Source organism: Acomys minous, assembly GCF_964271855.1.
Source record: "Acomys minous genome assembly, chromosome: 11".
Taxonomy (NCBI): Eukaryota; Metazoa; Chordata; class Mammalia; order Rodentia; family Muridae; genus Acomys; species Acomys minous.
In genome coordinates, this window is record NC_140492.1 from 187,209 (window position 1) to 324,368 (window position 137,160).

The 137,160-nt window shown below is 37.4% G+C and overlaps 3 protein-coding genes and 3 pseudogenes across 6 annotated transcripts; 5 read left to right on the top strand and 1 right to left on the bottom strand.

Annotated features, from left to right (window-relative positions):
* The first annotated feature begins 6,778 nt into the window (after positions 1–6,778).
* Positions 6,779–7,734, top strand: LOC311608849 (olfactory receptor 4C3D-like; annotated as a pseudogene). The gene is made up of 2 exons: positions 6,779–7,502; positions 7,562–7,734. The product of its transcript is annotated as an olfactory receptor 4C3D-like (transcript).
* A 10,478-nt stretch (positions 7,735–18,212) lies between these two features.
* LOC311608645 (olfactory receptor 4C6-like) lies at positions 18,213–19,142 on the top strand (the record flags this gene model as incomplete). The annotated part of the gene is made up of 1 exon (XM_084801218.1): positions 18,213–19,142. The coding sequence occupies one exon, from the start codon at positions 18,213–18,215 to the stop codon at positions 19,140–19,142; it is 930 nt and encodes a 309-aa protein (XP_084657344.1).
* Positions 19,143–37,230: 18,088 nt separating this feature from the next.
* LOC311608358 (olfactory receptor 4C6-like) lies at positions 37,231–38,165 on the top strand (the record flags this gene model as incomplete). The annotated part of the gene is given in 2 exon segments (XM_084800811.1): positions 37,231–37,417; positions 37,420–38,165. Coding segments are annotated over 2 exon segments (933 nt in total).
* An 8,509-nt stretch (positions 38,166–46,674) lies between these two features.
* On the bottom strand, positions 46,675–96,954 carry LOC311608798 (uncharacterized protein; the record flags this gene model as incomplete). Its single annotated transcript, XM_084801435.1, has 3 exons — positions 46,675–47,609; positions 75,446–75,612; positions 96,023–96,954. The coding sequence occupies 3 exons, from the start codon at positions 96,952–96,954 to the stop codon at positions 46,675–46,677; spliced, it is 2,034 nt and encodes a 677-aa protein (XP_084657561.1).
* Positions 57,247–58,168, top strand: LOC311608648 (olfactory receptor 4C46-like; annotated as a pseudogene). The gene has a single exon. The product of its transcript is annotated as an olfactory receptor 4C46-like (transcript).
* A 32,555-nt stretch (positions 96,955–129,509) lies between the features above and the next one.
* LOC311608654 (olfactory receptor 4C15-like) lies at positions 129,510–130,361 on the top strand (annotated as a pseudogene). The gene has a single exon. The product of its transcript is annotated as an olfactory receptor 4C15-like (transcript).
* Positions 130,362–137,160: the final 6,799 nt, after the last annotated feature.

Consider the following 137,160-nt stretch of genomic DNA (forward strand, 5'->3'; position numbering starts at 1 on the left):
GATACATACATAGATACACATACACATACATTTCTCTTGGATTTTATATTGTCTTCCTTCCTTCTAACTGTAATTCTCATCAAAGCAAAATTATATTTATCCCTTTCTGTTATCACCATTCTGATTATTCAGAGAATACCTAGTCACACAATATGTACTCAACAAATATCTTTAATAGATATAAGTAAAAATCAAAATTATAACATTCAATGTTTATAAATAAACATAAAGATCAAGGTAGAGAAGATAGGTACATATAATTCTTTAGAAATCAAAATCCTAATTTGAATGATTCTGCATGTTCTTTTGGGAAAAATCACAGTTTAATAGAGTACTGTTCTGATACAGAGGTCATCACAATATCACTGTTCTTATCTACTTCTGTCATTCTGCTAAGAATCAAGTATACGCTATCAGACTCAGGCTTGTTATCCCTATTTGCTACTATATAAATAACAGTTCTGACTATTCCTACTGAAATTATGAATGAACTGTTAGTTTTTGGAAAATATTTTCTCTTGTGTGTTCCTAAGGTCTAGTGAATTAATAAAAATGCCAAGATAAATTAATGGATTCGCCAACCATACCACTTACCACCAGAAACATGTTCCTTATTCCCAGTACTCTCAACTTATGCAACAAATTTTTATATAAATATTGCAAAATAAACAAGAATAAAATTTATCACAATACTAATCTATACATCTCCTTGGCATATTTCTAAAGGACTTAACATCTTACTCCATCGACACTTGTTTCTCACAATAGCTGGAGACAGAAACAATTTAAGTATTCTTCAAGAGGTGAAAAAAATAATAAAAATGTGGTATATATACTTGTTGTGATACTATTCAGTTTCTTTTTAATTTAAAAAATGAAATTTTCTTCTGGGAGGAGGTGTGTCTTTGGAGTAGGTTCTGAAGTTTCAAAAGCTTGCTGTGCCATGTACTTTATTTTCTTTTTTTAATTTTTATTAATTTATTCTTGTTACATCTCAATGGTTATCCCATCCCTTGTATCCTCCCATTCTTCCCTCCATCCCATTTTCCCCTTATACTCCTCCCCTATGACTGTTCCTGAGGGGGACCTCCTCCCCTTGTATATGCTCATAGGGTATCAAGTCTCTTCTTGGTAACCTGCTGTCCTTCCTCTGAGTGCCACTAGGTCTCCCTATGAAAGCCTTCACTTACCAGGAAACTGGGACAGAGGGGAGGACATCCTAGTGGGACTCTAGATGAGAGAAGCATGGGAGAATAGCAAAGTAGAAGGATCCAGAGGGTTCTAGAAACCTACAAGTAGAACATTATGATAGGCAGATTTGGGCACAGGGGTCCCGCTCAAACTAAGGCACCAGCCAAGGACAATACAGGCGGTAAACCTTAAACCCCCACCCAGATCTAGCCAATGGACAGAACACTCTTCACAGTAGAGTGGAGAGTGGGGTACTTTATTTTCATATCACTCAATGTAAAGTAATATGAGGTACATGTAATGATTGAGCATGTAGACCCAGCTACATGGAAGGATGATGCAGTATCACGAGTTTGAGGCTAGCCTTGTCATTGTGAGATTGTTACAACAAACAAGCAATAAAAATATAAGAGAGGGAGAGAGAGAAAGAGAGAGAGGGGGGGAGAGAGAGAGAAAGGAAGAAGGAGGAGGAGGAGAAGGGAGGAGAAGCAGAAGGAGGAAAATAAAATTAGACATGGTCCATCAATTTCTGAAGACTGCGATTTAAATAAATCATAATTTAGGCAGACATCAGGAGTAAAAATAAGACTAACATTTTAAGTTTTCTTAGTTATAATATACTTGGTAAGTAAAATAAACTAGTCTGTAAATGTATCCTTTTGTTTACCAGATGCAATATTTTCTCAGACACTTAATGCTGAGTAAACTCACTCTTTTCTAGCTCTTTCTGAACTCTGGATGGCTGGTTCAACTCAGCTGTTGTTACTCAAATTCCTCTGAGCACTGACTAGTTCAGTCTGGCTTCTGTCAGTTTCTGACTGAATTACTCTGCTTGGCCTCAAACTAACTGGCAATTTGTTTTAATCTCGTGGGTCCTTCTTATTCTTTGATTTCAGCTGCCCCACAGCAGGCATTGAACTGCATGAACTCAAGAAGAAATGCAGTTCCTTAGCAAGGCACTCACTGCACTGACGAACAACTGACTGGCTCATCTCCATTACACTGGACTCTGCTGACTGAATAGAACTGAACGACTCTCTCTCTCTCTCTCTCTCTCTCTCTCTCTCTCTCTCTCTCTCTCACACTGAATTGCTTTTAAATAGATTTCCCCCCAGAGAGTTAGACATATCCTATCTCTGACTCATTCTGTCAAGTCTTTCTCTAGTTCATCACTTTGCCCCTCAATTAGAAGTCATTGTTTGGGATTAAATGTGTGTACTAAAAGATTCCAGCCAGAACGATAAAAGGTGTGTATAAGAGTATGTTTGAATCCACCTGGATCACACTGACTAGAAGGTTTTTGGATGTGATCAGAACAGCCATGTTGCTGCACTAAAATTCCTCTACACAAATCTACGCCTAATGTTTCTATGTTTAAGGTGTAAAATATAATTATATCACAAAGTTATTGTATAGCAAATATAGGTGTGGCTTAAAAATAAAGTATGAACAATGTATATTTTCTTTCAATACTGAATTTAGACAAGATAGGGAATGATCCTTAGGGAGGGATAGTCATATATTATTTATTAAATTTGCAAAATAAGTAAGTTAGTAATTATAAATTCTCCTGAGAGTGGAGGTGACAAATTCTCATAGGATTATCAAGAGTTCATGTACTTCAAACTCTCAAGCATTTTTCCAATCACCTTTTCCTATTACTCTTCTAAAAATTAGGATGCGAGGAAGTCATCTTAAGCCTACCTGAAAGCTGCTTTTGGTAAAGAAGAACCTGTCTAGGTGAGTAGTTACATGAGAAGTTCTGTGGGCCCAAGTCAAGATCAAGGCTTAATGGAGAGATACCTGAGTCTGTGTTGCTAAGATGTGTTCTTTCTGTTATACCAGGTTTAAGCTCTCTATGTCTCATTTTTCTGTCAACAAAATAGGAACAGTAAATCATGGGTACTAATATAGGCATATGCATATGTAGATTAAATAAATACATGCATATATATGAACTGTTGTTATGTATACGAACATATATATAAATGTGTGTGTGTGTGCATGTGTGTTCTGCTGTTTGAGAAGGGGTTAATGAAAACACCATAATAGGGGAAGATGTATGTTCCTGAAAAAAGCCAAACTAAGAAGGCCTTTCTCCCCAAGGGACATGATAAACTTGATGCAATAGAGAAAATAGGTGCAGCCACATTGTTCCAAAATTCAAGTTTTCTTTTTACAGCAGTATTTTGTGTTTTGATGTATGAGGAAGCCCAGATGAATTCTCTCAAATGGGCAGTTAACACACAATTTCCTAATTTTAGTGTTCATTTTATCTTCAGTATAAAAATCATCTTGAAGTATTAGAAGAGAATGGGGCCTGTGACTAACTGCAATTTTACAGAAGAAGTTATTGATGAGTAAAGAAGAAAAAATAGGTTTAAAGGGAAAAAATATCAGATAGGAACAACCATTGGAAGTACATGCATTTCTTTGTTCCAGAAAATCCCACATGGAATTCATGCAGGTTACCAAGAAGAGACTTGATACCCTATGAACATATACAGGGGGAGGTAATCCCCCTCAGGAACAGTCATAGGGGAGGGGAATAAGGGGAAAATGGGATGGAGGGAAGAATGGGAGGATACAAGGGATGGGATAACCATTGAGATGTAACAAGAATAAATTAATAAAGGAGAAAAAGAAGTCTAAGTATTTGTGACAAAAACTATCCCTTACCTGATGAAAAATTGACTAGTAAGTCTGCTGTATATTTATGCATATGTTAAATATTTTATCAATAATCATGTAGTTAAATAAAAAATATAAGAACACATGTTTAATGAATAAAATAGAAGAAGATGAATGATATTCAGGTGCAATATTCTCTTATGTAGCTTGGGGTTTCTTAGTAGCATATATAGATATGGCCTCAGGCAATACAGTCATGAGTCCATGTCTTCAGTTTTCACAGTAAGTAGTGATAGTACAACTTCTTAAAAAAATCAGCACTAGTTAAACAGCTTATATTACAACTGCCTAATTTCTATCTATTTTGTGCTAATAAGTGAACTTGTTTCCCTGGCATTCTCAAAGTAACTGATCTGGTCAATTATCTTCACCTTACAGAAAATACTTTATTTTATTTCATTTCATGAAATATGTTTGCTCTTCATCTCAAAATAAGGCTACATTTGAAGACTGATAAGTGACATTGAATAGGCTCCTCACACATTCTCTAAGTCTTATTTCACCTACAAGGAAAATAATAACTTAAGAGTCACTCAACATGATGATAAATGAATCTTGCCCTTGATAAATTCTAATACAAATGTTATCTGTGATAGGTGAGGCTTTGACACAGTCAAGATCTGCATTAGTCATATATCATAAAATTATGCCCTAAACAGTGATCTAAAGGCCTGCAAGATCTGCAGCCAACCTGTCCTTGTTTACTCTGCCCAAGTTCATCCCAATCCTGACATGTCCCTTGAACTTAACTCAACCCCTTCCACAGTGATTTCCCATTAGGATATTTCTATCTGAAGCCTTATTTTAGGAATTCCTTTAGCTTCCTCTTCACTCTCAATATTAGCTATGAATTCAATTTTAGTGAAGTTCTCAGACTACTCTATTGAATGTGGTTGTTTACTTAAGACTCTACATTTGGCTAATCTTACCATATTATTTTCAGGGTAAGTACTATAAACAGATATGTTATATATAATGCTATTTCTTAATTTCCTATCTCCTGTCTCCATGAAGAAAGGAAATAGCCTAATTTGCATTTTTGATTACTCTATATTCACGTTCTAGAGATAATTAATAAATATGTATAAATGACCTCATAAGTTAACTGCTAAACAAATATTAACATCGTATTACATCTACATAACTCCTTGTATGTGCATGTGTATGCAGAAACTCTCTCTCTCTCTCTCTCTCTCTCTTTCTCTCTCTCTCTTTCTCTCTCTCTTACTCACTCACTCACACATACACACACACAGACTCACACACACACTCACACACACACACACTCACTCACACACACACACTCACTCACATACACACACTCACTCACATACACACACACACTCACACACACACACTCACACACACACACACTCACACACACACACACTCACTCACTCACACACACACACACACACACACACACACACACAAACATTCACACGATCTACAAAGTGATATAATTTTTTAAAAGAAATTTATTTCATACTGATTGATAAGTATGCATAGAATAGCTAAGACTGAATAGGAATTAAGTTGAGATATTAAAAACAGTTCTTTAATGGTATATTTTGTTTGCACTTGGCTTCAAATAAAAATCCCTATAAGACACTGAGTTCAATTCTAATTTCTTTTTATAAAATATATGGCATAGTGTGTTTCTCACTTTTCCCCACTGTGTAACAAAATAATTCATATGACTAAATGTTTTCTTCTTATCTGAAAACTAAAAAAATTTCTTTTTTAAAAAATACTTTTATTCTTTTTACACATGTATAAAACAAACTACTTACATCAGGGAGAACCATGTGACAATCATGAGAATAATAAGTTCTATATATGTTACATTCATAGTGACTTGGCCATCTGCATTCATCTCATTTGAAGTAAGTGTCTTTCCTGCTTGTTGGGTCTAAATTTCCGAATGAGATTCAATATCTATCCTATCTCAACTCTAATAACTTAACTTCTTTATCTTTATCTAAAACAATCTTGTCCACTAACCAACTAAACTTGGTTGTAAAACTATACTATCTTGTCTTCAATGCCCCTCAGAGACTTGAGAAGGAATAAAGCTTAAATTCCTGAGTGAACCAGCAGTGTGGATTAGCAGCTTCCAAATTGTACAAATTGACTTAAGACAGTTTACTTCCTGACCAGTCACCCAAAACACTTTATAACGTTGGAGCCTCATCTTCAGCTTTCTGGCCTAATATCTCTGCCAAACTTGTTCACACAGCAGGAACTATTGAGGACTTGCTTTCCCTGACTGGGCAATTCAGCCGTCAACTCTATCTGCATCTAAGTTGCCCATTTTTAGGCAGATTCTGTTTGTGGCAGGAATGAGAACATTTTGCCCAGTGGCTATTTTGCCACCTTTGAAGCCATGTCTTTGGAGACTCTTTGACGCTCATCATCTTCTTTGATGTTGGCAGGGTGATGTCAGGAGTTAACCTGTCTTGTTGTCAAAGAAATTTAGGATTGTAAGAACAACTTTTAAATGCCGTATTCTGTGTGTCTCTGAGACTTTTGAAGACCTTATTCAACCATTTTACCTCATATATTGATAGAGTCATATGTATCTGTTAGACTTAGGATATATATTCTTGTGTTAAAATCTGCCAAGTATTGGACATGCCCATGATTTGTATCAATATACTAAATTCTATAGCAAGGGCTTAGACATAACCTTCGTTATAAGTAACAATTAAGGCCTTGAGTTAAGGAGTAAGTTCTAGCTTTTGTTCTATCCTCCCTCTATGTTCCTACATTCCCTTTCTGTCTTTTCAGCTCCCATCTCCTTGCCTACGTATATCAAGTTTGCTATTAAGATTTTATTTTCCTGCCCAACCCAGCAGTTCTGAGCTCTCCCATAGTATTTATGAAAGAAAACAGAATGGGTGTGACTAAATTCATCCTCGTGGGACTGACACAGAATCCCCAGCACCAGAGAATTCTACTTCTGGTGTTACTTATCACCTACATCATCATTGTCCGAGGAAACCTGCTCATTGTTGGGACCATAGTCTGTAGCCAGACTTTGAACTCCCCAATGTACTTCTTCCTGGCTTTTTTTTTTCAATCTCTGACAGATGCATGCTATTCCTCTTGCACAATCCCTAAGATGCTGGCAGATTTGCTATCAGAGACAAAAACTATCTCATTCAATGGCTGCATGATGCAACTTTTTGTTGAACATTTCTTAGGAGCTTCAGAGATTGTCCTTCTTGTCACCATGGCTTATGACCGCTATGTAGCCATCTGTACACCTCTGCACTACATCACCAGGATGAACCAATGTACATGTTGTCTCCTAGTAGGAATGTGTTGGATAGTGGGTTTTCTTCATTCCTTTGGACAGATACCTGTTACTCTCTGGATCCCTTTCTGTGGTCCCAATGTCTTGGATCACTTCTTTTGTGACATCTACTCTTTGCTAAAACTTGCCTGCACTGACACTTTCCTCCTTGGTCTCCTGGTTGCTGCCAATGGTGGTGTCCTCCTGTATCAACTTCACAATGCTACTGATGTCCTATGTGGTCGTTCTGTTCTCCTTGAGGACACACAACTCTGCAGGGAGAAAAAAGGCTCTCTCTTCATGTGGCTCCCACATCACAGTTGTAGTGTGTGTGTGTGTGTGTGTGTGTGTGTGTGTGTGTGTGTGTGTGTGTGTGTGTGTGTCCCATGTATTGTCATGTATATGCAACCAGGGACAACCGTTCCCATGGATAAAAAAATAGCAGTGTTTTATATTATGTTACACTCATGTTAAATCCTTTTATATGCACAGTAAGGAATGTAGAGGTTAAAAATGCCATTAGAATGCTATTTAAAAGATACAATTTTGAATAACAAATGACATACTATATTTTCTTCTTCCTATGTCCTTTGCAAATTTGTATTTCATCAGAATAGTCACATTATACATGAGTGATAAATTTCCTGACCTTCAGAGGATGCCAGTGTTATCTATCTATCTATATCTATATCTATATCTATATTTATATATATGCACACATATTTCTATATATGCTTATTTCTATATACATTGATGACTAATTCCACTTTAAATTAATCACACTAAGAAATTAAAAAATAGTAATAAATTAAGCATATGATACTGTAATATAATTTTGTCATTTGGAGACATTATTAAGTAAAATAAGGATTACTTGAAAAAAATTGATCATGTGATACTGATGATGAATCTTGTAACTTAAATGTGTAGTGGAAGTTTTGATGTCTTTAAAAACAGACTAATGTTATAAACATGTTTTTGTTTCAATCCCAGGTTTGAGATATAGTGCTGATTTAGATTGTCCACAGCTGCTGACTACTTGCCTCATGTGGGTTCTGAGAGGGGCTTTTTGTTAGCTGCAAATAAGTGTCAGAGCTCAGAGATAGGTGGCTCAAAAAAGAATGCTGATGCTCCCCACTGCTGCTCCTGGTGGCTGTTGATACAGTTTGATGAGAAGAAGAGTTATCCTGAAATGAAGATTGGACTTGCCCCAAGGAGCCCAACAACCCTAACAAGCAGGACGTAGCTAAGAAGAACTCTGTCCCCTCTCCACACTGTATTGTTTTTCTCTCTTACCTAGTATAAGAAAGGACTGAGATGGAGCAGGGAAGAAGGCACAAAAGAAACCAAAATCAATTAAAAAGGGCATAGCATAAATACCTATTAAATGTAAGGATCAAAGAGAGGATTTAGTGCTGGAATAGTGTATAGCCAAACAGATAGAGGAGAGTTCACGATGCTAGTAAGCACATGTTCCCAGTCTTCTGAGAAGTTAATAGGTATATTATTCCTTCTCTTCAATGAAAAACCCTGAGTGATTAATATTCCATGTTCCCCTAGTGCTCATTTTTTAGCACAAAGACCTAAATGCCTCCTACGTGTTTTCTTACAATATAAATAATAGCGTGAAATTTAAAGTTAATGAATGTTTTATTTATGTAATTTTACATTTATATTCATCATGTTTGACCATGGAATCATGGACAAATGCAGATTACTGTACATTAAATTCTTCCTTAGACCTCCAAACTGACTCTTACAATTCACTTAAGAGGAAGAAACCAATATGACCATTTTTTTTATTGATGAGTCCAAGTAAGTTCAAAAAATTAAATAGCTGGCCAAAGTTAAAACGAATTGGTTACCAATTTCATTTTGCTGTATCTAAATGTAATTGTCTTTCAAACATTTCAAGAACTAAAAACTTGAGGGCTTTGAGTTAAAACATCATTTGTGGTTTGGAAAATTACTATATTCTAATGTCAAAGTCATATGATTTCTTTACATGAATAAGCAGTATCTCAACAACTCTCTGGATCTAAAACAGTGAATGCAATTTAAAAGAAAAAGAATACTTAAAATAATTCTTTTTTAGAAGTTTTTTAGTATAATTTATTCAGATTACATCCCAGTTGTTATCACCTCACTTGTACCTTCCCATCCCCCACCCTTCAATCCTATTCCCCTCCCCTAGACCTCTGACAGAAGGGACCTCCCACCACCACCACCACCACATGACCACAGCCTATCAGGTCTCATCTGGATAGCCTGCTTCCCCTTCCTCTGTGTGGTACCGGGCCTTCTTGGAACATATTTGATATTTTGATTTAAATAAAACTATAGTAGGTTCTTTTGCTTTTGTTTTCAGTTTTTTTGAGACAGAGTTTCTCTGTGTAGCCTTGGCTATCCTGGAATTCCTCTGTATACCATGCTAGCCTCGAACTCACAGAGATCTGCCAAGCTCTCCCTCCCTGAGTGCTGTCACTAAAGGTGTGGGCCAGGAATAACCAGATACAGTGGGTTTCTTATTCAATTGAATAAAAGTCATTAGTGATCACAAAACTATGTCTAAATATATTTTAAAATCAAATGTAAACATAAGGTCATAGAACTTTTGAAATCTAGTGTCTTTATTTCACAGTGTCTAAAACAACTAAATTATAGAACAGATACATCATATTTGAACCCAAATATTCTTACCCAATATCTAATGCACATTTATTATATGAAATTATGTGATGATAGTTTCTACTTATAGGTTGTGACATAAAATAACTTTTTTATGTGTGCTATAATCAGTTCTGTTTATTATCTCAAAAATCTGAATTTAATGCAGATGTTTCCAAAAGTTCATATAGCCACAAAACAATTTCATCATAAAAACTCACTTAATACCTAGTTCCTTTGTGAAAACTGCTTCAATATGAATTACAAACTGAACTGGAAGAAAGAATTATTTACTATGGAGTTGGTCAAATGATATGCTTTTCTGCTAAGCAATCTATCTTAATTTAAAACTTACTTCGACAATTTATTTTTTATTTTACTTACTGTAATAATTAAATAACTAGCTTTTTGAGATCACAATGATAGCACCAAGCTGGAATTGGATGGCATTAAAATTACTTGCATATGAAGGATGTTCCTGTTAGACTATGTTGCTATTTAAAGTCATTGCAATAATTAAAACAAACAGATGTCCAATTGTGCTTCAATGTATCAATATTTAGCTGTTTATTTTATTTACATGAACAACAAGGTTTCATGGTGGTAATTTCTGAGCTACCAGAAATTTATAGCTATGTTTTTGTTTTTAATATTTCTTGGCAAGTTTCCAAAAATTACATTAAAAATATAAAAGTGGTAAACACTGAGTTGAGAAACAAAAATATATTTCAACCCAGAATTTGGCCACATAGTGAATATGAACTGATATTCTACAGACAAAAGCTGAAGAGGGAAGAGTTGAAATAGGATGTCAGGGCTATAACAGCCATGGTCTGATGATGGGACTTATTTATAGATACAGAAGTGTCTCTAGTCTTTTGGGACCTCATGGGAAAATATAATCGCTTTTAAAATTAATTTAATTTACAGGATGAACTTACTTTGACTTAGGGATTCAAGTGTAGACAACACACCTGAAATTTGATGAAATGATAATAAATCAGTCATTCTTAGCATCTTTGTAAATAGGTGAGAAACAACATGAAAAATTTAAAACTGACCCTAGAAGACTGAAATATTGTTGATACAAACCTATACAAGCAATTGTATCTATTATTTATGATAACAATAAGGTAATGGGAATGAGTAAAAATATATTTCTTAATAGAGGCATAATGAGAGATAGCAGGTAGATGAAAAGTTTGTAATAATGAAATTAGTGATAGATAATTGATCATTACTCTCCAAAAATTACTTTATTATTGTTTTTATATTCACAAATGTGCTATAATATAGAATGAATAAAGTTGGGAGAATTGGAGACTGCAGTTCATTACTTGTGCTGTGAACTTGTGAAAGGACTTAGGACCTAGAAGACCTGATAGTTTCCTTAGGTCTCCAAGCTTTATTTCATACAAATAAAACAATAGTTTTTATCTCACATGGTATCTTGGTTTTTTATTCCTAATGTTTAGTTTTGGTCTAGTATTGCTATTGTTTAGACATGGACTAATATGTCCTAATCAGTCCTCAATCTCACTGAGTAGATGCAGTTGGCCTTAAGCTTGTAATTCTCCTACCCTAGACTTACCAAAGTTTGGATTGTAGGCTTACATCATCATTCCCAGATTTCTCATCTGGATTTGATGGAATGTAAACAATTTGACACTACATCTTTTAGCATTTGCTAACACACGCTGGCTTTGATTACTTGTGAGAGCTCTTCTCTGCATGTTTGGGTGTCCTGTAGTCAACAACTGCCCTGGGTGGGACAAGGAACTAAGTCAGTCACTCTAACCAAATACTTTCCCACTGCACGAAGCGCTTTCTGATGTGAGTACCTGTAGTGAGATGGAACCCACCGTCCAGTGAGGGAGAAACAGGTAAAGGGAGGTGATTTGAATGCCAGTCAAAGTTGAGTAAAATGTGTATTACTAACAAAGAGAACTGTGATGTGTCCCCAGAGTTTAAGAAAGAAGGCTTTATTAGCTATTATTCCAAAGGGCTCATGTTTTTAATTATTCTAGGTCTGTGATTGTTTACAGGTATTTTTACACAGTAAAAATCCTACTACAGTAAGACTGAGTGAAGATCAGATCAGAGACATGTTCTATTGTAAGCCAAGAGTCCTGAAGAGGAATCGTTTGAGCTCAAACGTTCACAAGTTTATTGCAAGACTTGGAGATCCAGAGAAATAACAATTCAATGCCATATCGTAGAGAGCTAGACAGTCAAATAGTGAAAGTACTCTGATTTCCACACATTCTCTACCTCATGTAAGCTGTTCACTAATGTCTGATGTTGGGGGCTGAAGACAGTTAGGTTTGGGATTAGATTCTTTAGATTAGTAAAATATAGACTATTAAAGCAGTAGCATGCGATAAATTTGAGGCAAATTCCAATGAACACTTATTCTTGTAACAAAAAAGAACTTTACTACTCAATGAAGCAGTGTTTTATCTTAAAATCTGGCTGTGGTAACAATATTTCTCCATTATATTTTTATTTTCAAGAATTTGTTTTAAATTTTTATTTTTTAGATTATAATATGATTACATTTCTCCTTTCCCTTTCCTTCCTTTAAGCCCTTCCACATGTACCTCCCTGTTCTTTTTCAAAGTCAAAGCTGCTTTATTCATTATTATTGTATGCATGTATGTAAATGTATAGGTGCATATATTCCTATGTAAAACTTTCTCAGTCTTTCTAATCTCTAAATTAAGATAATTTATTCAAGCTATCCCACTGTATGAGAAACAGCAGGGTTTGGCTAAATGTCAGTAATATGTATGAACAATATTATCATCCTGCTATAAGTAAGATTCACACACATGCACATCCACCCACCCCCCCACACACAGAGAGAGAGAGGGGGGGGAAGAGAGAGAGAGGGAGGGAGGGAGGGAGAGAGAGAGACAGAGACAGAGACAGAGACAGAGACAGAGAGACAGAGAGACAGAGAAAGTTTATTTTGTATTGGCCACACACTGATGATCATGAAGCATGTCCTGGAGTGTGGTTGATATACCTTATGACACTCCGTTGGAGAAACTCAGTTTTCTTTTCCCTGCAGGTATAAATTACAAGTAAATTCTTGAGTAAGAGTGCGACTTTGTGTCCCTTTCCCCTTCTGAGTGCTGGGATTTTTGTCTTGTATAAACCCATGCAGGATTTGTGCATGCTGCCACAGTATCTAATTTCACATGTGTTTGAGTCCTTGTATCTGGAAAGTACTCCAGATATTTCTAATTGAAGACATTGGTTTGCATGTTCATAGCTGCCTTATTCATAATAGCCAGAACTTGGAAACAACCTACGTGTCCCTCTATAGAAGAATGGATAAAGAAACTGTGGTACATTTACACTATGGAATACTACTCAGCTATTAAAAACAAGGAATTTCCAAAATTTGTGGACAAATGGATTGAACTAGAAATTGTCATAATGAGTGAGTTCACACAGAAGCAAAAAGAGCTAAATGGTATATACTCACTTATATCGAGACACTAGTCCAAGGTGTACGTCCCCATGAAAAACTGTACCTACCAGAATAGTGGGTAAGAGGGGAGGACATCCTATTGAAACTTTAGGTGTGAGAAGCCTGGGAGAAAGAGGAAATGGAAGGACCCAGTGGGTCCTGGAAAACTACAGGCGAGTCTGGGCCCTGGGGCCCTCCGCAAACTGTGGCAACAGCCAAGGAAAAAATAGGCAGTAAAAACCTTGAACCCCTACCCGGACTAGCCGATGGACATTCTCCACTGTTGAGTGGAGAAGGAGATCTAACTTTCACACAAACTCTGGTGCCCCATATTTGAACATGTCCCTTGGACGGAGATGCCTGGTGGCACTCAGAGGAAAGATAAGAGGTCACCAAGGAGAGACTTGATACTGTATGAGCATATTCAGGGGGAGGAGGTCCCCCTCAGACACAGACTTAGGAGAGGGGAGGGGAGTAGGGGGGAAGCGGGAGGAAGGGAGGAATGGGAGGATACATGGGATGGGCTAACAACTGAGATGTAATATGTATAAATTAATAAAAATGTATTAAAAAAAAAAAGAAGACATTGGTTTGAGAAGGAATTTAGTCTTTGATTTTTACCATCTAAGGTATATTTGAAAAAAATATATATAATAATGGCAGCTAACCTGGAGTTAAATGCATACAACTTCAGCACTAGCCCAAAAATATGATGAGAGCAGTGGATATGAAAGGAAACCTCGATCCAGGACATTGGCTAACGGAGAAGCGTGAGTAGCATTTGCTTTCACTCATCTGTTTTTAGGCAGATACATCACTGTTTCCTGAAAAACAGTTTGTGTTTAGTGCTAACAAATAGGCCATCCTGTGGTCTCTTCATTGTTATTGATTGCTTGGTTTTGCTTATACAATATCAGTTTGGTATTCATCCAGTGTGCTTCTACCCTTGGGAAAACCCTGGTCACAGTGGGGATGAAGAGAATTTATGGTGAAGTGATTAGATCCTCAGTCAGTAGAGACACAGCCACAAAGGGATGCCGTTGGGGTGATGCAATCATGCTCATCTTGGAAAGTTCTGGCATCCCTACTCACACTCTGACCACTTTCCCCTGAGCCCACTATCCTACAGAAGGCATGGTAAATGTGGTGCTGTTTCAAAAGTTAAGCTCAGAAAATAGTTACTCATATGCCACGGACTGTTCCTAACTAAAGGAAATTTGACTTGTTTTCACTGCCCACAGGTTTTTTCCTATTTCAGTCCCTGGATCTGCAGTGTATCACTGTGTAATCTTTCTCTGAGCTGTTTGGGAACTTTGTTCTTATCAAGATAACTGCCTCGTGTGCATCACTTGTTGTTTGTTCCTGTTCTGAGTCTCACCCAACTCATCTCTAGAGTGATTCACTCCACATGGGAACACCACTTCCAGGGCTGGATTCTTGGACATCTTGATGTTGGCCTAAGCAACTTACCTGTACAATATTTATAATATTTATATTTGTTTACTGGGTTTATCAGGTAAATGGTTTTTGGATGTCATAGGAATAACATAAAAATAAAACTGGGAAGGTGTTAACATTTACCTAAGTATTATTGATGATACAATTAATCTGAGGTGTTATTTGAAGTTCTTGCAATAATTAATTTACCCAACATACACTCAATTTTATATTAATGTGTAAATAAGTCACCTCTTTTTAGTTTTTTGGTATAACTATCTCAGAGTTAAGAGTTCTGAACTAACAAAAATGTATAGCTTGGTCTTCTTAGTGTACTTTGACAAGTTATATGATGGAGGTGGCTCAAAAGAAAATTTGTAGACCAAGATACGGTTATCTTTATAATTTGGCCATATCATGGGTACTAACTGAAATGGTAGAGAAGAAAATGGTAAGTGGTGTATTTAAAGCAGTATACAAGTAGATTAACAGTTAGGCTCTGATGGTAGCACTTTCAGTTTTGGAGCCAAACCTGACACCAGACTTGCTGAGACCTCATGGTTCATTGCAGTTTTCCTTTAGTGATATCAGTTTCAAATAAAAAAAAATGAGTTAAAGTGATTAGTGTACAAGCATAACAGAATTGAACACAATGGAAAGATAATAAATTAGTCATCTTTAACAACTTCATTAGATGATGAATCCAACATGAAATTGGAAAAAAGACTAAATGATATTATTATTGTATTAGGAAAATAACCACTTCTGCAAATTCAGGTTAACAAATGCCATTGATGACAATAATGAAGAGGGCAGAAAGCAGGTAATTGGCCTCATTGCAAGAGAAAAATAAGTAGGCTTACAGACTTTGCACAGAAAGGTACAAAGTAGGCTTATCTGTTTGTTCCTGGAGTAAGAGATATGCTAGACTTCAGTGGGATGGAGAACAGACAGAGAAGAAAAATTATCTACAGAGTAGAATTGATTATGTCAAGCTAAGGGAGAGGTTTAATAATGAAAAAAGATTTGTGTCAAGTTCAGTAATTTTGTTTTCTTTTTCAAAACAAGATAGCATTATGAGAGAGTCCATAGAGTTTTAAAGCATAAAGCAACTCTTAAGTAGAAACCTGAGTGAAAATTAAAGTTTAGATCACTCTTTTGAACCCCTAGCTCTGTACAATTTTATAACAAATATTTTGCAACCAAGAGAGGAAACAAGATAGCAACATGCTCTACAAGTCAAAGAATTAGAAATAAAATTCAATTATGATTTATATGGATATGTTCCTTCTACTTCATTAAGAATATTAATAAGTAACCAACACCAAGAATTCAATGCTGAAATCATATATATACAAGCAACATTATACAGACTCAGCAGACTGAGTTTACATATTTAGAAATATAAGTATTTATAATTGACATTTTAAATATCATTTAGTATAATATTGATTTTTTACTTACTATCATTTATTCTTGCTTTTTATCTGGGAATATCACTTCGAAAAGAGACAAAGAATTGAATTACGATGGCGAAGTAGTAACAACAATTTTGAGAAAGTTAAGAAGAGAAAAGTAAAGGAGTAAAATAATGTAATTATGTTTTAATTTCAAAATAAACACAACAAAAGAAATTAACAAGAAACTTTTGAAATTCCTTGGAGGAATATATGGGATATTTGGATTAGCTGATACTGTAATATTACAAACATTTTCTTGCATTAGTTAGTAAAGCACAGACTTTTAGAGCAAGGTTCTATCATATATTTGTATCAAATTATGCATACTTTATACTTGTGTCCCTATCAAAGAAAAAGTTTCTACTTACTGAATCAGTGCCTTTATTATACCACCAGTGCCTATAGTAATTTTCTATAGAAAGCAGAGATCATATTTCTCTTCTTAAAAAGTTAACATCAATGATGAGTAGATTACATTTCAAATTTAGACAACCTGATTAATAATTACCATGCATTACTGATAATATTCTTAAGCTTCACTTTCTTCATTTTCAATATGGGATATCTAGTAATAATAATCTCATGTAATATGAAAAATAATCTTGTGATTGATGTATCAACATAGGACTGTGATAGAACATAATTAAATGTAAAGTAATGGGATTTTTAATTGACATTTTCAAAATTATTTAAAGTAATCTTGTTTTTATCCTTGCTATTATATTTTATTTTTATTATTATTTTTATCTGGTAATATCACTTCACATGGAGGCAAAGATACAAGTTGTGATGGAGGAGTACTAATGAAATTACAATATCTTTGATGATTTATCTTATATTATTCAACAGACATAAGCTCATTATAGAATGGTGTTATTCAAATTGTAGAGCATGCTTGGTGTGTTTTCATAATAAAATATTCAGAAAATGACTATACTGCATAATAACAGTTAATAATTATGTTATAGCTTTATATTTTGGAGTTTCTTAGAGGGTTGATACTAAATTTGCCTACACAATTATTACCTGAAACTTGAATTTATAATAATGCATAGTGGTTGAAAGTGAAATTATGTGAAAAAGCACAAAATCTCACTAATATTGGCCACTTGATATTAACATAAGTGAAACAATACACACTTTTATTAGTATTAATTTTTGAAGTATAGAGACTTGGATTTGAAAAATAGCTTTAGTGTTCCCTGATTATGATATTTAGGTCTTACTTGATTCTTTAAACTTATAGTTTAATATTGAAACTGAATAAAAGACATTGTAAGGCATTCCTGTTCATGAAACATTGTAGGTATTCAATTAATATCAACTATAATGGTTCAACTTTACAAGACATATGATTTGAAGAGTTTAGTTTTTGATCAGTCAAGAGTTTTCCCCAATGATTCTTCAATGAGAACATTCTAAGAACAAATAATAACAGAAAATGAATGAATGAAAATATTTGTTTTTCAAGCTTTTGGTTTATTTAATGATAAATAAAATTCAGTATACTAACATCAAGTTTCCAAAATGCAGATACTGAGTAGGTCTTGCATATTAAGCAGTATATATATATATACTGCTTAAATATGCCAGAATTATGACATGAAGAGAGTGAATATAGAGTGACTAAATTAACGCGAGAGTGTACAATTTGGTTATCATTAGTTGGCCAAAGATTGTTCTAGAGTATTAACATCCTAGTTTTCCTAGTAATCTATGTACAATAAAGTGATAAAGTCTGATTCCAAGCAGAAGTCACTGAGACACAAATTATGAGTCAGACCAGTGTAAAGCTAGGCTATTCTGAGGCCAGTAGGGTTGAAGCTGCCATCAGGCTTCTATTGTGAGCAGCTAGTTTCTGTAGCACAAGATGGATAAAATATAGGTAAAAAAGGTGCCTTAAAACTGCCTATCAATCCAATTATTAATAATGAAAATTATTTTCCAGCATCTCCAGTGCACAGTCCATGTTTTCATCACTTCACATCGAATGGAGAAGCCAAACAATGTGACTGAATTCATTCTTTTAGGAATTACAAATAATCCAGACCTAAGGAAAATACTCTCAGCTTTGTTCCTATTCATGTATGTGGCTACAATCTTGGGAAACGTACTGATTGTGGTAACAATAACCAGAAGCCCAGGCCTGAGGTCACCCATGTATTTCTTCCTTAAGTCGCTATCCCTCATGGAGGTAACTTACTCTTCTGTCATTACTCCCAAGGTGATTTTGGACTCTTTCTCTGAGAACGTCTCCATCTCACTGGAAGGCTGTATGGCTCAGCTCTTTGTGGATCACTTCTTTGGTGGTGTGGTGATAATTCTTCTCATTGTGATGGCCTACGACCGCTATGTGGCCATCTGTAAGCCTCTGCATTATATGACCATCATGAGTCCACGGGTGTGCTGCCTGATGGTGGGGTGGAGTTGGGTGGGTGGGTTTGCTCATGCAACCATTCAGATTCTCTTCATGTATCAAATACCTTTCTGTGGCCCCAATATTATAGATCATTTTATGTGTGATTTGTTTCCACTACTGAAACTCGCCTGCATGGACACCTATGTTCTAGGTCTCTTAGTCATTCTCAACAGTGGAGTGATGTGTACGGCCATTTTCCTTATTCTAACTGCTTCCTACGTGATCATCCTCTGCTCCCTAAAGAACTGTAGCTCTGAAGGAAGGCTCAAAGCCCTGTCCACATGTACTTCCCACTTCACAGTGGTTGTGCTGTTCTTCGTGCCCTGTATTTTCTTGTATGTCAGACCTGTGGTCACTTATCCAGTAGACAAGATAATGGCTGTGTCCTTTACTGTTATTGAACCAATGTTAAATCCTTTGATCTACACCTTGAGGAATGCAGAGGTGAAAAATGCCCTAAGGAGGCTTCTGATGAAACAAGGGACACAGGGTGGTCACTAGCTTACTTTGGAAAATAATACTGCCCACAAAGCCAGCAGATATATTTCTTCTGTATTGATTCTACTCCATTACAAATCTAAATTCAATGGGCATCTTTCAAGCTTAATAACCCTGTAAAGATATCAGTGTACCCCATAATCAAGTTAGTGTCTTGTCCTCAGCACACCAAAACATCAAATTTATACTACATCCTACACACTTTCATTCCCAAGTCTCTAGGCACACAAACTAAACCAAACTGAAATCTGTATTTTCAACAGCACTGCAAAGTTTAGCAGTGTTTGGCATTACAATCCTTAATAGCTGACTTGGGGAATGCAATATTCTAAATATATCTTATATTCTAACAGAATAGAACTTTTGCTAGACCTCATTGCCAGAGTTAATAATACACCTTGAAGTGCTTGTGTCTTAAGACTGCCATCACATTGTGTATCCAGTCTGTTTGTTTAACCTGACTTTAAAGAAAAAATGTAACAATCAACTTGTCTTGGATTTTCCATGTGATCATCTTTGGCAACCTAAGCGAATGCATAACTGCAATGTTAACTTACATACACTCCCATGCCTTTGATCCAATGTATGTGTTTCATTTGTTGAAAATATCAAACACAGAAGTTGAAAACGACTTTCTAAATTTTCTCTAAAGGTTGAAAACAACTATTTATAGATTTTTGTTGATAATGCTGTCATCTGGATCAGGTGGAATCAGTTTTAGCCATTCACTTAATCACTTGTAAAATGTTGTTAAGATTTCTTTAAATTATCTCATTTTTTCCCTCATGTGATGCTTTATGTGCTGTCCAAATAAAAACATAGTGAAATGATTTTTTTTCAAGAAGGACACCCAGATACATTCACAGCCATACCCAGGAAGATACGCATAATTCACACACAGTTACAAGACAGACACATAGACCAATCAAATACACACCAGAACTTAAAGGCACAGAATCACAGACAAACACAAAATAATGGGACAGACCCACTCACACAGAAGTACACAACAACTTTCAGGCAGGCACAGATTCAGACTTGTAAAACAGACCAACAGAGGAGAGAAGACACATGAAGCATAAAATAGAAAATTTAAATCTTGACTCGTGCTGTTTAAATGACTCCAGAGGAAGTGCTTGAATCTCTTTCCTTAATTTAACACCAATGCATTATTGGTAGCTCAGAATTAATCACTAAGGCATGTAATGTACACATCTGACAAAATAGACTTCGAACAAAAACTAATCAGAAGACATAGAGAGGACACATCATTCTTACCACAGGAACAGTTAAACAAGAAGAAATTAGTATTCTAAACATACTTGCCCCAATTCCACTGCATCCTATCTCATTAAAAATGTATTGTTGTATTTAAATATGAAGATTAACAATAATCTAGTAATAGGTTATTTCAATGGCCCACTTTCTACAATCATCTGCACAGATCATCTGGACAAACAATAAACAGGAAACACAAGAATTAACAGACATCATACAACAAATGGACTTAATAGATATCTATAGAATATTTAACCCCAAACCAATGAAAGCATCTTCTACTTATTAATACTTATGAGATGGAAATTTTTCTAAAATAGAAGAAATCTTGGGGCACACAAATCTTTGCAAATTCAAAAAGAATAAAATCATTCCCTATATCCTATCTTGCCACAATGAAATAAGACTTAGAATTGATAGCAAAATAATCACTAATAATACAAACTCATGGAAATTAAAGAACTCATTACTGAATGATAAATGAGTTAGAAAAGAAATCAATCAACCAATAAATCAATTCTCAAAATTCAGGGAGTTAGTGAAATTTAAAAGATAACAAAATGGTACCTCTGGGACACATTGAAAGCAGTCCTAAGAGAAAAATATATAACTCTAAGTGAAGGAGTAATTACCTAAAAGAACTTCAGGAAATAGATGTTTAATGGAAGTTTTGGTTTCTTTGTAAACTCATTTATGCTATGTAAATATGTTTTTGTTTTAATCCCAAGTATGGAATTTTAGTTTGGGCTTTGGTATGTCCACAGTTTTAATTCCCTCTTGTGGGGCATGGCCTTTGCCAGTTGGTAATTGCCTGTCTTATGCAGCATTGAAAGGGGCATGGTCTAGGCTCCTGAGGAAGATCAATAGGAGATCCTGGAGAGAGGAAATGTGGCTTATGACATGTAGCAATTTGAAGAGACCCCATATGGACAGTGTGGCAGACTGGAGATAGATAGAGAGAAATGTTTCAACTCAGAGGAGACTGTCTGCTTGTCGATGTCACTCCCGTCCAGCAGGAAAGACACCAACACCGGGAACTCCTCTTGCAGCAGTTTTATTCAGGATCCTGGAGTGACCCCGGGAAAAGCTCCCACAGAACCTTTATAGTGTGCCTGGTCCTATCAGAAACTGCCAACGTCGTCACTCCTGGTTGGTGTATTCGGATCATGCCACCTCACGCTATGCCTTGTTCAGATCACACCACCTCACGCTATGCTTTGTTTGAATCACGCCACCTCACACCATGTCTTCAGGCATATGCATAAGGGGCTTGCTCACTGCGCATTAACATAAGGTTTACTCACTGCGCATGCGCAAAAGGGGGCGCATTGCGCAGGGGAAGCAGCAGGGGGTGCTGCTATCTGTGGCTCTCCACATCTGCTGAGTTTGTTGTTGACTCAGATTGATATTGTCCTAATAAGAACTCACTGATCTTAAACATCTGCACTAACCTTCTTTATCACATACAGTGTTAAGGGGTTGATAGAAGGGAATTAGGGGCTTCAATAAGCCAAATAAAATTAGTTTAAAAATGACCATCTGAGATACAAGGTGGCAGCACCTAACACACACTTTGTTTGATTGGCAGGACAGCAGTGACTATTCAGCAACATAAGGACTGATGTGAAAACCACAAAACACCAGTACTGGTGACCCACAGGTGAGAGGTGTCCAAATTGTGTGGAGCATCGTTGGGTCAGGCCTTCAGCTCCCTAGCAAAACTACAGAAAATTCATGGGCCCACACAGAAATGGATGTGCAGCCTCCCATAGCTAGTGCCACACATCTACCTTGCAGGCAGCTTCTGAAATCACAAGGAACAGAATGAGGATTGACTTGCAAGAACACCAGCATCTGTGGGTTCTATCACCAAGCAGGCACCACAGTTGGAACACAAGTGGATCTGACCTCAGGTCACCCTGCAAATCCACAGAAAGTTCCGAGGCCCATCAGGCACTGGGCACATATTCCAATCAGAAAAATCACAATGGGAAGAGGTCAATATAAGAACACAAGCAACAATCCCCAGACCATTTAATACTACCAGAAATGAGCAGTCCAATCATGACAATAAGCCTTGGAGATACTACCACATCTGACCCACAAGAGAAGGATTTCAAATCTGAGGCTATGAAAATGATAGAGGCCTTAAAGTAGGAAAATAAATCCCTCAAAGAAGAATAGGAATACACAAAGAAAGAAATGAAAGATTGAACAAATTACTTAAAGAAACTACAATCAAACAAAAGAAGGAAATGAATAAAAGGTTTAAAGACCTAAAAATGAAAATAGAAGCTAAGAAGAAAATATAATCTGAAATAATCCTGAAAATGGAAAACCTAGAGAAGAGAACAGGACCCACAGACACAAGCATTACCAACAGATTTCAAGAGATGGAAGAAATAATGTCAGGGATAGTTGATATGAATGAAGAAATTGAGATAGCACTCAAAGAAAATGTTAAATCTATAAAAAACTCCTGACACAGAATATCCAAGATATCTGGGATGCTATGAAAAGACCAAACATAAGAATCATAGGGATAGAAGAAAAAGAAGACTCCCAACTGCAGGGCCCAGAAAATATTTTCAACAAAAACATGGAAGAAAATGTCCCCAACCTAAAGAAAGAATTAGTCCTCTTCTCAGCACCTCACAGAATCTTCTCCAAAATTCACCATAGTCTTGGTCACAAAGCAAAGGTTAACAAATTAAAAAGATTTAAATAATCCCTTGCATCTTATCAGACCACCAGGGACTAAACCTGGAACTCAATAACAACAAAAACAACAGAACACCTAGAAACTCATGGAAACTGAACAACTCCCTACTCAATGATATATGGGTGTGAAAGGAAATAAAAAATAAATTAAAAACTTCTCCAAATCCATTCAATGGAAAAAGGATAGCATCTTCAACAAATGGTGCTGGTCTAACTGGATGTCTATGTGTAAAAAAATACAACTGGACCCATAATTGTCACCTTGCACAAAACTCAAATCCAAGTGGATTAAAGACCTCAACATAAAACCAGAGACACTAAGTGACTTAGAAGAAAAAGTGGGGAAGAGCCTGGAACATATTGGCACAGGAGACAACTTCCTGAGCAGAACACCAACGGCCCAGGTATTAATGTCAACAATTAATAAATGGGACCTCATGAGGCTGAGAAACTTCTGTAAGGCAGGAGACACTGTCAAGAGAACAAAGCGACAGCCTACAGACTGGGAAAAGATCTTCACCAACCCCACATCTGACAAAGGTCTAATATCCAAAATATATAAAGAACTCAAGAAATTAAACACCACCAATCCAAATAACCTAACTGAGAAATGGGGTTTGGAACTAAACAGAGAATTCTCAACACAGGAATATCAAATGGCTGAGAAACACTTAAAGAAATCCTCAACCTCCTTAGTCATCAGGGAAATGCAAATCAAAACAACTCTGAGATTCCATCTTACACCCATCAGAATGGCTAAGATCAAAAATTCAAGTGACACCACACGCTGGCGAGGATGTGGAGAGAAAGGAACACTCCTTCATTGCTGGTGAGAATGCAAACTAGTACAGCCTCTTTGGAAATCTATCTGGTGCTATCTCAGAAAAATGGGAATAGGGCTTCCTCAAGACGCAGCTATTCCACTCCTTGGAATATACCCAGAAGATGCTCCAACACACAACAAGAAAATTTGCTCAACCATGTTCATAGCAGCCTTATTCATAATAGCCAGAACATGGAAGCAGTCTAAGTGTCCATCAATAGAAGAATGGATAAAGAAACTGTGGTACATATACACTATGGAATACTATTCAGCTATTAAAAACAAGGAATTCCCGAAATTTGTGGATAAATGGATTGAGCTAGAAGTGATCATAATGAGTGCGTTAACCCAGAAGCAGAAAGACTCAAATGGTATATACTCACTTATATCTGCATATTAGCCCAAGGGGCACATCCCACGAAAGCCGTCACTTACCAGGAAACAGAGAAAGAGGGGAGGACATCCTATTGGGACTCTAGATGAGAAAAGCATAGGAGAATGGCAAAATAGAAGGATCCAGAGGGTCCTAGAAACCTATAAGTAGAACATTATGGTAGGCAGACTTGGGCCCAGGGATCCCGCTCAAACTAAGGCACCAGCCAAGGACAATACAGGCCATAAACTACAAACCCCTACCCAGATCTAGCCAAGGGTCAGAACATTCTCCACAGTAAAATGGAGAGTGGAATATGACTTTCTCACGTACTCTGGTGCCTCACCTTTGACCATGTCCCCTGGAGGGGGAGACCTGGTGGCACTCAGAGGAAGGACAGCAGGTTACCAAGAAGAGACTTGATATCCTATGAGCATACACAGAGTGAGGAAATCCCCCTCAGGAACAGTCATAGGGGAGAGGAATAAGGGGAAAATAGGAGGGAGGGAAGAATGGGAGGATACAAGGGATGGGATAACAATTGAGATGTAATAAGAATAAATTAATAAAAAATAAATTAATTAATTAAAAACTTCCTAGAATTCAATGAAACTGAAAGGCACAACATACTCAAAAGTATGGCACACATTGAAAACAGTGCTAAGAAGAAAGTTCACACCACTAAATTCCTTTATAAAGAAATTGAAAAAATCCCATACTAGCAACTAAATAACATACCTGAAAGCTCTAGAACAAAAAGATGCAGGCTCAGCAAAGAGAAGATGGCTGAAAATCATCAAATTCAGAGCTGATATGAATAAATTAGGAACAAAGAGAATAGCGCAAAGAATCAATAAAACCAAGAGCTGGTTCTTTGAGAAAATCAAGAAGATAAATAAACCATTAGCCAAACTAACTAAATGGCAAAGGGAGAGTATTAAAATCAACAAAATCAGAAATGAAAACAAAAAACATAACAGACACTGAGGAAATCCAAAGCATCATTAGGTTGTACTTCAAAAGCCTATATGCTGCAAAATTTGAAAAGCTAAATGAAATGGAAAATTTTCTTGGTAGACACCAACAACCAAAGTTGAATCAAGATTAGGTAAAGAAATTAAATAGTCATATATCTCCTAAGAAAATTGATGCAGTCATCAAAAGTGTCCCAACATAGAAAAATCCAGGGCATGATGGAGTCAGCGCAGAATTTTACTAGACTTTGAAAGAAGACCTAATACCAATTAAGTTTTAAAATATTCCAAAAAATAGAAACAGAAGGAACATTGCCAAATTCATTCTATGAAGCCATAGTCACCTTGATACCTAAACCACAGAAGTACTCTACAAAGAATGAGAATTTCAGATGAATTGCTCTTATGAACATTGACACAAAAATACTCAATAAGATAGTCACAAACCAAATCCAAAAACACATAAAAAATATCATTAACCATGACCAAGTAGACTTCATCCCAGTCATTCAGGGGTGGCTTAATATATGGAAATACATCAATGTAATCAATCATATAAGCAAACTGAAAGAAAAAACACATCATCATTTCCTTATATGCCAAAAGAGCATTTGATAAATGGTCTAACTGAAAGGCTACATGTAGAAAAATGCTAATAGAACCATATTTATCACCATGCCGAAATTAACGTGCAAATGGATTAAAGTCTTCAACTTAAAAATGGACACTCTAAATCTGTTAGAAGAAAAAGTGGGGAAAAGCCTTCAACTCATTGGCACAGGAGACAACTTCCTGAACAGAACAAAAGTAGCTCAAGCTCCAAGATCAGAAATTAATAAGTGGGACCTCATGAAATTGAAAGTTTCTGTAAGGCAAAGGAAAGAGAAGACAGAACAAAATGACAGCCTACATATTGGGAGAAAACCTTTACCAACCCTACATCTGACAAAGGGCTAATATCCAAAATATACAAAGAACTCAAGAATTAAACACCACCAAGCCAAATATCCCAATAAAACTGGGATATATAGCTAAACAGAGAATTCTTGACAGAGGAATATTGAATGGCTGAGAAACAATTAAAGAAATGCTCAACATCCATAATCATCTGGGAAATGAAAACCAAAATGCATCTGAGAGTCCATCTTACACCTATATGAATGGCTAATTTCAAAAACTCAGGTGACAACACATGCTGGTGAGGATGTGGAGAAAACGGAACACTCCTCCATTGCTGATGAAAGTGGAAACTTGTACAACCACTTCAGAAATCAATGTGGCACTTTCTCAGAAAATTGGGAATAATTCTACCACAAGACCCAGCCATGCCACTCCTGGGCGTATACCCTGAAGATGCTCCACCATACAACAAGGATGCTTGTTCAACTACATTCATAGAACCCTTATTTGGAATAGCCAGAGTCTTCCTTAACAGAAGAATAGATAAAGAATCTATGGTACATTAACACAATGGAATACTATTCAGCTATCAAAACAAGGAAATCTTGAAATTTTTAGGCAAATGGATGGAGTTAGAGACAATCATCCTGAGTGATGTAACCTACACCCTGAAAGACATGAATGGTATATGCTCACTCATAAGCAAATATTATACACTTAATACAGGATAGCTACATTACAATACAGGGAATTATACACCAAACAAGAAGCAAGTATCATGTGGACCTAGACCCTCTGCTTATCTATAATAGAGAGGTATCACAGGCTCCTTGTGGACCCTCAATATGAGGAGTAGGGACTAATTCTGACATAGACTATCCTCCCAAAGTTGATCACTTCCTCCCTGGCAGGGTGGCTCTGCCATGCTACAAAGGAAGAAGACACAGTTAGTACAGATGAGACTTGATAGGCTGAGGTCAGATGTTAGGGAAGAAGGGCTCCCCTTTCTGAGGACTAGGGGAGGGAGGGAGAGGAGATGAAGGAGGGAGGGTGGGATTGGGAGATGATGAGGGAGAGGGGATGAGTGAAGAATTCTGTTGAAGTTTAATGATAATTGCATATTTATTTCATTTCTTTTAGATTTTCCCATTTAGCAAAGTATAGATTTTTAAAGTATGTCTTTATGTTTCTCTGGATTTTATGGGTATATATTGTGCTATAAACTACCTAGCACTACTTTCATTGTCTGAGTGTTTTATAAGTCTGAGTATGCTGCAGATTCATTTTCATTCAATTCTAGAAAACCTTTAATTTTTTCCCAAATTTCATTCAACCTATTTTTTGAATTTTGGTATAGAGTTATTCAGTTTCCATGAGTTTGATCTGTTGTTTCTATTATTGTTGCTATGTAGCTTAAATACTGGTGGTCCTATAGGATGCACAGTATTACTTTAGTTGTTTTGTATCTGTTGAGACTTGCTTTGAGATCAAGTAAGTGGTTCATTTTGGAAAAGATTCATAAGCTGCAGAGAAGAAGGTAAATTATTTTGTGTTTGGGTAAAATGTTCTGTAATTATTTGTTAGGTCTAGTTGGTTTATGACATCATAATGCTCTAATCTTTCTCTGTCTCATTTTTGTCTAGACGACATGAGTATTGATGGGAGTGGGGAATTTAAATCACCAATATCACTGTGAGGTGGTGAATGTATGATTTAAACAGTAGTAGTATTTTTTTTATGAAGTTGGATATTCTTACACTTGGTACATAATGCTCAGAATTACAATATTCTCCTGGTAGATTTTCTTTGATAACTTTGTAGTGTCTTTCTCTATCTCCCTATCTCTCCACATCAGTTTTTGGCAGATGTCTTTTTTCCATATATTAAAATGGCAACACCAACTTCCTTCTAGTGACCATTTTCCTTTTGTCAAACTTTTACCCCAAGATGATATCTATCCTTGATATTAAGATGTGTTTCACAGATGCAGGAGATTTATGTATCATACTTTTACATCCGTTGTGCTAGGGATTTTTGTTTTATTGTTGTTGTTTTGTTTTATTGGTGTTTTCTTTTGTTTTGAATTGAGATTAGTGATGCTGAGCAATGTTTTTTTTATTCTTCTTACTTTGTTGTTATGATGTGAGGTTTTCACAACCTCCTTGTGATTTTCAAGTCTTTGAATATTTATTCCTTATGTTTTCTTAGATGTAATTAACCTTCTGGTTAAAGTTTTATTTCTAGTGCCTTATGTAGCATGTAGAGCTCAACTTATAGATAGATAATACTTATTTTTTGGTTTATCCAGGATTTCTTTTTCTTTGTATACTTTGATTGAAAGTCCTTTTTTGTATAGTAGTCTGAGCTGACATCTGTGGTCTCTTTGAGTATGCAGAACATATTTAGGATCTTTTGGCTTTTAAAGTCTCCATTGAAAAGAAAATTCCAATATTTCTGATTTTATATGTTCCTTGTTTTTTTCCCTTGCAACTTTTAAAAAACTTTCCCTGTTCTGTACATATAGTATTTTGATCATCATATGGGGGGAGCAAGGGTCTTTTTTCTGGTCCAGTCTATTTCATGTTATGTATGGTTCTTGCACCTTGATAGGCTTCTCCATCTTTCAGTTGGGGAGCTTTTATCCTATAACTTTGTTTAAAAATTTTTTCTTTACCTACTGTCATAGGTTTTGTAGTAGGAGTTACTGTAGTTGGGTTTCCAAGTTATAGTGGAGACATTTTGCCTCGTATTAATTATTGTGGATTTGTGCTGGTACTTAGGCATTGAAGCTTGATCTTATTTTAATTCTTTGTGTTGATATCTGACTTTGTCTTTGCTGGGTGGATGTAGCATTATTTGGTTTCTTTTACCTAAATTTCCTCATGAATCATAAAAGTCTTTATTCTTTATTGGCTACAAATACAGAGAAAAAATACATGGAATACAGTACTTAAAATGTGTGCAACATAATAATTGTTATAAATAATTGTGGTCTTATCTAAATAGCCCTGCAGAAGTTCCTCCTAGCTTTCCATGAACAGTTACCTCAAATCTATTTCTCCTTATCGTAGACAGATCTTCAATATTATGATTTAAGTAAAACAAAAAGTCCTTCTTTAGAAATTGTAATTTCAGTTTAAAGTTATCTACTCTCACATCAAGATTCTTAGAAAAAACCCAATGTTTTGCTTGTACATACCACTTGGTATATTTTACACATAACATTTCTTTTCAGTGTTCACCCTTGTCACCACATCATACAAACAGTAAAACAGTAAAGATTTTTCACGTGCATTGATGGATGGTCTTCATATCACTGGACTCAGCTTTGTATTTGGAAGATACAAAAGCAGTTTGCCTAACTCAGTTATATTGCTGAAGGGAATTTGAACTAGCCAAGCCACTATAGAAATTAGTATGAAAATAGAAAACAGAATACCCATATGATAACACTGCTGGAGGATACACCTGAGGGAATCCAAGTGTATGGAAGAGTTGGGGGTTGGAAGTACATGGGGTATTGAAAGGAGCCCCACAAGGGGACCATCAAGGCTGGTGGATCTGGACCCAGGGGAGCTAGCACAAACTGATGCACAAACCAAGGACATTGAAAGCAGAGAACCTTGAACCCTTGTTCAGATGTAGCTGATGGACAGCTCATTCTCCATGTGAAGAAGTGGGGCTACAGAGAGTGGGGAGTGCTGGTGAAAATTGAACTTTAAAACAAAGTGTCACCTTATTGACTTCTACCAGAAAGGCTGGAGCCCAGATTCCAACCACTTTTTGAGCCACTGTGTGCCTTGGGATGACTCAGTATTACTGTTACTGAAGTGTTCTGTGTGATGAATAGTCAGTATTTCATGATAAGTAGGGGTGTAAGTATGTGTGTGCATGCACATATCTGCACCTGTCTGTGCACATATGTGCCTGTTGCTGCAAAAGAATGTACCCGTTTCTTCTGATACTTCCTTCCATGTCTTCCTAGTACAGACAGCCCTTGGTATCCATGGAGTCTGCATCTTCACACTGAACCCACTTCAGATGAGAAATAAACTGAGGCCTATAAGGGCCCAGGCTGCACTGAACAAGGACAGGTGGATCCCTGTTGTCTTTATCTCCCAAACAATAAACACAACTATTTACATTGCATTTGCATTGTTTGAGCTATTATGGATAAACTGTAGATGAACTATGGTACACAGGGAGATATATTTGAGATGTATACAAATCTTATGTCATTTTCTATATGTAGAATTTTTAAAGTGCCGCAGCGGTCCTCAGAAGCAACTCCTTGAGATATCAAGGGAACACTGTATCTTCTGCAGCTGTTTGTGTCACAACTGTCACTGAGTAAGTGGCTGGAACTGTGTTTACTCCTTATCTTCTGAAGTCGTGTATGTAGTTTAAGGACGAGGATAATACATGCACAGAGTATCATGACAATTTCTATCTTGAATCTGCCCAAGTCCAGCATTCACTCCCAGAAAACATCCTGACTCATCTCTGTTGGCAAATGAATGCCAGCACTTTGTGATCCTCATGGCAGCCCCTGCAGGCTAGGCTACCAGCCTATGTGTCACTAAGCAGCATCTGTCATCCCAGATGGTCTGTTTCTAGGGTAGGATTGCACCAAATCTCTTTCTGGACTTGGAGTGCTCATTTTTCTTTGTTACTCTTTGGTGTGCTTTAAAAGTTGAAGCAATTTGAAGCCCTTGGCCCAGGACATGTTTAATTATGTGCCCCATGGTGGACAATGTCTGAGCAGGGTGAGAGACCAACAAAGTTCATCTCTGTGCCAGGAGCCATTTTGTAAACTCAGTACTATGAGTAATAAATATACTCCAAGAAATAAAGGAATTTATAAGCATCCATTTGGTTTTCACTTTTCTAAGTATAAGACATAGCAAATGACCTAATACAAATATAATAGATAAGATACCTCTCCTAAGTCTGTAAATACCAGCATGATAATAATAGAAAATTCATGATTATTTTATGTTTAAATCATAGATACAAATAATATCTAAACACAAGCAGTAGCAGCATGTGGAATTTCAGAGACAGGATTATTGAAGGGACAACACATCTAAAAATTATTCTCGGTTGTCTGGATGATAGTAATAGAATGAGGAGCACGGATCTCACCCATGTCTAGATAGTTAGGTAAGAACATGTCCTTCTCAGGCCACTTTCTAGTCCAATATTCTAATGAGTCACTGCTGATTGAGCAAGAACACTGAAAATGTAGGACATTAGTATTTCTCAATTATCAAAAAAGAACTTCTATCATAAACATTTCTAAATTTGAAACATTTTAGCCACTTCTCTGAAAATAAAAATATTTAGGGCCTAATTTTTGAGTAAGGAACATTTTTAAACTTTTTAAGTTTTGATGAAGTTTCAGAGAGTGTCTGAACTGATGAGATTATAAGTGTTAGCAAAAGAAAATGCTGATGCAGGGGCCTTGATATGTTGCCAAGATAAGCAGAGCTCTCTTTCCCTCGTATATTTTCAGCTAAGGACATCACTGTGTGGCAGTTTTTACAACTTAATGTTATAGCGAATAATTAAATAGGTAATGATAAGATGTTTATGATTTCTTCGTTTGATTTGTTTTGAAGTATCAGGCAGCTGAGTCCCATTGTAGCTCTGCCCCTGGGAAAACTCTAATCATGGGAATTTACTGGTAAAGTGATTAGATCCTCAGTCAGTGAGATGTAGCTACTAAGGGATGCAACTAAAGTGATGAAAACCTACATGTCTTAGAAATTTGTAGTATATGCAGTAGTCACTGTGACCTCTTTGTCCTCAAATACATTACCCAAAGGACAATATGTTACTTATGTTTATATTTAGGAAGACCTTGGAAAATAAGCTCAAAATATAGCTGAAAGATGTGCACTGTTTGATGAATGATAGTATAAAGAGCTTCTGGCTGCATTTTGGAGAACTTTATGTAGAAGAAATTTATGTTCCTTTTTCCTGTCTTAAAGCTGTTTCCTCTTTAAGTCCATGAACATCTACTTTTAATGTTCTGTAAAATTATTAAAAATTCTATTTCTATCAAGGTAACTTCCTTGTGGGACTGGATTATCTGCTCCTATTGTGATTCTTAGCTCTTCTGTAGGGAAGTACACATGAGAATACTGCTGCTGGAGCTGTGTCTTTGATCACCTTGACCTAGACTTTGAATCACGTATACAATCTTTTATTTTTCTTAGTAGGGTCATCAAGATAACCAGCTTTTGTGGGTCACAGAGATCACAACAAAATAAAATTGAAGGTAGTTTTAAAAATTACTCTATTGCTAAACAGGTTCATGCTAATCTGAGATACATTTAAAGTTTGTGCAATAATTCAATTGCCCAATATACTAACAATTATATATTTGAAGTGTCACTAATTCTTTTGAGTGTTCTATTATGTGCACAATTTTCATCTGATGATGAAAAGCCCAGAGCTATCAGAAATTTGTAATTAGAATTTTTACTTCCTTTTGGAAATTGTCAAAAAGCTCATATACAAAAAGAATACGAAGACTGAATTGAGAGACCAAATTGTGGTTCAGTTCCTATATTTGGTTATCACATGTCTAAGATCTGGAGTAATAGTGATAAAATATAGTAAATGGACTTTTTGAGGCAAGATGCCATGGGATTGACAGCTAAGCCTTGATGGTGATACTTCCATTTTTGGAGGTAAGAATGATACCTCACTTGCTGCAGAGTCATAGGTCAACTTAATAGTATCGACTGAACCAAGGTAACTTTCTATATGTAGCAAAGATTTGAACTTTGATAAAAATAATAAATTGATCATAATTAAACATAACATTAAAAAGATAAAACCAACATTAAAAAATAAAATATAAGTAAATTATTGCTAACATGGGATCTATACAAATGCATTTAAAGTGTTTAGGATGATTGTAATGAATAGAGTGGTGAGAAAGAAGTGAGGTATGAAGGAGGGAAGACGAGGGACTTGTTGACAGAATATAAGCAAAAGCAGTGAGAAGATGAGATGCTTACAGTTATAAAAAATGACTAAATTGTTGGTTGACTACTGTTCTGAAAACATCATGTCTTTTATTTCCTTTATGGACATTAGAATAGTTGCATATAGTGTACAGAAAATTTAGAGTAAATGCAGTACTGGACATATAATCCTGCAGAAACACGTATATTCAGATACTGTTATGTTGCAAGTTTTAATTTAAAAAAATTGAGAGATCTCATGTCTATTGTGAGTGTTTGCAATGGGTTAATTTACTGTGTTTTATATTTGAAAAGATTAAAGACAAAGTTAATAGTTATAATTTTTTTGTTTTTTTAGGATACAGAGTACTGGGTTTCATAAACACAGTTTCATACAAGACATAATACACTTTGCCCATATTCTACCTCCATACTTACTTTTCTCTCTTTCTTCCAATGTTATTTGTTCTATCCATTTCTCTAGACTACTCCCTTATCTCATTTATTCATATATAATCTCACAAATCATCATAAAATCTAAACTCTACAGGTGCTTTCTGCAGCATTAAATGTCCAGTAGTCAGGAAGAAGCCTCATAAGAGAGCTAACAATGCTCACTCTGTGTCAGGACTTCTGTCACTGCAAAATGCACACTGTGGTGTGTATTTCTGTAGTTAGAGAACTGCAGGGCCCTGGGAGGGTCACAAAAGAAGAGAGTGAAGATTGATTTGACTATTACTGAAGATGGTTTGACTGTCAAACTAAGCTGGTTGAGATGCATGTTATAAATGAAGAGATAATTGTTACTGATTTCCAGATCTGAAGAAAAAAAGAATTATTATATATTGTTACATGCACATGTTTCCTATCATTTTAAACTATCTTAGTCTTTGTGATTACTTTTAGGAAATATTACTTGGAAGCTTTAAGACTGGATGCAGGTAAGGTCTGAAAAATTTTGTGTAGTAATGTAGTAGTCCTAAATATGGCTCCTTTTAGGTTTTAGCCTTCTACAAGTTTATTACAATAATTTCAAGATGCAGAAAGTTAGAGGTTCATCATATACCAGGTGTTGCATAATAAAATAATAACAGTTACTTATTCTGGCTCCCAAAGATGTATTCACTCTACTTCATTATGAGTATTCAAGAATTTTGAAACTCTTGAGTTTGTGATACAAGAATTTGGTGTTAGTGTATGCTTTAGAACATTTGGCAGCGGTCTATTTGAAGTAGTAATATAGAGAGTACAAAGGGTATTTAAATAACATAACACAAAACTTATATTTGTGATTTAGCAAAGATAATTTTATTACCTACTAAGGCTTTTTAAAATTTATACAAATTACTGTTGTAGCATTTTTAAAAAATTATCTATTTACTTTACATCGAGATTGCAGGCCCCTCCTTTCTTTCCTCCTGCTCCTTCCTTCACACCCTCTTCCCCCAACTCTCTTCCCTTTGTTCTCAGAAAAGGGGAGGCCACCATCAAGCCACCCCAGCACATTAAATCACATCAGAACTGAGCTCCTCCTTATCCACTGAGGCCAAGCAAGGCATCTCTGTTAGAGCAAAGTGGTCAAAAGCAGACAGCAGAATCCATGTCACAGACAGCACTCACTCATTTTACTGGGGGACCCAGATAAAGATCAAGCTGCCCATCAGTTACATTTGTATAGGCAGCGTAGGTCCTGTCCATGCATGCTTTTTGGTTGATGCTTTCATCTCTGTAAGCCCCCATGGGTCTACATGAGTTGATGCTGTTGATCTTCTTGAAGTGTACTTGTCTCCTCTGGGTCCTCCTATCTTTCCCTCACACTCTTCTACAGGACTCCCAGAGTAGCACCTAATGGTTGGCTGTGAGTTCCACCATTTGATTCAATCAGTTTCTAGGGGTACTGTCAGAGATCCTGTCTGTAAAGATAGCAGAGTATCCTTAATGGTGTCAGGGGCTGCCATTGTCCCATGGGGTGGGTCTCAGATACAGCTATCTGTGGCCATTTTATTTCTTCAGAATTTTAGTTTAATTCATAACTTGTAGTTCAGTATGAGAATATCTGGTATGAGATATTTTCTCTCCTTCTTTGTCTCTCTATCTTACTGCTTCTCTCTGTCCTCTATATGTCTCTATATGTACTCTGGCTGTATCTCTGTCTCCTCTCTCTCTCTCTCTCTCTCTCTCTCTCTCTCTCTCTCTCTCTCTCTCTCTGTCTACATATGTGTATGTAACTCAGAAGTAAATCTCCAGTATCATTCTTCATGCGCTTCCAGCTTTCCTTTTGCAGTGTGGTGTTTAATTGCCCTGGATCTCATGAAATGTGTTAGATGCTAGATTTCATTCCTCATAGGTCCATCTGTCTCAGCCTTGCAAGCACTATGATTAAAAACATGGCCATTTGTACTCTGCTTTTTAAATGTGCTGTGAGGGTCAAATTCAGGTCTTCATGACAAGCAGTTTATATTGAATTGTATTTCTATAAAACTTAATATTTCTAAGTCTCAACTTCTTTATTCTCAGAATAAACTTTTAATAGTAGTCATCTTGTGTGATACAAAAATAATGCATTTACAGACATGCTGCTTGAAGAAAGGTAATAAGCACAAAATAAAGTAAGTTCTATAATTTGCCATTTTCACTCTCATTTGGAATCCTTTGTTTCATATGGTGATTTCACAAGTAAAACAGAAAGAAAAGAAGTGGGTTATTATGGTATATTGATAATGGCCTTACATTACTCTTTTATACTTATAATATTTGTACCATTCCACTGACTTAGAGTATATGAGGTGATGATGACAGGCACATTATAGATATGACATTTTGGTAGTGAAAAATGTTCTTAAGGTTTAATTTATTTTAAAAGAGGTGCTCATAAAATTGTTTAATACTTGATAAATTAAGTGATGACTTCATATATACTAAATTTAGCATGAAAATATATATTCACATATATGTGCATGTATATAATATAAAGTTAAAATATTGACTCTTTATAGGAGATTCACTGAATTTTAATACTGAATTGTTGAATGAAGCAAGCATAGGAAGCATACATTTATTTTGATAAATAATAAAATTATATAATAAATATCATCCATATTCAGAACTAGATATTAACCTAGGAGAAATAATATGAATTGTGATTGCATTTAGATTTAGAAGGAGAAATTCTAAACTCAAATTTGACTTAAGTATTTACTATTTATGATAATTTTTCTTGCCACCTTTTTAAGCCTCCTTTTCTAACCTCTAAAATGAATAAAACAACACTGTAAGACATCAAATTTCATGAGGCATAGTAGAGACTCACCAATTAGTCACAATCTAAAATCATGTTATTAATAGTCCTCTTTTATAAGGTAAGTGTTTGGATGGGAAGAATGTTGTCTTTGACTAGTGAGGAGTCTTTGGTGTTTGGTTTTTCTCAAGGCTCTTTAACTAGAACACTGTAAATGTTTAGTGAATGCCATGAATACATACAGACTTGTATAGTTCCAAAGTGTAGATGGAATATTACATGAAGTTTAGCATTCTACCTTCAGGTGTGCAAAAGGCAGAGGTTTTGATATGTTCTGGGGATTTGCACATGGAGGTTTTTCTTTTATTGTGTGTGAAAACATGATATAGGCACTAAGGTATGAGCCATAGAATGGCAAAAGAGTGTGCTAAGCCATTTATTAAACGCCTGCTAGTTGATATGCTCCAATGGTCAAGGTTTTCTCAGAATTTAATTATATAACATTCATAAGAAATGTGTGCACATTTAGTTATAAAGAAAAATTCTCAATGTGTTCAAGCAGCAAGTACTAGGACAGGAATCAAGGGTTGAATTAATGAAAAATAAAGCTGTTGTGAATTCAATAGGACTGAAACTTTTACTCTTAGCTGTTGGCTTCTGCACAAATGGATGGAGAAAATGTGTGTTAGGAAGATATGAGCCACCAAGAAAAACATGTTCACAACATCATGTGATGACTCACTAAAAGTAATATTCCCTTTTCAGATTCTCCAGTGCAAAGTTTTATATATTCTGCCACTCACAAAAATGGTGAATCAAAACAATGTGACAGAGTTTATTCTGTTGGGAATTACAGGCAACCCAGAGCTGAGGCAAATATTCTCCGCTTTGTTTCTAATTATGTACATGGCCACGGTGTTTGGAAATCTACTCATTGTGGTAACCATAACCAGAAGCCCGAGTCTGAGGTCACCCATGTACTTCTTCCTTTTCTCTCTGGTCTCATGGATGTCACTTACTCTTCTGTCATTGCTCCAAAGTTGATTATGGATTCCCTTTCTGAGAAAACTACTGTCTCGTTTGAAGGTTGTATGACACAGCTGTTTGCAGAACATTTCTTTGGTGGAGTGAGCATCATCCTGCTCATTGTGATGGCCTTTGATCGCTACGTGGCCATCTGTAAGCCCCTGCACTACATGACCATCATGAGTGCTAGGGTGTGCTGCTTCATGGTAGGAGGGGCTTGGGTTGGGGGGTCCCTGCATGCAACCATTCAGCTTCTTTTTATGTATCAAATACCATTCTGTGGTCCTAACATCATTGACCACTTCATGTGTGACTTGTTTCCGTTGCTGAAGTTGGCCTGCATGGATACACATGTCTTGGGTCTTCTAGTCATTCTCAACAGTGGGGTGATGTGCGTCTCCATCTTCCTTATTCTGCTTGCTTCCTACATTGTCATCCTCTGCTCCCTCAAGTCTTACAGCTCTGAAGGGAGACGTAAAGCCATCTCTACATGCAGCTCACACTTCACAGTGGTTGTGTTGTTCTTTGTGCCATGTATTTTCTTATATATGAGGCCTGTGGAGACATTTCCAATAGACAAAGCAATGGCTGTGTCCTTTACTGTTGTTGAACCAATGTTAAATCCCTTGATCTACACCTTGAGAAATGCAGAGGTAAAAAATGCTCTAAAGAACATGTGCATGAAACAAAGGACCAGGAGTGCCACAAATTGTTAACATGAAGAAATATTTCATGCAAATATAGTGAAGAGCTGCTCTTCCCACTAATTTCAATCTTCTGGGAATTATATTTACATTCAATTACATAGATGAAGCTGTTTAATCATCCACAATGAAATTATCACATATCTTTTGTTAATATAATTTTTAAAGTTTCTTCTCTTTTATGTCCTATATTACTGAATTAATGCACATTAGTGGGACTCATTAAACAGAGTAACTGCTGAAAACCTAAATTTCTTCTATAACATTTGACTTTTAGGACAAACCTTGACTTCATGGTAAAATATAGGAGCTCACTACTGTTGATAATTACTGGTTAATTATTAAAATGTAAAAACATCAATGTGATTGTGACTTTTTAAAGTTACAATGTAAGAACACAAATATAATGTTATCAGTTCATTAACATCCAACCATATATGTTCCACTTCCTGCCTGCCCCTCTGAATTAGTTATCTGTGTCTACCTGAAAGCTAATGAAATTTATTTTCATTTGTGGTGTTCCTCTATATCTTATGAAAAAGTCCTTATCCTGTTGACTCTATCTTCACTACATGTATCAAATGATATCACTCTTAATCCTTTTCAGCTGTTACAAATCAGCATTATGTTTCACCTGGCCAATTGTGATTGCCTCGTAGATAATCTCCCTACTTGGATTCCAATATTCTCTGAGTCTAATATTTTCTCCGCAACACATGACAAAGATAGATGTCTTTCAAATACATAAATCTGTCAGACTTCATGTCCTTGAATCTTAGGGTAAGAGCCATATCTGGTTATGTGATACTCTTTCTGAAGTAAGTTATCCATTGGTGACTTCTTCAGAAACTATGGTGCCTTTCTGGTCCTCTTATCTATAAGACATGATTTTGTTATATGAGTTTCACATAAGCTGCTCTGATTATCTGGAATGTTCATCCCTTCCTGTTGTATGACTAGGTCACTGTATGTGATATGACAGACATAACTGATACACTGGATGCTACGTGTTAGACCTGACGTGTAGTTTGCTTTCCTTGACTCAATACCTTGTCATGTTTGGTTTGGGGTTCTCCAAGTTCTTCAGTAAGGGAACAAGGTAGAATATCTCCTGAGGGGTCACAATCAGGGTTCTACACGTATGGATTTCATACCAGTTTTTCACATTAAAGTGAACTCCAACATAATACTAGTAATGGACTCATGTCCACAAGACTTTGACTGATGTTCATATCAAATTATGAGTATTTCTACTCAGTCTCATAAACCAAGGTATTACTTACATATTATTTTCATTATAACACTATACAAATTGTTAACTACAGTCCTACCCTAATGATGTTTCTAGATTGCATATGTGATGTTTAAGTTTCAAGATTATGATTTTTTTCATTTTCTATTTTTGAGAGACCTTGTGATCTCTTACCTATGCTGGTATTGAGTATATTTATTTTTTAATAATTTTTAAGGATGACATCCTGATTGTTATCCCATCACGAGTATCTTCCTGTTCCCCTTCCCTCTCTCTTTCATCCTATTCCTCTCCCCTAGACCTGTGACAGAAGGGGACCCCTTCCCCCACCATATGATCACAGCCTTTCAGGTCTCATCCAAATAGCCTGCTTCCTCTATCTCTGAGTGCCACCAGGCCTCCCCACCAAGAGGAAGTGGTCAACTAGCAGGCACCAGAGTTTATGTCAGAGGCAGTCCTCACTCTCCCCACAACCATGGAGAATGAACTGTCCATTGGCTAGATCTGAGTAGTCTAGCCATTATTTTTACCATTCACTATCTATTCTTTTTCTTACCTCTGACTTGAAATACATTAGAGCAACACTTTTGAATCAGAGCTCAAGTATGGTCAGTTTAAGCTCAAGTGCAAATGTAAAATTTTAAATGAAACCTATTTTTGAAATAATTTTAGACATGCATAAAGCTTGAAGGAATAAACATTCCTATATAACTCACATGCACCTTCCCCCTTGTCAAACTCACTAGTCAGCATTAATAACTGGCATTAAGACAGCGCTTTTAGCTGAACTCTAGAATATACCTGAATTTCACCAAGGTTGTCATTATTATCATTACCTGTCTCTCTATGGTCCAGTATGAACCATAACATCCTACTACATTTTGTTTCCTGTTTTCTCTATAAATCTTCTCTGATATTAAGCATTTCTCAATTTTCTGGGTTTCTGTTGTTGTTTAAGCGAATAAGACTCAGATATACTATTGAATGACCCTAATCTGAGATGTTTACTTTTAGATAATATTATATAGGCGAAAGGTATTCCGTTGCATTACATCACCTCTTATAACCTCGGATTCACAGTCAATCCGCAGGTTAAGAAAGTGTCTACCGTGCTGTACCACAAGAAAGTCATCGCCTTTCCTTTCCCTAATCTGCCTTTTGAAAATGAGCTACCAGTTCTAGTTAACCCATGGCGCAGACCTGTGTGAGTTGAGCCTCATGTTCAGTAGCAGTAGTAATTTTGGAAAATTTTTAATTAAATACATTTTTATTTCATTGGTTTCTTCCAGTTCTTTCATATTCCCACTCTTATCCAGATGCATATCCTTTCTGTCTCCTAGAAAACAATCAGGAAAAAATAAATAATAATAATAAAAGAAAACAATCTGGCATCTAGAGAATAGCAATAAAATTAAAAATACAATAATATCAAGTAACAACAGATTGTAATAGAAAAAATAAAAAGAATAAAAAGAGTCAAAGAAAAATAATAAGAAACCCACATACATTCAGATATACATGTTTGTACTTGCAGGAATCCCATAGGAACACAGAATCACAAACCATAGAATACATGCAAGGGTCCTGATGGATGAAAGAGAGAGGAAGAGGACCCTGACATAACATTATGAGAAGATTAAGAATCTCCAAAGATGTCACTGAGTTTACATTGTGTTGGCCATCTACTTCTGGGCATGGACCTACCCATCAGAGTGTTTTGTTGTCCTACTGAGATTCCCTGATAGAAAAGTATTTTTTCATTTGCAACTGGTTATCAATTGGATATAGCTTCTGGGTGAGGGATGGCAGCATGTGTCCACTTCTTTTAGCCCTAGGCCACCATCTGGTGGAGACCCACACATGTTACTCAGTCTCTATGAGTTTCTATGTATGTGTATCGGATGAGTTTAGAATGCCTTGTTTTCACGGTGTCCTCCATCCTGCCTGTATCTTATACTCTTTCTGCCTCCTCTTCTACAGAGTTCGTTGAGCCCTGAGTGAAGGGAGGGATTTAATAACATCCCTTATAGGACTGAGTGTACCAAATCAATTACTCTCTTTCTTTCTGGCTGTGAATCTCTGTTTGTTCTCATCTGCTGTATGAGGAAGCTTCTCTGATGAGCATAGGAGGATGTTGCTAGGAGTCATCTTATTGCTCCATTTGTTTAGGAAATGGTAGTATTATTTTTCTGCTAGATCCCTTATCTATCTAGTCTCAGGGTCTTGGTCACCCAATTAGCACCAGGTCTGGGTTGAATCTCATGAAGTGAGCTTCAAATCTGATACTGGTTGGTTATTCACACAAGAGTAAGGCCACTCCAACCAGCACAGGCACAGGGACACTGGAAGCAACCCAGGCCACTACAAGGAACAAATGTGTGATGAAGACATAGGAAAGAAGGAAGGGCAGTGTGTCTGATGTGGAGAGAGGCAGATCTGGAGACAGGAAGGCAGTGGCAGGTGGGAGAGAGGTGGGGTCACAGGGGTGGTGTGCAGGAGCCTGTACCTTACAAAGACCCAGACTCATGATGGACCTTGTGTGATATCTCTGCCTCGGTATAACGACTGAGGCCCAAGATGATGAAGGAGTCACTTCCTGCATTGAACCTTCTGGGAAGACCGCAATGATGGTGCTGAGGACTCTGTGTGGGCCTATGCTCCTCAGGAGGCTGGTGACAAGACTGATGTCCTAATAGCATGTCAGGGTCCATGGTGCCACTGCAGCTGGGGTCTATATTGTCCATGGCCCAAGTCACCACCTGGGGCCATGTGGGTGGATGTCTGTGGTCTCTGCTGCAGCCTGAAAACATGTTGGTGTGTGTGTGTGTGTGTGTGTGTGTGTGTGTGTGTGTGTGTGTGTTCTGCTTACAGAAATTGATATCCATATTAACCTAATTTAAGAGTAATTAAAGCATATAGTTTCTTGTTTAATGGTAAAGCATTATTATTATTGTCTGTTTGAGGGAAGATTATAAATTACTTCTCAAATTCCTGTACCTTTAGTCTAATTCTAGTTCTTGAAATTGCACTATGGAAATGAAAGTCTTTATTTTATAATTCAGCATTATAAAAAGAAATGACTTGATGTTATTTTTGTAAAGTTTTTGTTTCATATTCTAACAGTTCAACACTACATCTGGTCACTACTTACTACAAAGTTTGGCACTTTTGTTATACTGGTCTCTTGCTTGTATATTACAGTTTCCAATTTTGTATTTTTATGGTGTGTATGTGTGCATGTGTGTTTATTTCTTGTTTTTATTTTACTTTTAGAAATGTTTTTCTTTGGATTATTTTTTGTTTTAAAGTTTTGTTTCTTTATTAACTCTGTAAAGAGGGAGAATGGGAATGGAATAGTGTGGATAGGAAGGTGACAATAATGTTAGGGGAGGAGAAACCATGAAAAACTTTTTTCAATAAAAAGCAATATTTTATATGTGTGGCAGTATTAATTAAGAATATATCACTAGGCCAGGCATGGTGGCCCAGCACTCAAGAAGCTGATTTTTCTTTTGAAGGCGTGGGTCTGGTTTTTCAAGACAGAGAGTCTCTGTGTAGCCTTGGCCATCCTGGAACTCACTCTGTAGATCAGGTTGGCCTTGCACTCACAGGAATTCCTGACTCGGACTCCCAAGTGCCGGGATTAAAGGTTTGTGTCTCCACAACCCACTACCTGGGCACATATTGTTTCTTAATTAATTACCTGTGTATATGTGCATTTTATATGTGTGAGTGCAGCATGCACATATTTTTGTGAGGGTGGGAGTCAGGACAAATCTATAGAACTAATGAACCTCTGCGGAGTTGCCGTAGGTCCCAACAAGGAGTTGATGTCTATTGTTTTGTAACTAGGTATGATATGTATGACAAATGTCTTCTAAACATTGTACTTATGTCAATTAACTACTGTTGTCATCAACCTTGTTCATGAAAAAATGTCTATATAATGGAGGCAGCTACAACATAGAATCAGAACTGATGCAAAGACTGAAATACATCTATTTCAGTCTTGCCAAGTGTTCAGAAAAGGTTCATGCATAGATCAAACCTTCCTAGGGCTTGAGAGACATCTTGGAAGAGGTTAAGGAAAATGGTAAGAGTCAGAAAAAAAGCAGCAGAGTATTGACTAGTAGGATTTGGATCATGATATAAGTATTATAGGTGTTTAATGATATAAGCAAAATAGATGTTGCTGTGGTGACCCAGAGAATGATTGCCCTGTATTCATGACAATAAAAGAGAAGAAACATTACTTCCATGGATTGTTGATACCATATTATCAAAAAGAAATAAATCAACATTGCAAAATGAATTTTATAAAGAATACAGAAAAGTAGAAAATTAATTCCAGTTCAATATGATTTTCAATCTAATATTATAATATATCATTTCTTCCAAATTTCTTATCTGAAAAAGAAAACAAATAATAGCATGATGTTCTTCTTCTGGTTTGTTTTGTTGAATAACAGTCTGTCTGATGCTGTGGAAGCTTATTGCAACTCATCCTCTAAATCATCAAATATCCCAAGTGGAAAAGCATGTGTAGATTCATCATCCAAGCACAGAATCACACATCTACACACCGTGCTATATCACATAAAATCCCACTGCGGAAGGAAGATGAGCCAAGAAAGAAAGCATATGCATAAATAATGAAGAACTAATTTTATTTTAGAAGGGGCAAAATATTTTTATTGCATATTCTAGACTTTTGAGCAGTTGCATGGTTCAAGGAATAATTTAGGTGAATGACAAACTGTGTTGTCTCTAGGATTCTCTCCATGCCCAATTCCTTCATGAGAGGAATATCTCAGTGAGAGAAATATAGACAGAGTGAACTCAGGGATTATGAGCAAGGAAAGACAAGTGCCTGAGGAGAGGGAGATATCTAAATAAAGGACATTAAAACACTAAACTGAGATAAAGAATGCATAGTGGTAATACTCTATAACATTTGGGAACATCTGTAAGTAAAGCAGCAATTTCCCTCTAATGCAGAAAAGAAATAAATGAGTTTTTGCAAGGAAATGTGCAAAGGCAGGATTCCATTTTCTTAGACAAGTAAATGGAGGTATTTAATCATTGTTTTCAGTTTTAAAAAATTATTTCTCACATATGACTTTAAGAGGCATTAGAGGATAATCTAAAATTAGAAGCAGAGTAAGCATAATGATATAAAAATAAAAGTTGAGTTTACAACTTACTGCATGTTGAGCATACTTAAAAGTCCTAAGTAAAAATTGATGAACATAAACAAATAAAATACAAATGTATTTTAGTATTATTTGGTGTGTTTATTTAGCCCTTAATTTTGTGGTTGTTTTGGGGTTTTAAAAGTACTCTGGTGCCTCACCTTTGACCATGTTTCCTGGAGGGGGAGACCTGGTGGCACTCAAAGGAAGGACAGCAGGTTACCAAGAAGAGACTTGATACCCTATGAGCATAGACAGGGGGAGGTAATCTCCCTCAGGAACAGTCATAGGGGAAGGGAATAAGGGGAAAATGGGAGGGAGGGAAGAATGGGAGGATACAAGGGATGGGATAACCATTGAGATGTAACAAGAATAAATTAATAAAAAAATAAAAATAAAAGTTATATATTTCTTGTTTTCAACATATCCCAACTGCAGATTTCCCTCTTTGCACTTTTCTTCTCCTCCATTCCTCCTCCATTTCTTTTCAGAAAAAAAAAACTGACCTCCCAGGGATAGCCACTGAACATAGCATAACAAAATTCCATAAGATTAGGCACAAATCCTCGTAATTAGGCACAAATCCTCGTAGCAAGGCTGGGTAAGGCAACTGAGTAGGAGAAAAGAGGTCCCAAGAATAGATGAAAGAGTCAGAGACACCCCAGTTCTTACCATGAGGAGACCCACAAAAACACCAAGCTAACAACAATAACATATATGCATATATGAAGGCTTATTTTCATGAGTCACTTTTAAGAAAAAAAGTTAGCAAAATTATACAATTACTTCATGTGATGTATTCATGTTATAGTCGTAACCTGGGCGGATCTAACCATGAAGGCTTTGTTTTTAAGATGCATTGCTCTCAAGTATAGGATTATTTGAAAAATAGTAAACATCTTATGATATAATAGTCTTGGAATTTGAAAGAATTTGATTGTTTTTTTCCTTATTGATGGGTCCCCAGAATCTTCTTGAGAGCGTAAGAGCAGATGTGAGGTTATATATAAGGCATGGACTCTCAACCACAGAAACCAGAGCAAGCTGGGAAAAGCAGATACAGGAAAAATACATGGGATCTGGCAGAGACTTTGGCGTACAGCCACATAAAGGTTATCACAAGAAGAAAGACAGGAGATGAGAGAGAAAAAAGCATATATCATGAAGATTTTTCATAAAACATGCCCTCTTGAGGCTTTTGTACATTAGCTGAGTGATTTTCTACCTGTAAAGTATTACATCATTTCAAATGCACCATAAAAATGTACTCACATGACTATTGCAAACTAGCAACCAGGAAGATTCACAAAGGCATTTGTCCTCTGAGTTTTCAAAATTCCAAAGCCTATCAGCATAGCAACATACCTACTCAGGGTTAGTGGTTCTGAAGTACAGAGTTAGATCTGAATCTGTTCTATGAGGGGTGGCAAGGTGAAGAGAGGGAAATATGGAGGCTTATTGTGCTCAAAATATATTATATAGATGTATAAAATGGCCTTATTTAATCTAGTATAACACATAATGAATACATGATGAAAAGGAAAAATTAAGTGATAAAAGAGTAAAAATAAACAAGAAAGTTTGATTAAATTTCTACCAATAACGCAGTCTCATGTAATTTTTTGAGACAGAGGATTGAAATGGTTAAAGATGTACATCATTTTTAGTGTGGTGTGTGTGTGTGTGTGTGTGTGTGTGTGTGTGTGGTGTATGTGTGGTGTGTGTGTGTGTGTGGTGTGTGGTGTGTGTGTGTGTGTGGTGTGTGTGTATGGTGTGTGTGTGTGTGTGTGTGTGTGTGTGTGTGTGTGTGTATGTGTGTGTGTGTGGTGTGGACTGGTGGCTGGGAAAGTAATCTAGGGTTCTCCCATACTAAGCATTTACTACTCTTCCCAACCAAGGCCCTTCTTGCAGCCCTCACGTCTACCTGATCTAAATGGACTTCAGCTACGTAGAGTAGACATAGCAGTAAGTTGCGTCTTTAACTTATAACTTCTCCCAAAATAGCTGGTGCTCTCTGTGACCTTTCAAATGATACCTGACCTGGGAACATGCGACCAGAAACGGATGATTGTTTCGTTTATTTCGACTCTGAATGTAACATTCGAGACCATACCTTGTGCATGGCGCTTTTCATCTCAGTGTTTCTCAGAGTGTAAATGAGGGGATTCAGCATAGGGGCAATCACGGTGTAAAATACAGAAATTTCCTTATCCTTATTCTCACTTCCTGCAGGTAAAACATAGGTATAAATACAGGGCACAAAAAATAAAACTACCACCATTATGTGAGAACTACAGGTTGAGAGAGCTTTCCGTCGCCCCTCTGATGATCGTGTCCTCAGATTATACAAAATAAGTACGTAAGAAGCAACTAGTACAAGAAAAATAGCAACAACCACCATCCCAGAGTTGGCAATTACTAAGATACTAACAACACGAATATCTTTACAGACCAGCTTCAAAAGGGGCTTGACGTCACACAAGTAGTGATTGACGTGGTTGGGACCACAGAAAGGCAGACTGAGCACCATGAGCAGTAAAGCAATGGAGTGCCAGAACCCCACTGCCCACGCTGTGAAAATCAGCATATCACACCTCTTCCTGTTCATAATAACCATGTAGTGCAGGGGTTTGACGATGGCAACATAGCGGTCCAGGGCCATGGACACCAGGATGAAGATTTCCACACCTGCCAGCAAATGAGCAGTGAAGAGCTGGGTCATGCATTCGTTATAGGAAATTATTTTTCTTGCTGCAGCTAAGTCCCTGATGAGCCTGGGAACCACAGTCGAGGTATAGCAGAGATCCATGATGGAAAGGTGGCATAGAAAGTAATACATTGGTTGTTCGATTAAGTGGCTGCAGGTGATAGTGAGCAGAATGACCGAGTTCCCCATTAAGACAGCCAGGTAACAAAGCAGGAATAAGAGAGAGAACAGCAGCTCTATTTGTCTATTTTCCCAGAGGCCCATAAAAATAAACTCTGTGACATTTTTATGATTTTCCATGAATTCTAGGTGAGTCCATATGCACAAGTGAAACTTAGTTTATCTGAAATTAAATAAAACATGTTTTTAGTTTTATACACATTTTTATTTTTATAGAAATGTATAAATTGAATAACAGTAGTCATATTAAATTTATTTATACCCACTAATTAAATCCTTTAGGAAAATGTATAATTATAATCCAAATGCTTATCTAATATTATTTTTAATGATTCATTTATTTATTTTATGTACATTGATGTTTTTCTTGCACATATGATTGTGTGAGGATGTCAAATCACTTGAAGCTGGATTGCAGACAGTTGTGAGTTGCCCTGTAGATGCAGGGAATTGAACTCAGGTCCTCTGGAAGAGCAACCATGCTTTTAACCCCTGAGCCACCTCTCCATCCCCCTTAACTAAGTATTATTAATAAAAGTTTTCTATACCTATAAATTTTATAAATAATTTATACATATTTAACATTCATAGAAATAAATTGATTCTGTTCTGATACACATTTTACATGTGAAGAAATACAAAAATAGCAGGAAAAATGAATTACAGAAAATCCTTAGAATGAAACAGATCTAAACACTGTATTTTTGCCTGCTTCCATTCTATTAATTTTTGTCATATTTTTCCATCTGAAGAATTCCACTCATTTTCCTTCCTTCATAATAAGCAAGGATTGCATATATTACATTGTTTCTGGAATTTACTAAATACATAAAGTTTGAGAATTCTTGATTTTGTATGTGACACATGATTTACCTACAGTATTTCCATCTCACAGTTAGCATTTGACACATCACATAAAACTAATAACAATTTTCCAAACAGGGAAATGACCTTAATCACAACAGTGAAATAGCCTGAATAAGCTGACAGTACTTTCAATGTTTCTCCTTGAATAATTGAAAAAAATACTCAAGACACAGACAGTCTAGGAACAAAGAATTTGTGAAAACTATGTCTGATATTTGAATAGAAAGGTTAATTTTTATATTTCTCTAAAACTTCAAAGACACATTTTAGAGAAAACAGCTGACATGTTAGAGTCACTCCAGAGACCTAATCATTTCCTAGTGACCTGTCCTGCTTATTTAATCTCATATTTATAATATTGTAGCCATGGTTATGTTGATATCTTGAGACACCAAGGGAGTAAGTATACTGCATCATGTTTTTACAGTATTTCAATATTCTTCTCAGCAAAACCATACTTTATGTCTAATACACCATAAATTTGTATAGGTTTTTCAGAAGAGACAGTAAGGGCAGAATCTTGTCATGAGGGTATAATGCTCAAATACTGTGAATTACTGTTTCTGCAAATGAGATTAGGTGCAATACTCTTACATCAACTGGTAAGAGGAATTAATGCCCTGATCTTGTGTTTTCCCACAAGGAGATTGCTTCACCTCACGTTAAGTAACTATCAAGTACACAAAAGAAAATATTGACTTTATATAAGTTTGGTCCTGGTTCATATTATATGAGATAATCTGTGGATTGGAGAACCAAAGAATTGTGCATAAACTAGAAAATCAAATTGCAGAAGGCATGACAATTGATAGTTCAAAATATTTCTTAGATATTATTGTAAACATGAAACTTTTTTATCATGATCACCCAGGGCTATTTTACTCCCAGTGATGAAATTGTCTAAGCAATTGCAAATCTGCGTATACAGAAATGTCTCAAAGTTATTCCACAGAGTCTGTAGAAATCTAATTAAACATCCCATAATTTTGGATCATCCATAAGTTTACTCTGCCCCAAAGCCCCCTTTGTCCTTTTCTTTTTAATTTGATATTTAAGAAAGGAAAGGAGGGAAAAAAAGAATGAAGATGGGAAGGAATAATGGAGGGAAGAAGAGAGGAATGAACAAAGGAAACGTTAAAAGAAAAAGGACGGTGGAAGGAAGGAAGGGCCAAGCCCTGAGACTCTCTCTCTCTCTCTCTCTCTCTCTCTCTCTCTCTCTCTCTCTCTCTCTCTCTCTCCTCTTTCCTTCCCAACACCTCTGTCCTTTTCTTTCTCTATCTTTGACACACACACACACTTTCATAATCATGTTTAGAATAAATAAATTTTACCTTATTTAATAACATACCTTTTCTTTAAATCATATTTTCTAAAGGTCTGAAATTTACTTTTCGATGGAAAATCTTCTAATACATATTGTTTTCAAAGCTATGTCAACTGCATCTTGCCTGGAAGAAAACACAAAGAAAGGAAAGTGTTGAAGTGCAACTCTTGAGACTTAAATAAAAGGCTGAGATCATGAGAATACGTGGCTAGTCTTAAATGTCAGGAAGAATTTTCTGTGATTTTTCTGTTACTTATAATAAGCTAACCCCTTTAGGGAAAATTGTAAAGGAGAAAAACCTAATCTCAGTGCCTTGTGCAACTCAATTAGAGGAAAGGAAAGGTTTGCATGCTTTATGTTTACAGTAGTCATGCTCTGAACATGCTGTTAAATAACTTTCATCACTTTTCCTAGTTTATCTTCATCAAGACCTGGTGAGCCCTATGTCACGTTTCTGCCTGTTTTCAAAAACAGATGTAAAACATTACAGGGCTGCACATGGACAAACAGGGGATCTGAATCTCAACAGTGTTTGTATATTTCTGAAGATCTTACTTAAATAAAAAGGACTTAAGGCTTTGGCTGTTAAGCTGATTTTTCCTATAGTTTCCATATAATTTTTAAATGTCTTATTTAAAGTAACTATTAGCAAATATATGTCAGGAATTGAATTTATAAGTGAATTTATAACTAATACCAAATTTTATGCAGAATAAAATCAATACCCTGAAGACTTTATTACACTCATAGTTTTATAATAGTAGCTTTATGGTGTGTGTGTGTGTGTGTGTGTGTGTGTGTGTGTGTGTGTGTGTGTGCGTGCACTATTAATAATACTTATTTCTGTCCGGATCCATTTTTTGGGGGGATGCCATATGTTCTTTAAAGTAGTTCCTCTTCTTTTCTGTGACCTTTGGATGAAACAAAACAGTAAATGTGGGAAGCACCTACCTCTCCCATGTAGCTTTAATCCAATGTAGCTTTTAAAGACTCACTGCCTGGGATACTGTAAGCTAAAAGACAGGGAACCCCAAGGGGAAGAGCCCCAGGGGCACTTTTTGCAAGAAGTCTAAGCTGTATTTATGGGTGTGATGGTAAAGCCAACACTATCCGGTTGTCACATATTAAGGCTTTCTTTTATTCATTTATTAGGACTCTGGCACAAATGCTCCAGTGTTTCTCTTGTTGTTGATGAAATTCTGTGAAAATTTCCCAGAAATTTTCTTTAAAAACTTAAGTTGCTGGTGTTTATATGACATACGTAATAAATGCTGGATTATTTCTCATACCACTGTGCTAAGAGAGTAGCCTAAGACTATTAACATTATTCATATTAATATTACCATAAAATCGCTGGTAGTACAGAGGTTTAAAAATACTTCCTCAGTGTTTAATTATGCCACTGGAAATTTAGAAAACATGCATAATAATATGTGTTAATAGATACTCATTAGCATTAGTGTAATGCTTAAAGTGGAAAATTCCACAGCATCTAATCTATTGTCCTTACCATTAATATTTGGAACTACTTTTCCTCTTATCAGAAGCAGCTCAAATGATATGTGCAACTGAATTTGCGTATTTTTATGACTAATTCCATGCTATGATTCAGTTGTTTTATCAGTTAGTTTTCCACTTATGGTAACGTCTGTGTTTAAAACTGTAAATGGACATATGTCGTAATGGCACATGTCTGCAATCATACATAACTCAGGAGGCTAAGGCAGAAAGACTGCTGTGAGTTTCAAGACAAGTTGATCTACCTCCTGAGTTCTACTCCAGTCAGGACTACATGATAAGGCTCTGTCTCTCAGCGGTTAAAATGTTACTATTTACTAAAAATCTGGGAAATATTTTGCTCTAATATGCCATTCTCACATATTTATAAGCAGTTTATTATCCACATGTAGATGTATATTTCACCTTACTAGCTTTAAATTTTTGTTTCCATTTTCCTTCTTTTTATCTCCCTTGATTAGTCCAATTTATATCCTTTTGTCTGATATTTCCATATATAGAAATTATTCCTCATGTCTTCACTTTATAGCACCTTATGTGTACTCTTTATTTAATTTTCACTTAAAAGAAGGTAAAATATGCTATTCATAAACAAAACACTGGTACTAATTTGGCTCAACAAACTTATCCTCATGTAATTTGATTACTAATATAAGCAATTTAATTACTTCATAGCCACACTTTATTCCAAAGTTTAGACGGTATTTTATCAATTAATGAAGACTACTAAAATTTCTAATATTGTTTAAACATGTGGTACTTTAATGAGTTTTCGATTTTTTGATATTTTTCATTCTCATTCTAATCAAAGAGATAAATAAAAAATGATATTACTTCAAACTGGAGTTGAAAATATAAGTGAGAAATATGTGCATCTACAAGCAAAAAATAAAGAAAAATTAGTGCCTTTTATGGAGATAGTTGAGTTTAGCCCATAATTGAAGAATCCAAGTGTGATGGCAGTTCTTGGTTGTTTATTATTTATTTATGTCATCACTTTACATGCTGGTCCCAGCCCCTTATCTTTTCTCCTCCCAGTCCCACTCTCACAACACCCTCCCTCCATTTTCCCCTCACATTCTCAGAGAAGGGGGGGCTCCAGGGGTACCAACCCACCCTGACACCTCAACAGCAGCAGTACTAACTGCATCCTCTCCCACTGAGCCAGACAAGGGAGCCCAGCTAAGGGAAGAGGATCCAGAAGCAGGAAACAGAGTCAGAGACAGCCTCTACTTCCATTGGTATGGCAGCCACATGCTGATCAAGCTGCACTTCTGCTATACGTAGGGGGTCTAGGTCCAGCCCATGCATGCTCTTTGGTTGGTGGTTCAGTCTCTGTGGGCTCTCATTGTCCTTCTTGTCCCTGACCCCTCCAACTCCCTCTATCCTTCCTCCCACTCTTGCACAGAACTTCCTGGGCTTGGTTTATTGTTTCTATGTGCATCTCTGCATCTGTTTCCATCAGATGCTGGATAAAGCCTCTCAGAAGACAATTATGCTAGTTTTCTGTCTGCCAGCATAGTGGAAATTCACTAACAGTGGCAGTGGCTGGCTGTTTATCCTCAGGTGGATCTCGTTGGGCCAGTCATTGATTTGCCATTCCTTCTGTCTCTGCTCTGTCTTTATTCCTACACTTCTTGTAGGCAAGACAAATTTTGGGTTGAAGTTTTATGAGTAGCTTGGTGACTCAGTGAGAATATTTAACCTTAATTTGGACCACATGTTCTGGTGCAGCCTGTAGAAGGGATAAAGAAGAGGTAACTTTCTGTCGTTGCCTGCTCGCTCTCATTCTCACTAGCAAGTCCATTCCTTCACTATCACTAGATCCTACTAAGTTCTTTTCCTCTAGAGAAACCTGACTAGTACCCAGATACTAAGAAAATTAGTTATAGTAACAGCACAGTAAACCTAACTACATACAGCAATGATGGTAACGTAAGTAAGGTTGTGTGCACCCACTTCTCCTACTTAATCACGTATATTCACAGCAAGGAGATCCCTGAGATGTTATCATTAGCTCATCTTGTCCTTATCCACCAAAGAAATAAGAACATACTTAAATTTCTTAGGGAATGAGCAGTGGGCATGGGCCTACAAACTTGATTTGGAACTAGAATTAATTAATCGTAGGAAATTGCATAGATGCATAAAAATGAAAATAATTCCAGATTACTATTTGAGATTAGATAAGGATTGTCTGGGTTCCAATAATAACTACTGACATCCAGAGAAAATCAAATCATAACCAACTAGGGGAAAAGAATAAAAAACAGAAACCAAACACAAACATCTGATAAAAATACATGAAAGAACAATGTAGGAATAAGGTTATTGTGTAGTTTAAATGCTGATTTCTGTACTACCAATATCTGGTTGCAATCCTTATTCTGAGAATTTCTTATCTCAGTGTTGTATAAACATTGTTCCTTAATTGTCCTCTGATATTCCAACAAAGCAGCTTACAGCCAATCACCGAGCACAGGGAAACATAGGGCTGGAGCTCCTGACAGCTGTGGAGAAGTTAAATGAGGAAGGAGGGGATTCCGGCATAGGCAGATGCCCAGGAGAGACCAAAGGAGAGAGAACTCAGCAGGAAAAACTACATGGGGCAAGTATTGCTGGGATGCACCCTGAGAGGACACCATTTTAGCTTAGAAGGTTAAGAATAGAGTAATAACTGCTCAGTGATTGTGCTGTGAAGCTTATTAAAATAAAATAATGGAGTCACAATTATTTGTGTGATATCCATGTTAAGAGAGAAACAGAAACAAACAGTTTTGTACAAGTAAGATTAACAGATGTTTTGCCTCAAAGTGTCTTCATGGAATTCTTTTGAATTTAAAGTTCAAAAGAATATTGATAAAAGGCTGATATAAAAACCATTGGTGATCAAATGTTCTACAAAGATAATAAGAGTTAACCCATAAAATAAGAAAATAAATATTGAGCCAGGCACACCTTTAATCACAGCACTTGGGAGGCAGAGGCAGGTGGATTACTGTGAATTCAAGGCTAACAAGGTGAGTCCAGGACAGCCAAGGCTACACAGAGAAATTTATGTCTAGTCTTGTAAACAAGGTAAAAGCCCAAGGATAATGATATCATAAGTCTGCAGAGAAAACTTATCACTACTTCTAAATTTAAGTATAATCAAAGCGACTGTAAATATCTATGTTTATATGCAAAAACAAATGCTATTCTCAGCCTTGATAAGAGAAGGTTCTCTTCTCATTGAATAGTGGTAAATGTAGTTTTATGGCTGCTGAAGGTGCTGGAAATAAGTAATATCTGAGTGCTCACCCCTATGGAGTACACTCATACCATACCTTAGACTCAGGTAAAATTGCTAAAGATAAATCCTAAAAAATGTGAAAGCTATAGGATAGGGAGAAAGGCTATGCAGTGCTATTTGGGGATGGCACATAATTTTGATCATAAACTCAGAATGTCTGTCCTTACCTGCACTGTGTCTATACATGACAGGCCATGTGAATTCAGTCATGGAATGGGAAGAGATTCATTGATCCTCAACATGCTCAGTCATCTGTAAAGTATTGGTGAGTACTGACAGATAGAGAGTTATTGTCTTCAGTTGTATACCCACAAGTGACCAATGGACATTTCTACCACATGGTTACTTGGATTTCCCTGGTAAAACTCAGTGAGTTGCAAGGTGGTGTTGCAGGAGAAGGAGAAAAGGAAAATAAATAAATTAATAAATAATAATAATAATAATAATAAGAAGAAGAAGAAGAAGAAGAAGAAGAAGAGGAAGAAGAAGAAGAGGAAAGTGGAGGACAGGGATGAGGAGGACCATGAGGATGAGAAAAAGAAAGATGAGGTAAGAAAAAGAAGAGGAGGATGAAGAAGAAGAAGAAGAAGAAGAGATGAGAGAGAAGAGGAAGAGGAAGAAAAATTGGAGAAGGAAGAAGACATGTGGGAATGTGGGAAAGTGGTGGTTGGACTTATCAAGGGTTTGGGAACAGATAATGGTGGGTGTGTTGAGCTTAATCATAATGAAGCTGGAGAGACAGCTCAGCCTTTAAAATCTAGACTCACAACCAAAAAGCAGCAGAGAAATCAGCATGTATTATGTATGTGTATTAAACTGTCAAAGACCTAATCAAAGTAATGTAAAAAAACAGGAAAAAATTTAGGACATTTCCTGTATATTCAAGTAATTAATTTTATTCCTTCTCAAGTCTCTGACGGGGTTGAAGACAAGAGTTTAGTTTTACAATTAGGCTTAATTGTTCATGGGGTATAGATGTCTTTAGGTCTAGATAGAAGTTTTAAGTTGATAATGACAAGACAGGATAGATATTGATTTACATTCAGAATTTTAGAGTCACCAGAATCATAAACCAAAGATCATTTCTACACAGTTTATTAAAAGAATGCATTTTAGAGTCAAACGGTATATTGTCTGTGAAATATATTTAGGCTTTTGGAGAGAAAAAAAAAAAAGACTTTTCAATGGAGACACTATTTAATACATGTTGACTGGATATCAACAAAGATGTTGAGTACTTTATACTGAAAGTTTCTCTCTCCTGGAAAGGGTTCCTCTGAACACTCAGAGCATTCCTGAGCCCTGGAGCTGCTGAGGTATATCTTTCAATAGTGCTGATGCTGCATACACAGGAGTTCGATATTTCAAGGTTTATCAATAAAGTCACAGAGTAAATTATCCTCACTGTAACTTTTCAAGACATTTGATAAGTACTTTGCATTTACTTAATATCAGATGATGAGAGAACCAGAGATGAGCAGATGGATTGAATGCACCGATCACTGTTTCACACTGAGATACCTCTTTAGCAATTAAGGCTAATCAGGAGGTTGAGCCCACAGTTTTGATGACTACACAGTGAAAATCCTAAGTGTGTGAATATTAAGTGAGTAAATATAATCTTTTTATCCCAAGTATAAATGTAGATAATTCATTCTGAGGTCATGTGCTGTGGACATTACCAATTCCTTTAACTTCTGGCCAGGCAGAGGTGGATCATGCCTTTAATCCCAGCACTTGAGAGGCAGAGGCAGGAAGGTCTCTGAGGTGGAGGCCATCCTGGTCTACAAAGTGAGTTCCAAGACAGCCAGGGCTACACAGTTGGATGATTTGAAGGGTATAATGTTTCTGTTCTTATATATAGATTGTAGTCCTTTACATTGGCAAGAGAATAACAACACAAGTTACTTAACGTTCTAAAACCAGCATTGAGTGCAAAATACTTAGTAACAACCAGTGCAGGAGCACAGACTTTCAGAGTTATTACATAGACTTATTACATATTATAGATGCTTTTACAATAGCACGTGTTCTTTCACTGAACCATTGGCACTGTTTTCCCTGAACACTTCACATCAGTTTCTGTTCCATTTTGTTGCTTTTTATTGTTTAAGTAATTACACATAACATATGAAATTTGGACTTAGTTTAAAACATTTGTATTTTCATAAGTAATTTTAAGATGCTACTATTAATATTCTATTACTGGGGCTCCCTATCTGCCTTCTACTACTCAGTGAATGCTAGTCTGTGTCACCCAAGGCCAAGGCTCAGTTTACTATGGCAGTGTTTAAGTTCTTTCTTACTCAATTCAAACAATCCTTCCACTCTGATGACGATTTAAGTTTATGGCTGTCCATTTCTTATGAGTAAAATGCAGAGAAGTCACCTTCATTTTGATGGCTACTACACTAAAATAATGCACACCCCACTCTCTTTTGTGTGTTTACCTGCCTCTAGGACTATCCTCTGAACTCCTTTTAGGATCTGAGTCATAACAAACCATTCAGCAGATTTGAGATTGCTTAGTGTATTTATAAACGAACATCGTTAATGTTCATAATCTTTTTAGCTATCACCACTGAGAAGGCAACCCTGTAGTCTTAAGTAATCATAACTACCTAGAACTTTCTGCAATTAAAAAAATCATGCTATACTTCATTAATTAACAGAATCAAAGTCTTATTAAAATACAGAAATTACTTAAACATGAAGATGCATCACTTTTCCAGTAAATATAATTATCTGTCTCACAAACTAGATGGAATACAGGAGCAATGTGATAGAGTTTGTTCTCCTGGGTTCTTTGTGGGTTCATACAGAACCCACACATGCAGAAAATCACATTTGCTGTGGTTTTGGTCATCTATATCTTCTCTATTGTGGGAAATTTGCTCATTCTCGTTATCACTTCAAACAGCCAACTCCTGGGGTCCCCTATGTACTATTTCCTGGCCTATCTCTCCTTTATTGATGTCTACCACTCCTCTGTCAATACATTTAAACTGATTGTTCATTCATTCCATGAAAGAAAATCTATTCAACTCAATAGATGTGTGACCGAAGTTTTTGGGGAACATTTCTTTGGAGGAGCTGAAGTCATCTTGTTTACTGTGATGGCCCATGACCCCTGCACTATGCAACCATCATGAACCAATGAATCTGTAACTTACTTGTGGGAGTGTCATGGGCTGAAGGCTTTCCTCATGGAGGTATACAAATGCTTTTCATTATTGAACTACTTTTCTGTGGCCCTAATGTCATCGATCACTTTATGTGTGATCTGAACACTTTATTTCATCTAGCCTGTGTTGGTGGCCACATTCTAGGGCTCTTTTTTCTGCCAACAGTGGCTTCATCTGCCTATTAAACTTCCTTCTTCTGCTCATATCCTACATGATCATCGTGAACTTCCTAAATACCCACAATGCAGAAGGCAGGCACAATTCTCTCTCTACCTGTGTTTCTCACATTACAGTGGTGGTTTTATTTTTTGTGCCCTGCATATTTGTGTACATGAGACCTGCAGCTATGTTACCCACTGATAAAGCAGTTGCTCTTTTTTTTTTTTTACTGTGATAGCTCCCACACTAAATCCATTAATCTACACCTTGAGAAATACTCAGATGAAAAATGCCATTTGAAAATTATTTAGTGGAAAAATTCAGTCAGATGACAAATGAACTCACAATCATGTGACTTCAGGTAGAGGTGAAAGGATGGACTGGACAGTTTGGATGATCTGAATATGAATGCTTTACGTACACAACGAAGAAACAAATAAATGCTATTCATGTGTTACACAAAGGGAAGCAGAAATGAGTGACCCAAATGGGAAATGCCTAACCTAATTAGTTAGCTTTAAAGTCAAAACTGATGCATAACACACACACACACACTCACATACACAGTCACACACACACACACACTCTCTGTTCTGGAAAAACTCTGATCCAATGAGTTAAGTTTATAGATATTTTCAGGTTAGAAAATTCAGGCTTCTGTCAATTTTATTGAGTATATAACTATACAAATGATGCCTTTGGAAGTTAAGTCCTAGCCATTGACCTTTTGCCGTCCCATAATCTCTTTGCTAACTTAGTATAGATACTTTTCTACACGGGGACATACTTCTTTCCACTGTAGGTGCAAACTGAGAATAATGTTTGAAGAACTATTCAGGGCATCAGTCTTCTCATTTGCAAATTTCTTTACAGTTTTGACCAAAATTATGTCTCAGTATCTCTTATATTTTGGTATAAGACTTAAATGATAAACCATACCAACATTCCAATTTCCCTAACCAGAAATTCTTCCTTTTTTATTTTTATTTGTAAGTCTTTCAGTAATATTTATTATTGTTGTTGTTGTTGCTGCTGCTGCTGCTGCTGCTGCTGTGAGTGTAAACACAAAGACATTGTTGGACATATATTCTATGGCACTTTTGTAGAAGCCAGAGGAAAACTCTGTGGTGTAAGTTCAGTCCTTTAACATTTGTGTAAGCTACCAGGCTAGCACAGGAAACACCTTTACACTAGGATCCATCTTGTCCACCCATAATTTTTTTTAATGTTTTAAAAAGTAAAATGTAAGTACATCAATTTCACCCTTCCTTCCTCTCATTTATCTAATTTTCCCATGCATCCTTCTCATATGCATTCTATATCTTTAATTGTTTTATACATTAATATGTATAAAATTGTTTATACATGTCTTACTCAGTACGGACATGCTTTTAGTTATACGGCTGCCATACATTTCAGAGCCATCCATCCATCCCTGAGCTGCAGCACTTAAGGATGCACACTAGCCTATGGAGTGTACTTCAGCACAGTTGATCTGGTACAACTTATAGTTGTTTCATCATTATCACACATGCTTCTGAGTAAATTAGACTAATCATATAGCCCATTTTAATGTAGTACCCTCATTCACAGGTCACATGTTGAAGGAGACAAAAGTCTACATATACATATAGAAGCTAATTAGGCATGATGGGAGTGACCTCTAAAGAGTTTTAACATTTTCTTGCAGTAACATGCCCTCACAGAAGGCCATGATAGTTTCCTCAGAAAATGTAGAATAAATCTCTCTGAGCTGAGTCCATGAATTGCAGTGGAAAATAGTTCTGTTGCATATGTAGACTCTTTTATTAAGACTTACAAATACTCATCTTTTCCTATTATACTATTTTCTACTCATGGAGGAATACAAGCCAGTACTCAGGGTCTATCTCTTTCTAATTATAATTTCTAATTTCTATAACAAGTGGCTTGTCTTTATTCTTACTATCTTGTTCTTTCCTTTTGCTAAAGAAATGTTTGTTCTGTGCATTATTTACATTGAAGACTATTAAAGTTGGACTAAACACATCTTTTTGCATCATGAGATGGCCATAACCTATGGGGATCAGAAATATATTATTATAGTTATAGTTGTGCCAGGGACCAAACGGCCTATGGCCGACCCCCACCCATTCAGCATCTGCAGCAAACATCCTGCTGGGCCACTCATTAGGCATGCAAGGCATCCGGCTTAGCCCTGAGAAGAGAGCGATCCGATCCTGAGATAACCACAGAGACATCCTGCTTTTTCTCACCTAGGAAAACCCCTCCCCTTGCAAATGTTCCCGGGGCTCAACCCCAGAAGATTTTGTACTTTTCCATTTACCCTCCCCGCTTACCCCGCCCTCCCTAAAGCAGGTTTTAAAAAGCCTGCCCCCACCCTCAATAAACGGCTCTTGACAAGCTACTGTTCGCTTGAGCCCTGCGTCTCTCTCACCCATATCTTTAACCACAGGTTGCGACCCCCCTCGGCCCCCCAATAACTGACCAGCTGGACTGGTTATGTGGACTATTTACGTGGACTAGTTATAGTTGGAAACATCTTCCATAATCTCATATTTAAATTATTGTTCTCTAGCATCTACCTGGTATCTCACAATCAATAACTCCAGTTCCAGAGGATATACTGCCTCCTTCTGTCTTCCTTGGGCACTGCAACATGCAGTATGCAGACATATATGAAGGCAAACCAGCTATACACATAGAAATAAAAACAACTGAAAACTCATTTTGTCAATTTTTTAAAAACTTAATCTACATCCCCAAATAGTATAACCTTGATTGTAATTGCATACCATTAGTTTTTCCCAAAATCTGAAGAGAAAAATAAAAAAATAATTTCCTCAAATTATCTGGCTCATATTTCTTAATTGAAAGTAAGGAGACACATTATGAAAATGACTTTCCCCAGACTACTGTATTTTACATCATTAACACTAAATACTCCCCCTGGGAAGGCTAAAAGAAACAATCCTTTGTCAAATTCCAGTGAAGATTACTGTGTGGATTTCAGAATAATAGTGGCAAATCAGGTAAAACTTAACGATTTGTAATGTTCATTCTAATGCATATCTACTGGAAAAGATCTGAATTCTCATTTCATGCTAAAACCATTTTTAGCCTTCTACTTTTATTAATATATGAAATAATGTCATATGAATTTTTTATAGCACCTTGCTTAACTCAAATACATACCTTTCTTTTATGAATAATTAAAATTGTACATAGTTATGACTTAGAATGTAAAATTATTATAGAGATAAGAAAGATGATAAATAGACACATACATGATGAATTGGTAAATAGAAAATGACAGTGATAGTGGAAAATGTACTCTATTTTAAAATATATGATATACTACTATATTTTCTACAGTCACAGTGCTGTGCAATAGATCCAAAGTCACTCCTTGTGTCTAACTTTTCTCTAGCCTGTATCTACCCACCACTCCATAATCTTTAGAAACCATGACTCTACGAATTCTCTGATTTCTACTATACATTTCAAGTTTAACTGAACTCATGTGGTATCTGACTTTTGCCCAGCTTATTTCACTCAACATAATCCCCCTTGACCTTTGATCTCATTGTAAATGACAGAACTTTGCTCTATTTTTTGAATGCATAGCACTTTATTGTCTATAGTTTTCTGTGTAAAATTAGCCTGTGATGGTAACTTAATTTATTCACATACCTTGCATATTTTATTGTTAATAAAAATAAAATAATCATAGGGATGCTGATATCTCTATAGACATAATGATGTCTTTTCATGTTTATAAGTACTCAGTGTTGTGGGGTCCACTTACAACCAACATAACTCAACTCCAGGTAAATGCAGATAACAAAAGTGTAATCAAGCTGCTACTGATTGAGCCATCCTGCAGAACAGACTAGGGAGATGAACTAGGACCCTGAAGGGAAGTTGTACAGAATATTTAATGGATGAAACCATAAAGTGAGGGGGAGTTGGGTGGGCTGTAGCACCGTCCAATCTTATTTTGACATAAGGGGTTGAACAAGGGAGTTTCCATCAATCAAGATAGGAATAGGATCATGGGCCTGAGACCATGAACTTTCTTGACCCTGCTACCAAGATGAAGAAGTTGTCCTTGAAATGGCTGGACTCAGGCAATTGTCTCCTTGCAAGTTATATCCAAGATGGCTGGACTCAGACAACTGATCTCCTTATAACAGAAGCTATTCAGCTTTTGAGAAGTCCCCAGCTCCTCTAGAGTCAGGGACCTTGAATTTAGTTTCTCCCTGTGATTAAATGGAGTCTGAAAATGAAATGGTAGTACTTAGAATAAGTTTCTCTTGCTTGTTCCCAACAGTCAGTAGCATAATTATTGGGTCATGGCAATTTCTGTGTCTACTTTTTTTTAAGTCTCCAAACAGTTCTTAATATGTTAATCTACATCCCTGAATATGTTATAAGGGTTGAACTATATCTATATTCTTACCAGTCTTTGTAATCTTTAGCATTGTTGATAGAAACAATTTTTATTTGGGATTAAATATTGTCTTCTTGCAATTTACATTTGACATCTTATGTTGTGTAAGTTTCCTCAGAGATTTACCATCTTGCAGAGAAGCACCTTCTGACAGAAAATAAATAAATCATAATAGCTTTAAAAAGTTCCTGAAACTGACCTAATTCACTAACTCCCCTTCCTCCCAAGAGTAAACAATAAAGACTGCTAAGAATCACTCTATATAGCAAACAGCAAAGACAGAAAATCTCAGCTGCCTGGAAAAGCAAGAAATGACCTCAGCTGCCTGGAAGAGGTTTGTAACACTGAGCCACCTGAAAAGGACACTCTTCAACATGATGAACTGCCTGCAGGTTGAGTGTGCTTCAGGTTTTCAGCTTCTGCAAACTCTCATGCATGCTGGGACAGGCTTTGGTGATGCAGCTGTCCTTGAGTCATTTCTGCTCCTCTAAGTAACCCCTCTCCAGCCGGGCGTGGTGGCGCACACCTGTAATCCCAGCACTCGGGAGGCAGAGGCAGGCGGATCGCTGTGAGTTCAAGACCAGCCTGGTCTACAAAGTGGGTCCAGGACAGCCAAGGCTACACAGAGAAACCCTGTCTCAAAAAACCAAAAAAAAAAAAAAAAAAAAAAAAAAGTAACCCCTCTCCAATATTCCTGCACATAACCTTAAAAAACTCATTGGTTCACCAAATTGGACATTTGTGGTATCTGTACTTTTTTTGTGGTGGGTTCCATATCCAGGTGAATGAACATGTGTGTGTTACATTTTCCCAAGAAAAGTTTCCCACACAACATTTCTCATGCACATATTAGAAATGTATATGTATTTTTATTTTAGTTTCTTTGATATTAAAATTTCTCTTCCTTTTCTTCCTCTAAGCCCTCCCATTTTCCCTTCCCTGCTCCCCGTCAATGTCATAGCTTTGTTTTTCAGTGTTATTGCATACATATATGTATTATGTATGAATATATATTCTAAATATGACCCATTGACCCCATATAATGTTACTTGCATCTATTATTTTAGAATTGACCATTTGGCAATGAACCACAAGTTAGTATGTTTTTCCCTGGGAATACCACCTCTTTTGCTCCAAGCTTTATTTGGTTGCCTATACTTATTTGTGTATTGTTGATATGTATTCTTTTTGATAAATGTCATTTTGAAAAATAGAAGAGTTTTACCTATTTCAGTTAATTTATTCATTTTTTATGATACTGGATTATTTCTTTCACATGTTAGCTAGGTATTAATTCTTCATCAGATGCATATTCTGAAGGAGACCTGAGATCAAATGTGGTTTAAGTGTCCTTCTCTTTTATCTTTGTTCTTCTTGGGATAAAGAGCATTCCCTACTTCTTCTTTCTTTCTGGAAAAAAAGTGATGGAGCATAGATCCCAGCATTCAGCCTGTTATGTAGCATATACTCCAGTTCAATTTGTAGGAGATGCATCGAAGAACTTGTTGAAAGTCATCCATTAATGCACTTTGTTCACAGCACCTGAGTGATACATACATTTATTTATACATATATATATATATATATACACACATACATATCATCATATATGTGCTCATAATACATATATGTAGTATTATAAACATTATGAACATATTATGTATGCATTATGAACATTCTAAGAGAAAAACATAACGCATACAAAACATAAGTACATATTCCAAATACAGGAATGAAATCAATTTTCACAAATTAACAAACACTACAGTATCAAAGATATATAAATTAACTGGGAATAATTCAAAATAAAACCATAAATATGCTCTGCAAACTGAGGCAAATGACACTGAGAAAAATGGACTATCATTAGTGTTATAAAATAAAAAAAGAAGCAGCAGGAGCTTGGAGGCAAAAATATAATCACTCAAATTAAAACTGAATACTTTAGTATAGTAGAAGAACTGGCTAATTTTTTCAGATCATGTGATTTTTTTCATTTGGTATCTTTTATTTATTTTTAAATTTGATTTTTTATTAATTTATTTAGATTACTACCCAATTGTTATCCCCTTGCTTGTTTCCTCCCATTCCTCCCTCCCTCCCTCTTTCACCCCTATTCCACTCCCCTAGGTCTGTGACACTAGACCCCACTATATGGTCACAGCCCATCAAGTCTCATCTTGGTAGCCTTCCTATTCTTTCTCTGAGTGCTACCAGGCCTCCCCACCAAGGGGAAGAAGTCAAATATTGGGCACCAGAGTCCATGTCAGAGTCAGTCCCCAATCTTCAGACAACTGAGGATAGTGTCTTGTCCCTTGGCTAGATCTAGGTAGGGGTTCAATATTTATGGCATGTAATGTCCCTGTTGGTGCAATAGTTTGAGCAGACCCCCCCAGGTCCAGATCTGCCTGTCATGATGTTTCAAGGGACATCCCTGACAGGCTAGTGTCCAATTATAAATGAGTATATACCATGTGAGTCTTTCTGAGTCTGGGTTAACTCACTCAGTATGATCATTTCTAGTTCCATCACTTTGCCCACAAATTTCAGGATTTGCTTATTTTTAATAGCTGAGTAGTATTCCATAGAGTAAATGTACCAGTTTCTTTATCCATTCTTATACTGAGGGACACTTAGGTTGTTCCTAGGTTCTGGCTATTACAAATAAGGCTGCTATGAACATGGATGAGCATGTGGTGCATTTACACTATAGAATACTACTCAGCTATTAAAAACAAGGAAATACTGAAATTTGTGGACAAATGGATGGGACTAGAAATGGCCATACTGAATGAATTAACCCAGAAGCAGAAAGACTCACATGGTATATACACACTTATAATTGGACACTAGCCCAAAAAAATATGTCCATGAAAGTCTTCACTTACTAGGAGATTGAGATAGATGTGAGGACATCCAATTGGGACTCTAGGTAAGAGGAATATAGGAGAATAGGGAAATAGAAGGATCCAGAGGGTCCTAGAAACCTACAAAAAGAACATCATCCCCTACCCAGATCTAGCCAATGGACAGGACATTCTCCACAGTTGAGTGGAGAGTGGGGACTGACTTTCACACAAACTCTTGTGCCCCATATTTGACCACATTCCCTGAATGGGGAGGCCTGGTGGCACTCAGAGGAAAGATAGCAGGTTACCAAGAAGAGACTTGATACCCTGTGAGCATATACAGGGGGAGGAAGTCCCCCTCAGTCATAGTCATAGGGAAGGGGAATAAGGGGAAAATGAGAGGGAGCGAGGAATGGGATGGGATAACAATTGAGATGTAATGTGAATAAATTAATAAAATAAAAAAGGAAGAAGAAAGAACATTGTGACAGGTGGAGCTGGGCCCAGAGGGGTCTGCTCAAACTATTGCACTAACCAAGTACAATACAAGCAGTAAACATCGAACCCCTACTTTGATCTAGCCAATGGACAGGACATTCTCCACAGTTATGTGGAGAGCAGGGACTGACTCTGACATGAACTCTGGTACCCTATATTTGACCATTTCCCCTTCATGGGGAGCCCTGGTGGCACTCAGAGAATGAAATACCATGCTACCAAGATAAGACTTGATAGCCTAAGACCATACAATGGGGGAGGAGGTCCCCCTCGGTCATAGACCTAGGGGAGGGGAATAGGGTCAAAACAGGGGGAGGGAGGAATGAGAGGATACAAGTGATGGAATAACAATTGAGATGTAATCTGAATAAATTAATAAAATTAAATTTAAAAAAGAAAAAATACTTGAACTTGATCTCTGCTAAAATATTTCACCATCAAGACTGTAAAATTTACATACTATAAGAAAATTTACATATGCTTTATTTTACCAAATTGCTATTACTTTCTTATAGCCAAGATAGTAAAATAATATGACTGTCTTTCTATATGTGATAGCAAGTGCCATCCAATGTGTTCCCTAAGGTGTTCTTTTTTTTTCTTTTTCAAGTTTTTATTTAATTTTTATACAATTTTGATTGTAATATTTCCCCTCCCATGACTTCTCCCAGTTTCTCCTCATCTCCCTGTTTATCTAATTCCATGTTGTTATCTCTATTTTTCAAGAAAGAAAATTAGGAAATATACAACAATAACAAAAAGCAAAAAGTAAAACTGAAACTAAAACAAACTAAAAAAAAAATCAGTAAGATTAAAACAAACAAACAAACAAACATGAGACAGGGTTTGCTTGAGTAAATAGCCTTGGCTGTCCTGGAGGTCACTCTGTAGACCAGGCTGGTCTCAAACTCAGGGATCTGCCTGCTTCTGCCTCCCAAGTGCTGAGATTAAAGGCAGGAGTCACCACTGCCCTGGTTCCATTTCCCATTTAATTATTTCCTACTTCTTGTACCAGCCAGTTCCAGATTTGAGAGAAGCATGGGAGAATGGCAAAGTGGAAGGATCCAGAGGGTCCTAGAAACCTACAAGTAGAACATTATGATAGGCAGATTTGGGCCCAGGGGTCCCGCTCAAACTAAGGCACCAGCCCAGGACAATACAGGCAGTCTCTAAGTCTTTTATCCAGTTATTTAAAAATTATGAAAACCCAGTTTTGTCTAGGAACAAACATACTTTTCCAATTTCAATATATTAATAATAAAATGTATGCTTAATACATTAATTTATTCGATGCCTTTTGAAGTTTTCTCAACAAGTAAAGAACTAAATTTGAGGAGAAAGCCATGATAATTTTTCATTCCTAATTGCAGAAGCTAAAAAATTATGTACCAAGAGGCTGTTATAAAGAAAAGTACAATTTCATTTCTGATGCATTTACATATGTTGCAATATTATTCCTTGTAAAGATAATTGGTATTTCTTCCTGCTTTTCAGTTCTTTTTAGATTTGTAAACATTTCCTTCAGTAACCATTTCATACTCTGTAAAAAATGCATGTATTTTACCTTTCTTTTACATGTGAAGTAATATAAATATAATTTGAAAAACCCTAAGGTGTTCTTGAGTACCTTGAGCTAGGTGGCATATTGGATAGGAATTTATTTTCTCACAGTTCTGCAGGCTAAAGTTTGAGATCACACCAGCAGTGGGGTAGATTCCTGCTCAAGACTCTGAGCTCATTGGCATATGTGGATGTTCTTTGGTTCATAAAAACACCATTTCAGTCTGTCATCATTTGCATATGGAATTCTTCCATCTGTGCCTATCTCTATGCCTTAACTTCCTTTTATACAAAGGTTTGCACAAAGGGCTGTTTTAGCATTATTATCTCTGTAGAAACTCTTTGTAAATAAAGTCACAGTCTGAGGTATAGGAAATCAGGGTTTATCCCATTATTTTCTATGGACAAGCAAGGGAATCACACTAATATTCATTTTCATCACTTTGGGGTGTTACATGTCAATTTCTTTCTCTCTAGACATGGATTCTGACAACCTTGTATCTCTGAAAACCTTCAGAACTCACGGCCATACTGAAATTCTCGTTGGCCTCATCACTGTACTAGCTAACCTCTATTATTTTCTGATATGGCTTATATCTTTGTAAAGTAATTTTGCACTTTTCTAGACTGGTTTCCTTAAGATGTTTATTTGAGTTGCTCTTGGAAACAATAAGTGATGTAGGACAATGCTCATGGAGAAAGCAAATGCTACTCAATGATGGGTTCTTCTCAGAGGTAATAGCATTGTGTAGATGTGAAAAACATATTTCTCTTTCAAGGCAGAAGAAACTGTTAGTGACAACCCAGGGATTATCAAATAGTTCCTCAGGTCAAGCCTTTACTTCCCTGTACCAAAACGTGGGGGTTCTACGTTCTCTGTATGTCCAGAAGTAATAAATACTAGGAAAGTACCTACAGGGATGAAAAGAGGATTCATCTGTTTAAAGTGCATGTTTAAAGTGCATAATTCCCAGAACACACACCAAGGTTAAAGTCCACCCATATGCACACCTCATAAAATTATGTTAGAACTGTATAATGCTTGTGAGAAATATGTTTTCAGAACAAAAGAACCAGACACTGACCCTGGATCAGACCTGCAGGATTCATTCCTCTCAGCATGCTGGATGGTGACATCCTGCATCCTTCATGTTCCATCCCCAACAGCCTAAGTTGCTGTTATCTATCAGAACAGGACAGCTTCCAGAAAAGCATTGTAGAAGGCTTCTGATCCCAATTGGTCCAGCATTTCAGACCATCCCACACAGGACTCCTAGTAAGCATGGAATTTCTTCACATTTAGACAGGACCACAAATGCTATCCCTGCCTTGCTTAATCATTTCCCCCATTTTTGGACCCTTAAAAGGTATTTTCACCCTAAATCAGTCTGAAGAAACCTTACAAAAACAACACACCATTTCCTCTAAGGGGTGTTGGGTAGGTTTCTATTTCCTCTCTTTGACTACAGACGATTATTTTCATTGGGAGTTGGTTATAAGTGATTGTTGGTCTTATACAGAAACAAAACTAGGTTGAACTCAGGGGCGGCTCTCTTTTCTTCTCTTTCTTTCATAGCTAAGGAGGTAGGAAGTTGTCGATGCTGCTCCTGTCCAGCAGGAAAGACACCAACACTGGGAACTTTTCTTACAGCAGTTTTTTATTCAGGATCCTTGACTACCAGAGTGACCCCGGGAAAAGCTCCCACAGAACCTTTATAGTGTGCCTGTCCTATCAGAAACTGCCACGTCGTCACTCCTGGTTGGTGCATTCGGATCACACCACCTCACGCTATGTCTTGTTCAAATCACGCCTCCTTATGTCATGCCTTCAGGCATGCACATAAGGGGCTTGCTCACTGTGCATGCGCATATGGTTTACTCACTGTGCATGCGCAAAAAAGGGGTGCACTGTGCATGCGCAAAAGGGGGCACATTGCGCCGGGGAAGCAGCAGGGGGCACTGCTATCTGTGGCTCTCCACAGTTCCCCCTTATTCATTAAATTTTGAGCAAGTGGCACAGAGAATGCCTGGTAGGTTGTCTCCCCTGCACTGGAGAAATAGGCTGACAAGATGGTTGAACATTGGCCATATAGCCCGTCCCAATTTCTTCTTCTTCAACATCTTTTTCTTCTCCTCCCTCTCTTTATTAGAAAAGGAGGTAGATGGATCCATCATATACAGGTGAGCTTGGGTCCCCAAAGGGAGCGGGCATTAACCAGAGGGGGGAAGCATTGACCTGATCCTCCTGGGGCCACATTGGCCTGTCAAGATGTCTTTTTGAGGAGGAGAGGAGGGGTGTCCTGATCTGCTGTTTGTGGGCATCCCCAACATACAGCAAACAAGACAGTTTCCGACATCAACCTCTATGCAATCAAGTTTACTTCTCGGGTGACTCAGAGTTGGACAATCGGGTCCTCCTACTGCGGTACCTCGTCTTACACCCCTTGCAGGTGCCCATGCCTTATGGCAGGCAATATCTGAGTATATGCCATTCTCACCATGCCAAGGAAGGGGAAATGGAAGCACATTAGTGTCATGGCCTTGGTCTGCCAAGTGCACGGAGGATCTATACCCATCACTGACTACTTCGCTATCATGCCAAGCCACATTTGAGGAGATTGGCCAGCCTCCAGTGCAGCAAATGCTTGCATCATAGAGGCCTGTATGTGATGTTGGCGGGCGTGCATCCTGCATATGCACCAGAGTGCTAGGCAACTGACAAGGACCAGACACACTGTCAAAGCTCTTATTCTTGCCCATTCCTGCCGATGAGAGAAGGTGTTCTGGAACCACTGCGACAGCCCAGAGACCATGGAGACGTCAGTTCATGTAGAATTGATGTGCACTAGGGAGAGACGCAGTTCCTGCAGGGGACTAACCAGGCTTCTGCTCCAGTTACCTGCAAGATACTGGGAGAGACTGCTAGACAAGTTAATAATCTGAAAACATAAGCTTCCCTTAAGGGGAAAGCCCATATTTTCTGTATCAGGTGCAATCTCTTTTGTTAACGAAACATTGGTGGTGAAGATTCTTGGGAAAATTGCGGTTGTATGTTTTGGAAAACCCAACAAGATTTCTCCATGTGTTTGATCTTTTGCCGGGAATAAATTATGACAGCTAGGAAGAATGAGCAACTGCGCTAGATGATCACCAGGCAAAATTGTACTCACTCCATGAGGAGATGAGATCATAATTTTTACAGTGCCTGTAAAATCTGAATCAATTACACTGGGATGAATAATAAGGCCTTGCAATGTAGTGGAACTATGGCCAATTAGTAGTCCCACTGTGTCCTTTGGTAGAGGGCCAGTGAAATCAGTGGCTACCAACTGAGGCCCCATTTGTGGGGTCAGTACGAGTCTGGTGGTGGAACAGAGGTAGAAGCCTGCGCTCCCTCTAGTAGCTCTCTGGGGTGTTGCCATTCTATGGGAGAATGCAGACTCAGCCACTGTTCCAGAGCTCTGGTCTCCTCCATTGCCCCATATATTTGAGGGCCCTGAGGACGAGGGCCCCGTGTCCCGTTTTTTGGCCATGCTCCCCTAAATCCTGCTGCTAGTGGTTGACCATTAATATCTTTTATTGACCAGCATTCATTAGCCCAATGATTTCCTTTCCTGCATTTGGGACAGAGGCCAGGCGTACGTGGAGAAGGATTTTGACTAGTCTGATTAATCCCCCTGGGACACTGGTGTCTGAAATGTCCTTCTTTGCTGCACTTGAAGCAATTTTGAGGACCAGTAACTCCCTTTCTATTCCCTCCTTGGGCTGTCTGCATCACGGCTACAGCCAACCCTGCATTTGATAATGGCCCTCCTATCTCTCTGCAGATCTTTAACCACACATCTAAAGATTTATGTTTGTATGGATTTATAGCTTGTCTACACTCCTTGGTACATTGCTCAAAAATAAGTTGTTTTATCAAAGGCATTGCAGTATCTGGGTCGCCGAAGATCTTTCCAGTGGCATCAACTAATCTGGCCACAAAGTCGGCAAATATTTCATTGCCTCCTTGAATAATTTTTGTGAGATTTCCAGATACTTCCCCTCATTTAGGAAGGGCTTTCCATGCCCTTGTACCAATAAAATTAATTTGCTCATAAACTTGCACCGGATATCCTGTCTGTTGGTTAGCGAAACGTCCCTGCCCCATAAGCATATCCTGGTCCTATGCCGGTTGTCCATTAGCTGCATTGGCAGTTGCCTGCTCAGCTGAGAACTCAATGTAATAAGCTTTCCAATCTAAATAGGCGCCAGGTGAAAGGCAGGCTCATGCTAAATTTTGCCAATCTGAGGGTGTCATGCAATATCTCCCTAGGGACTCCAACTGTGCCATAACAAAGGCTGCGGTCGTGCCATAAGCACGAACAGACTCAGCCAGTCTTTGGACAATTTTAAAATCCAAGGGTTCGTGATAACGATTCCCTTGTGCATTCTGAAAAACTGGGTAACAATGAGGGGCATTTTGCAAATGAAATTGCCTCCATACCTCAGGACAGGCAGACCTACCTCCCCCTGGTATATGGGGCGGGGGTCTTATTCCGCCTGGAGATTTAGGTGGTTCTAGTTCAGGAGCTGACGGCTGCGTAATCTTAGTCTCCTTCTTTTTTGGTATAATAATGCTATCTAGCTGTTCAGCCAACTCCTCTAATTCTTCGTCCTTAGGGCCAGAATCATCCCCTTCAAACTGTTCCTCTTTCACTTTCCCCAAAATATAATTCCCCATTTTGTCCGAGCCCCGGAACTTTATTGTCTCAAAGCCTGAGAACTTAACAATTATGTCCCACTGACCGGGAACTTACCAGCTAGCTGCCCTGGCTGCCGCAAGTTCTGAGATTCCCTGTACGGGCCACCAAAATGTCGATACCACTTCCATCCAGCAGGAAAGACACCAACACCGGGAACTCTTCTTACAGCAGTTTTTTATTCAGGATCCTTGACTACCAGAGTGATCCCGGGATAAGCTCCCACAGAACCTTTATAGTGTGCCTGTCCTATCAGAAACTGCCACATTGTCACTCCTGGTTGGTGCATTTGGATCACACCACCTCACGCTATGTCTTGTTCGAATCACGCCACCTTACATCATGCCTTCAGGGGCTTGCTCACTGCGCATGTGCATACGGTTTACTCACTGCACATGTGCAAAAACGGGTGGGTGCACTGCGCATGCGCAAAAGGGGGCACATTGCGCTGGGGAAGCAGCAGGGGGTGCTGCTATCTGTGGCTCTCCACAGGAAGTGAGAAGAAATAAAGAGGAATATAGAAATATAGAGGGAAGATAGAACAAAAAGTAGATTATTCAGTCTACTCCTCAACTCAAGGCCTTAATTGTTACTCACAAGTAAGATTATTTTTAATTCATTGGTATAGAATTTTGTATATTGATGCAAAATAAGTGTAATTCTGATACATTGGTATAGAGTTCAAATCTAAGATTATTCTTCACACACACACACACACACACACTATATATATATATATATATATATATATATATATATATATATATTATTATTATTATTATATCCATCCAACTCAACTATAATACAAGGTTTACTTACAATACCTGGAAAGTGGTGTTGCAGCCTATATATATATATATATATATATATATATATATATATATATATATGGTAATATAGTTAAATAAGGTCTTCAAAAGCCTCAGAGACCTACAGAATATGGCATTTACAGAGGTTTTTATTATTCTAAAGATTCTATAACACAAGTTAACTCCTGGAAACACCCAGCCTGCCTCAAAGAAGATGATGAGCAACAAAGAACCTCCTTATGGAGTTGGCTTCAAATATGGCAAACCAGTCACTGGGAAAAATGTCCTTATATGTGCCACAGGCAGAATTCTGCCTCAAAATGGGAAAGCTTAGATGCAGGCAGAGTTGATAGCAAAACTCTGCCAAGACAGGGTAAGCAAGTCCTCAATAGTTCCTGCCTCACAAATATGTCTGTCAGATATATTGGGCTAGACGGCTGATGATGATGCTCCAGCTTATAGAGTGTTGGATGACTGCTCAGGCAGTAAACTGTCTCAGTCGTTTCTTCATTTTGGAAGCTGCTAACCTGCACTTCTGCTTCACTCAGGTAATTAACTTCTATTCCTTCTCAAGTCTCTGATGGGGTAGAAGACCTGATAGTTTAGTCTTACAATTAAGCTTAGTTGGTTAGGGGTTAAGATGTTTTTAGATCAAGATAGATGTTTTAAGTAAACAGAGATGAGATATGATAGATATTGATTTTCATTCAGAAATTTAGACCCAGCAAGATAGGAATGATGTTTTCTTCAAGTTTTCCAAATACAAATAGCCAAATCACTATGAATGTAACATTTATATAATTCCTGATTGTCTCACAGTACTTCCTGCTGTATGTAGTTTATTTTATTCATGTGTAATAATATAAATATATATACTAAAAAAAGAAACATAAAAAAAATCCATAGCTTCAATTCCAGGGACCCAATTTTCTGATGTTTATCTGGATACCAGGTAGATAAATGGTGCACAGATATATATGAAATCATAACTCATATAATAAAGCAAAATATATAAAAAGTATATATCCACATCCAATGTGCATTATTGTTTTCTCTTAAAAAAAAGAAAAGACACCAAGTATTATTCTGTACACTGAAATTTAAAACTGAAAATGCTGCAGTAATAGAGTTAAGGTTGGTATTGCATGAGGACAACATGCTCAAGGTTGATTAAAGACTAAAATTCAAAGAATGTAAAAAGAAGTGACATATACTACACATATCAGTATAGTTCCCTTTAGACTCTACAGATTTCTACAAACACACACACAAAATTACTTTGGGCTAAAGAAATTGTAGGGTTGAGTTATATAACAATGGAAGCATATTACATGGTAGATCCCATGACCAGCATGAGTGAAGACTTATACTCAATCCCAGATACTCAAGAAAACTAAATATGAAAGGCATTTTAAAGACGGGGTGGGGTAGAATAAACACCCTAGTGACAAGCAAGGAGACATATTGGTGGTATATGTTTTTATATCAGTCAGGGCAAAGCACATGACAGTTGTTTCATTCCAGGTTGGTGCCTGGCTTGGTAGCTAAGATTGTATGCCTAGGACACATAAAAATCAAATCAAATCCAGGCAGCACAGCATGGGAACAGGAAGATCAACAGAGACCTGCAGACAGCCATGCCACCCACAGACCTGACCTTCAGTACACTGCACAGTGAGGCTGTGCAAACTTGATTGCTGCTGTACCATGCAACAAAGAAGGAGGATGTCACCCAAAGGCTCACCAGCCACACGGCCAGCCTGCAGCAGGAACCACCACCATTTATATGTGGTGGACAAATGGGAAAGACACAAGAGTGGAGCAGCTTGAGCATTGTGAAGAGAGATGGAACAGGAGGCTCGAGGGCATAGAGGAGTAGCCTGTTGTGAGTGGCCATCCTTGCCACCTGGAGCCATGATGAGGTCCCAGCAGGAGCTGAAGCTGAGGGCCCTGTCTGAGTCCGTGAGTTTGCAGAGGTAGGGGTTGGTACTGATATTCACTGCTCATATTATCACTGGAAACAAGGGTACATCAGTGGTAGGGGCAGCCACTGGGGACCATGTGGATGTTCAAGGGCTGTGAAGAACTGGCCCCACCCCTCACTGGTTGCAGCATTCTGGAGAGCTGGCCCCACCTCCCACCCAAGCCAGCACTGTGCCTCACCCAGGCAGCACAGTGGAGCTGGCCCTGGTGGTAGGGGTGTGGGTTAGCCAGCCCTGAGGGCATGAATGTAGGGGAGCTGACTTTATCACTCATCTGCATGGATGCCATAGGCACAGAGGTGATGCCCTCCTCCCCAGTCCCTTCACAACTTTAGAAGTTGAGAAGGATGCCCCAAAGATTATGAGGTCAGGAAAGCTATCCCTGCCCCTTGCAGGGTGCCCCACTTGAGAGAGCAGGCCCTGGACCTCAGTTGAGCAGCACAATAGAGCTGGCCCTAATGGAGTGAGGACAGGTGAGCTATGCTGAAGTGGAGAGCATGGGAGATCTAGCCCCATCACTATTGTGTCGTGATGCCTTTCTGCCCTTGCCACCTTCAGTAGTTGGTAGAGCTGGCACCAAGACATGAGAGAGGAGAGCTATCCCTGTTCCTTCTTTGGATGTAGCACTCTGGAGAACAGGAGTTGCACCTCACCTGGGCAACACAGTGGAGCTGGCCCTGATGGCAAAGGCATCAGTGAGCCAGCCCCAATAGTGTTAGATACGGTCCTGCCTCCTGTTGCTGATGCCCTTGGGTGTTCTGGCAGGAGCAATGCTAGAGCATTCACCATGGTGGTGTGTATAATGGAGAGCTGGCATGCTGACCAGCTCAGATACCATGCAGGCCCAGACCCAGGCCTCATAATTGGCCCATACCAAAAGTCTATATCGTCTGCAAAGACATGGGACACACAAAAGAGCAAGTCATACTTACCAAAGCTGCAGAATCTCCATAACACAGGGCAATAACAGGATAAATGGCACAAGTCCCAGTGAGGTTCCATTATTGATGATGTCATAGAAGCCAGAGGTCACAAACCAAACCAACGATTCATTGTAATAAACATTGCAAATCAAGATGCATGTACAGGGATACACTGTAACAGACTACAGTTTCCATAATGAGACATTTTCTATGCTTTGGTGGTTTTTGTTTTCTTTTTTAAAATTTATTTATTAATTTATTCATATTACATCTCAGTTGTTAGCCCATCCCTTGTATCCTCCCATTCCTCCCTTCCTCCTACTTCCCCCCCTACTCCCCTCCCCTATGTCTGTGACTGAGGGGGACCTCCTCCCCCTGTATATGTTCATAGGGTATCAAGTCTCTCCTTGGTGACCTATTATCCTTCCTCTGAGTGCCACCAGGCGTCTCCATCCAAGGGACATGGTCAAATATGGGGCACCAGAGTTTGTGTGAAAATCAGATCTCCTTCTCCACTTAACGGTGGAGAATGTCCTGTCCATCGGCTAGTCTGGGTAGGGGTTCGAGGTTTACTGCCTATATTTTCCTTGGCTGTTGCCATAGTTTGCGGAGGATCCCAGCCCAGACCCGCCTGTAGGTTTTTGTTTTCTGTTTGTGTATTTTTATTTTGGGGAGAGGTTAAAAGAGTGAAGAGTAGATATTAGGGGATAGGAAATGAGCAGAACTTGGGTGCATGATGTGACACTCAGTAAAAGGCTTTTTTGAAAAGAAAAAGAACAAGAAAATTTGTCGTTTCTGGTACAACAAAATTGATATAAATTTTGTTACCAATTTTGATAGTTTGTGAAAGTAATAGAATTCTTAAATAAACATCTATGTTTAATTTTTCTATGAATAAAAGCACAGGAAAAATAACATTAAAATTAGAAATATTCCTTATAGCTGCTCTTTGACTACCTAGTGGGTTCTTCTTTCTTTCACCATTCTCTACCCTTATTATTCCACCATTCATCCTTCTAACACTAGATAGGAGAGAAGAAAGAATAAAGAGGCAAGGAAAGAGATCCCTAAATAAAGTCAGAAATTGGAAAGGGTGATGTTTTCATTAAACTACTTTCTACTGATTAGGAGTATCTATTTCCTTGGAGCAAGTTTGATCTGTGGTTTCAGAATACCTAATTTTTACTTCTTATTTCTCCTCTGTGCAAAACTACTAACAAACCACAAGCAGCTCTGACCACCAACCCCACAACAACAATCCACACCATCTCTTGGGGCCCTCGCATTCATATACCCTCTGAAAAGTCTCTAGAATTCCAAATGTCACACAATCACAGAAACTATTGCTTCTGGCAAAATCACTCTCATGCTAGAACACAAGGCAAATCATATTTCATTCTCTGGACACTCTGAAGAACTCCTGTATCCCACACATGCTAATTAAAAATAAAAAATACTATATTATTTATGGTTTTTTTTAGGAAACCTAAAAGCGAAACTTTTAAAGCACCGTGTGGATCATTATAATTCTTTCTTTCTTAGAATGTCAACTTGGAACATAAAAAAGATAAACAAATGGATCTCGCTAACCATATCGTTAATAAGCCTGTACCTTGTAAAGTCAGATTCTGTATGCAAACTCTTTTATCTGTAATATAATATTCTAAATGTGGATTAGTAACTCCCTAACTTAAAATATATTTAATGTATATCATAATTTAAAAATCACTCATTTGCAGATATGCATATGCATAAGCCAATTATTTCTCAGTGGCATTATTTATCTTGTCTGAAAACTATATGCAGGTGATTCTCATGAAGATGCATTCTTCAAGTCAATAGTAAACACAGAAACCTTAGAATTAAAGCTTCTGCTTTGGGCATATGTGCATGGAGGTAACAGAACATCCCCAGAGGTGTATGGCACACAGTGGTCAATATCTTCTTCCAACATGGTCTCTTAGCCTCCAAAGCTGATGCAATACTTCAATTACTTGTAATAATTGCTGCCAAAACCATTTCTACAGTAACAGGCACTGTTGTTTATCAATTCCCCAATGATGCTTCTTGTAGTCAATAGTTTTTGGCAAGAAACTTCATAGTTGAGCTACTGAAATGATTTCTGTAAGCAGGGCCCAATTCCCCAAATATAATAAAAGATTCTCTGAGCTCATTATATGGGCAGTCTTGTGTGATGTTTATGTCTCCAGAGTCCTGTGTGGTCCAGTTCTGTCATTAATGCATTTATCTCTCTCCTTTCTCCCCATTCATGAATCCATGCCAACTCTGTTTTTACAATAAGTTCTTGCTGAAATGGCTCTTTCCCCTCCTCTCATTCAGAACATGGCATATCTCCATCCTCATTCATAACCTATGTGTTCCAAGGAAATTCCTATATTTATATCCAAGGCATCTGAGAACATCTTGTGATTCATACACATTTTCTTCTCAAACTTGAGTTCTTATTGAAGTCCTTTAAATAGATATGAACTGATGCTTAGTGTCAGACAGTTAACAATCTTGACACCAACATTTGGCAGGTTGAAATTGTAATGCCTATGATTGTAATGACTGTCATTTGTTATGCCTCTGTGTCCTTCAACACAAGAACTGCACGTTACTATCATTTACAGACTTCACAATGGTACTATTACTACTAGTCATAGAGATTTGATTTGTTGTCAATCTATAAATATGTATTCTCCAATATTGATGGACACCCTGAATGTACAGTGAATGTAGGCCTCATTTTATATATTATTAATGTTATTTTATTAAAAAAAACATTAACCAGATTGATATACTGCTAACAATAATAATACTAACTTGTTTTCTAACATTTAAGCATACTCAAAACCACTATATCTGTTTCTGTCAGTGAATCAGATCAGAGCTAAACCTGAAAAGGTCACAAGCAAAAGAAAAGTTTACAACCTTCCTTCTCTTTAGTTTTAAAACAATACCATTTGAGAAACAATGGAATATTTTTTTCATGCTCCTGTCCCAAGCTAATTAATAAAAGGCTCTAGTGAGACTAGGATAGTATTTGCTACTAATCTGTTTTGAAGTTTTGATTATGATTATCCCCTCAAATGCCTGTACTAAAGTTAGCCATCAGCCTGGGACACTAATGGGAAATGAAAGAACTTTTAGAAAGAAGTTGGTTCATACATGTATCCCCTTGAAGAAACTATTGGACTCTCTCTCTCTCTCTCTCTCCTTTTTATGCTTTCTCTCTCTCTTCTCTCTCTCTTCCTCTCTCCTCCCTCTCTCCCAGGAATTATCTAAACACATTTAACTCTCTATATTGATACTTTCAATGTAATTTATGGTTGTGCTAGATGCCCAAACAAGATGTCCCAGGAAACACGAAGTGGAAGCTGTAAATCTACAAACCAATATAAGCCTTTCTTACATTTAGGTTGTTTATCTTGAGCATTTTGTCAATGTAATGCAAAGTTCATTAACATATGTACTTATCCAAATATATGCATGTATAATCTCTTAAAGGATATGATATTTATACTGCAATATCATACTTTGTTTTTGATTTGATAAAGAATGAGAGCCATGGGGGATCCAAGATGGTGGCACCTAACACACATCTTGTTTAATCAGCAGGACAGCAGTGATTATTCAACAACTTAAGGACTCATCTGAGAACCACAAAACACCAACATTGGTGACTCACTGGTGAGAGGGATGCTAATTTTTGGAGCCTGGTTGTGCCTGGCCTCTGGCCACCAGGCAAGATCACAAAGTCCCTGGTCTCCACAGAAATGGGCACATAGCCTCCAAAGGCTAGCACCACAAGCCTAGCTGATGGGTAGCTCTTGAACTCCCTAGGGCACAGAACTAATTTGAGACTGCAAAATCACCAGTGTCTATGAGTTCTATCACCAAGAAGACCCACAGTCAGGATCATAAGCATATCAGATCTCAAGTCTCCCAGAAAATCCAGAGAGAGAGAGAGAGAGGGAGAGGGAGAGGGAGGGGGAGGGGGAGGGAGAGGGAGAGGGAGAGAGAGAGAGAGAGAGAGAGAGAGAGAGAGAGAGAGAGAGAGAGAGAGGAACTCCTGGGTACCTAAGCAGCCAAAGTGTACCCGCAGGACCCCGCATGCCTGGCTAGCATGCAGCTCTTGAACTCCCTGTGGCATAGAACTTGATTGAGGCTGCAAAATCTCCAGTGTCTGTGGGTTCTAACACCAAGCAGACCTCACAGTCAGAAACGCTAGTGGATCTGACCTCAGCTCACCCAGAAAATACATAGAAAGTTCCAAGGTCCAAGCAGACACTGGGCATATACTTCAACCAGACACATCATAATGGGAAGAGGTCAGTGTAAGAATACAGGCAACAATATCCCGGATCATTTGATACCACGAGAAATCAAAAACACCACAACAAGCTCTGGAGTTACTATGTCAGATGACACATAAGAAATTATTTCAAACAGAATGTTTTGAAAATATTAGAAGCCTTAAACGAGGAAAATAAATCCTTCAAACTAGAACTGGAATACACAAAGAAAAAAATTGAACAAATTGCTTGAAGAAACTACAATAAAACAGGAGAAAGAAATGAATAAAAGGTGTCAAGACCTAAAACAGGAGATACAAGCTATGAAGAAAATACAATATGAGATAATCCAGGAAATGGAAACCTAAGAATAGAAGAAAAGATCTTCAGACACAAGCATAACCAATAGGATTCAATAGACAGAACAAAGAATATCAGAGATAGAAGATATGACTGAAGAAATTGATACAGCAGTCAAAGAAAATGCTTAATCGAAAAAGCTCCTGATGCAGAATACCAAGAAATCTGGGACACTATGAAAATATAAAACCTAGGAATCTTAATGATAGAAGAAAAAGAAGACTCCCTGTTGCCAGGCCCAGAAAATACTTTCAACAAAATCATGGAAGAAAACTTCCCTAACCTAAAGAAATGTCCCTAAATATACAAAAAGCCTACAAAACGGCAAATGGAATGGACCTCCTGCCACATAATAATCAAAGCACTAAAGGTGCAGAACAAAGAACGAATATTAAAAGCTGCAAGAGAAAAAGGCTGTCACATATAAAGGCAAACCTATCAGAATTACACCTGACTTCTCAACAGAGACTATGAAAGCCAGAAGGGCCTGGACAGAAGTCATGCAGACACTAATGGACTACAGATACCAAATCAGACTACTATACCCAGCAAAGCTATCAGTCACCATAGATGGAGAAAACAAGGTATTCCATAACGAAACCAAATGCAAACAGTACCTAACCACAAATCAAACTTTAAAGAAGATACTAGAAGGAAAACTCCAACCCAAGGAGGACAATTTTACACAAGAAAACAAAGGAAATGAGTAACTCCACATCCACAAAAACAACAAAAAAAGGAAGCTCTCACACACACCTTCTATCATTACCTCATTAAAATAATAGAAGCCATTAAGCACTGGCCATTAATATCACTCAACATCAATGGCCTCAACTCCTCAATGAAGAGAAACAAGCTTACAGAATGGATGCGAAAATAGGACCCATCAATCTTCTGCATACAAGAAACACACCTCAGTGATGAAGATAAACATTACCTTAGAGTAATGGGCTGGAAATGGTTATTCCAAGAAAACAGAGCAAAGAAACAAGATGGAGTAGATATTATTTATCTAATAAAGTAGACTTTCGACCAAAACTAATCAAAAGAGATGGGGAATAGCACTTCACACTCATCAAAGGAAAAAATACACCAAGATGATGTCTTACTTCTGAACATCTATGCCCCAAATACAGGAGTACTCACATTCAAAAAAAATTACTACTCCATATATCATACATTGAACCCCACATTTTAATAGTGGGAGACATCAACACCCTACTCTCACCAATAGATAAATCATCTCAGCAAAAACTAAATGGAGAAACAATAAACTAATAGAAGTCATGAACCAAGTGGACCTAACATATATAGAGTACTTTTTACCCAAACATGAAAGAATTTGCCTTCTTCTCAGCACCTCACAGAACCTTCTCTAAAATCAACCATATAATTGGTCACAAAGCAAACTTCGACAGATACAAAAAGATCAAAATCCTTGCCTCCTATCAGACCACTATGGATTAAAGCTGGATCTCAGAAACAACAGAAACAATAGAATGTCTACAAACTCATGGAACCTGAACAACTCCCTACTCAGTGATATCTGGGTAAGGAATGAAATGAAAAAAAAAAAAGAAATAGAAAACTATCTATAATTCAATGAATCCAAAGGCACAACATACCAAAACTTATGGGACACAATGAAGCAGTACTAAGAGGAAAATTCATAGCACTAAGTGCCTTTACAAAGAATTGGAGAGATCACATATTACCAACTTAACAACACATCTGAAAGCTCTAGAACAAAAAGAATCAGACTTACCAAAGAGGATATGAGGGCTGGAAATCATCCAACCCAGGGCTGAAGTCAATAAAATAAAAACAAAGAGAATAATTCAAAGAATCAATGAAACCAAGATCTGGTTCTTTGAGAAAATCGACAAGATTGACAAACCTTTAGGCAAACTAACTGAAATGCAGAGGAAGAATATTCAAATCAACAAAATCAGAAATGAAAAGAGAGACATAATGACAGACACTGAGGAAATCCAAAGAATCATCAGGTCTTACTTCAAAGTCTATATGCCACAAAACTTAAAAACCTAAATGAAATGGACAATTTTCTTGATAGATGCCAACTACAAAAATTGAACCAAGATCAGGTAAACAAATTAAATAGTCCTATATCTCTTAAGAAAATTGAGTCAGTCATCAAAATTCTCCCAACTGGAAAAAGCAAAGTGCCTCATGGATTCAACATGGAATTCTACAAGACCTTCAAAGATTATCTAATACCAATTCTCTTTAAACTTTTCCACAAAACAGAAACAGAAAGAACATTACCAAACTCATTCTATGTGGCCACAGTCACCTTGATACCTAAACCACAGACTCTACAAATAAAGAGAATTTCAGACCAATTTCTCTTACAAACATTGATGTAAAAAAACAAAAAAACAAAAAAACACTATACAACACTTACAAATCAAATCCAAGAACACATCAAAAATATCATTCACCATGACCAAGCAGGCTTCTTATCAGGTGTGCAGTGGTGCCTCAATATATAGGAAATAATCAGTGTAATCCATCATATAAATAAACTGAAAGATAAAAACCCACATGATAATCTTCTTAGATACAAAAAAAAATCACTTGACAAAATCCAACACCCATTCATGTTTAAAGTCTTGTAGAGAGCAGGAATACAAGGCACATACCTCAATATAATAAAGACAATTTACAGCAAGGATATAGGCAACATCAAACTAAATGGAAAGAAACTTAAATCAATTCCACTGAAACCAGGAACAAGACAAGGCTGTCCACTCTCTCCATACCTCTTCAATATAGTAATTGAAGTTCTAGATAGAGAAATCAGACAACTAAATGAGATCAAGGCAGTACAAATTGGAAAAGAAGAAGTCAAACCATGACTATTTGTGGAAGACATGATAGTATACATAAGTGACCCAAAAATTCTACCAAGGAACTTCTGCAGCCTATAAAAACCTTCAGTAAAGTGGCTGAATACAAAACCAACTAAAATAAATCAGTAGCCCTGCTCTATACAAATTACAAACAGGCTGAGAAAGAAATTAGGGAAAGTACACCTGTCACAATAGCCACAAATTGTAGAGAGCCACAGATAGCAGCGCCCCTGCTGCTTCCCCGGCGCAATGCGCCCCCTTTTGCACATGCGCAGTGAGCAAGCCCCTTATGTGCATGCCTGAAGGCATGACGTAAGGAGGAGTGATTCGAACAAGACATAGCGTGAGGTGGTGTGATCCGAATGCACCAACCAGGAGTGATGACGTGGCAGTTTCTGATAGGACAGGCACACTATAAAGGTTCTGTGGGAGCTTTTCCCGGGGTCACTCTGGTACTCAAGGATCCTGAATAAAAACTGCTGCAAGAAGAGTTTCCGGTGTTGGTGTCTTTCCTGCTGGATGGGAGCAGCATCGGCAACAAATGGTATAAAGTATCTTGGTGTAACTCTAACCAAACAAATGAAAGACATATGAAAAAAACCTTCAAATCTCTAAAGAAAGAAATTGAAGATATCAGAAGATGGAAAGATATTCCATGTGCATGGATTGAATCAACATAGTAAAAATGGCCACCATACCAAAGCAATTTATAGATTCATGCAATTCCATCAAAATTACAAGACAATTATTTACAGATCTTGAGAGGTCAATTCTCTACTTCATATGGAAAACAAAAAAGCCAGAATAACTAAATCAATCCTTTAAAATAAAAGATCTTCTGGAGGAATCTTGAGATTCCAAGTACAGCTTGAGATCCAGTACTATAGAGCAACAGTAATAAAAACAGCATGGTACTGTCATGGAAATAGGCTGTTTGACTAGCAGAATTGAGTACAAGACCCAGAAATAAATCCATACATCTATGGGCATTTGGTTTTTTACAAAGAAGCCAAATCCATACAATGGAAAAAAGATAGCATCTTCAACAAATGGTGATGGTCTAACCGGATGACTACATCTAGAAAATGCAAATAGACTCATGTTTATCATTGTACAAAAAACTAAAGTCCAAGAGGATTAAAGACCTCAACATAAAACCAGACACAATAAATCTGTCAGAAGAAAAAGTGATGAAGAGCCTTGAACTCATTGGCAGAGGTGACAACCTGAGCAGAACACCGATAGCTCAGGCTCTTCTATCAATGATTAATAAATGGGACCTGATGAAACTGAAAAGCATCTGTAAGGCAAAGCAAATAGTCAACAGAACGAAAGGACAACCTACATACTGGTAAAAGATCTTCACCAAACCTACATCTGATAAATGACTAATATCCAAAATATATAAATAACTCAAGAAATTAAGCACCTCCAAGCCAAATACCCCAATTAAAAAATGGCATACATGCTAGGCGTGGTGGCACACGCCTTTAATCCCAGCACTCAGGAGGCAGAGGCAGGCGGATCGCTGTGAGTTCGAGGCCAACCTGGTCTACAAAGCGTGTCCAGGACAGTCAAGGCTACACAGAGAAACCCTGTCTCGAACAACCAAAAAAAAAAAAAGGCATACAGAGCTAAATAGAGAATTCTCAACAAAGGAATATTAAATGGCTGAGAAATACTCAAAGAAGTGCTCCACATCCCTATTCATCAGGGAAATGCAAATCAAAAGGGCTCTGAGATTCCATCTTACCCACATCAGAATGGCTAAGATCAAAAATTCAAGTGAGGGCACATGCTGGCAAGGATGCAGAGAAAGGGGAACATTCCTCCATTGCTGATGGGAGTGCAAATTTGTACAACCACTTTGGAAATCACTCTGGCACTATCTCAAGACCAAGGCATACCATTCCTGGGTGTATACCCTAAAGATGTCCACCATACAGCACAGACATTTGCTCAAATATTTTTATAGCAGCCTTGTTCATAATAGTCAGAATCTGGAAACAATCTAGATGCCACTCCACTGAAGACTGTGTAAAGAAACTATGGTTCATTTGTACAATGGAATACTATGCAACTATCAAAAACAAAGAAGGCTTGAAATTTGCAGGCAAATGGACAGAACTAGAGACAATCATCCTGAATGAGGTAACTCAGACCCAGAAAGACACTCATAGCATATTCTCAAATGACTAGCTGTGAGAATGGCTGAGATATGAATGTCTATGACAAGGCTTCATGTTAATCGCAGATTCTCTGTGACGTATAATTAGAGGCTATTCTTAGTATGCCATGAAGGAAGAGTTGCAGATGTCTTACTTCTGCTCATACAATGAACAGAGAATGAGCCTTAATTGTTCTGTGTATCCAGCACACCTCATACAATTATAATGTTAGAATTGTATAATGGTTGTGAGAAATTTGTTTTCAGAACAAAAGAACCAGACTTATGCTGGATTAGAGATACAGGATTCATTCTTATCAGCATGCTGGATGGTGACATCCTGTGTCCTTCATGTTCCAGACCCAGGAGCCTAAGTTGCTGTTATCTATCAGAACAGGACAGCATTGTAGAAAGCTTCTGATCCCAATTGGTCCAGCATTTCATACTGTCCCACACAGGACTCTTAGTAAGCCTGGAATGTCTCAACATTTAGAAAGGGCCACAAATGCTATCCCTGCCTTGCTTAACCATTTTCCCCATTTTTGGCCCCTTCAAAGATATTATTCATCCTAAATCAGCCTGAGGAAATGTTGAGAACAACACCTTAGTTCCTCTCTAAGGGGGCTTGGTAGGATTCTGTTTGCTTTCTTGGTCTACAGATGATTATTTTCATCGGGAGTTGGTTATAAGTTATTATTGGTCTTATATAGACAGAAAACGAGGTTGAACTCAGGGACGTCTCTCTTTTCCTTTATTTTTCTTTCATAGGTAAAGAGAGAGGAGCTGAAAAGGGGGATATAGAAAGATCAAGTGAGGATAGAACGAAAGGTAGATTATTCAATCTACTCCTCAACTCAAGGCCTTGTTACTCACAAATAAGGTTTTTTTTAATTCACTAGTACAGAATTTTGTATATTGATGCAAAATAAGTGTAATTCTGGCACATTAGTATAGAATTAAAATCTAAGATTATTCTTCACATATACACTATATATTATATAATATATATATATACTATATATAATATATATATTTCTACTCTAATATGAGGTATTATATCCATCCAATTCAATTATATTACAAAGTTTACTTCCAATACCTGAAAAGTGATGCTGCAGCCTGTTTAGGATAATTAATACAAGCTAATTGTTAGTTGAACAAATCATAGTTATGTCAAATACTAGTCTAATTTTATCACAAGGATATGTATCCTAGGTCTAATAGATATGATATCAATATATAGATATCAATATATAAAGTAAAATACTTAAATAAGGTCTTCAGAAGCCTCAGAGACCTACAGAATATGACAATTAAAGATGTTTTTATTATTCTAAAGATTCTTTGACAAGACAGGTTAACCCCTGGCAACACCAAATCTGCCTCAAAGAAGATAATGAGAACAAAGAACCTCCTTATAGAGTTGGCTTCAAATGTGGCAAACCAGCCACTGGGGAAAATGTTCTTATTTGTGCCACAGACAGAATTCTGCCTCAAAATGGGCCAGCTTAGATGCAGGCAGAGTTGATGGCCAAACTCTGCCAAGACAGGGTAAGCAAGTCCTCAATAGTTCCTGCCTCACAAATATGTCTGTCAGATATATTGGGCTATAAGGCTAATGATGATGCTCCAACATTATAGAGAATGTTGGGTGACTATTCAGGCAGTTAATTATCTCAGTCATGTCTTCATTTTGGAAGCTGCTAACCTGCACTTCTGCTTCACTCAGGCAATTAACTTCTATTCTTTCTCAAGTCTCTGATGAGGTAGAAGACCTAATAGTTTAGTCTAACAATTAAGCTTAGTTGGTTATGGGTTAAGATGTTTTTAGTTAGAGATGAGCTATCATAGCTATTGATTTTCATTCAGAAATTTAGACCCAACAAGATAGGAAAGATGTTTAATTCAAGTTTTCCAAATACAGATAGCTGAATCACTATGAATGTAATATTTGTATAATTCCTGATTGTTTCATGGTTCTTCCTGCTGTATGTAGTTTATTTTATTCATCTGTAATAATATAAATGTATACGTTAAAAAAGAACTATAAGAAAAATAAAATAAAAAAGAATAAGAGCCATTAAAAAGAAATTTATTTCTCAAATACTAGTATGTAAAAATGTTTAAAACATAGACCACAGAAAATAAAGAGGACAAAGACAAGTTTTCATTTATTTTCTACTTCTACTATACAAACAACTAAAAGGAGAAAATCACATGAACATCTCATTTGATACAAAAAAAGCCACTGACAAAATCCAAAAACCATTCAAGATAAGAGTCCTGGAGAGATTAGAGATAAATGGGACATACCTAAAAATTATAAAGTAACTCTTGAAGATTCCATCTTACACCATTAAATGACATTAAATGACAGCCATGCTGGTGAGGATGTGGAAAAAAAGAATATTCCTATATTGCTGGTAGGAATACAAACTTGTACAACCACATTGGAAATCAATTTGGTGGTTTCTTGGAAATTTTGGAATAGTTCTACCTCAAGACTCAGCTATGCACTCTAGAACATAAAGCCAATAGATGCTCCACCACACTACAAGGACGCTTGCTCAACTATATTCATAGAAGATTTATTCACAATTGCCAGAAACTGTAAACAATCTGATGCCCCTCAAAAGAAGAATGGATAAAAAAAAATGTGACATATTTACACAAGGGATTACTTAGCTATTAAAAACAAGAAATTTGTGAAAAATTTGGGCAAATGAATGGAACTGGAAAGTATCCTGAGTGAGATAACCCAGATCCAGAAAAACACACATGTTACGTACTCAGTTATAAGTGGGTATTAGCCATAAACTACAAGAAAACTATGCTACAAAGAAGCTAAACAACAAGGAAGCTCCAAGGGAGGATGCTTGAATCTCACTCAGAATGGGAATTATAATAAATACAGTAAGTGGATAAAAGGAGGGAGCTGGGAAGAGCTGGGGGAGGGGAAGGGGAGACCAGATGTGGGGAGAGCAGGGTTTGCGGAGAGCCAGGAGACAGAATGGAAATCTTGCAGGGGTGCATCTCTGGGATGAGTTGACAATCTGGGACATAGGAGGCTTCCAGGAGTCAATGGGGGATGGGATGACCCTAGCTGAAACTCTAAGCAGAAGGCAATATGGAGCCTGAAGTGGCAACCTCCTGTAACAAAGCAGGACTCCTAGTGGAGGGAAGGGCACATTAGTCCACCCACAAAACCTTCAACCTAGACTTTGTTCTGCCTACAAGATGCTCAGACATAAATATGGAGCAGAAATTGAGGGAATGGCCAACCAACACCTGGACCAACTTGAGACACCCCCACTCCTACCCCATGAGAGAGAGTCAACCTTTGACACTATTAACTATATTACACTATGCTTGCAGACAGGAGCCTAGCATAACTGTCTTCACGGAGGCTAGCAGCTGATGGAAACTGATGCAGAAACCCATAGCCAAACAATAGGAGGAGCTTGGAAATCTTATGAAAGATTGTGAGGAAGGATTGGGAGAGGCAGAGGGGTCAAGAACTCCACAAGAAGACCTACAGAATAAAGTAACTTGGGCCCAGGGGCATCACAGAGACTGAACCACCAACCAAAGAGCATGGATGAGCTGCCACCCTATACATGGTATCAAATGTGAAGCTAGGTATGAAGATATGAGCCCCCTAAGAACTGGACCAAGCACTGTCTCTGACTCTGTTGCCTGCCTTTGGATTCCTTCTCCCTAGCTTGGTTGCTTCGTCTGGCCTCACTGAGAGAGGATGCATTTAGTCCTGTGACTAGATGTTCCAGGATGGGTTGGTGCCCATGGTGGGGCCTTTCTTTCTCCTCAGAGCAGAGGAAGAGTGGATGCAGGAGTGGGGCATAAAGATGGAACTAGGAGGAGAGATGAGAGAGTGGCTATGATCAGAATGTAAAGTGAGTAAATAAATTAATGGAAAAAATAAAGGCAGTCTACAGAAGGCCTATAGCAAATGTTAAACTAAATGAAGAGAAACCCCAAATAATTTAACTAAAATCAGGAATACAGGTTTGTCTACTCTCTCTGTATCTTTTCAGTATAGTACATGAAGTATTTGCTACATCAGTAAGACAATTAAGGGAGATAAAGGGATACAAATGAGGAAGAAAGAAGTCAAAGTATTGCTATTTGCAGATAATATGATAGTATACACAAGTGGCCCTAAAAATTCCTCTCAAGCTGATAAACACTTTCAGCAATGTAGCTAGATAAAAATTAACTTAAAAAGTCAGTAGCCCTCTTATATAAAAACTAAGGAAGAAATCAGTGAAACAACACCTTTCCTGATATTCTCAAAATACATATAATATCTTAGGGATAAATCTAACCAAACAAGTGAAAGACTTGTTTGATAAAAGCTTCAAATCATTGAAGAACGAAATTGAAAAATATCCAAAGATGGAAAGTTCTCCCATTCCATGGAGTGATAGGATTAACATAGTAAAAAGGCCATTATAACAAAAACAAAGTACAGATTCAATGTAATCACCATCAACATCCAACATAATTCTCCACAGACCTTGAAAGAACAAGTCTCAACTTCATAGGGAAAACAAACCAACAGGCTGGGAATGGTGGCAATCAGAAGGCAGAGGCAGGCAGATCATTGTGAGGTCAAGGCGAGCCTGGTCTACAAAGCGAGTCCAGGACATCCAAGGCTACACAGAGAAACCCTGTCTTGATAAAAGAAAAAAAGAAAGAAAGAAAGAAAGAAAGAAAGAAAGAAAGAAAGAAAAGAAACCAACAAACTAAACCTCAGGATAGCTAAAACAATCTTGAATTTTTTTTAAAAAATCTGCTAGAGGTATCAATATCCCTAATTTCAAGTTTTACTATGAAGATAAAGTAATAAAAACCATGTGGTATTGGCATAAAAATAGACAAGTTGATCAATGAGATCAAATTGGAGATGCAGACATAAACCTACACACCTATAGACGCCTGATTTTTTATTTTTTTAAAAAAGGTGGAAATACACACTGGAGAAACAAAGGCAGCATCTACAGCAAATGCTGGGTGGCACTTAGAAGACGCCAAATAGATCTATATTTATCACCCTGCATAAAGGTCAAGTCAAAGTGGATCAAAGCTCAATATAAAACCAGACATACTGAACCTGATAGAGGAGAGAGTAGGGTATGGACTTGAACACATCTGTACAGGAAACAACTTTCTGAATAGGACACTGGTAGTGGACATACTAAGAACAACTATTAATAGGCAGGGCCTCATGAAACTGACAGGCTTCTGTAAGGCAAAGGACACAGCTCTTCAAAGTGACAACCTACAGAATTTAAAAATACTTTTACCAACCCCACTTCTGATGAAGGGCTTATAGTAAATATATATAAGGAACCCAGGAACCAGATATAAAAACATCCAGGTTAAAAGTGGTTTCTAGGGACTGAACTACCAACCAAGGAATGTGCATGGGCTGGACCTAGCCCCACTACACATATGTAGCAGATATGCAGCTTGGTCAACATGAAGGTCCCCTAACAATGAGATTATTGACTGTTTCTGGCTCAGTTGCCTGCCTTTGGATCCCTTTCCCATAACTGGGCTGCTTTGTCAGAACTCAATGAGAGAGAATGCACTTAGTCCTGCTGTGACTTGAGGTGTCAGGGTGGGTTGGTACCTCTTGTGGGCCTCCCCTTCTTTGAGATTAAGCAGAGGAGGAAATTGGGGGAGGGAGGTGTAAGGGTGGGACTGGGAGTAAAGGAAGGAGGTTGGTATCAAACTGTAAAATGATTGCGTACACACACACACACACACACACACACACACACACACACACACCTCTTGGATTCCTTTCAAGATTTGACTCACTAATATAGTTCAGATAATTGCATCTTTGCATAGCATATCCAAGGCCCTGGGTTGCTTGAGAACACTTCCAGAACAAGCCACAATGTCAAATGCCTGAAACAGCACTTTGTAGATGAATTCAAGATATCATAATCAAGGGCAGAGCTGACTAAAATACTCAAGGAGAACTTGAGCTATTAGAGATGCTCTCTCTCTCTCTCTCTCTCTCTCTCTGTGTGTGTGTGTGTGTGTGTGTGCATGTATGTGTGTTTGTGAGCACATGCATATGTATGTGTAAATATAAATACATATATATTCAATATATATTGAATGCATACACATATATAGAAATTCTAGGGATTTATATGCCTCCAGCTATTTTTGTTCTGCAGTTTAATATTGGAAATAAATTATTTAAATACTTATAGTAACTGCAATTAACTAATTTAGTGTGAGCTCAACAAATGCATTGTCCAAGAGCTAAAAATATTAGAATGGATTTCACTATGTTTATGAAAAACTTAGCTTTGAAAATATGATTTTTTTTATTTCCTCAGGGTCTGTTGTTATGTCTCTCTTTAATTTGGATACTCTCCTTCTGCCTCTTACTTAGTTTGGCCAAGGGTTTGTCTATATTGTTGGCTTTTCAAATAATTAGCTCTTGCTTTTGTTGATTTTTTGTATTGTTCTCTTTATTTCTTCTTTATTTTTTAACTTTTTTTTTTTACTTAAACTTATTCAGATTACATCCCGATTGTTATCCCCTTACTTGTATCTTCCCGTTCCCTCCTCCCTCCCTCTTTCACTGCCTACAAGATGTGCAGGGATAAAGATAAAGCAGATAGAATAGAGACTAAGGAAATGTCCATCCAACGCAGCACACCCCATGGGAAAGAACCAGTCCCTGACAGAGAGATGTGCCTTATTCTGAGGAATAGGGAAGGGTACGGGGGAAACGAAGGGAGTGCGGGACTGAGAGGTGAGAAAGGATGGTGATCCGACGAGGTTATAAAGTGAATATATGCATATATGCATACATGCATACATGCATACATGCATACATACATACATACATACATACATAATACACACATACATACATACACACACACATATATATATACATACATACATACACACACATACATACATACGTACGTACGTACATATATATACATGCATACATAAAAACATTAATAATATATAAATAAATAACCTAACTCATTAATTGTTATAGAAAGAGTTTTGCCAATCCTTTGATTGAACTATTAATAGTGGAGAATATTGAGTATAACCCCCTCAGCTTTTGTTTATTTTCTGAAATGTATTATGAATATATCTCTTTGTATATTACTGTCAGAGTCCATACAAAAAGGTGAAAGGATAAATTTATAAGCTGGTGCTTGATTTTAAATGCATGCAGATTTAGATATAAATCTGTATCACTATAATCTAGCTTGAATACACTTTTGTTGTTTCATTTCATTTTGTATTTCAAAACATGAATCCAAAAAATCACAAACAACTGAACCCAAATTAGTTTTTTACTAGTACTCATGAACCAATGAAATGATAAAAAGCAAAAATTTATTGTGTGAATGGAAAAGACATCAAGAATCCGAGCCTGTTCTGAGGAAGAAAGATGATGAAGCACATAAATTGAGATGTGAGCTCCATTGGAGTCCCTGCGCTCTTGTTACACGTGTGGGCACATTTAATACAAAAGCATGAGTGTTTGCACTCTGATCACAACATCCCTTGAATTCCTCCTTCTAAATATTGGAGAAATCTTATGCCACCTTTATTTTGAGAAAGAGTCAAACAAAATCCACTCTTTTACTTTGAACTGGCATAAAAGATCAAGGAAGAATGGGATGAATTTTTCAGTATTGTTTCCACATTATGTGGTTAATGGCATTTTAACGAGTGAAATTTAGGTTGTTTTTTTTTCTGAAAAAATACATTTATTTCAGAAACCACATGGCTAGCTGAGACTAATGAAACTCAGCTATGGGATTGATATATAATATGTAGCTGAACTGAAAGGTCATTTTACTGATTACTCCATTATAATTATTTTCATTTCCATAGTCAACGATAAGGAGGCTAAAGACACCAAAAAACAACAACAACAACAACAACAAACTGAAATGAGCCCCTACTTTTAAAATCGACCTTTTGGCTTTTGAGAGATGCTCTAGCTAACTTGTTACTGAGGTAATCAGGTCACTCCATTTTCATATGTTGCTAGTGTAGGATTTGCTTGAGTGTTCTCTTTCTTGAGATTTGAGTAAGAATAATTCACTGGACTACATGTTTTGTTGCTTTTATGCTATGTGTTCTGACATCATGAATTATTTTTCTCAGCTTCTGTTCATGAGAACTGAGTTACTAAAGTATGACTGTATTCAAGAGAGAGCGAGAACAGACTCAAAAAGTACCAAAGAGTTTCAAGAAATGTTTTAAAACTATCTTAGCCACTAAAAATGTTTATAGAATCCCTTAAATACATCTTTTCTTGCAGATAACAAGTAAAGTTTTACCCCATGGTTTCATAAAAAGACATTATATGTAATGTAAAACATGATGTTCTCACTGACATCTGTACCCAAAAAATGTAATGATAAAATTTAGGGAGAAGTGAGCTGGGCATGGTGGTGCATGCCCATAATCTCAGCACTTGGGAGGCAGAAGCAGGCAGATCTCTGTGAGTTCGAAGCCACCCTGGTCTACAAAGCTAGTCCAGGACAGCCAAGACTATACACAAAGAAACCCTGTCTCAAAAAAATGGAGATGTTTATTACAGGATTTCTAGGTGGTTGCAACAAACTATACTCCAGGAAGAAAATGATTTCACAAATTGCTAATTAATATAGAAAAGATAATGTGCTGTTTGTATCATTCATCTGGGTTTCATGAGTATTTCATGATAAAGATGTAAAAGTTTGAAGCTTCAAAGTGATGGAGGGTATATTTCTTGACAAAAAAGATGAACAATAATAATATTGTGGCAGATCACAAAACTTTTGAAGATTAGTGTCTGGCTCTTTCACAGACACTATATAAATAATCTGTGTTTTTCTCTGTACAGTTACCACTACCAGACACAAATACAACACAAAACACTATATAAATAGAGCCTTGAAACACATTAACTTAAAAATAGTTATTTTTCATTTTCACTGTCAGAGTGATCTCTTAGAAAATGTTCAGTTGTATTTCTTTTGGCCCTCTAGTCTCCTTGTCCTCCTCTTTTATGTCCTCACTTTCCCTCTTTCACTGTGCTTTGGACTCCATGGCTAACATGTATGCAATGTCCACATGTCTGAACCATGTGTGTATAGACAGAGATGCTCTAGGATAGTCAGGTGACTTATTATTACATGAAAGATCTAATAATGCACTGCTCCCACAGATGCCCTTGTCATGAGACCACCAGTCTGTGGATGTATTGAGTGACATACTGTGTAAGTTTAATAATTACTGACCTTAAGAAAAGAAAGGCTAACTAGCAGTTCCAATATAATCAGTGGATACTTTTTAAAATGGAAAACTGACACACAATAAGAGGAGACAGATAGGTGAGTACAGAAGGACAAAAGGATGCAACAACGTTAGAGTTGGAGACAGAGGAAAGAAACCAAACATCAAGGAATGCAGGTGTCCTCTGTACAGGGAAAGGGCCAGGAAACATTGTTTCTGCCTCTTAGAGAAACACCTGGATTAAGTGTGATACAGTCTAACATAGAGAACTTTCAGAGAATAAACTGTGTTTATTTTTTTCTTTTTGTTTTTTGTTTTGTTTTGTTTTTTACTGTTTTTGTATTTGGTTTTTGGTTTTTGAGACAGGGTTTCTCGTGTAGCCTTGGCTGTCCTGGGCTTGCTTTGTAGACCAGGCTGGCCTGCAGCTTGGAGATCTGCCTGCCTCTGCCTCCCAAGTGCTGGGATTAAAAGCATACATCACCAGGCTCAACGCTAAACTGTGTTTCTTAATACATTAAGTTTTTCGATATAGCTTCAATAGAAAATCTTTCACCTTTTAAAAAAGTCTCTATAGTTAAGAGAACATGCTCAGTCCTGATACAACTTGGTGACCTGGAGGGCATGGGAAGAGGGCTTCCATTTTCTGAGGAATAGGGGAGTGGGGAGAGGGAAGGTGAGACTGGGAGGTGAGGTGGGATAGAGCTACGACCAGGATGTAAAGTATGTGAATAAAAAATAAGTAAATAAATAAATGTATTTGTAAAAAGGGAAACAAAATACTCATTGCTAATGTCCTATGGAATCTTCCCCAATCCATTCCCACATCAAATAAATATGAAAGAACACCGTGCCTATCACTAGAGGAACATATGCAATTGATTTAATCAAACTATATCTCTCAATAAATTCAATATGGTGCACACACATGCAGATGATAATGACAAGCCTACTCTGCATACTGGAGTCATACTGCACAGAATCATCTATAACAAAGATTCTGTAAGTGGTCTACTGTTCGTGTATCCTGAACCATGGTTATTTCCAGGAGTTACCTAAATTTGTAAAGTGTTTTGACTTCATACACAGTGAAGAATGAATAGCAAATGACTAGATACATGAATTCTCTTTCAATTTCTTCTTAAATTACTACAATATAAATAAGCACAAGTTTTAAACATCTTTAGTATACACTTGAAAACAATGAGTTGCCAGCTAAGAATTGGTACTCGGAATAACACAAACATGCCATTTCTGACCCTTTAAGGATGTTTTGCTAATGACAGCCATGATTTATTCTGTACAAAGGAAAGAAAGCTCATAATGTTTTTATCAAATCATTTTGGCCTCTTTACTTATATCTTTTTATCTTTCACTTTCCATCGGAAACCACCATCAATCTCTTCCACACTTTCTTCATGGCATTTTTCATGTCCTTATTCCTAAAAGTATAAATAATAGGATTGAGCAAGGGAGTTAGGATGGTGTAAAATATTGCCACCATTTTATCAAAGGAGAAAGCAGATGGAGGGCGTGCGTATATAAATATACAGGGGACAAAGAACAAGACCACAACTGCAATGTGGGATCCACAGGTGGAGAGAGCTTTCCGCCGCCCTTCAGAACTGTGGGCTCTCAGAGAGAACAAGATGACACCATAGGAGACAAGCAAAATAGAGAAGATTATGATGCAGATAGATCCACTGTTGGCAACCACTAAAAGTCCAAAGATGTGAGTGTCAGTGCAGGCCAGCTCCAGTAACGGGAACAAGTCACACATGAAATGGTCGATGACATTGGGTCCACAGAATGGTAGCTGCAAAGTGAAGATGATCTGTATGATAGAATGCAAGAACCCCCCTGCCCATGCTACCCCCATCAGGGTGCCACAGACCTTCCAGTTCATGATGGAAGAGTAGTGCAAGGGCTTGCAAATTGCTACATAGCGGTCATAGGCCATGGCTGTCAAGACAATCACTTCTACTGCTGCAAGGAAGTGTTCAGCAAAGAGCTGCATCATGCATCCTTCAAAGGAGATGGTTTTTTTCTCATACAGAGAGTCCACAACCATTTTTGGAGTGATGACAGAAGAGAAGCATGCATCCAGTAGGGACAAGAATGCCAAGAAGAAGTACATGGGGCAGTCTACCAGCGCTGGGCTACAGACAATGGTCACCACAATTATCATGTTGCCCCCAACAGTTGCAATGTAGACAAACAAAAATACAATAAAAACTATTTTCTGGACTTTAGGGTTCTGTGAAAGTCCAAGGAATATGAACTCTGTTACAAAACTCTGGTTTTGCATAATTTAAAGGAGAGCTTATAAGTAAAACTATGTACATGTGAATCTGTAATTATTAGGAAAAATTGCTTCAAGTAAGTTTATGTTATCATCAAGAGGTTGGAGTAGTAAACAAATATTTTTTTAATGAGGACAGAAAAAATAAATTCTTTTCCCAACACATGTACATACAAACAACACTAAGTGAATTGTGTGTGCATGTGTGTGTGCGCGCGCGCACTCATGTGTGCGTGCATTTATAGAGAGACAGGTGGACAGATAGATGATAGCAAGAGAGCTAGATGAGAGAACAGTAAGGAAAGAAGAGGATATGAATTACAGAGGAGGATTACTGAGTGAGTTGGAAGTGGGGAGAGAGGTAAGGGTGGGAGTAATATAGATAAGGAATACATGTATAAATTTCTTTTTAACAAAAGAAAAAAGTCATTTTTCTCAAGGCAGTATTTGGAGATCACGTAGAAGTACAATGCTGGCTATTTTTACTCCACAAAGCACACATGTTTTGTCCTCGAAATGATGACTTATTTTCTCTAGTGGCTTCCTGGAGTAGAATAACAAAAGGCACTGTGAAACCATTTACATGGTACACGTGTAGAGAAAACACTTGGTCTTAATCATGTCTGCAATCTGCTTGGAATGAGATAGAGATGAACAGCTTTTTTTAATTATGTAAATTCTTTTATTTTTAATTTGTTCATTTACATCCTGATTGTAGCTCCCTCCATTGTCTCCTCTAGGTCCCTCCCTCCCTCCCTTGTCCTCCCTCCCCCTTCCCCTAGTCCTCAGGAAGGGAGAGCCCTCCTCCCCTATTATCTGACCCAAGCATATCAAGTCTTCAGATGAATAGTTTACAATGTCTGATCAGACCACTCACCTACCAACAAAGGAGTGGAAAAATACACTGTAGAATGCAACTGAAAATCCTCATCTTAACATCCTGAGGTTAATTCGAGTGTCAGAAGAATTAATTTATTATTAAAAAGTACAAAGGCCTACAGAAAATGTTTGTCTCTATTTGTAATGTGCACATTCAAGGTGTCAAGATTTCTCCTTTAATTCATCATTTTAAACTGTAACTGGAACATAATATAATAATACCTATTGTCATGGAAAGTGAGAAATAGAAATTAAGCAACTGCTTAGAACTAAGGTAACAGGAGCAGAGAGTTATTATTGCTATTTTATTGGTGAAGGTTTTAGTCACTGGTGTTAATCTTAAACTACTGAAAGATGCTTAACCTGGTATTTTAACACAGACTTTCTGGTTATAACATACAGGATTTTCCCTCTGTGATGAGCAGAGAAGGAAAGAAATTCATCTTTTCAGACAAACACTGCAGAGTAGTGGTGGTCTTTCTACACCCTACTTCTAGATATAAAAATTAAAATAATATATTACTTTTTTGAATTGTGATTGAGAGCTCTTGACAAAGCTGACAGAAAAAAATGGTTAAGATTTAAAATTAAATGCTCTCATCAGCCGCATATACACACTGACAACAGTCACATAGTAGGAAGAGAAACTGTAGAATATTAGAATATTGAATATTAGAAACTTGAAACTTTATAATTATCAGTTATTTATTCAAGGTTGCCCTTGCTAATGCAACAAAATTCTGCAAGATCTATTATTTGAAATTTATAAGACTTTCTTATAACAATGATGTTTATAAATAGCTTACCTAATTAGCTGCAAGGTTAATGAAAAACATCAGATATGAACATGTGAAAACATGACTCAAACTAAAATGTCCTTACAAATTCTAGTTATAATTCATGCCTTTAAAACCAGCTGCAATACTCACAGATAGTTTTTCCATAAGAGCACCAGATATATATTTCAGCTCTTGAATTCATTTTCCTCAGACAGATATTGCTTCAGTTGTTTCTGAGTTCTCTCTTGTGTGCACAACTGAAATACATTAGTAAAACACATTCTTGTGGCCACACATTTTCATGTACATACATATATGCATATGTTTATATATATGTTTGTAAAAATATCTGAACATGTACATATGCTAAGAAAGATAAGCTGATCTTAAGGAATGAAGGTCAGCTAACATATTATGTCATGCTTATAGAACCACAGGACACAGCTGTATGCTTTTGCTTGGAGAAGGAGTTCCCATGTGTTCTCAAGCCCAGTCCTCACCAGTCTGTAACTCAAACTCCTTGCCCACTCACCAGTTATATCTGAAGGAAGAACAGTATAAAACAAACACTACAGGGTCATTAGATCAGAAAATAACAATTATAGAAATGTTAAAAGAGCATGATATAATTTAACATGTCCAGTTTAGCTTCAGACCAAAGAATAGAAAACAAACCAAACCAAACAAACAAAACAGGAGTGGCGTAGCTCATGATAATGCCACAGTGAAACTCCTTACTGTGTATAAATAACATACATTTAAAAAAGAATACATTAGACTTTGGTGAACTTATGCTCAAATCCCAACAAATCTGTTGTGTATAACATTACTTCAAGTCCTTCCATTTTGATAAACCTCAGGTTTTGGTTCTGTAAATGGATTTAATGCTTAGAGTCATCACTAATTTTCATGTGATAATCACATATAGACACTGATGCAGCTGGGAGCTCCAAAAGGAGCAGATAGCAAGTGCTGAGACCTAACTGTTGATTATAATGAGAAATAGCATTTTAAATATGAACACATTTTAGTATCCTTAACAATTATCAAGTTCAGTTCTATAGCCCACAGACCACCATCAAGTTTATTACTGTTTAACATAGCAGTATTTTGCAAAAGAAAGCAAATTGGGTAGAAGGCTAAAAGGAAATAAAATCCTAATATCAATCTAAAATAATATAAATATAAACATTACATTTCAATACTTTTTTTTCCTAAGAGCAACAAAGTTTTAATGCAAATAACCTACAGCAGTGGTTCTCAACCTGTGGGGCATGACCTCTGTGGGAGTCAAATGACTTTTCATAGGTGTTGTCTAGGACCATAGAAAAATGAACATACTTATATTAAGATTCATAACAGTAGCAAAATTATAGTTATGAAATATCAACAAAAACTATATTGATGGTGGTCACCACAGCATGAGGAACAGTCTTAGAGTGTCACAACATTAGGAAGGTTGAGAATGTCAGGCCTACAGGCGTAGATTCTCAGCACAGTGCCTGCTGTACAAACATGAAGCCCACAGAACGCAGATACACAACCCAGGCAGAATGGTCCCCATGCTTGTCAGGGGGTGACAGGTTGAGCCTTGGAACTTGCTTACCAACTATTCTTGTGTATAGGTCAGCTTCAGGTTAAGTGTGCAATCCTGTTTCAAATGCACTAAAGTGAGCAGTAATTAAAGAAAACATATGACCCAAGGCCTCCTCATATAGGTACACACATACGTAGACATAGCAACACATACAAACACTCACAGAAAAACACATAGAATCAAACACACAAGGAAAGAAGAAAGTTAAAAAGTGACTAAATGAGGAGAGAGAGAGAGAGAGGGAGAGAGAGAGAGAGAGAGAGAGAGAGAGAGAGAGAGAGAGAGAGAGAGAGAAGAAGAAGAAGAAGAAGAAGAAGAAGAAGAAGAAGAAGAAATATAAGTACTTATAAGTATATATAAATTACTAGTGCATGAACTGCTGAAAATAATGTGAAATTGAACAAATAATTAAGTAGAAAATATAAATAAAACTCATAAGAGTAGGTAATTGATAATTTCATAACAACTAAATATAAAATTTGTTATTTAGTTCAGAGAAATAAACCTGTTTATTTCATAATGATGACAAATGCATCACAGTGATGTATGATGATACTATCAAATGAGGCTAAGTGGTAATGTGCTAGAGTGTTCATATTCATGTGCTTCCAAAATTAGTAAAATTAAAACATTAAAGAAGACAATTACAATTTCTTTGTTTCCTAATACCAAAAAGACAGCAATAATTAATGAAAAAAGCGACCATCAATATGAAAGAGAGCAGAGTATAAGGGAAGTTCAGGAGAAATGAACAGGAAAGTGAGATGATTCAATTATATTATAAAACTGCCAAAATAAAAGTTATAATTCTTTAAAAATGGCAAAAATAATGCTTCCTAATGTCCAGGTACCAGTGAATAAACTACTTCACTTCAAACTCATTGGTTCTCAAGTACTTATGAACACAATTATTCATAACATTCTGAACAGTGTAAATTCTAAGAAACAAATGAACGTTGATGTCAACATTACTTATCCAGTGCATGCACATGCAAACTGATGTCAAAATTTAATCAATCCTAAAGTGTTCATGTAACCTTATACTTTGAAATATTGAAAATGGAAATATCTTAAGCATTCAATAACAGTGATGTCTAATTACACAATAATTTTATTAAAGTACAAATCATTAATATAAGTAAAATACCGTCAGCTCGAAAGTAGAATGATTAAACTTTTAATATGTGTGACAAGTAGGAGAAAACTAATGTAGACATTTTGCATGCAATTTATAACCTATTAAGGGAGTATATAACAATACTAAAGACTTTACTTTCAGTATTTGTCATTTTACTATTGACAAAATATTTAGAGTAGAAAATCTAGTTTTAAAACCCATGGAACCAAACTTCTTTCTCCTAAAAATACTGGGTAGGCAGGGAAGTGGGGAGGATCTGGGATGAATTGGGAGAAATTAAATAATATGATCAAAATATATTGGAAAAACTTTTAAGTAAAAACTGCAAATGTGCAATCTATCTTTTTTAAGTTCAGAAAGAGAATATGGGATTTCAAATCATTGATGAACAGATATGGAAGTTGTCTATCACTACACAGTTTCTCTCATTAACACTGTAGAACTCATTAGCTTTCCCTAAACAGCTTTACCATAGACCCAAACCCCCCACCATTATACATTCTTTGATAGTGATTTCAAATTCACGTTCTTTATGGAGAAATTTATTCTGTCGATATGTCTCGAGAAATATTTCATGATTTTTGTTTCTCTGAGAATCACAATCTTGCTGAGCAGTGGTGGCCCGTGCCTTTAATTCCAGCACTTGGGAGACAGATGCATCTGGATTTCTGTGAGTTTGAGGCCAACCTGGTCTATAAAGATAATTCCAGGACAGCCAGGACTAGACAGAAGGACCCTGCTTAGGAAAAATAAAACAAGCAAAGAACCACAAACTTGAATGTTCTACAGCAGTAACCTCCTGTGCTCGGGGATCCTGTACAACAGGAAATCTCTTGTTTCATGGACCAGTGTCCTCTAGAACTATGCTTTCCTGTGCCCTACTATTCAGATTAGACACTATTTCCATCCCGTTCATTTTAACACCAAATCTATCTGTAGCAACATTTGTTATTCTTCAAATAACAAGATTTCTTCATTGGCAAGGAATTATAACACTCAAGTTTATCAGAAGGATGAGTAGCAATTTGTCAATATAAGAACTAGTTCTAAAAAATTATTTCAAACAAATATATATTGCTGTCACTAAGAAAAATAATAACATCATCTTGTTTGAAATGGCTTTTATGTTAAATTCCTGAAAGTCATCCTATTTTGATCTAAGAGTCTCCTAATTCATTGAAGTAAAACTTATTTCAAATGAATTCCAGTAAGTGGACATCTTCCCATGATTGTCTGAGACATGTGTTCTCTTCAGATTACTATCAGTCTCTTTTTTCACTGTTACACCTTAGATTTCTCTAAATGTCACAGGCTAGTAATTATGAAATTTATGAAATATAGGAAAACCCACCATCCTCTGTCTACTTTTATCTCCTTCCTAATAGATGTTTGAATTTTCTATTTTTCTTCCCCTAATGCTTTATATTCCTTTTAGAAGGAGACCATGTGATTTAACTCAGTTCACGACATCAACGACTTTATGTTTTCCTGAACAGTCCCGGGATGAAAACCTGATGTTTATGGCACCAGACACACTGTGCAAAAATAAATGAACATAACAGTATCTTGGGTCACTCTGGCATCTGTTGCCCTTCACTGTGCTCTATGGTTGTGGAACGAGAACATTTTATCTTCTCTATAAATAACTAGAAAGAGTGGAGCATTACTTCAGTCTCTATGACACTGCCAGTAGACTTTATACAGTCTTAAACCATATTACATTTATTTTTTTAAAAAGTAGGTGAGATAATAATAATAATTAATAATAATAATAATAATAATAATAATAATAATAATAATAATAAATAATAGCATTAGTATAGTAGACAAATGAGACTGTGTTTGGAAAAAACAGATAAACCAAAGTCCTACTTAAAGCTCGAAGAGAAAATGTCCATTTAGTAAATTTTCAGTTTGCCTAGTTTCAATATAAAAGAAGAGTTTTAATTTTGTAACAGTTGAAAAGCATTTAAGAAATATGTTCAGAAGGAAGAAAGAAGAGACCATTTTTTAATGGAGGGAAGAAAGGAAGGAGGGAGATGGACTGAAGGAGAGGAAGGATGGAACTAAAGAGGCAGTTATCACACTCTAACAGCTGTTACATTTTGACACTTACTCAATGCTGTCCTCTCAGCTCCTGTGGTCACTTTATTCTTGTATACATCCACTGTGCTTGGTCATAAATCCACACTAAAGGTGAGGAATCTGAGCACCGAAGTCTGTGTAACTCTCTCAAGAATATTATACAGTGACATGCCCATGACTACATTAATCATGGTGTCCTGTCCACAACATCCAAATTTTAAACCATTTTGTCATAGTTTAAAATCATCTCCCAAAATGAAGAAAAGGGTGTCCTATGTTCTAACTCTGTGATAAAATCTGAAGATAGCCTCTTCCTCTTCTTGTGGCAACATCTGTTTGTTGGTAACCAGATGCTATGTTTGGGTCCTCCTCTTCCTTTTCCCTCCAGGAGAGAGAAGGCCAGTGGTGGATGCAGGTGGGAATGCCACCATCCTTTTCTAGTGTTGTCTCCACATGGTCTTGGATAAAAGGAAACAAAGAAGCCAAACTTTCCTCCTTGATTCTAACTGGACTTTATTGAAGTTTCTCTGAGAGGCCATGAACCTGTGAGATTCACCCTTAGGTCCCCAGGGTCTGTTTTAAAAAAACTGTCAGCACTGGTTTCCAAACACATTTTGGTCTGCATTTTAGGTGCTCAATGTGTTTATCCTCGTTTTGTATCTCACATCCAAATTAGAGTTTAGTTTTTAATTTTGTAAATCTTTCTTGAGGTTCTATTTAAACTCTCATGAAGTTTAAAATCTCATGAATTTCAGGAATATAGTATTTTTATAAGGGATGGAATATAGTGGCTCTGAAGAATTCTACATAAAATCCTGTGTACCTGCCAAACTGTTCATGAACCCAACCGTTCATAAAGAAAATAAAATATAGAATACTTTGTAATAAATTTCTATGTGAAATATGAATGATTTGGGGAATATGGATGCAAGGCTACTATTTAAAATATAAAAATTGAGGAGATAGAGATATAATTTAATTGTAAATTTATTTTTCTTTGTAAATATGAAACAGGATTCATAATTTTAAATAGATGAACTTGCAGGATTTTTCTCATTTCTTTTTATCTAAAAGATGATGTGGAAGACTTGTTTATTATAAGAAAACACAACATTGGAACTGTTATTTGAGAACCTGTGTAGTAGGACATGCTAGTAACATTAACTCTTGGTAGGTAAAGATGGGAGAACCACTGCAAATTCAGTGGTAGCCTGAGTTAAATCACAGTTCCAGACCAGCTAGTGCTACAGAGAAAGATCTTCTCTCAAAACAAAGAAGATGGTTTAGTGGATAAAGCTTGCAGCCAAGTCTGAAACCAGAGTTCAGTCCCTGAGACTGGCATGGTGGAAGGAAAATAATTAACTCCTGTAAATTTCCTCTGATCTTCTTAAATATCATTTCACATGTTTGCACATACAACATACACTCATACATACATACAACATAGATAGATAAACAATAAGTAGACTGTAGATAGGTAATATATTTTCAAAGCTAAACAGAAATAAATAATTAAGGAAAATCTGGGAAGTAGCTTCATAAAACCATTCAAGGAGAGAGCACACAAAACTATTTGTGTTTTTATCCAGTTTATGCATGACATCTTACATAGTTTTATGATAATTCACGTATCATGTAAGTAATTGTAAGTTTTAAGTGATTTGTGGGGAAATTCATAAATAATGGCACCCAGAAAAACTATTACATCTATGAGCTATAGAATTAAGATTTGTGTATTTCATTGTTTTACCTGAAATTTGTTTGTGTGTCTTGACAGAAGAATCACCTGATATAGGTCACAGTGTGAGGCAGACTGATATATGTCAACATCCCTCCTCCCCTTCAGATGCTAACATTTCCTGCATCCCTGAATCTCTGTTCAAACTACTTTTAGTGTCCTCTACTTTATGCCCAACTTTGCTTAATCCTTTGTTATCTCTACCTATTGAAATAGAGTAAAATAACATATAAATGTCAGTTTTAAATGAGTTAAAGAATATAAGAATAATTTTTAAGTAGGCATAAATTTTAAGGTGATATCTTACGTTCAAATAATTAGAAAATAAAAGAGATGAGATGTGATGGATGCTATGCAAGAGGAACAGCCAAACAGCTTTGCAGCTCATGGAGTGCTGCCCACCCATTAGCACAGCAGCAATGGGCGTGCATCAGAGAGACAGAGGCCCTGGGACTAGGACAGAGTCCAGCAACCTCATGCTCTTGTGGCGTTTGCTCTGCTTGTTGCCCCCATGTTCTTTGGGTTGTATGAAAACTCAAATGGGGGTTCTAGATATTCACTGAGAAGTATCATTGGCACCTAAAATAATAGTGATTGATCTTTTCACGCATTGCTGCTGGAGCAGATTAATGATTGACTCATCCACCACCCTCAGAAAGGACTTAGAGGTGTAGAATGTTAGTAACATCCACAACCATTGAAAGAAATTTGTAGATGGTTAATAAACTTAAGTTTTTGCTTGTGGCTTTGATGTGAAAAATCTTTTTTCAGTGTTGTCTAGTACACTTTATTCACACTACATCCTGATTGCTATCCCTTCACTCTTATCCTCCAGTTTCCACTCTCCCTACATTTCTGCTCTATTCCCCTCCCCTAGCCTTCTGATGTGGGGAGGCTCCTCCCCCTCCATCTGGCCACAGCCTATCAGGTCTCATCAGGATAGCCTGCATCCTCTTCCTCTGTGTTTTGCAAGGCCATCCTGCCAGGGAACAGTGATCAAATCGTGGGCACCAGAGTGCATGTCACAGGTTCAGAGGCAGCCTCTCCTTTTCCCCATCCTCTGTCCCCATGTGGAGAAGGAGCTGTCCATCAGCTACATCTGAACAGGAGGTCTATGCTCTATGCATTCATTATCCTTGGTTGGTACATCAGTTTGTTCAGGTCCCCCTGTGTCCAGATACCAGGTCCTGAAGGTTTCCCTTCTGGGTCCTTCCATTCCCTCACTCTTCCATACAACTTGGAGCTCTTCACCCAGAGTCCCAGAGTCTCTCTTGGAGTCTCAGTATCTGTCCCAATCCCCTGCTTAGTATAGTCTCTCAAAGGACATCTATGTTGGGCTAATATCCACTTATAAGAGAGTATATACCATGCATGTCTTTCTGGGTCTAGGTTACCTCACTCGAGATAATGTTTTCTAGTTCTATCCATTTGCCTTCAATTTCAAGCTTTCCTTGTTTTTAAAAGCTGGATAGTATTACACTGATGTGGAAAATCTTAGGGAACAATTTAAAGTTCAGAAAGGCTCAATGTTAATAGTTGAGCTAGGAATTTTCTTGAGGCCAGGGAACAAGAAAAATGACAGCCCAACTAATACTAGCTGACATACTTTTCCTACTAAAGTTGGGCTGGTGATCAAGATGGTGATTAATTTCTTGTACCCATTTTTGCCCTTGGCTTCCTGATATTAATAAAAATTGTTAATCAGTAGATGTGAGCTCAATTTTATTAACAAATATATTTTATTATGAACTTATCAACTGAGAGTACCTCACTTATAACCCCACTAACCTAAACAATAGGAGAAGAAGATTAAAGAATACAGTAACAAAACTATAAGAATATCAGTTCCGAGGAACTATTCTCCTGGCGTAATCAGCAGGATTTCTTCTGCTGCAACTTGGAGTAACCAGAACCCAGAACCTCAACAGGAGCCTAGAGCTCCGAAGCCTTCCCTCGAGTGGTTCTCTCTAGGAGGGTCTCAAAGTGGAGCACTGAACAGCCAAAACTATCCCATGTCTCCAAAAGCCCCGCCTCCAGTTCTGGGCTCATTTATATATCTCCTTCCAGAGTCTGTTCATGGGATCTTTTCAGCTGGCAACAATTAATCTCCCACAAGAGGTGGTTGGTCTTCTAGTGGATTAACATCACCTGTTCTCTCACAAGACCGTTCCCCATCCCACACTTAAGATCATAATCAAAACAGGTTTATCTCTTCCTCAAGTAGATGTGCACCCTGAGGATTTAAAGTAGAAATAACTAATTTTTTATGTAGAAGATTAGAGCTGTGCTCCTTTTAAATTTTTATAAGATTGCATTTTAGGATAAATATTAACATAATTGATCCTTTCTTTGTATCGGCAAATTGCAGCCTGCCAGTAAGAGAAACTGTCTGAAAAAAATTACCTCTCTTGATTACACTTTGTTAATCTATAACAAGTTGCTTAGTTAAGAATGCAAGTGAGTTCTTGGGAATAATTTGGTTTTTTAAAATTAATTTATTCATATTACATCTCAGTTGTTAGCCCATCCCATGTATCCTCCCATTCCTCCCTTCCTCCCACTTCCCCCCTACTCCCCTCCCCTCCCCTATGTCTATGTCTGAGGGGGACCTCCTCCCCCTGTATATGCTCATAGGGTATCAAGTCTCTCCTTAGTGACCTATTATCTTTGCTCTGAGTGCCACCAGGCATCTCCATCCAAGGGACATGTTCAAATATGGGGCACCAGAGTTTGTGTGGAAGTTAGATCTCCTTCTCCACTCACCAGTGGAGAATGTCCTGTCCATCGGCTAGTTTGGGTAGGGGTTCGAGGTTTACTGCCTATTTTTTCCTTGGCTGTTGCCATAGTTTGTGGAGGACCCCAGGGCCCAGACTCGCCTGTAGTTTTCCAGGACCCGCTGGATCCATCTATTTCCTCTTTCTCCCAGGCTTCTCACACCTAAAGTCTCAATAGGGTGTCCTCCCCTCTTACCCACTATCCTGGTAGGTACAGTTTTTCATGGGGACGTATACCTTGGACTAGGGTCTCGATATAAGTGAGTATATGCCATTTAGCTCTTTTTGCTTCTGTGTGAACCCACCCATTATGACAATTTCTAGTTCAATCCATATGTCCACAAATTTTGGAAATTCCTTGTTTTTAATAGCTGAGTAGTATTCCATAGTGGAAATGTACCATAGTTTCTTTATCCATTCTTCTATTGAGGGACACGTAGGTTGCTTCCAAGTTCTGGCTATTATGAATAAGGCAGCTATGAACATGGTTGAGCATATGTCCCTGTTGTGTGGTAGTGCATCCTCTGGGTATATTCCAAGGAGTGGAATAGTTGGGTCTTGAGGAAGCCCTATTCCCATTTTTCTGAGAAAGCACCAGATAGCTTTCCAAAGTGGTTGTACTAGTTTGCATTCCCACCAGCAATGCAGGAGTGTTCCTCTTTCTCCACACCCTCGCCAGCATGACGTGTCAGTTGAGTTATTGATCTTAGCCATTCTGATGGGTATAAGATGGAATCTCAGTGTCGTTTTGACTTGCATTTCCCTGATGATTAAGGAGGTCGAGCATTTCTTTAAGTGTTTCTCAGCCATTTGATATTCCTCTGTTGAGAATTCTCTGTTTAGTTCCAAGCCCCATTTCTCTATTGGGTTATTTGGTTTGGTGGTGTTTAATTTCTTGAGTTCTTTATATATTTTGGATATTAGACCTTTGTCAGATGAAGAGTTGGTGAAGATCTTTTCCCAGTCTGTAGGTTGTCGCTTTGTTCTCTTGACAGTGTCACCTGCCTTACAGAAGCTTCTCAGCCTCATGAGGTCCCATTTATTAATTGTTGACATTAAGGCCTGGGCTGTTGGTGTTCTGTTCAGGAAGTTGTCTCCTGTGTCTATGAGTTTCAGACTCTTCCCCACTTTTTCCTCTAACTGAGTTAATGTCTGTGGTTTTAGGTTGAGGTCTTTAATCCACTTGGACTTGAGTTTTGTGCATGGTGACAAATAGGGGTCTAATTGCATTTTTCTACATGTAGACATCCAGTTAAACCAGCACCATTTGTTGAAGATGCTGTCATTTTTCCATTGAATGGATTTGGCTTCTTTGTCGAAAATCAAGTGAGCAAATGTGTGTGGATTCATCTCTGGGTCTTCAGTTCGATTCCATTGATCCACTATCCTATTGCTGTGCCATTACCATGCTGTTTTAATTACTATTGCTCTATAGTACAAATTGAGATCAGGTATGGAGATTCCTCCAGAGGATTTTTTATTGTATAGGATTGTTTTTGCTATTCTGGGCTTTTTGTTTCTCCATATGAAATTGAGAATTGTTTTTTCAATATCTTCAAAATATTTTGTAGGTATTCTGATAGGGATTGCATTGAATCTGTAAATTGCTTTTGGTAAGATGGCCATTTTTACTATGTTGATTCCTCCAATCCACGAACAAGGTAGATCCCGCCATCTTCTGATGTCATTTTCAATCTCTTTCTTCAGAGGTTTAAAATTTTTTTCAAATAAATCCTTCACTTGCTTGGTTAGGGTTATTCCTAGATATTTTCTATTGCTTGTGGCTATCATGAAGGGAGTAATTTTTCTAATTTCTTCCTCTGCCTGTTTGTCATTTGTATATAGGAAAGCTACTGACTTTTTTGAGTTTATTTTGTATCCTGCCAGTTTGCTGAAGGTGTTTATCAGCTGTAGGAGTTCTCTGGTGGAATTTTGGGGGTCACTTATATACACTATCATATCATCTGCAAATAGGGATAATTTTACTTCTTCCTTTCCCATTTGGATCCCCTTGATCTCCTTTTGATGTCTTATTGCTCTGGCTAGAACTTCAAGAACTATATTGAAGAGATATGGGGAAAGTGGGCAGCCTTGTCTGGTCCCTGATTTTAGAGGGATTTCCTTGATTATCTCTCCATTTAATTTAATGTTGGCTATTGGTTTGCTGTATATAGCCTTTATTATGTTGAGGAAAGTGCCTTGTATTCCCGATCTCTCCAGAACTTTAAACATAAATGGATGTTGGATTTTGTCAAATGCTTTTTCTGCATCTAAAGAGATGATCATGTGGTTTTTCTCTTTCAGTTTTTTTATATGGTGGATTACATTGATGGATTTCCATATGTTAAACCATCCCTGCATTCCTGGAATGAAGCCTACCTGGCCATGGTGAATGATGTCTTTGATATGCTGTTGTATTCGCTTTGCGAGTATTTTGTTGAGTATTTTTGCATCAATGTTCATAAGAGAAATTGGTCTGAAATTCTCTTTTTTTGTTGGGTCTTTGTGGGGTTTAGGTATCAATGTGACTGTGGCCTTATAGAAGGAGTTTGGTAATATTCTGTCCATTTCTATCTTTCGGAATAGCTTGAATAGTATCGGTATTAGCTCCTCTTTGAAGGACTGGTAGAATTCTGCACTGAAACCATCTGGCCCTGGGCTTTTTTTGGTTGGAAGACTATCAATGGTTGCTTCTATTTCTATAGGCGAAATAGGGCTATTTAATTTGTTTATCTGGTCTTGGTTCAATTTTGGTAAATGGAATCGGTCAAGAAATTTGTCCATTTCCCTTAAATTTTCAAATTTTGTGGCATAAATGTCTTTGAAGTAGGTTCTTAGGATTCTTTGTATTTCTTCGGTGTCTGTTGTTATGTCTCCCTTTTTATTTCTGATTTTGTTAATTTGGATAGTGTTTCTTTGCCTTTTAGTTAGATTGGCTAACGGTTTGTCTATCTTGTTAATTTTCTCAAAGAACCAGCTCTTGGTTTTGTTGATTCTTTGGATTGTTCTCTTTGTTTCTAATTTATTGATTTCAGCCCTGAGTTTGATTATTTCCAGGCATCTATTCCTCTTCGGTGTTTCTGCTTCTTTTTTTTCTAGGGCTTCCAGATGTGTTGTTAACTTGTTTATGTGGGATGATTCCATTTTCTTTTTAAAGGCACTTAGTGCTATGAATTTTCCTCTTAGCACTGCTTTCAATGTGTCCCACAAATTTGGGTATGTTGTTCCATCATTTTCATTGAATTTCAGGAAGTCTTTTATTTCATCCCTTATTTCTTTCGTGACCCGTGTCATTAAGTAGAAGGTTGTTTAGTTTCCACGTGTTGGTATGCTTTTTGTTATTTCTACTGTTGTTGAAATCCAGCCTTAGACCATGGTGATCTGATAAGATACAAGGTATTATTTCAATCTTCTTGTATCTGTTGAGGTTTGCTTCGTGACCAACTATGTGATCAATTGTAGAAAACGTTCCATGGGGTGCTGAGAAAAAGGTATACTCCTTTGCGTTTGGGTAGAAAGTTCTGTAGATATGTTAGATCCATTTGATTCATGATATTGGTTAATGAGGTTATTTCCCAGCTTAGTTTTGAAATCAAAGTCCTATCCTTGAGTGAAAGTGGAGTGTTGAAGTCTCCCACTATTAATGTGTGGGTATCGATGAATGGGGCAAGCTTTGTTAATAACTCTTTTACAAATGTGGGAGCCCTTGTATTCAGAGCATAGATGTTCAAAATCGTGATGTCTTCTTGGTTGACTTTACCTTTGACAAGTACGAAGTGTCTAACCTTGTCTCTTTTGACCAATTTTGGTTGAAAGTCTATTTTATTAGATATTAGAATAGCTACCCCAGCTTGTTTCTTGTGACCATATGCTTGGAATATTTTTCCCTAACCTTTTACTCTGAGGCAATATCTGTCCTTGTGGTTGAGATGTGTTTCTTGAATGCAGAAGAATGTTGGGTTGTGTTTATGCATTCACTCTGTTAGTCTGTGTCTTTTTATTGGAGAGTTGAGACCATTGACGTTGAGAGATATTAATGACCAGTGATTGGTAAGTCCTTTCATTTTTGGTATTTGTAACAATTGAGTTTTTGTGAAGTTGTGATTTTGCAATGGTGTAGTTACTTATTTCTTATGTATTTTTGGTTGTAGTTTGACCAGTTGGGGTGGAGTTTTCCTTCTAGTAGCTTCTGTAAAGCCGGATTTGTGGCTAGGTACTGTGTGAATTTGTTTTTGTCATGGAATATCTTGTCTTCTCCGCCAATGGTTATTGATAATTTTGCTGGATATAGTAGTCTTGCCTGGTATCTGTGTTCTCTTAGGGTTTGCAGAACCTCTGTCCAGGCCCTTCTGGCTTTCATGGTCTCTGCTGAGAAGTCCAGAGTAATTCTGAAAGGTTTGCCTTCATATGTTACTCGTCCTTTTTCTCTTGCCACTTTTAATATTTTTTCCTTGTTCTGTATATTTTGTGTTGTTATTATTATGTGGCCAGAAGATTTTCTTTTTGGGTCTGTTCTATTTGGTGTTCTGTAGGCCTCTTGTATGCTTGTATGCATCTCCTTCTTCAAATTGGGGAAATTTTCTTCTATTATTTGATTAAAGATATTTTCTGGGCTGTGGAGTCGGTTGCCTTCTCTTTCTTCTATCCCTATTATTCTCAAGTTTTGTCTTTTCATGTTGTCTTTTATTTCATGAACGCTTTGTGTCAGGAACTTTTCAGATTTAGCATTATCCTGGATGGTTGTTTCCAATTGTGCGATTGTATCTTCAAGTCCTGATATTCGTTCTTCCATTTCTTGCAATCTGTTAGATAAGGCCACCTCTGAGATGTTTGCTTTCTTTTCTGATGCTTCTCGATCACGTTTTTCTTCCGTGTGTTCTTTTATGATAGCTTCCATTTTTATCTTCAGGTCTTGAACTGTTTTAATAATTTCCTTCATCTGGTTAAATGGTGTTTTTCTGAAATTCTTCAAATGCCTCTTTATATGACTCTTTTAAGTCATCAGCCCTCTTGTTTGCTTCCTCCTGCATTTGTTTACAGATTTTATTTGTTTCTTCCATTATCATCTTACTTACTAAGGATTTGAGGTGGTTTTCATCTATATCCATTGTTGTTGGGTTCTCCAGGTTGTTTTCATTAGGATTGCTGGGATCTGGAGATGCCATCCTGTTTTGGTTTTTGTTAGCATTCTTTCGTTGTCCCCTTGTCATTTTGGTGACTCTAGTGTTGGGAGGTGGTTTGTAGTGACCTTCCCTGTTTGGGAGTGGATAGTTAATGTCTGATTATAGGTAGGGTGCCCTTACCTGTGGGGAACAGGGAGTATTTCCCTGGACCAGGCCGGTGATTCAGCTTCTACTCCCGGAGATTTTTCTCAACACCTTAGGCTCCAGGCTGAGTCATGCAAAGTAGGTTTCTGTTTGGGCCTTTTCACCTTACTGCTGTATCTCAAGTCAGCAGTATTGGGATCTAGAGTAAGGTCAGCACACAAGCTCTCTGGTTGTGTAGGTTGATCCCAGCTGTCTGTCTTTCCTGTTGCTTTGTAGCCAAGACCCCAGGTGGATCAGATCTTCTGGGTTGTAGCTGTCTTTTAGCTCTGCCTCTACACTCTGTAGGAGCATCCAGCCTTTCCCATGAATTTGGGAGTTCTTGCTGGGTCTGCAGGAGCTGACACAGCTAGGATCTGCCTGTTGGAGATTACAGGGTCCGTGCCTGGTGGGCCTGAAACCGTATGGTTTCAGGCCACTGGCAGTATCTGAGGAAGTAGCAGTTTCCACGCCCCTGTATGCCAGGACACTCCCAGCTTGCTATAGATTAGCAGTTATACCCTGCACGCATGAGCCACAGCTCCCTATATTGTGGGACCCAGCTAGGTTCTGTTGTTTGGGGAGTGCTTAGTCAAAGCCAGCAGCTTGTTCCCACTGCTGGCGACAAAGGCGGCTCAGACCGCTCCCAGATGCTTTAAGGCAGCAGTTATTCCCTGCCAGCAAGACCCACAGCTCCGGATAATGTGGGAGGTCCTGACGAGGGTGCGCAAGAATGACCCCTGCTAGTTCTGTTTTTCGGGGAGCGCCCAGTCAGAGCCATCAGCTCGTCCCTGTGGCTGGCGACAAAGGTGTGCGTCTCAGACCGCTGGCGGGAATCTCCTGTATCTTTCCTTTCTGCCAGAGAAAGGCAGAGTGTGACGCTTTAGGGCAGCAGTTATTCCCTGCCAGCAAGACCTGCAGCTCCCGATAACATGGGTGGATCTGTCGCGGGCCCACAAAAATGGACCCAGTTCGGGAATAATTTGTTTTTCACATTTGTTTGTCATCCACAATACATAAAATATGTGATCATGTGAGGTATTGGGGAATATATTTTTCAATTATACTTATTGTAATTATTCACTTAAAGAAAAAATGTAGCCATGTTGTGATTTTTCTACTGGTTGAAAGATTTTGTTGGTATATATAACCCGTGGGAGAAAAAATAAAATTGTTGGAACCTGCTTAAAGTTTGTTCCATTCACCTAATGTGTATATCTATATATGTGAAGTTGTTGGAGCTTGCTCATTGGAGCTTTGCTCCATATACCCAATTTGTGTGGTATATATGTATATATGTGAAGTTGGTTGGAGCTTTCCTCCTCCTGTGTGTGTGTGTGTGTGTGTGTGTGTGTGTGTGTGTGTGTGTCCCACCTTTTTTTGCCAGCCACATAGAGTTTCTAGCTGGCCACAGGGAGTACTTTGCTGGCCCAGTGAATCAAGCTTTGTTCTCTTAGAGAAAAGTCTGCTAATCCGCCTGAACAAAACAAACTGCTAACTCTATCATCCACCTCAGTTTACCCTCAACTGTCATAGCTGAACTTCGACAGAAATATGAGCAAAATGAGGATTAAATTTTGGATAAAAATTAGTTTCTTCAAGTAGATCCAGGCTCTGCTGAGATAATTTACTAGGTTCAGGCACTTATAACCAAATCCGATAATCTGGGATGCACATGGTGGAAAGAGGGAATTATTTCCTACAATCTGTCCTCAAAACTCTACAACATGACATGAAATGCCCCCAACACACGTTGCAACAACTTTTATATACTTAAAATTAAAATATAATCTTAAAATGTAATATAATATATCCAATATTCCACAATTTCCCACTGATTTGAAATTCCATCATTATTTATTCAAATTTTAAATTAATTATTTTACCTTATCTTTCTGTAGAATCATATGTACCTGTTACACTTAGGATGTATATCTTGTGATAAAAAAAAAGACTAGTATTTGATAGGACCATGATTTGATCAACTAACAACTTGTATAACTTACTTATCCTAAACAGCCTGTAATAACACTTTCAAATTATTGGAAGTAAACTTTGTATTATAACTGAATTGTATGGGTACAGTACTGCATATTAGAGTAGAAATGTGTGTGCATGTGTGTGTGTGTGTGTGTGTGTGTGTGTGTGTGTGTGTGTGTGAAGAATATGCAGTACTGTAAATTTGAATTCTATAAAATGTATCTAAAATTAAACTTACTTTGCATCTATATACAAAATTCTATATCTGTGAATTAAAATTAACCTTGTGAATAACAAGTAAGGCATATATATCTCATGTAAAAATTTAAATTAATAAGAGTTTTTGAAAGATGGGAGGCTGGTTATTCTCATTTTATAGTGAAAATACTATAAAATTAGCTGAAAGATATTGAAGAAAAACACAAGAGAAAGTTCATATCATTCATTAGAAAACATGGTTTAAAAGCATACTCATTTAATTATAGAAAGCATTGCTAAGAAAGTGATCTGGATATGGTAATCTGGGAAGGCTTTCTGAGAAGCCAGATGAAAACTGAGTTCTATTTCCACAACAGATATGAGAGTAGAGGCGAGGTCATCATTCATTGTGTTATAAACAACCTAAGAGTGGGACTCTCCTGGTTTACAAAGAGCAGCAATTACTAGGCTGGAGAATGGGTGAACAGAGCTTGTATAGGAGAGCAATTATGAGCCAGAAAGTGGTACAAGGTTAGGAAGGGGTGAGTGTCACGGTGAGAATTGAGAATCTCAGCCATCATCATGGTTGCCATTGTTTTATATTGCTGAATCATCACATTTAAATGACCAATTTTTTTTTTATAAATAGGAAACAGACAGGAGTACTGAAAAATGTTTTATTTTAATTATCTAACGCAGTTTATTCTTTTTGTGTAGCTCAAAATGGGATCCCAATAAAGGCCTGTGAGGATCTATTAAAGGATTCTAGCCTAGGTCTTTGATGATGGCACTTATGAAATCTCAGCCAAGGTTTTGTTTTCATGAGCTGATAATTTTAACAATGAGATCACATATGTACCTCATTTAAAGTAAGATTTTTTCTTTTGTGTCACTCAAAGAAGTGAAATATTTCATTCAGAGTTCTTAAAAAATAAACACTGTAATAGACTTTCCCCCAAAGATTGTAATAGGAGCACCATGCTCAAAAGCTGAGAAATGGCATTTATTTCTCATGCTTGATATAGGCCCTTCTGAACCTTCTGTAAGAGATGGCTTGATTCCTGGACATGTTACAAGCCTACATTCTCAACACTCAGGAAGCCAAGAGAGGAAAGTAGAGTAATTGAGGGCAGCCTGGGCTGCACAGTGAGACCTTGCCATAAACAAAATAAACTGGTCTGTCTGAGTGTGTATTTGGAATGCCTTAGGGGCAATTCTTCTTATATGTGATCTCTCTTAAATAGAGATTCAATTTGATCTTACATTTGCATAATACAGCACATATTATCTAATGTTCATCGAATTTTGGTTTTGCTTTACTCATTCCAAGTTACTTCCCATGTCTAATTTTCATATCTTTGGGTACAACTTTTTTGTTGCTGAAGAACTGTTTTGTTTATAATTTTCTTCTTACAATGAGCATCAGTATTTATCTGTCATTTCTTTATTCATTTCGTGTTATATTTTTACTGAAGATGTTTGGTGCTTCCATTCCTGTTTTTAATTTTTTTATTGCTTCCAGGGATTAGTATGTATAATACTAAGTCTAAACATAGGCTCCTCATACACGGTTTGTTGATTATTGTCTCCCACTGTAATCTGCAAAGTCCATAAGGTCTATACTGCAGTTCTCTGCACTCACTGGCTGCCTTCCTCTTCCACACTACAAGCGTGCTATTCTCTGTTTCCCCTCTACAACATTTCATTCTCTATCACTGTCATGGTTCTCTTTTTAGTATAATGTCTCAGGCCCCCATAACACATATCTACATAAACCTATTGTCTAAAAAATATAGAATCTGCATATAAAAGAAAATTATGTTTGTATTTTTAGGACTAATATAGTTCACTTAAAATAATCTCAGTTCCAACCATTTTTCTGAAATGTCATAATTTCATTTTGCAGATCATTTTCTCTTTTTTTACATGTATTTATTTGCTTGTTTGTTTTTTGTTTGTATTTTTGGTTGCTTTCTGAAGGAAGGGATGTATGTGCACACCACGTTGCATGTGTGGAGGACAGGTGACAACTTGCATGACTCAGTTCTATTTTTCTACTATGTAGTCTCGGGTGGGTCTGGATTGAACTCAGTGTGTCAGATATGGCGACAAGCATATTGACCAGCTGAGCCATCTCACAGCTCTTCTTTACACACAGTTTTCATTATTGTTATTGGTGGGGATTTCCTAAGTCTGTTTCTTAGAATTGTGAAGGCTGCAGTTAATGGAGATGAGCAAATATCACTGTGGTAGGACTTGGAAATCAGGAGTGACCTGAGTAATAGTTCTGTTGTTTTTTTTTTTTGAAAAAAATAAAAATAAAACCTCCACACTGATGTCCAGAGTGGCTGCACCAGTCTACAACTTCGCCAGCCATTTCTCACATCCTTCTCAGCCTTTTGATCATTTGTTGTCATCTTCATAGCCATTCTGAGGTGAAGAGGAATTTTTTAATGTATTTGTTTGTGTGTGTGAACTTTTTGACTGCATGTATTATGTATACTATGTGTATGCAGTACTCTTGGAGGCAAAAAAAAAAACCCATAAGACCCACTGAAATTGGAGTGATAGTGACAAATTGTTGCAACTATGTGGGTGCTGGGATTTGAAACCTGGTCATCTTTGCAAAGGCAGCAAGTGTGTGTAACCACTTAGTCATCTCTTCAGCTCTGTGGAGTAGAATCATAAAGCAATTTTAATGGCTCAGGATGTAGGACATTTTTATTCATGTATGAGCTATTTGTTTCTTATTTGGGGAGATATTTAATAAATTCATTGGCCCATTTATTAATTGGAAGATATGCTGTTGTTAGTTTTTTTTTGTATAAGAAAACTTTTTATTGGTTCTTTGTGAATTTCACTTCTTGCACCTCAGTCCCACCCATCTCTATCTGCTTGTACCAACCCTCTAGCCTTACAACCTCCCCTCAAGAAGAGAAAAAAAAATCTTGTTGTGGACGCTATAGTGTGTCATACTGTGTCCCACCATATACGTTTTTGTCTACACTTCCTTGCAATGTTTATTACAATGAGTCACTAGTCAAGTTCAAGGACTCTGGCTTCTGTTACTCTATCAATATTGGAACCTCATTGGTTCCTCCTTTCTGATATCTGGTAGCTGCCTTGTGTCATGGAGATCCTGTAGTTTTGGATCTGTAGGACCAGCCCCTTCCTGCCCTCCAGTTCTTCCTTGATGGGGCAAAAGTTGGGGTCGGCCAATTCAAAGCCTTAGATCTGGGCCTGAAAGCTAGTCATCCCATCATGTCTCCCACACCCTTCCCACCAGGGCAACCTCTCCTACCCTGCCCTGGCTAGCCTCTCAAATGCTTCAGCTATCAAGGGACATAGTCAGCTCTCTGCTTTCATGTCCTTGACACTGGCTCATCTGCTTCCATACCAGCGCTACTGTGCTGCCCAGGTGCAGGGCAGGGCTCACTCTCCCAAATGGCATAGCAGACGATGGGCTGGGCCATCTTCTTAGCTCTCATATCCTCAGGGCCAGGTATCTGCAACCCCTGCAATCAAGGCCAGCTCTACCCTGCTGTCTAGGCAAGGTGCAGGGCCTGCTCTTTTGAGTGTTGCAGCCAGCTTGGGACTGGGCCAGTTCTCTTACTCTCATCACTCCAGCTCTCCCAACTGCCATATGTGGCAAGGGATGAGGGATGGGAGAAGGACATCTGTCCCTCATTCATGAAGCCACTACATAGCAAACAGGAAGCAGGCCTAACTCTCCTGTGCTTATCCCCTCAGAGACAGTTCACAGCTCTCCAGGGCCAGCTCTACTATGCTGCCCAGGTGAGGTGCAGGGCCTGCTCTCCTGGTTGCTGCCGCTGGTGAGGGACAGGGATAGTTATGCTCTCATGGGCTAACCCAGGCACTCAGGAGATGAATGGAAGGGCAAGCTCTCTCACACTCATACCCTTGGGGTGTGCTCACCTGAAACTCCCTCAAAGAAGTGTGAGACCCAGTGTCCCAAGTACTACAGCTGGTTAGCAGTTGACTCAGTTCTCCTACTCTCGTGACCCCAGGGCTAGTTCTCCCAGTATGCCCAGGTGAGGAGTGGGGCTAGTTCTGCACATCAATACATCCCTGGGCAGCATCCCAGACCAGGGATGTCTACATAATCTTTGATGGCAACAACCCCCTGCTGCTGCATGGTCATAAGTCCACATGTGGCCCCTGTTGGCAGCAGAGGCCAGGACTCCACATGGCTTCAGGTGGCATCACCAACGTCTCACATCAGGCTATTCATCACTACCCTTGAGTCTTTAGTTCTGTGTCTTTTCATCGTGCCCACACCCTTCTCCTTCTATTTCTCTATGACTGACCTGTGTCTTTTAGTGGCACCTGGGATATTTGAGCATCTGGGGTCATCTCAGAGGAGGTCTCAGGAGTGCCATGCATTATGACATCAGGCAGGGGTCATCTCTGGCATGATCTGCCCTCTGTGCTTGCAAAGCACCAGACTGGTAGCTCCCTGCCTGGGCCCTATGCAGCTGAACTGGTGGGCATCGCTATCTTGCTCCTCACCTAGGCCCTCTGGTATCAGGTTGGTGATACTCTTGGGCTTGCTGTAGTCACAGTCTTGGCCATGTGGTCCCAGGCAGGCTTTGTATAGTCTCAGGCAGGCTCCCTCTGCAGAGCAGAACTGGTGGTCATCTCAGAGTAGCTCCCTATCCAGGCCTCCAATTCCAGACTGGTGGTGCTCTCAATTCTTTCGTGTCCAGGGCCTGTGATCCCAGGCATGGTTCTTTTAGTCTCCCAGACTTTTGCTTCTTGATAATTCTCCTTACTGCACAGATGTTTTCTAGTTGTTTTGTTTGAGACAGCATTTCAATATGTAGCCTTGTGGCCCTGGCTGGCTTGGGACTTATTATGCAGAATAAGTTCTCCATGAGCATATACAGATTCACTTGCTACTGCCTCAGTGTTGAAATTAAAAGCAGGCACAACCATATCCAAATGCTGAAGCATTTTCATCTAATATGATTCTATTTGTCAATTACTAGGAGAAATTCTTGTTAATAGCTTTTCCAGAAATTTCTTGTTTATATACATATCTTGAAGTGTCTTTGTTGTATGCATTATGTGGGTGCTGTGGCCAGCCTTCTGGTACTCTGCTGGAAGGATGTCCACAACTCCAAGAGCTGGGAAGGTATCCCAGCCCTGAGGTGGGACAGTGTCCCAAGGGTATCATGAGGCACAGGAGCCCAGGAACCTCACACCTTTGAGAGCAGGCCTCCTCAACAGAGATGATATACCAGGGAAGTGTTACCCCTAAACCCGGAGAAACTGACAAGCCTTGGAACCTGAGCCCCATTCCTTTTCCTCCTCTTCCTCCTCCTCCTCCTCTTCCTCTTCTTCCTCCTCTTCTTCCTCTTCCTCTTCCTTCTCCTCCTCCTCCTTTTCTTCTCCTACTCCTCCTCTTTCTCCTTCTTCTTCTTCTTGGAGTCACAGCAGGCAGTAAATCTCTGAAATGGAGGAACAAATCCAGGAGAAGAGGTATCATCCCAGGAGTAGCTTCTGCTCTAGGGAGGAGACAGCAGAGAACAGGGCAGATACAGCCCTTTATATAGTGTTTTTGAGGTGGAGTTTTGTGGGGCAGGGATTTCCAGAGTGTGGATTAGTGAGATTTCAAATCTGGGTTGGGTGATGCTCATGGATTGGTAGGTATTTGTCCAGACTTCTCATTCCAAATTAGCATAATCTGGGATGAGTCCTACTGATGGGCTGGAGATGGCAGTTACAGAGGTATTGGGGGTGGGGCAACAGGGCTGGTAGAGCTTTCTCAGGCAGAGATGAGGTTAACTTTCTGCCTTGAGGAGCAATAAAGTGTACAATACATCCAGAATTTGCAGAAGCCATCGTGAAGGCAGTAGGCTGAAGCAGGACAGTTTCTGTGGCAGTGGCAGCACGCTTTCTGAGGCAGGAAAGGTGTCCAGTTTTCATAGAGAAGTCAGCTGTATCAGAAATAGTCCGGCCATGGCTAAGTTGGTGGTGGCTGCAGTGGTCTGGCTTGGCCTTAGAGGCTGTGGCGGCGGCAGATAGATCAAGGCTGCTACTGCTCCAGTGGCAGAATAGCATAGTTTTCCTCCAGCAGTTTTGATGACTCAATTTTTATGTTAAATATTTTGATCCATTTCAAGGTAATTTTGTGCAGATTGAGAGAAATAGGTCTACTTACATTCCACCTCACATCATATCCAGTTTGCTGAGCAACATGTATTAGAGATGCTGTCATTTTTCAAACATATATTTTTTACATCACCTTGGAGTTAGTTGGCTTTGGCTCCCCATCTTAGTTGTGCTTTCTAGTCCTTTCAGTTATATGTCTGCTTTTTTGTTGCTAGGGCTTTCTAGAATGATTTGAGGTCAGGTATTTTGATGCCTTCAATATTTTCATTTATGCCTAATTAGGTAATTTAAGGTTTGAATGTAAACTTCAAACCAATATTAGTTAAAATATATATAGAATAAAGGGAGCAATTCATTGAGCCAATAAAAAACAAGTGTAGGCATGTATTCATTAATTGTCATGATCTCAATTTCATTAAAAAGAAAAAAACACTGAAGGGAATTAGAGATCAGATAGAGCCTGTTACAACAATACTGAACATTTTTATACATGAGTCTTACCTTTAGGTGTGTCCTACAAATTATAAACAAAAATAATGTATTGTGAAAGTGGAAGATAGTGTGGGGGGGTGTGTGGAAAGTTTTAAGCAGAGTATAGACAGGATAAAGGAGTTAGTAAGGGAGAGGGGAAACAAAACAGTTTGGGATCTCCCAAATAAAAGACGTTGAAAAGTTCTTATGGAAGTCTTCTCTATTGTGAGTTAACTCAATGTACTATTTAAAGGGAAGTCTTAATGGAGTTACCTTGCATGTGAGCATAATGTTTTTCCCAGCCACTGCAAATTGTTAAATAAAAAACCCAGTACATGATACCCAAAACAATACAGTCTGTCACAATTACTCTTGGTTGCCCAGGATGCTAAGCTGAGTCATTACATATTTTGTACAATCAAGCTTAAACCAAGCTCTAAACTTCCTCCATGGTAGTTCCAAAACCCAAATTGCTTAGATTTTTTTGGATATGGATCTCCTTTTTAATAATTTGGATGTAAAGGTTCTCCCCAATGTTTATAAATGTTTAAAACACTTCTTATATTTTCTTTCCTGATTCATTTTCACAATACTATTTCTATGGTAATGCACTCTGGTTTTCTAATAGACATAGATAGCTGAAGATGAAATAAGGCAGTATCAAGAATTGAATATAAAATGTTTTCTGTCTCCTTAGAGCATAAGGGTCATTATTATAAAATAGAAGGTTCTAAGAACAATGTAAATAAGAACTGGAGACAGAGAATGAAATATGAAATCTGTATCAGGGATTCTGCTGTATTGGAAAATGTACTTAATATTTAATATTTAAATTTAAAAAATATTTCTGTCTTAAATTTATAGACTATGCACATTATTGTTCTGGGAGCCTTTTCCATTAAATTTTTTCAGGACTTAAATTCTGCATTATCTTGTGTGTATGAATACATACAAGGATGTGATGCCTTAAGCCTATATAATATGAGGCTTGAGAGATTATTCAAAGATTAAGAGCATGTTCTGTTCTTACACAGGACTCTGGTTTGGTCTCTAGCACCTATGTGAGGCAGCTCACAACTGCCTGTGACTCCAGCTTCAGGGGATTCTGATACCCCTGGACTCTCAGGTCACTGCACTCATGTACCCATATGCTCCACAGATGCACACACTTGTACACGCAGTTAAAAGTAAAATTCTTTAAAACTATATTTTAAAACTCTATAATATAACATAATAACATGCTGTTTCATATGGCATCTCTTTGAAAACATCAGATAAATGATTTCCATGTTTTCTCTCAGGCTCATTCTTGATGCTGGGTCCCTTACATAAAACAGACCTTTCCTGTCATCATTCAGATAATATGAAAAGGCAAACATTCCTAAACCTCTTGAAACTGTATTTTTTTTTACTTTTAAATTAGGATCCAAGTAAGATAGGATAACTAATAAAACATTTAACGCCAACTTTTGGGAAATTGAGGCAGGAGGATTTCTGTGAATTCCAGGTCTTGAATTATAGACTGGATTATTTTATCCAGAAAAATCACACACACACACACACACACACACACACACACACACACACACACACACACACAAACAAACAGACAAACAAATAAATAACAACTATGAATTTATGAAATCAAGATTATTAAAGCAAATTAATAACATCATAATTAATATAAAGCTCTAAATATAAATATATAAAATATTTCCTACTGTTTCTCCATGATAAAATGTATTTCCTAATAGGTTGATGGATTCCTTATGAAAGAATTCTGCTCTCCTGTATGCTTCAAGGAAACATGATATTCCATCTGTTATATGAATTGAATACACAGAAACATTAAATAGGAACAATAGAAAATTAAAAGCAAACAGTAATTTGCTTAGCACATCAAAGTGTTATACTTACTCCAATAATTTAAAAAAAACATACAAAATCATCTCTGAAAAAATATGTTTTTTTTTCTGGAGGACTAAGAATAAATCTCACAGGCTCACACACTCTGGGAGAAGCCTCCTTAAATTCCATTTACAGTTATGCAAGAAACATTGGCTCCTACATTTTTATTTTAACATGAAGCCACACTGAGAACAGGACTTGAATAGTAGTAGAAACATTATCCATTCACCTCCAGTGCTAGAGTTGTCTTCTACTCTTAGATGTAAAAGAGAAGAGTTGGATATAAATGATATTTTAGTCACCATTGAACACAATTTCTGCCATAGAAAACAGAAGATATTTGTGCAGAATTTTTCACAGACTGACACATGGTGAGACTTGTAAGCCACAACTTTCTCTTTTGAGAGAGGATACTAAATTGTGATAAAATAGTTTAAATTTTGGGTATTGTGGTCAGGGTACTATGGTTAATGCTCTCTCAGACTTTTCATTTGTAGTTGTACTTTCTTGAGATAATTGCATAAGCTATAGAGTTCAAACTCCTCACCTTCATTGGAGATAGTATAACAAGGTCTCGGGATACAGACGCAAACAATATAGAGCATGTGGATCCCGGATCACAGCACCTGAAATGTAATGAGTGGCAGGATCCCCAAATAACGGTATAGAGTGTGCAAAGCTCTTATCTCTCTCATTGCTTTTGTCCTCTCCTTTCTTCTTCCCTCCCTTTACTACTTCTTCCCTCATCTCTTTCTCCCAAGTAGCTATGTCTTGAATTATAAATAATTTAAATATATCCACAGTCCTTCATCTTCACATTGAAACCAAGTCCATTAAAATTACATATGCATTTTTGCCTATTGTCTCTCCAATAGTGCTTGATTTGTTCTTTCTAAATGTATTTTTATGTTGGCCTGAAAACCATTCTGACATTTTTTTTAATTGAAATTTTTGGTTTTGTTATTGAATGCTCCTAGGACTTGATAGACTAAACTGTTGCTTTACTATAAATCATCGGTTTTCAACCTATGGGTTGCTACCCATTGGGAGTCAAATAACTCCTTCATGGGGGTTGCCTAAGACCATTGGAAAACAAATATTTACAGTACAATTCATAACTGTAGCAAAATTATAGTTATGAAATAGCAATAAAAATAATTTTATGGTTGGGGGTCACCACAATATGAACAACTATATTAAAGAGTTGAATCATTAGGAAGGTTGAGAACCACTAATATCAATGATCGATAGCAAATATAAGCTATGATTTTTTTTCACAACTGCACATGGACACATAGCACAAAGAAGAATACTGAGGTTTAGAAATGATGATAGGGGGGGTCTTCTGACTTACTATTAAGTTTCTACCTCAGGACTTTTCAGAAAAATTAAAGTAGTTGAGTCTGCATAATTTCAGTGCCTGTTGTTGTCACAGCTTGGTCTCCTTCTCAAAGGCAACTGAATTATTAGAATAGCAACAACAAAAATGATAAAAGATTCAGGAACACAGTGTGAAAAAGTAAGAAGAAACAGAGAAATTCATTCTCTTACATTTCATAACTTGAGTAAGGCAGAGATATTTAAGGCATCAATAAAACAACACTAAAGACAGTTGAAAAATTGATAATCTAAAGAGAAACTATTTCCCAGAGTGTCATGGAAAGAGATTTGCTTAGTTACATGCAAAATAAAGCCATCTTTTGTGGTGGGTAAAATCCTACAAAAAGTATGTTCTAGTTAAAGACCTAAACATAAAGAGTAATTTCATATAAGATTTTAATTTAGTATTTTCATGTGTAATGACAATATTTGTTTGAGATATCTGATAGTTTATTTATTGATCTAGGTAATGGCTTGTTTAAATTATTTTTGTCTTTCTAAAACAGGGTCTCATATGCACCAGCTACCCTGGAACTCTTTATATAGCCAAAGATGACTTTGAATCTCTGTCTTTCCATTTTCATGCTCAGAGTACTGAGATTGCAGGTGTATGAGGTATATCCAACTGTTCCCAGTTTATGTGGTGCTAGGGATCACATCCTGAGAATCACTGATGGTAAGTGAGCTCTCCACCAAAAGAGCTGCAATTCTACTCCTTAAAATCTACTACTTGTAAGGACAAACTGTGACTTGTCCCTTTGATAGATTTGAATGTATGAAAACTTCACACTTAAAAAAGTAATTCTGATCAGAACACTAGCCCACAGGGCATGTCCCATGAAAGTCTTCACTTACCAGGAAAGTGGGACAGAGGGGAGGACATCCTATTGGGACTCTAGGTGAGAGAATCATGGGAGACAGGGGAAATAGAAGAATTCAGAGGGTCCTAGAAACCTACAAGAATAACATGATGGGCAGATCTGGGCCCAGGGGTCCTGCTCAAACTATGGCACCAGCCAAGGACAATATGTGCAGTAAACTTCGAACCCTTGTCCAGATCTAGCCAATGAACAGGACAATCTCCACAGTTGAGTGGAGAGTGGGGTGTGACTTTCACGTGAACTCTGGTGTCCCATATTTGACCACGTCCCCTGGATGGGGAGGCCTGGTGGCACTCAGAGGAGGATAGCAGGTTACCAAGAAGAGACTTGATACCCTATGAGCATATACAAAGGGAGGAGGTCCCCCTCAGTCACAGTCATAGGGGAGGGAATAAGAGGAAAAGGAGAGTGAGGGAGGAATGGTAGGATACAAGGGATGGGATAACAATTGAGATGTAATATGAATAAATTAATAAAATATATTTTTTTAAAAAAGAAATCGTTCAGCTCAAAAAACCACCACCAACAACAAAAAAGTAATTCTGTTCAGGACCTTTGAGCAAAAGTGGAAACAGTCCTAAAATTTCTGTGGTGTTTTAATAATAGTACCAAGATATATTTCTGCCAAAAACATATTTTGTTTGTTCTTGTCTAGATTGTAAATGTAAAATATCTATAAATAAATATTTGTTTTCATTTTTCACTGTTTTGCTCATTCAACACTGCATTAAAATGCTACCTCTGATGACTTCAGATTCCTAGTGTTTCATTTGGAGTATCATATGATGGTAATTTATAATATTCTTATTTACAAAAATTCCATACCATTGAAAATTTCAGACACTTTATAGCTTTTGATATTTTTGGTACCATGTCATATTATGGCCAAATTTCCTCCTCTCTTCCTTTTATAATAAAATTTTAGGACTAGAAATACTAATACAAAAATATATGCATGGTTATAACTCTAGAATCATGTATTGTATGTTGTCTAAAACTATTACTTGGATTAACCAATTTCATTGTAAGTGGCATAACTTCTAAAGTGTGATTTTAAAATCACACATTTATTCTTATGATTACTTCAATTTTATCTCATTCTCTATGTATATGCACTGTCATGTAATTCTGAGATAAACCTTCATATGTTTCATTGTATCTTAGTTTGTATAATATATCAACAGAAACTGGTTTTTCTCTTGATGGCGCAAACTTGTAATCCCAGCACTTGAGAGGGAGGAACAGCAAGCTCAAGAGTCTATAGCCATCCTTAGAGTTCAAACTCACGGCCAGCCTGAGCCACAGGAGACATTATCTCAGTATCACTTTTAAAAGAATATGAGTAGCACGGAAGAATGGGGAAATAGTAGGACCCACAGGGTCCTGGAAACCTACAAGAGGAACTTTATGACAGGTGGATCTGGGTCCTGGGGTCCTCCTCAAACTAAGGCACCAGCCAAGGAGAATATAGGCAGTAAACTTCGAACCCCTACCAAGACCTAGCCGACGAACATGATATTCTCCACCGTTGAGTGGAGAGTGAGATTTGACTCTCACATGAACTCTGATGCTCCTTTTCTGACCACATCCCCTGGATGGGGAGGCCTGGTGGCACTCAGAGGAAGGATAGCAAGTTACCAAGAAGAGACTCGATACTCTAAGAGCATATATAGGGGGAGGAGGTCTCCCTCAATCACAGACATAGGGGAGGGGAGAAGGGGGGAAGTGGGAGGGAGAGAGGAATAGGAGGATAAAAGGGAAGGACTAACACACACATACTATTCATATTCCAAAATTTTAATTTATAGATATATGTATTACATATGTAGGAGAAGAAGTGGGCATTTTGCAAGTTTTACATCCTTGAGAAAAATGAGATCAAGGGCTAATCTATTTATCTAGATAATTCATAAAAAATGTCAGTAGATAGGGAAGTTATCCTTTCAAGAGAATAAATCATAACTAGAATTGTAAAGGCATGTTGTGAAGAGCAGTAATTTAACGTTTTCACATCTGCACCCCATAAGCTGTTAACAAGCATCTCCCATATACTAAACTCATACAGATTTCAAACCATATAAGTCACAGAATTACACTTCCTAAAGCCAAGGATGGTGCTGTATTATAGAAGATTAACAAGGGTCAAGACTCTATATTGTAGTGCACCTGCTGTGTTTCTCCATTATATGCCTAGTTGGATGTAGCCAATTTACACAGAGGTACTTGGCGATTGCCTTAAATATTTGTTTAATTTGACACATGTACCAAATGTGTCTTGATCAAATCTACCCTTAACCCCTTCAGACTCCCACAGACAACTCCATCCCATCATCCTTCCAACTTCATGGCTTCTTTTTGCATTTTAATTAGTTATTTATTTAGTAATAGCTATCTGTTATTATAATAGCAGACACTACTTGTATTGAGATATGGTCACATTTTGAAATGCTGAATTAAAATTCACATCAAACTCTTTAAAACTGTTCATTGCATATAGAGTTAGATACTCCCTGAAGACATTTCTGTGTGATAAAACATGAATTAATCCAATATAAGTTTTAACTCAACTCAAACATCAAAGAAAATTTGGAATGCACCCAGGATTTCCATGTGCATTCTAAACTACTTTCTATCCCTTCCTCAACTGGTAGGGTAGAGGGTTTGGATAGGTTCTGTCAGGCATAATTAGTCAATTGTGATCTTTCTGTTCATAAGTAGAACAAAGTTTTAATATGTCTTCTAACATTTCACACCAGAAAACCACTGGAGAATGAAAAAAGCTGACATTTGAAAGATGAGAGATTTCTGTCTTTACACCAAGAACGTTATTTTCATCACTTATAATAAAAACGAGGCTATTTAGAATATTCGGTAATTTATCTCCACCACAGTTCTACCTAATAAACAACTGCTTCTTTAAAAAATTTTTACAATTTTTATTCTAAACATCAACAGAATAAAGCAATGTAAGTTTGCATATCAGTGCACAGACCTGTTAAAAATACTGTAAACTTATTTTTCTCATAAACAAATTTTTCTCATAATTACAGATTTAAATGGCAACAGTTTTAACTAGAGAAAAGCCTCAGTGTTAAAGTTTCTGCTGTAAGACTGACTAAGTTCAAAGCCCAGAACCCACAAAGTAGAGAAATTGTTCCTGATGATTTTTGTGACCTCTTCACAAGACTATAGCACCTGCATGTACACACACACACACACACACACACACACACACACACACACACACACGGTAGAGAAGCAAAAATAACTAAATACATATATAAAGAAAAAATAATTAAACTTGTCTTGATAATCATGCCAAACCTGACTATTGAAACTTAGTTCATTGTACTAGGACTTTCACAGAAGGCAAACATTCAGAAAATAGTATTTGTTGTATTTTTGTTTGTCTACATTGCAACCATTGGAGGGAACATGATAATTGCAGTGACTATGCTCTACACTCATGCACTTCTTGGATCACCCATGTACTTCTTCTTGGCATCTTTGTCCTTCCTGGATGCATGCATTACTTCAGTCATTACAGCAAAGATGATTGCTGACTCCCTGGATGACAGCAAAACTATGTCCTTTGAAGGCTGCATGACACAGATCTTTGCTGAACACTTCTTTGCTGCAGTAGAAGTGATTGTCCTAATAGCCATGGCCTATGGCCAATATGTAGCTATTTGCAAGCCCTTACACTGGTCTTCCATAATGAACTGGAGGCTTTGTGGCACTCTGGTGGGGGTAGCATGGACAGGGGATTCCTGCATTCTGTCATACAAATTATCTTCACTTTGCAGCTGCCCTTTGTGGACTCAATGTCACTGATCACTCCATGTGTGACTTGTTCCCATTACTGGAGTTGGCCTGCACTAACACTTACATTTATGGACTTCTAGTGTTTGCCAACAGTGGGTCTATCTGCATCATAATCTTTGCTGCCATTTTATTCTCTCTAAGAAGACACAGTTTTGAAGGGCGATGGAAAACTGCACTTGTGGCTCACACATTGCTCTTGTGGTGTCTTTCTTTTTTCCATGTATGTTTATATATGCATGATCTACATCTGCATCTTCTTTTGAGAAAAGGGTGGCTGTGTTTGATGCCATCATGACTCCACTGATCAATCCTATAATTTACTCTTTTAGAAATAAAGAATGAAGCCTACTTGGTCATGATGAATGATATCTTTGATGTGCTCTTGTATTCGTTTTGCAAGTATTTTATTTAGTATTTTTGCATCGATGTTCATCAGAGAAATTGGTCTGAAATTCTCTTTCTTTGTTGAGTCTTTGTGAGGTTTAGGTATCAATGAGACTATGGCCTCATAAAATGAATTTGGTAATGTTCCATCCCTTTCTATCTTTTGGAGTAGCTTGAAGAGTATCGGTATTAGCTCGCCCTTGAAGGTCTGGTAGAATTCTGCACTGAAACCATCTGGCCCTGGGCTCTTTTTGGTTGGGAGACTATAAATGATTACTTCAATTTCTGTAGGGGAAATGGGACTATTTAGCTTGTTTATCTGTTCTTCACTCAACTTTGGCAAGTGAAATTGATCAAGAAAATCATCCATTTCCCTTAGATTTTCAAATTTTGTGGCATATATGCCTTCAAAGTAGGATCTTATGATTCTTTGTGTTTCTTCAGTGTCTGTTGTTATGTCTCCCTTTTCATTTCTGATTTTGTTGATTTCAATACTGTCTCTCTGCCTTTTAGTTAGTTTGGCTAATGGTCTGTCTATCTTGTTGACTTTCTCAAAGAACCAACTCTTCGTTTTGTTGATTTTTTTGGACCGTTTTCTTAGTTTCTAATTTGTTAATTTCACCCCTGAGTTTGATTATTTCCAGACGTCTACTCCTTTTGGGTGTTTCTGCTTCTTTTTTTTCTAGGGCTTCCAGTTGTGTCATTAAGGTGTTTATGTGCGATGCTTCCAATTTCTTTTTAAAGGCACTTAGTGCTATGAATTTTCCTCTTAGCACTGCTTTCAATGTATCCCACAAATTTGGGTATGTTGTTCCTTCATTTTCATTGAATTTCAGAAACCCCTTGATTTCTTTCTTTATTTCTTCCCTGACCCAGGTGTCATTTAGCAGAGAGTTGTTTAGTTTCCACATACGTGTAGGCTTTTTGTTATTTCTGTTGTTGTTGATTTGCAGCCTAAGCCCATGATGATCTGATAGGATACAAGGTATTATTTCAATCCTCTTGTATCTGTTGAGGCTTTCTTTGTGAACTACGATGTGATCAATTTTGGAGAAGGTTCCATGGGGTGCAGAGAAGAAGGTATATTCTTTCTTGTTTGGGTGAAAGGTTCTATAGATATCTGTTAGATCCATTTGACCCATGGCATTGGTTAATGATGTTATTTCTCGGCTTAGTTTCTGCTTCATTCCAGGAATGCAGGGATGGTTTAATATATGGAAATCCATCAATGTAATCCACCACAATAACAAACTGAAAATAAAAAACCACATGATCATTTCTTTAGATGCAGAGAAAGCATTTGATAAAATCCAACACCGATTCATGTTTAAAGTTTTAGAGAGATCGGGAATACAAGGCACTTTCCTCGACATAATAAAGGCTTTATATAGGAAACCAATAGCCAAAATAAAAGTAAATGGTGAGATACTCAAGGAAATTCCTTTAAAATCAGGAACAAGGCAAGGCTGCCCACTCTCTCCATATCTCTTCAATATAGTACTCGAAGTTCTAGCCAGAGCAATAAGACAAGAAAAGGAGATCAAGGGTATTCAAATGGGAAAGGAGGAAGTCAAATTATCCCTATTTGCAGATGATATGATAGTCTACATAAGTGACCCTCAAAATTCCACCAGAGAACTCCTACAGCTGATAAACACCTTCAGCAAATTGGCTGGATACAAAATTAATTCAAAAAAGTCTGTAGCCTTCCTATACACAAATGACAAGCTTGCAGAGGAAGAAATTAGGAAAACTACACCCTTCACATTAGCCACAAGCAATATAAAGTACTTAGGAGTTACTCTAACTAAGCAAGTGAAGGACTTATTTGAAAAAAATTTCAAAACTCTAAAGAAAGAGATTGAAGATGACATGAGAAGATGGAATGATCTTCCTTGCTCATGGATCGGGAGAATTAACATAATAAAAATGGCCATCCTACCAAAAGCAATCTACAGATTCAATGCAATCCCTATCAAAATACCTACACAATTTTTTAAAGACATTGAAAGTTCAATTCTGAACTTCATATGGAAAAACAAAAACCCAGAATAGCTAAACAATCTTGTACAATAAAAGGTGCTCCAGAGGAGTCTCTATACCTGATATCAAACTGTACTATAAAGCAATAGTAATTAAAACAGCATGGTACTGGCACAGCAACAGGCTGATTGATCAGTGGAATCGAATCGAAGACCCAGATATGAATCCACACACATATGGTCATTTGATTTTCGACAAAGAAGCCAAATCCATTCCATGGAAAAAAGATAGCATCTTCAACAAATGGTGCTGGTCTAACTGGATGTCTATGTGTAAAAAATGCAACTGGACCCATATTTGTCACCTTGTACAAAACTCAAATCCAAGTGGATTAAAGACCTCAACATAAAACCAGAGACACTAAGTCACTTAGAAGAAAAAGTGGGGAAGAGCCTGGAACATATTGGCACAGGAGACAACTTCCTGAACAGAACACCAACAGCCCAGACATTAATGTCAACAATTAATAAATGGGACCTCATGAGGCTGAGAAGCTTCTGTAAGGCAGGAGACACTGTCAAGAGAACAAAGCAACAGCCTACAGACTGGGAAAAGATCTTCACCAACCCTACATCTGACAAAGGTCTAATATCCAAAATATATAAAGAGCTCAAGAATTTAAACACCACCAAACCAAATAACCCAATTGAGAAATGGGGCTTGGAACTAAACAGAGAATTCTCAACAGAGGAATATCAAATGGCTGAGAAACACTTAAATAAATGCTCAACCTCCTTAATCATCAGGGAAATGCAAATCAAAACAACTCTGAGATTCCATCTTACACCCATCAGAATGGCTAAGATCAAAAATTCAAGCGACACCACATGCTGGCGAGGATGTGGGGAGAGAGGAACACTCCTTCATTGCTGGTGGGAATGCAAACTAGTACAACCACTTTGGAAATCTATCTGGTGCTATCTCAGAAAAATGAGAATAGGGCTTCCTCAAGACCCAGCTATTCCACTCCTTGGAATATACCCAGAAGATGCTCCAGCACACAACAAGAAAATTTGCTCAACCATGTTCATAGCAGCCTTATTCATAATAGCCAGAACATGGAAACAGCCTAAGTGTCCATCAGTAGAAGAATGGATAAAGAAACTTTGGTACATATACACTATGGAATACTACTCAGCTATTAAAAACAAGGAATTCCCGAAATTTGTGGACAAATGGATTGAACTAGAAATGATCATAATGAGTGAGTTAAGCCAGAAGCAGAAAGACTCAAATGGTATATACTCACTTATATCTGCACATTAGCCCAAGGGGCATGTCCCACAAAAGCCTTCACTTACCAGGAAACTGAGACAGAGGGGAGGGCATTCTAGTGGGACTCTAGATGAGAGAAGCATGGGAGAATGGCAAAGTAGAAGGATCCAAAGGGTCCTAGAAGCCTACAAGTAGAACATTATGATAGGCAGATTTGGACACAGGGGTCCTGCTCAAACTAAGGCACCAGCCAAGGACAATACAGGCGGTAAACCTTAAACCCCTACTGAGATCTAGACAATGGACAGAACACTCTCCACAGTAGAGTGGAGAGTGGGATATTACTTTATCACAGCACTAGATAGTAACTAATATATCAGTATTACATACAAAAATCTATATTAGTTAATTTTATACTTCTGCAACTCAAATGGAATATTGGTATATAAGTTACCTATTGGAATGTTTGCATGTAGCACTATGGCTTTTAAAACTCTTGTTGAATTTAAAATGTATTGAAATTAGAAAATAAATATACTGAATTTATGCCAAGTGAAACTTTGTTTATGTGACATTGTCATTATAAAAGGCCAAAATCCAGAAAGTAAGAGAGGAGAGAACAATCAAGACTCAAAGAGTTGATGATCTTGTATCATTTGACTTAATTAATGAAGTGGGTCTAAAAATGTCATACAAAATATGGTAGGTACTTCTTGGATGTTTTGACAGATAAAATATGATTAGCTCTACTTGCTTATAGATAAGCTTTTCTTGGGTCCTGTAACTATTTCATTCCAATCAGATATGAGTAAAGATTCTCTAGAGCAACATTTATGAGCATCTCTCATTCTCAAATAACCAAAAGCAACTTAGGGGAAATTTTTACTAGCAACACCAAACTGAAGATGTTGATGTATTTAGCACATTTTCCACCTCCACAGAGAGGGAATAAAACCAATCGTAGCTAGTTAAAAGTACTTTGAAAACATATTGCATGTCACTTAATGGTTGATTTTTATGCTTGGTTTACATCTGTAAGATGGCTATTTTTTATATTTTATACATAGAAAATAATTGTTGTATAAGATTTAGCACTCAAATTTTAAATAAAATCTTTCATATATTTAATTTCTATAAATAGTTTGCTTTGCATTATCATTGCAAAGAGTTTTTTGACCATGCAGACCAACACCCGAGGCTAAGATGTCATAAATGCCAGTATTAGCAATGGTTAAGAATAGAATCCTTAAAACATGCCCTCACAGGATTTCACTGATATCCCATTCTGTTTCTTTATACAGTGGCCCTAAAGTTGTTCTCTTTTATCCTTAATTTTTAAATCCACCACTTGTTCTTTTCTATCTTTTGAAAGAAAAAATTAACGATATGAATTACAATGATTTAAAAAATAAAAAAATGATAAGTATGATACCCAAATGCAGTGCTTGAATGAAATATCCAACAAGACTTCCTAACTCACTAAAATGAGCCACATCTGGCTTCCATAATTCTCCTGGTACTGCTCAGCCATGTTCATGCCATGACTATCAAGTGCATCATTATACCTGGACATTCTCACTCCCTGAGTGTTCCATATTTCACAGAGTGGCCATTCATATACTCTAACCTCCACTAATGATATATACTGTGTTAAGAGAAAACAATCAAGTACCATCTTCCCACATTATCATACTCAAATTGTATTCTTGCCACTATTTTTCCACTATTAAAATATTTGTGTTTTTAAAATGATGTAATTTCTAAATATATCTTCAATATTTTGCTTCAATATCTTTCATTAACTTAATATTATATTGTCTTATTTTGTGATTCTTTAATTTTAAAAATATTATATTCATTTATTTAGCACATTCAAATTACAGCTTTCAGGATGGTTGTCAAAAGGCAGCTTGGGGAAGTTAATTACCTCCTTCTACCATGTGAGTCCTGGGAATCTGTCGCAGTCACTGGGTCTGGTAGTAAGTGCCTTTACTGATTGAGATAGTTCATTCAAAAAGAGGGCTTAGCTTTAATGAGACAAGTATCTCTCTGTAGTAAAGATTCAGTCTGGAGATTTCAAGCTGATGTTGTAGTGGCAATGATCCTCCTGTTTCAATACTCTAAGAGCTGGGAGAGCAGATGTGAGCCACCACAGTGGCTATTTTAACAGAATCATAAAAAATTAGTATCATTCTGTTTTGTTCATTTCAAGCTAAACTAGCACCGTTAGAGGGAAATCAAAGGACATTTGTAATCAGGATTCAGTCTCCAAAATTATGGAAATTTCTCTGTAGTGGTCCATTCCATTTAGCATAGAAAGTAACAACCTCCAAATAGCAAGGTGGGACCAGGATAAACTCCAGAGGCCAGAGGCAGATAAAAAAGAAAAGCATTTTCATGTTCATATGTGATAGTTATGAAGACTCGGGCAGAGTATATAGAAGAAAATGAAATAGAAATACTTAACTAATAGCTGGAGATTTAAAAAAAAAAAACGATCAAGGGAGAAGATAGGGAAATACCCATGGTGTGAAAAAACTCAAGATTTGTGCTAGAGATTTGAACAGTTTTAGGAAAGGAACTATTGTAAGATTTTGAGCAAAGTAGTGATTTTATGTGATTTAAATGTCATTTTTTATCTTTATTATGGAAGATTGTCTCTCTATCGCCTCCTTTCAACTATCCAGACACAATTCAATTTCCTTTTTCTACTTTGACAATGTGTTTTGAAAAAAAATTACAGTAACTATAAAAAGCCAACTTAATATTATCATGGCAGCTCTAAAGCCATAGAGCCAATAGATTTCAGTTCATTTCATCATGCTGAAGTAAAATCAACATAATGAGGGACTAGACATTCCTAAATGCCCTGTGGATAGAGTCATGTAGCCTCCATGAGCACTGGCCAACCTCCACAAGCACCAGCGAGTCCCAGCTAGGGTCATGTAGCAACAAATATAACTCCCCTAGAAGCCTGTAAAAGAGCCTGCCATTTCTTCCTCATGATTGCTGTGAATTTGTATAGATGGTTGAACCCTGCATGCAGCTTATTTCTGGGGAAGAAATATCCTTTGCTTTACATAATATTTGAGTCTGGGGTCTTTTTTTTTTAGTAAGTTTCAGACCCTTACAGTAGAAGAAAACATTGAGATTAGAGTTACTAAATTTTGGCGAGAGAATATTGCAATATTCTATTTGTTAAGCTAGTAGGAGTAAAAATTGGGTTGTTTGGGTCCAGTTGAGCTGCTGAAGAAAGACCTCAGACTCAAGCAGTATACAAAAGCAAAGAGAGTTTATATTTCAGAGATTCCAGCATGCTGGGATTGCCATGGATCTGGACAAGGTTAGGGAGTTAGGGGGGTGAGGGGCTGGGGGGCGGGGCAGAGAGGGGGCTGCACGAATTGATGCACCAACCAAGGACAATGTATGCAGTAAACCTAGACCTCCTGTTCAGATCTAGCCAATTGACATCTCATTCTCCATGGTTGTGGGAAGACCT